This window comes from Trachypithecus francoisi, unplaced genomic scaffold (genome assembly GCF_009764315.1).
Source record: "Trachypithecus francoisi isolate TF-2019V2 unplaced genomic scaffold, Tfra_2.0 Lachesis_group21, whole genome shotgun sequence".
NCBI classification, from domain to species: domain Eukaryota; kingdom Metazoa; phylum Chordata; class Mammalia; order Primates; family Cercopithecidae; genus Trachypithecus; species Trachypithecus francoisi.
Window position 1 is genome coordinate 33921785 of NW_022681467.1, and position 133786 is coordinate 34055570.

General features: G+C 46.9%; 2 protein-coding genes and 1 non-coding gene across 5 annotated transcripts; all 3 read left to right on the forward strand.

The window, feature by feature from the left end:
• The first annotated feature begins 33330 nt into the window (after positions 1–33330).
• Positions 33331–33434, forward strand: LOC117069189. Its single transcript, XR_004431434.1, has one exon. It is a non-coding gene; the product is annotated as a U6 spliceosomal RNA (small nuclear RNA).
• Positions 33435–35831: 2397 nt separating this feature from the next.
• On the forward strand, positions 35832–77103 carry BPI (bactericidal permeability increasing protein). 3 transcript variants are annotated; one of them, XM_033186395.1, is made up of 15 exons: positions 35832–36064; positions 39289–39403; positions 40655–40783; positions 42219–42380; positions 43591–43654; positions 49342–49405; positions 51156–51247; positions 55115–55291; positions 56025–56084; positions 57530–57697; positions 58873–58940; positions 62383–62425; positions 65989–66052; positions 67164–67240; positions 76760–77099. In XM_033186395.1, the coding sequence occupies exons 1-15, from the start codon at positions 35923–35925 to the stop codon at positions 76862–76864; spliced, it is 1530 nt and encodes a 509-aa protein (XP_033042286.1). In that variant the 5' UTR covers positions 35832–35922; the 3' UTR covers positions 76865–77099. The 3 variants fall into 3 exon arrangements, with proteins under 3 accessions (XP_033042286.1, XP_033042289.1, XP_033042287.1); XM_033186396.1 differs by lacking the exon at positions 76760–77099 and adding an exon at positions 68720–69070 and having other exon boundaries at positions 35875–36064; XM_033186398.1 differs by lacking the exons at positions 58873–58940; positions 62383–62425 and having other exon boundaries at positions 76760–77103.
• Positions 77104–78709: 1606 nt separating this feature from the next.
• LBP (lipopolysaccharide binding protein) lies at positions 78710–110722 on the forward strand. Its single transcript, XM_033186399.1, has 15 exons — positions 78710–78862; positions 82092–82206; positions 83681–83809; positions 87042–87197; positions 88086–88149; positions 94048–94111; positions 97025–97116; positions 97625–97801; positions 99756–99815; positions 101955–102122; positions 103681–103748; positions 104222–104264; positions 106037–106100; positions 106906–106982; positions 109908–110722. The coding sequence occupies exons 1-15, from the start codon at positions 78739–78741 to the stop codon at positions 109950–109952; spliced, it is 1446 nt and encodes a 481-aa protein (XP_033042290.1). The 5' UTR covers positions 78710–78738; the 3' UTR covers positions 109953–110722.
• Positions 110723–133786: the final 23064 nt, after the last annotated feature.

Below are 133786 nucleotides of genomic sequence, written 5' to 3' on the forward strand. Positions count from 1 at the left end.
GGGCAGCTTGCAGCTAAGCACACTGTGAATGAGGGTTCATTATTTCTGCCTAATATAGGATTTCTCTATGAATAATCTTTGTGCCAGAGTCCCCTGTTGGGCTGTCCAAGACTGTCTAAGAGATGCACCACAGTCTGAAGCTCTTTCTACCCAATCCTTCTTCCTTCCCCGTCTCCTTTCATAGACCTGCATCAATGTCCAAAGGCTCCCATTTTTTCTCCTGCTCCCTCTCCCCATTATCCTTTGCAGGCATTACCCTCATGGATCTCTTGGCATTCTTAACTCTGTCTTTGGCCTCTGTTTCTCAGAGGACACAGGTGACATTAGCTGTGAGCTGCAGAAGACTGGGCTGGAAAGGAGTGATCCTCATCTTCTCTAATGGGGAGAATAGGGGTGGCACAGAGATTATTGTGAGTGCTAGGGGCAAAGAATGACCCAGGACAGGGAGGCTGAAGGGCACCTCCCTCAGCATGAAATTGGCCTTCCCCATCAAGGACTCTTATTTTTATTTTTGAGACAGAGGTTTTGCTCTTGTTGCCCAAGCTAGAGTGCAATGGTGTGGTCTCGGCTCACTGCAACCTCCGCCTCCCAGGTTCAAGTGATTCTCCTACCTCAGCCTCCCGAGTAGCTGGGATTACAGGTGCCCACCACCACGCCCAGCTAATTTTGTATTTTTAGTAGAGATGGGGTTTCACCATGTTGGCCAGGCTGGGCTCGAACTCCTGACCTCAGGTGATCCACTCACCTTGGTCTCAAAGTGCTGGGACGACAGGCATGAGCCACTGTGCCTGGCCAAGGACTCTTGATTGCAAGTGACAGAAACTCAACTCAATCTCAAAGTAAAAAGGGACTTTAAGCGCCTTATAACAGAGAAGTGGTGCAGGAGCTCTGTCATCATTCTAATAGCTTCTTCTCTATGACTAGAGAAGTTGGCCTCCAGGCCTATAAGGTCTCAAGCTGGCAATCCTAATATAGAGACATCATCAAAATAGTAATCTCAGGGAAGACCCTGATTGGCTTTGCTTGGGTCACATGTCAATTCTTGAACCAATCACTGTGACCAAGGTAATGAAGATATTCTGATTGGCTGGAATAGATTCTATGCCCACCCTTGGGTGGGAGCACATGATGATGGGTCTACCAGGGCTGCATGGAGAGAGAAGCTCTCCAAAACAAACAGAAGGAGGGGGATGGGAACACAAGGTAAACAACAAAACCTTTCATTACCCACTTCAGAAACACTGAGGAGGAAAAAGACAAAAAAAGACAGCTTCTTCTCTCAATGACCTCCTCTTTTCACAGGGGGAAAATCTGATGTTTAAATGTTTCCTGATCAGGTCCTAGGACGGGCTTTGGAGAGCGACCTGTGGGTACATTAGGGACCTCAGACACTGTCTCACCCTTTCCTAGGGTGCCCACAATCTTGGTGGGAAGGATGACATGGAAATGACCTATGGGAATAAAACCTCTTAGAGCTCCTAAAAAAGACTGAAAACTTACCTTGTTTAACTGTCCTGATTTATGCCAGGGAGCTTCACGTAGGGAGGCATGACTCACATGGTCACACTGTCCAGCCAGGACACCAATCTGTTATACTTCATCTGCCCCTAAAATGGCCTCCTGATGGAGAAGCCTGTGATGTATAAGCAGAGACCTTGGAATTCAGGTCCCTCTGCGCCCACTAACTCCTTGAGACATCTTAGGGGTTTGCCTGAATTCTCAGAACCTCAGTTTTCTAACCTGTAAAATGGAACCCATAACCTCAGCTTTGCCTCTTGCCCCCGTCTGCTGTGAGGCAACAACACATGCATATGTCACGTGTCACTAGGGATGGAGGTCACGAGATGCATTTATTGAGCGTCCAGTCTGTGCCAAAGACAGCGTGCTGGATGCTGGCCATATCAGGGTGAACATGACAGACAGCCCCTGCCTTCATGTAGCTCACAGTCTAGAAGAGAGTCAGATCTTAATAATGAATGCCTCATACAAATGGTGGTAAGGTCTTAAAGGGAAAAAAAGAGCACAAATCAACGGAACCCAGTGGAGGTCCAGGAGGGTGGCCCAGAGGGCTTAAGCTGAGATTCAAAGAGAAAACATAAGAAGTCAGGGAAGGTTGGATTTGGTGGCTCACGCCTGCAATTCCAGCACTTTGGGAGGCCGAGGCAGGCAGATCACAAGGTCAGTAGATAGAGACCATCCTGGCCAACATGATGAAACCCTGTCTCTACTAAAAATACAAAAATTAGCTGGGTGTGGTGGCGCATGCCTGTAATCCCAGCTACTCGGGAAGCTGAGGCATGAAAATCGCTTGAACCAGAGAGTCGGAGGTTGCAGTGAGCCGCGATCGCGCCACTGCACTCCAGCCTGGTGACAGAGCGAGACTCTGTCTCAAAACAAACAAACAAAAAGAAGTCAGAGAAAAGCATTACAGTCAGAGGGAACAGCACATGCAAAAGGCCTGTAGCAGGAGAGCATGTTGGAGGCAGAAAAAAGCCAGAGAGTGATGGGACAGGGACACAAGAGGAGGTGGGAGGCATGGGCAAGGCTCTGTATACCAGAGAGTTTGAATTTTCTCCTTACAGTCATGAAAACCCATGGGAAGGAATTCAGGAGGGAGTAATGTGATCAGATTAGGTTTTTCTTGCCCCTACCTCCCTTCAAAAGGTTCCTCCAGTACTGAGTGGAGGAGACCATGGGAGGGGCAGGGGCTGCAGGGAGACCCACTAGCAAGGGGGCTGACATGAGGGACTGGAGAAAAGTTTGGCTCCAAGGGTGGTGGAAGCCAAAAGTCAGGGCTCTGGGGGGCCTTGGGGCTGCAGACTCCAAGGCAGGGGGCACAGAGGGCTGTGCAGCTCCCCCTAGCACATCCTGGAGCCCCTGGAGAGGTCTGCACCTCTGGAGTTTCTCTTTCCCTCCCAGTCCAGCCCTTTCTTGTTATTGTAGGACAGACTCCATCGATGACTCATTCAGGACTTGGATTTCTTGTTCCAGCAGTCTCCCTTCCCCTGATTACTTTGGGCTCCTCTGTGGGGGCCTGCAGGCCTCGCCCCTCATCATCTGGGGAGGCAGCCAAGAACCTTGGTGGCTGGGTGAGCTCTGTGGAGGAAGGAGCCGGGACCCTCCCAGCTTCAGGCCCCACCCATGCTTTCCTGTCTCTGGTTTTGCTCTCCTCTTTCCCCCACCAGGGGACCCCTGTTCTGCAAGTCCTGTTCCTCCTTCCAGGACCGCCTCCCTTGGGAAGCCCTGCCAGGTGGCCAGAGACAATCTTTTCCACCCTGTCTTTTTATTCAACCCCCAGGAGCCCACCTTCTGGTGAGTGAGGCAGGGGTGCATTGATGGAACTGTGGACACAAATATGGTAGGAACCTAGAGGAGGGAACCAATAAAACCCCTAGAGATTGGGTCAGACGAGGTTTTCTAGAGGAAGGGACATGTACACCTAGGTTTTGTAGGAGAAACAGAAGTTCACCGTGGGGAGAAAAATAAGGCGTTCCAAGCCAAAGAAACAGCGTGTGCAGGGGGTGATTGCAAGTTATTTCTGTAATGTGTGAAAGGGGCCCAGTGCATGCAAATGTTTGTTGAATGAATCAATGTTTGGGGGAACATTGAGAAATTTGGTGTGGCTGCATCAGAGCTTGCAAACTGCCAGTGGATAGGCCAAATCAGGCAAAGAGAAGGTAAAAAAAAAAAAAAAAAAAAAAAAAGCAAAGAAAAAACCATGAAAATGGAATTAACTGTCAACATCTAAAAGCTGGGAGGCTTCACAGATACTCTGGAACTGGGCAGCGCCCTCTGCCTTTATCTAGGCACATGCTATCCAGCTCACCAGAGTCCTCACCTGGCTCAGTTTACTCATTCATGCTACTTCCTGAACCCTGTGGACATTTGAATCTGCACTCCTACCTAGATGTTATACTCCTCAAGGTTCTGGACTGTGAGCTATTCACAGGGCCAGGCACACAGTAGGTGCCCAATAAATCTTTGTCGGCTAAGTGGATAGATGGTGTGATGATTTTAAAATATATCCCCAAATTTCTTAACACTCCGGAGCCCCCTTCAGTGTGGGCTGAACTCAGAGACTCCCCTGTAAACAGCCACATGTAGAAGAAGTAATAACTTGTGATTTCAGAGACTAGGTCACAAAAGACACTGTGGCTTCTGCCTGGCTGTTTCTTGGATTGCTTGCTATGGGGAAAGCCAGCTGCCATGTTGTTAGGATACTCAAACAGCCCTGTGGAAACACCCAGCTGGCAAGGAACTGAGGCTTCTTGTCAATGGCTGGCACCAACTTGCCAACCATGTGAGTGAGTCACCTTGGAAGTGGCTCCTCCAGCCCCGTCTGGCCTTAGATGATCGCAGCCCCAGCTGACAGCTTGACTGCAACCTCATGAGAGACCCTGAGTTACAACCACCCAGTGAGGCTGCTTCCAAACACCTGATCCACAGAAACTGTGTGAAACAATGTTTATTGTTGTCTCAGATGCTGAGTTGTGAAATGATTTGTTATGTTATGCATCAATAGGTAACTAATATGGGTGGATGACTGGATAGCCGGATGACTGGATGGATTTACACAGAGTGCACTAGGTAACGGGGGAAGTCCCCTGGAAAAGTGAGGGTCAGAGCCTGGAGAGCCAGAAGAGGTTTGTAATCCCTGGTCATCTCTAAGCTTTAGGGAGGTTATTCAGGCAGCCAGAAGAGGAGAGAGTTAGTGAGTTTTGAAGCCAAGAGGTCATCAGAGGCTAGACCACTCATCCTGGGGAGACAGGCTGCCCTGTGTCTCCAAATCCAGCTTCCTCAAGCAGCAGTCCATACTAGTCCTTCCTACCCTGAGGTCCTGGCTCCATCATTCCTTGGCCCCAGCTGGCCCTCGGAATTGTGGAGGAGGTCAAGACTTCAGCATTTTTCAGAAGCCAAGTCATCCTCCTCACTCAGAGTCTTCTTTGTGTGGAGGAAGCAGTTTTTCAGCTGGTGGGGGACTCAGGGCAGGGTCAGTAGCCTGCAGAACGAGAGGAGGGTATTGAGAAGCTGGGACCCTCTGTGGAGACCCTCCTGGCCCCAAAGGCATGGTGGAGAGCCACAGCCACCAAACATCCATAGGATTAGGTCAGCCCTAAGATCCAGTGTATTGGAGTTGTTTGAAATGACCCAACACATGTCCTCGGGAAACGTATGTACAATGGGCCCGGCACATACGAGAATTTTTTAAGTAAATCAAAACTGCACTGAAATGCCATTTTTCATCAATCACATTGGCAAAATTTCAAAAGCTTGACAATACCTGTTGGTGAGGCTTTGAGCAAATAGCTACTCTTATAAATTTTCAGTAATGCCTGTTGGCAATAAACCTAGGAAGGAATTTGTAATATAGACCAAAACAGCATATGCATGTACTCTTTGACCCAGGATATTTACTTCTAGGATTTATCCTAAAGATGTAATTCCACAAATATGAAAAATGTATATGCAAAGTTATTTATTGAGGAATTATTTATAATACAAAATGTTGAAAATACCCAAAAGCCCATCTGTAGAAAACTGGATGAATAAACTATGGTACCACATGAGAGAATGTTATGCAGCCGTGAAGGCAAGAAGGAAGAGCTCTATAAACATACAGGGAGTCATTTCCAGCATATATTGTTAAACAACAAAATAAGATAAAAGCAAAATAAAGGACTACCTATACTAAGCAAACTTTTAAGAAAATAACAAAGAAACATTTCTGTATTTACATACATATTTAAATAATTATGCAAAAGAAACCCAGGAAGGATAAATCAGAAACTTATTGCAAATGGTTACTCTTAAGGAGTTACCGGGAATATCAATGGAGAAGAAAGAGACGGGAGTGAGATTCCTCTGAATATATTTGTACAGGATTTTTGACTTTTTAACTATGCAAATATTTTACATTCTCAAAAATAAAATTAAATAAAAAGACAAAAATGTAAACTGTAAACTTGTAAACAAAGAGAAAAGAGATGAGCTTAACTGAATGTCAAATCATAATATAGCCACACAAAGAAAATAAATAAGTTTAACCACAGGTGTCTAGGTATTTAGTGTTATAATTCTAAAACTACTATCTCTGTGTTGTATGATGGAAGAAATGAGTAAACGTGCTGATGTTTTGGGACTCAGTGTTCTCACTATGGGGAAAGGAAGTAAAAACGTGGAGTGGAGGAAGAATCTGTGGCTATGGCTATGAGTGTTAATTGGAGACATTGATATGAGCAGACCAGGGAAAAGCAACATATCTATAGCAATTAGCACGCTCAGGGTCCAGATCTTGTCTCCTAAATGCCTTCCCCACTAAACAGAACTAGTGTCCTTAGAGAAATGGCTGATTCCAGGATTGGGCAGGGAAAGTGCACGGTGAACCTGAAGCATCTCATGTCAAAATGCAAGGAAACACTCAATGAATGATGAGGCCAAGTCTAAAGGAGCCAACTGAAAGGGGCTCCCACTAGCCAAAGTCCAGACAATTTGATTCTCAAAAGAAGAATGATGAGGTTTCTCACCGTTGGAGTGAGAAATGACCAGCAAGCAAGGGGCTGGAATGATCCATGTGGCAATGGATTTGAGTTGGAGACAGTAGCTTCCCAGTGCAGACAGGTCAGTTGATAGTTGCATACAGAGATGTTTATAGGTATGTGTATATACAAAAGTTCATATATACATATATTTCCTTGTTCTATCAGCTGAGAGTACTTAGAAGTATCGATATTGTGGTAGTAATAAGCACACTTAACACCAGATTTTGGTGTCTGATTACATCCCTGGAGAAATGGCAGATTCAGGCTGGACATGGTGACTTATGCCTGTAATCCCAACACATTAGGAGTCTGAGGCAGGTGGATTGCTTGAGCCCAGGAGTTCAGGCCAGCCTGATCAACATGACGAAACCCTGTCTCTACAAAAATTAAAAAAAATCAGCTGGGCATGGTGGCAGGTGCCTGTAGTCCCAGCTGCTCAGGAAGATGACATGGGAGGATGGCTTGAGCCTGGGAGGCAGACGTTGCAGTGAGCTGAGATCACACCACTACACTCCAGCCTGGGCAACAGAGCGAGATCTGTCTTAGAGAGAGAAAGAGAGAGAGAGAGAGAGAGAGAGAGAAATTTAGAGAGAAATGGCTGATTCAAGCAAGGACTGGGTTAGAAAATGTACAATGTACAAGATGAGCCTGGAGCATCCTACAAGGACAGAAGGTAAGAAAATGCCTAAAACATCAAAGAAATCCACAATGATGGAAGGATGTGAAAGGGACACAGAAAACAACTGAAAGAGCTTCTAATGACCAAAGCTGGATGGAACAACTTGAACAAGAAAATAAAGCATACACTGATATAAATAAATAAGGGCATAAATAAACAGTCACATGTCCCTTATTGACAGGAATACGTTCCGATAAATGCATTGTTATGGGGATATGTTCTGATAAATGCACTGTTAGGCAGTTTCGTCATAGTGTGAATGTCAGTGTACTTACACAAACCTAGGTGGTATAGCCAGCTACACATCTAGGCTATATGGTATAGGGTACTACTCCTAGGCTACAAACCTGTACACTGTGTTATTGTACTGAATACTGTAGGCAGTTGTAACATAACAGTAAGTATTTGTGTATCTAAACATACAAAAGGAACCGTAAAAATATACTTACCATGAATGAAGCTTGCAAGACTGGCAGTTGCTCTGGGCGAGTCAGTGAGTGAGTTGTGAGTGAATTTGAAGGCCTAGCACATTACTGTACCCTACTGTAAACTTTATAAACGTTGTACATTTAGACTACATGGAATTTATAAAAATATTTTTCTTTTTCTTTCTTTTTTTTTTTTTTGAGACAGAGTTTTGCTCTTGTCACCCATGCTGGAGTGCAGTGGCACAATCTTGGCTCAACTGCAACCTCTGCCTCCCGGGTTCAAGAGATTCTCCTGCCTCAGCCTCCCGAGTAGCTGGAATTACAAATGCCAGCCACCATGCCTGGCTAATTTTGTATTTTTAGTAGAGGCGGAGAGTCACCATGTTGGCCAGGCTGGTCTTGAACTCCTGACCTCAGATGATCCACCCACCTTGGCCTCCCAAAGTGCTGGTATTACAGGAGTGAGCCACCATGCCCGGCCCTAAAAATATTTTTCTTTCTTCAATAATAAATTAACCTCAGCTGTAATTTTTTACTTTCTAAACTTTTTAATTTTTAAAACTTTTGACTCTTGTAATAACTTAAAACACAAACACATTAAGCAAGTATACAAAAAAGATTTAAAGAAAGATTTATATATATAAGCTTTATATATAATTATATATATTTATATATAAAGATTTATATCTTTATTCCATAAGCTTTTTTCTATTTTTAAATTTATTTTAATTTTTAAACTTTTTTTGTTAAAAACTAAAATGGAAGGCCAGATGCAGTGGCTCGTGCCTATAATCCCAGCACTTTGGAAGGCAGAGGCAGGAGCATAGTTTGAGGGCAGGAGGATAGTTTGAGGCCAAGAGTTCAAGGCAAGCCTGGGCAACATAGCAAGACTTATCTTTTTTTTTTTTTTTTTTGAGACGGAGTCTTGCTCTGTCGCCCGGGTTGGAGTGCAGTGGCCGGATCTCAGCTCATTGCAAGCTCTGCCTCCCGGGTTTATATGCCATTCTCCTGCCTCAGCCTCCCGAGTAGCTGGGACTACAGGCGCCCGCCACCTCGCCCGGCTAGTTTTTTGTATTTTTTAGTAGAGACGGGGTTTCACCATGTTAGCCAGGATGGTCTCGATCTCCTGACCTCGTGATCCGCCCGTCTCGGCCTCCCAAAGTGCTGGGATTACAGGCTTGAGCCACCGCGCCCGGCAAGACTTATCTATTAAAAGAAAAATTAGCCGGGCATGGTGATGCATGCCTGTAGTCTCAGCTACTCGGGAGGCTGATACAGGAGGATAGCTTCAACCCAGGAAGTGAAGACTGCAGTGGGATCCCTCCACTGCCCTCTAGACTGGGCCACAGAGTGAGATCTTGTTGCTAAAAATTAAAACAAAAAATAAAAATAACTAAACTGCAAACATGGGCCGGGTGTGGTGGCTCACACCTGTAATCCCAGGACTTTGGGAGGCCAAGGCTGGTGGATCACCTGAGGTCGGGAGTTCGAGACCAACCTGGACAACATGGGGAAACCCCATCTCTACTAAAAATACAAAAATTAGCCGGGTGTGGTGACATATGCCTGTAATCCCAGCTATTTGGGAGGCTGAGGCAGGGAAGTTGCTTGAACCCAGAAGGTGAAGGTTGCAATGAGCCAAGATTGTACCACTGCACTCCAGCCTGGGCAACAAGAGCAAAACTCCATCTCAAAAAAAAAAAAAAAAAAACAAGCAAACACACGTATTAGTCTAGGCCTACACTGGATCCGGATCATCAATATCACTGCCTGTCACCTCCACATCTCGTCCTACTGGAAGGTCTAGGCAATGGGAATTTCTCAACTCCATTATAATCTTACGGGACCACCATCGTTGTTGATGGAAGTATTATTATGCGGCACATGACTGTAAGTGGGAGAGATTAGGCAAATTTCCCATGCAGAAGAATTCCAAATAGTTTATGTAGAGATACTTCACCCCCAAGGCGATAGAGCATAAACAACTTCCACTCCTAAAGTGTGGACTGCACATAGTGACTTCCTTCCAAAAGTTACAGTATGGGAAAGAGGAGAAGAAGTAACTTTACCGTGGAAAAATCTGACAAATACGACCTCGGCCAGGTGATCAAGGCCAACATCAACAGTAATAAATTGTGTTAATACTACATAGTCTTGATATGCTGTGTAAGGATGGGGCGCTTCAGATACAGGCTGCCTTAGGCGTCTCTATTCTGCCCCCACCTGCCTTGCAAAGATGTCCTCAGAGAGAGTGTAACTGTCTTCTCCAGGGCCACACAGCATGCTGGGAGTGGCAAACACCTGACTGGCCTCTTCACAGCATCATCAGAGTTGCCGCACCTGTTTCACAGAGAAGGTAAGGGGGACCCTGAGGGCTTGTGCAATTTGCCCACATCCTCTTAGAGTGGTCCAGCTGCAAAAAAAAAAAAAAAAAAAAAAAAATAGTAGAGGGGCTCCACAAGCCACACACACCCCAAACAGCCACAGCTTAGCTCAGCCTCCTCCCATCCCTGGGTTCTCAGCACTGAGATATCTCCCTCCCCAACATTCTAGCTTCCTCTCCCTCCTTTCCCACGGGGACGGGCCCTTTCCCTCTATGGCCTCACTTCAGAACTCTGGGGCCACCCAAGGACACCCCAGGCCTCTTCCTTACAGTATGAAAAAAACTGGGCAGATGCTATGGCAGTGGCGCCACGGAGGGGGCCGGGGTCATGCTGCGGCCTCACCCGACAGGCGGCTGGGAACTTAACTCACGGTGAAAGAGCTAAATTGTCCTGTGCAGCTGTGCTTGTTTTTCTTCCCCCTTTCAGTCCGCAGCCCTGATAGGGAAGGGGGTAAGCTGGAGGCGGCCACTTTTTCTCCTGCCTGAGTTCCCCATCCCAGGGAGTCCTCCAAGACTGTCCTCCAGGAGCCCACATGTGCTCCTTTCACCTGGTTTCTTATAAAGCAGAGTCTGAGGTCTGCAGGGTGGGAACAGGTCTTCATGGATCCAGCTGTTGCCACATCAGAATGACCCATGGGGATGCAATCCAGGCAGACATCTGCCTCCCCCAATAGGATTAGAACCCCAGGGGCTAGGAGACCAGAATTGCAGTGTTAATAAACACAGATGGTTAGTTAGACCCAGCTTGACTATACAGATTGAGAAAAACTGGGTCCCAGAGAGGGACAGAGATTGTTCAGGGTCACTGAATAAGACCTATGGCCAAACCCAAGCTAACTCCATTCATTCATTCATTCATTCATTCATTCATAAAAAATCCACTCAGCATTGACTACTTCAGGCCCTTTGCCAAGGGTTTACCAGGTCGGAAGTTTGCTCACAGGATGCTCACAACAAGCAAGCATGTAAACAACAAACATCCTTCAAAAGTGCAATGATGAGTACTGCAATTGAGATGTCTGAGATACTGCAGGAGCCCAGGAAGGGTACTTGACCAGGCAGAGGGGAAATAGTCAGGGAGGGATGCCTAGGGGAGGTGACAACACAAGTAGAATCCTAAAGGAGCCATAGAATATGCAAATAACCAGGCACTACGGCTCATGTCTATAATCTCAGTACTTTGGGAGGCTGAGGCTGAAGGTTGTTTGGGAGGCCAGAAGTTTGAAACCAGCCTGAGCAAGGAGTTGGTTGAAATTGTTTGTTTGAGACCAGAGGAGCAAGACCTCATCTCTACAGAAAATACAAAATTAGCTGGGCATGGTGGTGTGCACCTACCTACTTGGAAGGCTGAGGTGGGAGGATGGCTTGAGTCTAGGTGGCTGAGGCTCCAGTGAGCTACGACTGTGCCACTGCACTTCAGCCTGGCAACAGAGTGAGACCCCATCTCTGGAAAATATATATACAAATATTTTTTTAATTAAATGAAAATTTGAAAAACAAAGGAGGAAGGCCCCTCCAGGCAGGAGGAACAGCGTGGGCAGAGACTTGGAGGTAAGAGTGGTGTGGGACGGCAGCAAAAAGCAGTTCAGTGTTGCAGGAGCCCAGATTTGTGTGGCAGGAAGAGGCAAGAAGTTTATCGCACCTGCTGAGTGTTTACTGTATGCAGGGCCCTATTCAGGCACTGGGTTAAGCACCATGAGCAAATGTACACAAAGTCCCTGCCCTCATGGCTCTTCCGTTCTAGGGGAAAGAGGAGAAAAACCAAACCAATAAGCAAACCAAGGCATAATATTCATGAGGAGGTAAGTGCTGAGGGGAGAAGTAACATGGAGTAAGGGGCTCCTATTTCATGACATGTAGCCAGAAAAGGTCTCTTGATGAACATATCCTTAGTGGAGACCTGAAGGAGACAGGGCAGTGAGTGGCAAAGCATCTGGGTAAGGTACGCTCAAGGAGGAGGGAACAGCGAGCACAAAGGTCCTAAGGCCTGAGCAAGGTGAGGCTGGAGACAGGTTGGCAGAGGCCAGTTCAGAAAAGGACCTTACATGACATGCTAAGAATGATCTTTCCTCTTCTTTTTGTAAAGTGTAAGAAGCCAGCGTTGGGGCTTTGTTAGTCCATTCTCACACTGCTATAAAAAAAATCCCCAGCTGGGTGCAGTGACTCATGCCTATAATCCCAGCACTTCGGGAGGCCAAGGCAGGCAGATCACTTGAGGTCAGGAGTTCAAGACCAGCCTGGCCAACATGGCAAAACCCCATCTCTACTAAAAATACAAAAATTAGCCAGGCATCATGTCACAGGCCTGTAATCCCAGCTACTTGAGAGGTTGAGGCAGAAGAATCGCTTGAACCTGGGAGAAGGAGGTTACAGTGAGCCAAGATCATGCCACTGCACTCCAGCCTGGTGATAAAGTGAGACTCTGTCACAAAAAAAAAAAAAAAGAGGAGAGAAAGAAAGAGAGGGAAAGAAAGAAAGGACCTGAGACTGGTAATTTATTCAAGAAAGAGGTTTAATTAACTCACAGTTGTACATTGCTGGTGAGGATTCAGGAAACTTACAAGCATGGCAGAAGGCAAAGGAGAAGCAGGCACCTTCTTTACAGGGTGACAGGATGAAGTGAGTACCAAGTGAAGGGGGAAGGGCCCCTTATAAAACCATCAGATATCATGAGACACACTCACTATCATGAGAACAGCATGAGGGAAACTGCCCGCATGATCCAATTACCTCCACCTGGTCCTGCTCTTGACATGTGGGGATTATGGGGATTATAATTCAAGATGAGATTTTGGGTGGGGACACAGCCGAACCATATCATTCTGCCCCTGGCCCCTTCCAAATTTTATATCCTCACATTTCAAAACACAATCATGCCTTTCCAACAGTCCCCCAAAGTCTTAATTCATTCCAGCAATAACCCAAAAGTCCAAGTCCAAAGTCTCATCTGAGACAAAGCAAGTCCCTTCTGCCTATGAGCCTGTAAAATCGAAACCAAGTTAGTTACTTCCTAGATACAATGGGGATCCAGGCATTGGGTAAATACGCCCATTCCAAATGGAAGAAATTGACCAAAACAAAGGGGCTACAGGTCCCATACAAGTCTGAAATCCAATAGGGTAGTCATTAAACCTTTAAGTTTACCATGTAAACTTTAAGTAAACCAAAATGATCTCCTTTGACTCCATGTCTCACATCTAGGTCACACTGATGCAAGGGGTGGGCTTCCAAAGCCTTGGGAAGCTCTGCCCCTGTGGCTTTGGAGGGTATAGCCCCCCTCTCAGCTGCTTTAGTTGACTGGCATTGAGTGCCTGTGGCTTTTCCAGGTGCATGGTGCAAGCTGTCAGTGGATCTACCATTCTGGGATCTGGAAGACAGTGGCCCTCTTCTCACAGCTCCACTAGGCAGTGCCCCAGTGGGAATTCTATGTTGGGGCTCCAACTCCACATTTCCCTTCCACACTGTCCTAGCAGAGGCTCTCCATGAGGGTTCCACCCCTGCAGCAGACTTCTGCCTGGACATCCAGGCATTTCCATACATGCTCTGAAATCTAGGCACAGCCTCCCAAACCTGAACTCTTGACTTCTGTGTACCCACAGGCTGAACACTAAGTGGAAGCCACCAAAGCCTGGGGTTTTCACCCTCTGAAGCAATGACGTGAGTGGTACCTTGGGCCCTTTTAGCCACGACTGGAACTGAAGGAGCTGGGACACAGAACACCATGTCTCAAGGCTTCCCAGAGCAGGGGGGAGCCTGGGCCCAGCCCACAAAACTGTTCCCCCACCTAGGCCTCAGGACCTGTCATGGGAGTGGTTGCCATGAAGGTCTCTGACATGCCCTGGAGACATTTTCCCCTTTGTCTTGGTGATTAACATTTGGCTCCAGGTTACTTAAGCAAATTTCTGCAGCAGGCTTAAATTTCTCCCCAGAAAATGGGCTTTTCTTTTCTATTGCCTCCTCAGTCTGCAAATTTTCCAAACTTTTATTCCCTACTTCCTTTTGAATACTTTGCCACTTAGAAATTTCTTCTGTCAGATACCCTAAATCATCTCTTTGAAGTTCAAAGTTCCACAGATCTCTAGGGCAGGGGCAAAATGCCACCAGTCTCTTTGCTAAAGCATAGCAAGAGTGACCTTTACTCCAGTTCCCAAAAAGTTCCTCATCTCCATCTGAGACCACCTCAGCCTGGACTGCATTGTCCATATCACTATCAGCATTTTGGTCAAAGTCACTCAAGAATTCTCTAGGTAGTTCCAAACTTTCTCATATCTTCCTATCTTCTTCTGAGCCCTTCAAACTGTTCCAGCCTCTGCCCGTTACCCAGTTCCAAAGTCAATTTCACATTTTTTAGCATCTTTACAGCAGCACCCCACTCCTGGTACAAATTTACTGTATTAGTCTGTTCTCACACTGCTGTGAAGAAATATCTAAGACTGGGTAATTTATAAAGGAATGAGATTTAATTGGCTCACAGTTCCACATTGCTGGGGAGGCCTCAGGAAACTTACAATCATGGTGGAGGGCAAAAGAGAAGCAGGCACTTTCTTCACAGGGTGGCAGGATGGAGTGAGTGCCAAGCAAAGGGGGAAGAGCCACTTATAAAACCATCAGCTCTCGTGAGACTCACTCACTGTCATGAGAACAGTATGGGGGAAACCTCCACCTGGTCCCACCTTTGACACTTGGGGATTATGGGGATTATAATTCAAAATGAGATTTTGAGTGGGGACACAGCCAGACCATATCAGACTTAGAAAACAGAAATGAAGGCCTCAGAAGCGAGTTTCTTCTCTGACTCCCTCCTGCCCTCCTAGCTCTCAGTCCTATTCCTGAAGGCTAGCCATAGAAACTAGAATCGTTCTTCCACAACATGGGCTGTAGAAACCAGAACCTCTTCTCCCCAAAGCTAGTCATAAAACCCAAAAATACTACTCTAACTTTCCCTCCCACTTTCTGTATAAAAACTGGCCATAAAGAAATGATCTTTCCTTTGACTGTAGGTCATAAGACCCCCATTCCAGAAAAGGTCCTGCCCCATCCCCAGAAGGAAGGAGCACTGCTCAGAGAGACCAAGAAGAATCTAGACAGGCAGGCCGTGCTGGGTTTTCCCACTCAGTCTATCAGCTTTAGATCAGACCCTTTTTGTCCAGTCATATTTCTACATGGCTGTTTATACTTCATTGAAGGTAAGCAAAAAAAATGAACAATTTCCTCTGTATCTTTGGGTCTTCATTCTAAAGACTCCCATGAACACATGTTAAATAAATTTGTGTACCTTTTCTCTAGTTAACGTGCCTTTTGCAAGGTGATTTTTCAGAGAACCTTTAGGGGGCCAAGGAGAAGGCTCTCCCTTGGCCCCTGTGTCAGCAAAAGGTTTAAGTAGAGATGAGGGGCACGCCCCAGGTTAGATTTTGAAGTTCCTCTGACTTCCATGTGAAGAATGGACCAGGTGGCAGCAGGAGGGCCAGTGAGGCATCTGTTATGTGGTCTGGGCTGGAAGTGACGGTGGCCTGGATGGTGGATGGAGGGCATGGGGCGCTGAGGAGGAGAAATGGGGGTGCTGAACTAACTATCAAGGAGGCAAACCCATAGGGCTAGTTTGGTTGCTGTTGCTGGGTTGGTCAGGATGAACGGCAGGCCATGGGAGGAAGGCAGGCCCATCTCTTAGACAGAGGCAAAAACAGGGATGAGCAGGGCTGGGGAAAAGACACATTTAGTTTTGAACGCCTGAACCTGAGGCTCCTATGGGACATCCCTGTCTTGGGGATGACGATCTGGGGCTCCAGAGAAATCTGAGCCGGAAAGGAGGTTGAGGAGTTGTCATCATGATGGGGGGTTGGGAGTAGTGCCTGACCCACTCGTCATTTGCCGTGGCTTGTGACTATTGAACTGGGAGATAAGGAGGCCCAGGACAGAACCTCAGAACCCAGGAAACCCCCAGGGTTTAAAGGGTGGAATTGAAGCTCACAAGGAACCAGGGAGTTGTCTAGGCCCCAGGGAGAATGAGGAGAGTTTCAAAGGATGCTTCAATGGGAAAGAGACAGGCAATGTTAAGGTTTTCCCCAGACCTACTAAATCGAGGATGAAAATATGTTCCTGGAATGTTGGCAGGCAGTAAACAGAATGACACTTCTCTTAACAGACTAATGTGGATCTATCTGCAAGGTTGGCATGTGTCTGTAGTCCCAGTTACTAGGGAGGCTGAGGTGGGAGGATCGCTTGAACCCAGGGGTTTGAGGTTACAGTAAGCTATGATTGCACCACTGCACTCCAGCCTGAGTGACAGAATGAGACCCCATCCCTAAAAGTAAAAATTTAAAAGGGCCAAGCACGGTGGCTCATACCTGTAATCCCAACACTTTGGGAGGCCAAAGCAGGCAGATCACGAGCCCAGACGTTCGACACCAGCCTGGGTGACGTGACAAAACCCCATCTCTACAAAAAATACAAAAATTTAATAGGTGTGGTGGCACATGCCTGTAGCCCTGGCTACTCAGGAGGCTGAGGAGGGAAGACCACCTGGGCCTGGGAGGTGGAGGCTGCAGTGGGCCAAGATTGCACCACTGCATTCCAGACTGGGTGATGAAACAAGATCCCCCATCTCTAAAAATAAAAATTAAAAGAGGCCAGGTGCAATGGTTCATGCCTGTAATCCCAGTACTTTGGGAGGCCAAGGTAGGCAGATCACTTAAGCCCAAGAGTTCAAGACCAGCCTGGGTAACATGATGAAACCCCATTTCTATAAAAACTACAAAAATTAGCCAGGCATGGTGGTGCATGCCTGTAGTCCCAGCTACTGGGAAGTCTGAGGTGGGAAGATCACCTGAGCCTGGGAGGTTGAGGATGCAGTGCACGGAGATCACACCACTGCATTCCAGCCTGGGTGACAGAAAAAGACCCTGTCTCAAAAAACACAATTAAATTAAAAGAAAGGTTGTATTTGTTCCCTACTGCTAGGTACCAAATGACTCCCCAGCCTAGGGGCTTAAAGTGGCAATGAACAGTTTCTGTGGCCCAGGAATTCAGGAATGGCTTAGCTGGGTGGCTCTGGCTCAGAGCCTGTCGTGAGGTTGCAGCCACAATGCTGCTGGCCAGGGCTACAGTCATCTGAAGGCTCAACAGGGGCTGATGGATCTGCTTCCAAGATGGCTTACTCACATGGCTGATGAGCTGGTGCTGGTGTTGGCAGGAGGCCTCAGTTCCTCATCCTGCAGACCTCTCCCCAGGGCTGCCTGAGTGTCCTCACAGCATGGTGACTGGCCTCCCCCAGAGTGAGTGATCCCAGAGGGAGCACCATGGGCCACTGTGTCTCATGACCTAACACTACGGAGTGTCCACGGAGTTTGGAAAGAAGTTTTTTCATATATCCAAACCACAAATATTTGTGAAGCTCCTACTGTGCGCCAAGCTTTGTTCTTGGCACTGGCAATGGTGAAGGGAACAGAGCTTCGCCTCCCTCACGGGCTAGGTTCTTTTCCTAGGGCTGCCATAACAAAATGCCACTGATGGAGTCACATAAGCAAGAGAAATGTATTGTCTCACCATTCTGGGGGCTAGAAGTTTGAAATCAAGGTGTCAGCTGGGCCGGTTATATTGAGGGCTGTGAGAGGAGGGCCTGTTGCAGGCTGGCTTCTTAACTTGCGGACAGCCGTCTTCACGTTCAAGTGGCATCCTTGCCATATGTACGAGTGCCCACATTTCCCCTTTTTATAAGGACACCAGTCTATTGGATTAGGCCCTACCCTAATGACCTCATTTTAATGTGGGTTCCTTTGTAAAGACCATTTCTTCAAATAAGGTCACATTCTGTGATATTGAGGGGGTTGGGGATTCAACATAGGAATTTTCAGAGGGGGGACACAATTTAACCCGTAACCTGAGTGAGGGAGATGATAAGCAAAGGGGTCTATAATACCTGAGGAGCCCGGGGAGATGGAGAGGCAGAAAGCAGCCCGGGGGAGGTCCATGATGGGCAAAGGGAGGGGTGGCCTGTAGGTAGAAAGTGGGGTGGGGAGCAGAAGAAGCGGATAGAGGATGGAGAGTCACCAGGAGACATGTGCAGCTTTGAGGAGCTTTGGCTGAGCAGGGAGTCCGGGGTGGTGGCTGGAGGGAAACCTGGGATCAAGAGGAGTCTTATCTGATTTTATGATGAAAAATCTTGTAAGCTGAAAAGACAAAAACAAAAATCAGAAAAGGAGGGCAAGGCCGCAGGTGGAGGGACAGGCCTCTTCTGGGTGCGGAGAGGAAGAGAGAGAGGGAGGAGAGGCAGGTGTGTGTTCATGGTGTGGGGTAGGAGACCTGTTGAGTGAGGAGGTGCCAGGCTGCAAGGGCCCTGAGGAGGGAGAAGGCTCAGGGTTTGGCTGAGGGACACAGGAAGCTTGCAGGAAGTCGGGGCTCCCAGCCCTCTCTCAGCCCCCAGACCTCCCTCCCAATCCCCAACCCATCCTGGCAGCTTCTGTCCTTCCGTTTCCTTCCCATCTCTCCCAGGGCCCCTCCTACGGCCTGTGGGTCTGTCCCTCCCCACAGCTGTCCTGCTGATCAATGGATGCTGTGTTCTCTCTGGCTCCCTTCCACGTGTCCCCGCCTCGCAGGGGCCATGGCCTCACCCCGGGGGTGCACAGGCCTGTGGTCAAAGCAATCTCCATCTGGCCGCAGGGAAGTTCCGCCTCCACATCTATGACAATATTTGAAATTCTTCAGAAGTTGCATTTTATGTTATCACACCCATTGGGTCCTGCCCACCTTTTGAAAACCCTCCAGGGACCCCCAACTGCTCAGAGAACAAAACCCAGACACTTTAAAGTGACCTCCAAGGCTCTGCATGCTTCAGCTTCTGCATTGCTTTGTAGCAACTTTTCATCTTGAAATAATTTTAGATTTACAGAAGAGTTGCAAAGACAGTATGAAAAATTCCAGCATACCTTTTCTCCGGTTCCCCTTACGTTAACATCTTACAACACCATGGCACATTTATCAAAACTAAGACATCAACATCGGTACAATGACGTGTTACTTTTGTAGGAAATGAAAGTAATTATAGATTTTTTTCGTTTTTATTGTGGAACATGCCATAGAGACAAAGGCACATATGTACAGTCTGAAGAAGAACAATAAATACCCTTGAACTCACCAATACATTTAAGAAATAGAATATTACTGTTACCTCTGACACTCTGCATGCTCCTTCCTGATCACACCCCCCTGCCTCAGTGATTGAAGCAGGAATGTTAATATATGGGGGTGACTGATATGGGGGTGAGAGAGAAAGAAGAATTCATTACTTCCAATTCCAAGACAAAGCATCACACAATGCCACAGAGGGCCACGGGGGCAGCACCAGGAAGCCGTGCAGATGCCTGCGTCATGCTTCCTGTGCACCCTGTAGAGTGTACACCCTTGGGTGAGGAGGTAGAAGCAGGGGCAAAGACAGCACCAGGTTGAGGCTTTATTGGAGTTTCCAGGAGAAAGGCAAGGAAAGGCAAGGCAGACTAAACATCGTGCTCTCAGAACGGTGCACAATTTAAAACTTATGAATTGTTTATTTCTGGAACTTTTCATTTATTTTCAGACCGAGGTTGACCGCGGATAACTGAAACCACAGAAAGTGGAACCACAGATAAGCAGGGCTGCTGTACAGTATATGATCGTCTTCATGTTACAATGTTTCTATTTTCTTTTTTGAGACAGAGTCTTGCTCTGTGGCCTAGGCTGGAGTGCAGTGGTGCAATCTCAGCTCACTGCAACCTCCACCTCCTGGGTTCATGCGACGTTCCTACCTCAGCCTCCTGGGTAGCTGGGATTACAGGTGTGAGCCACCAAACCCAGCTAATTTTTGTATTTTTAGTAGAGACGGGATTTCATCATTTTGGCCAGGCTGGTCTTGAACTCCTGACTTCAAATGATCCGCCTGCCCCAGCTTCCCAAAGTGCTGGGATTACAGGCGTGAGCCACTGCACCCAGCCAATGTTTCTTTTTTTTTTTTTTTTTTTTTTTTTTTTGAGGCGGAGTCTCGCTCTGTCGCCCGGACTGGAGTGCAGTGGCCGGATCTCAGCTCACTGCAAGCTCCGCCTTCCGGGTTTCCGCCATTCTCCTGCCTCAGCCTCCCGAGTAGCTGGGACTACAGGCGCCCGCCACCTCGCCCGGCTAGTTTTTGTATTTTTAGTAGAGACGGGGTTTCACCGTATTAGCCAGGATGGTCTCGATCTCCTGACCTCGTGATCCGCCCGTCTCGGCCTCCCAAAGTGCTGGGATTACAGGCTTGAGCCACCGCGCCCGGCCGCCAATGTTTCTATGTTTGATTGTTAATGGCTATCTGATTTCTCTCCAGGTGCACAATGCTTCTTTGAGTATCTCCGTATCTGTGGCTGATATCCAGATGCAAGGCTTCTTCTGGGCATCCCTGGGAATGGGAGTGCATAGACATGCATGGTCAAATTACAGCACAGCCTCTACACTTTTACTGAAAATGGAAACCTGTTTTCCAAAGTTTATTTGCCTAACATGATGTAACTATCATGCAAAAATAAAATTAAGAATAAAAATTTAAAAATGAAAGTTTACATGTTCACCAGCTCCCTCCAGACCCTCATCTGCCTTTGGTGCTGTCTGGCTTTATTTGTTTGTTTATTTATTTATAGAAATGGGGCCTCCCTAAGTTGCCCAGGCTGGTCTCAAACTCCTGGACCCAAGTCATCCTCCCAAAGTGCTGGGATTACAAGTGTGAGCCACCATGCCTAGCCTGACTTTAAAATTTTTGCCAATCCAGTGGGTATGTAATGATATCTCAGTGAATCTTAATCTGCACTTCTTTGATTGATAATGAGATTGAGCATTTTTTTCATGTTTTTAAATCATTTATGCTTCTTTTGTGAAATTCCTGTTCTTTTGTTGCCCAATTTCTATTGTGTTATTTATTAATCTTTTTCTTATTGTTCATAGGCGTTTTTCTATATTATGGATGCTGCTCTTCAGTTAGTCACATGTGTTGCAAATCTTGCAAATTGTGACTTATCTTTTCATTCTCTGAATGGGGTCTTTTCATGACAGGGTCCTCTAAATTTTAATGTAGTCAAATTTGTCAACTATTTTCTTTATGGGTTAAACTTTTTAATCTCATGTTTTTTAAGTTTCATTAAAGAGTCTTTTCGTAAAGATGCTCTCCTATATTTTATTATAAAGTTGTAAAGTTTTGCCATTTATATTTAAATCCTTAATGCATCTGGAATGGATTTTTAATGTGTGGGATGACATAAGGAATCATTTTCATTTTCTTCCATATGAATAGCGAGTTATTCTGGCACCGTTTCCTGGGAAGGCCATCCTTTTCTCCTGGATTTGTGATGCAGGCTGTGTTGTTTATCATCTTTTCATATATGCATGAGAAAAAAATGTTAAGGAAAAAACCAAGAGAAATAAAATGGTAGAGGCAACACTTTGGCCCAGCAAGTCTATGTCTAAGTGCTTATCCTAAAGAAATAACTGTAAATGAAAAAAAAAACAATGATCTCAAAGATATGGTTTATAAGAGCCAAAAATTAGCAAACAATTTCATTGCATATGCAACAAAAGAAATTGTTTAAATAAATTTTCTTACATCTATACAATGGAACATTATACAGTAACCTAAAAAGACATGGTAGATTTTAAGGTGGTGACATGGAAAGAAAAATTGAAAAGCACAGACTATGGAACCACATCCAGATACACTATAATCCTCACTATGTAATCTAGAGGTATGTTCTTAGACAAATTACAAAAGAGGGACGATATATACCAAACTGCAAGCGGTTTATCTGTATTATCTGGCTTTAAAAAAAGTTTGTCTTCTTAGCATCCCAGTATATTATATGAATTTTTATAGTGATATCAGGCAATCATAAATAAAACATAGTTCACTTTCTCCATGTTAAAAAAACATGATGTTGCATATGCTTAGGTTAATACCATAGGACCCAGCAACCCATTCCTAGGTATTTTCTTAAGAATCTGAGAACATTTATGTTGACACCAAAGCCAGTATGTGAAAATTCATCATAGCTCCATTCACCCAAAACTGGAGGCAACCCAGATGTCCTTCAACCAGTGCGTGATAAACAAGCTGTGGTTCATCCACACAATGGAACATTACTCAGCAACAAAAAGAAACACTATTGATGGATGCAGTGCCATGGATAAACTTCAGAGCACTGTGCTAAGTGAAAGGAGCCAGACCCAAAAGGCTACATACACTATGATTCCATTTATTATATGGATATTCTGGAAGAGGCACTCTTATAGGAAAACAAAACGGCAGTGTTTGCCAGGGGCGGGGACGGTGGGAGAGATTTACTATAAAGGGGCACGGGGACGTTTTGGGGGTGAAGGAACTGTTCTGTATCTTGATTATGGTGATGATTACATGACTATGGGTTTGTCAAAACTCATAAACCTACTAACTAGAAACTACCCACTAGAAAGGATAAATTTTACAATATGTAAATTACACCTTAATAAAGAATCGCAAGCTATAAAAGGTGTTGCAGGTAATACCTTTGTAAATTAAGATACAGCAACAATGTGAAAGCTAAAGAAAAATACGTGATGTAAGAACATTTAATGACATGGAAAAACTTTCACAGTATCATCAAATGAATATCCATGTTGCATAACGCTATAATACACAAGTCTGTGTACCCAAAGGCACGTATACATGTACACACCAGTAGAAAGAAAAAAACTGCTGGATAAACACCGCAAATGGTGTCCACAGGTCTCTCTGAGTGGAGGCATCACTGTTGGTCTTTATTTTCTTTTGCTCCCTGGGTTTTCTGTTTTCCCACGACGTTTCCCACAGTGTGTTCCCGCTGGCGTCCATGGCTGGCTCAGGGAGGCTGGGAGGAGGTGGCCACTCCACAGCTGGGAAAACCTCAGCCTCCGGATGAACCCTGGCTGACAACCTGTCTATGTTTACTTTTCCTCCCTGGGCAGACAAGGAGGGAGACTGGAAGAAGGGGCCAGAAATTCAGACTCAGAAGCCCCCTCCAGAGGCCACAAGGCACTCTGAACCAGTGGCTCCCACTCACTGGCCCCTTGTCTCTGCCTGGACTCCTGTGGATGAGTGGAAGGCCTAGAGGGCGCCCTCTGGTGCCCACCAGATCGACTCCCAATTAATCACTTAACTGTGTGACCGTGGGCCAACTATTCAACTTCTCTGTGCCTCGAGTCCTCCTCCAAAAATGGGGATAAAGACAGTGCTTGCCTCGTGGGGATGTTGTGTGTGTATACATGCATACACACATGTGCAAAGAGCTTAGAGCCCTGCCTGGTACCATTTTCACGCTCAGTAAATGCTTAGGAGGATTGTTGTGGCAACCCAGCAGCCTGATGTGTAAGCCTATGGTCCCATCTCAGGGCATGTGGGTGTCAGAGGATTGTAGTGGGTGTCACAGGATCGTAGTCCTGACGGCCCAAAAATAATGTTAAAATGACTCAAGGACTTCACTTGTGCTTCTGAGCTTCCTGAAGGAAATAGGCACAGTCTATAGAACTACTTCCCAACACTCCCTTAGTTCAACTGTCCACTTCCTCAGCACAGTCCCTGCCATGTCTTTGGAGGTCCCCCTGCTCCAGACTTCCTTCATTCAGCCAACAGTGTTTATTGGGCACGTGCTATGTGCCAGCTGCTGTTTTAGGCTCTTAGAATAAATCAGAAAACAAAATAGATGAAAAATGCCCATGACCCACATGTAGATTCTAGAGGTCTCCCCAGAGAAAAGCCCAGACCCTTGGCCTTCCTCTGACCTGCCCCTTTCTTCCTCGTTCTGCACCCAGAACCCAAGAAAACCCTGCAGCCCTTCCTGGGAGGGCGGTGGAGAGGAAGGATCTGAGTTGGCCAAGCCAGGCTCTCTAGTAGGCAGGGCTCCAGCAGAGGCTGGGCATGTTCGCTCATCAGCAACTGCGTCCCATTACCTGTGGAAAGCACCAGCCCTGGCCTGGCAAACAGTAGGAGTTCATCAAGGGTGCCTTCGTTGTACAGTGGTTGCCTTGTACCCAGATGGATTGGCAGCAGCTTCGGGGCACGAGGAGTGACTATTCACTCCTTGAGGAGCTTGCAGCACAGGGCAAGGTGCACAGTAGACACTTGGTGGCCGGCAGGGCCCTCTGGGGCACCCTATAGGTGAATCTCTTGCTGAGTCCATTGGAAGGCCCATGTCAGAATCCAGTAATGTGCTGGGGAGGCGAGCTGGGGTGGGGTTGGAAGTGGTGCTCACCAGCCCAGCCAGGGTTCCTCTTAAAAGTCACAGTGCTCAAAGCCAGCACAGTGCCTCACCTGTTTGTATACCCTCCCCTGGCTCATCTCCCATCCATTAGTCCTCAAGGTACATCTGTGAGTACCATTGGTCAGGTAGTGGGTACAATGGGAGGAGACGAGGGTGTGGACTTATCTTCAGATCCACCTCTTAGTACCTGTGAGACGTCAGCAACCACCCTAACCCTCTGTGTCTTCATCTGTAAAATGCACGTATTAGTCTCTTCCTTGGTGGAAAGGATTAAATGAGATGTTGCATATGGAGACATGTGGGGTTTTGTAAGTGCTCATTCTCCCTTTTCCCTCAGGAAGAAAGCCTTCACCTTCAGACTATCAGGCACTTGGGGACAGACCCCAGGATACTGCCTTTTGTGGCTCTTACCACCTATGGTCACCTCAGTTACTCAAGCCACACATGCATGTTCGTGTATCCCCCGCGTTTACACAGAAACTCACGGGCATTATATCAACCAGGGTTCCTAGTTGCAAGCAACAGAAAGAAACTATGACTGACTTAAGCAGAAAAGGAATTTCTCAAAAGGATATTATTTGATTTATGGAATCACAGGAAATTTTCCAGGTCTCCACCCGGAAGGCAGAATGAACCTTATTAAAATTAGTTGAGATGCACACTTAGCATTGTGCCTTGCACAGAGTAAGTGCTCAGTAACTCTTATCCAATAATAATGAAAGCACATCTTATGGTGTGACACCTCTGCTCAAAATCCTTTCTTAGATCCAATTGTCTAACATGGAAACCCTGGCCTCTGGGCTGTGGATACTTGTGATGGGGGGTGGGGGGTTGGTGCAGGTTCCAAATTCTTTCCAAGAGTCTGCAAACCCGCAGACCCATGAAGCATTGTCTGTAGGCCAGCACTCATCCTCCACCCGCCTGCCTGCTCCTCCGCTTTCCTAGTTCCTTCTCCCTCCTGTAGGAATTCAGCATTGCCACTCCGATTGGCTGGATTTTGGGACATTGATTGAGCCTTGTTTTCTAGTGGGCAGGAGGCTCTTTGGCTTAAAGGCCACGGGCCCAGCTGCCAATGAATCAGTACTTTGTTTCCCCAGGTAGAGTGGGGAAGAGGGGGCAGGGAACTGGCAGGGCAAGTTTGGGGCCTTCTGCTCCAAGGTCCCTCTGGCTAAACTTTATCAAATGTCATCCAACATGCCCCTGGCTCTCCATTTCAGATGTCTGTAAACTGGGGACTAAACAACGCAAATGTGTTTAAAAGAGTTGCTAAATTTTCAGTGGCTTTTTCTCAGTGTTTTGCAAATCTAACTACTATCATGGGAGGACCTTTGTACTTGAAAAACTTGGAGTGTCACCCACCACCCAGTACAAGACCAAAGCATGGCTCTCAGTGCCTTTGCTTAAACAGTTCCCTCCACCTGGCCTGCCCTTCACCCATGCCCCTCCTATGCCATCACAGATGCCAGCTCAGAGAGGCAGTTCCTGCTGGCTGCATGGTGTCCCACCTGGACTGTGACACCAGCCTCTTCACAGCCTCTAGCCTTTGGTGCTACCTACCTGACCCCACCCATACATCTAGCAGGCAGAGGGACTGGTCCAGAAATGCACACCTGGTCACCTTGATTGCACTGAGCCCTGCCCTGCAGCTAGTTACTGGGTTTTCCACCAGGCATCCATTTAGCTTAGTCATCTTCCTCTGGGACACTGGCCGTTTGATGGTGACAGACCTAGGCCTAGGTTTCTGAGAATCAAGAAGATGAAGCAACAGGCAAAGTAGGTTGAGCCTCACTTCATTCCCCTTCCACAGGAGGCTCCTGCCCTGGCTGACAGAGGAGGTGTGAGTCCTGCCATTTCCTGGCCTATAAGATGCCCCTCAAGGCTGGGCGCGATGGCTCACACCTGCAATCCCAGCACTTTGGGAGGCCAAGGTGGGCGGATCACCTGAGGTCAGAAGTTTGAGACCAGCCTAACCAATATGGTAAAATCCCATCTCTACCAAAAAAAAAAAAAAAAAAAATTAGCCGGGTGTGGTGGTACGTGCCTGTTATCCTACTCAGGAGGCTAAGGTGGTAGAATAGCTTGAACCCGGGAGGCAGAGGTTGCAGTGAGCCAAGACTGCACCACTGCACTCCAGCCTGGGCGACAGAGGGAGACCCAGCCAAAAAAAAAAAAAAAAAATGCCCCTTAAGTTTCCCAGGCTGAAATATGCTGTCACCTGAGCCACTGAGAGGCTCCCCCATGGCTCCAGTTAGTGGGAGGAACTGGAGTCTCAAGAGAGAAGGAAAACGGAACCCAAACCTTTGCAGACACTCAGACCGGCTACTAAGTGCCACGCACACATTTGATTACACTGACTCCTCTGGCAAGTCTTATAAGGCTGGTGTTACTATTCCATTTTACAGATCAGGAAACTGAGGGTGGCTGAGGTAGCGACCCTTCCTAATGGGTGGGAGTGGGATTGAACTGAGCCACACAGTCAGCATTTATCCCCTCAACAAAGAGTAATAGCTGCCTCCGTGGTCCAGGCCTGGCTTGCCAAAGGCTATACATTTTGTGTGGAATAAACCCAAGTTGCCGTGAGAGGGAGGGAGTTCAGGGAAGGCTTCCTGGAGGACGCAGTGCTGCATGCCAGATGGTGGGAAATGCATCTTCGAAGGCGTGGAGGTGTGACAAAGGTTCACATGTTCAAGGTTATTTCTCTAAGTTAGTGTTTCTTGAGAGGTGGCATCAACTGGGAACTTCCCAAGCCTTGTCGTCTACCCCGTACTCAGGATCAGGGCGTGGAGCTTGCTTTTGAAAATTGGCATGGTCACAAGCTCCTGGGCGGTTGTACTTCAATGTGGCAGTGCGAGAACCCGTGGGGTGGGATCTGGAGGGCCCTGTGAGCCTGTTAGGGAAGTGGGCCTTGCCCCTTGGTGATGTGAAGCAGAAGGGGGACGGTGCTGGTGTCGGCTTCAGAGAGATCTCTTCGGTAGGTGTAGGTGACCAGCTTGGAGCCTGAGCACCTGAGACAAGGCCAGAGAGGCCATCAGGAGGCCAGACAGCAGGAATCAAGGTCTGGACTTCAGAGTGGTCAAGAGGATAGAAAGAATAGAGAAAGAGAGAAGGAGGGCTTGAAGAGGGCTTCCAGGTTCCGGCTTTATGGAGGAGGTGACAGGGAACTGGGTTTGGAGAACTGGTGGAGCTGAGCCAGCACTGCAGCCCTTACACCAGGGCAGGTCAGGACCCCACAGGCCCTATGCCTCAGGGTGTCCCACACCTTAGAGTGCCTTCCTCAGAACTTCCTAGGTCTCACCTGGCACCTATAACCAGCTAGGGATAGCAGTGTCATCGGCGTGGGCACCCCAGGCCCGGAGTCAGGCCCCGATCTGCTGTCTCATTCCTCATTTATTCTCTATGGAGCACTTTCCAGCCCTGGACCCTGAGGATGGACCTGCCAGGTGCCCTGAGAGCTCTGGAACTCATCCTACGAGGTGTCCTGGGGCCCTGGAGCCAGGTCCCAGTTTCAGGAGGGTGCCTGGAGAGCTGATCATCCCTGCTGGCCAGCGCAATGTTACTTTGGTGGAGTCATGTGAAATTGGGCTGCCAGAATGGTCCTCACATGCTGATTTGAGGTGACTCCAAACATTTGCCTGCCCAGGGCTCTGCCTAAGGACAGCCATGGCTGCAGCCACACTTGCTGCTGGTTGGTATCTAGACACTGCCCTGAGATCCCTGGGTGCCTTCCTGCTACACCAGACGGGATGACTCAGGTGAGGTCCTTGGGGAGGCCATCCTGGCACCCACTGGCCAGTGACTCCCACCTGCTGGTCCCTCCTCATGTATTACACCTCCACCTTAATCGGAGAGTCAACGTCAATATCCCCTGCAACAGGACCGTTGAATGTCACATGACCTGAGGCACTGAGAAGAACGCAGCATCCCTTCTGTGGTTTCCTTGCTCAAAGGGCATGACCTGAGTCCAGTCCCAAGGAAACACAGCCAAACCCAAACTGACAGACATTCTGCAAAGTAGCTGGGTTGCCCTCTCCAAAAATGTAAGTCATGAAAACACCGAGAAACTGTTCCAGCTTAAAAGAGACCAAGAGGCTGGGCGCGGTGGCTCACGCCTGTAATCCCAACACTTTGGGAGGCAGAGGCAGGCAGATCATGAGGTCACGAGTTCCAGACCAGCCTGACCAACATGGTGAAACCCCGTCTCTACCAAAAAATACAAAAATTAGCCAGGCGTGGTGGCACATGCCTGTAATCTCAGCTACTTGGGAGGCTAAGGCAGGAGAATCGCTTGAACTCAGGAGGTGGAGGTTGCAGTGAGCCGAGATCACACCACTGTACTCCAGCCTGGGCAGTAAGAGTGAAACTCCATCTGAAAAAAAAAGAAAAAAAAAGAGACCAAGAGACATGAGAAGAAACTGCAACAGGAGGTCCTGGATTGGAACCTAGACCCACTCACATCATTATTGGTACCACTGGTGAAATGGGAATGGGGTTTGTGGATTAGCTGGTAATACTGTATTAATGTTTGTGCTGTGATAGGCCAGGCATGGTGGTTCACACCTGTAATCCCAGCACTTTGGAGGCTGAGGCAGGCAGATCACAAGGTGGCCATCCTGGCCAACATGGTGAAACGCTGTTTTTACTAAAAATACAAAAAGTAGCTGGGCGTGGTGGCACGTGCCTGTAATCCCAACTACTTGGGAGGCTGAGGCAGGAGAATCGCTTAAACCCAGGAGACAGAAATTGCAGTGAGCTGAGATCGCACCACTACACTCCAGCCTGGTGACAGAGCAAGATTCTGTCTTAAAAAAAAAAAAAATGCGCTGTTTGTGCTGTGATTATGCAGGAAAGTGTCCTTGTTTTTAGGAAATACAAACTAAAATATTATGCATGCATTTACACCCAAATAATTCTGAAAAAATATTTACATATATACATCTATACACATATATATTCATATATAGATACACCTGTAAAGGTAAGTTTAGTAAAACTTTACTAACTTGGACAATCTGTGTGAGGTAAATATAGGAATTTTTGTACTATTTTTGAAACTGTTCTGTAAGTTTGGTATTATTTCAAAATAAAAAATTGAAAGCAATTTTAGAGTCTTAACAACCACAAATTATAATAGACACGGCTACCATCATTGAGCATCTCATACGGACTCCAATGCGTTCGCTCGTTTAATCTAACATTAACAACACAAGGTAGATATTATTAATCCTGTTTTACAGAAAAGGAAAGAGTCTCAGAGTGGTTAGTGACTTTCCCGAGGTCACAGAGCTTGAAAACAACAGAGGCCAGAATTGAACCTAGGCCAAACTGGCTTAAGAACCCGTGCTCTCCATTTCTGAGAGATGGAGAAATGGGCAAGTAAACAGATAACAATAACACAGGGTGGCAACTGTGGAGACAGACTCTGAAGGGAGCCCAGAGAACCTGGAAGGCTCCCTGTAGGAGGCGATATTTGAACTGGGCCTTGAAGCTTGTATAGGAGTTTTCAAGTTATGGACAGAAAGTCTCCAGGTAGAAGAAATGGCATAGTCAACGGTGCAGAAGCTTGAAAGGATAGGTCCCTGGAGGTTGTTTTTCTGGGCCTCACCAATCTGTGGGTAAAAATGTGGTCACATTAAGTGTCACTGGCTTTTTGTCATTGCTTACAAAATACCCCTCATGCTTCTCCAGGAGTCCACAATCCACAGTCACCTCCATCACATAACACAACAGGAGGCGCCCCCTCCCCTCATTTTGAAGTCTTCAGCATCTCTTTCCCATCTTTCCGCTTGTGTGGCCTTAGGCAAGTTGCATAACTTTTCTGAGCCTCAATTTTTTCATCTGTGAAATGGAGCCAATGATACCTACTTTCAGGGTTAGAAAAGGATTAAAAGAGAATGTCAGCCAAGGGCTTGGCTTGGTTTCTGATATGGATTAAGCCCTTCAAAGATGGTGGCTGTTCTTATGAATGAGGACCCTAGGTCCCAGAAAGGGGCAAAGACTGGTCGAGGTTCACACAGCCAAGCAGAGGCAAAACCAAAGCTCCACCCCAGGCCCTGGTCCCCACTAACCTCCCCCTAACCCCAGCCTGCCAATGTTCCCAGCTCGTGCTCGCCCCAGGATAAGGCAGAGCCAGGCAGCGAGCAGCTCTCTACCAGCTGCCGCCAGCAGCTCTCTCAGGGCTCAGCCGGTTGGGGCTTGGCTAATTTCCTAATGTGGCTGAGGGGAAACAGCCCCAACTATCAGAGGCCGTTGCATATTTGGCAAGAGCCAACTGCCCCTATTGCTTTTCTTCCCGTGATCCTCCTTCGGGCTGGAGGAGGCCAGGCCTGCTGTGAGCCAACATTGTGACACAGGCGAAACACTCCAGTTTCCTGCGCAAAAGAAGCCGGGGGGCACCCTCCCGTCCACCCACCCCTGCAGAGCTGCTCCATCTTGTCTTCCTTTCCCTCAGCCTTCAGCTCATCCCAGAAACTGCCCTTTGTTCAGGGCTCAGGCCTTTAGTCTGAAAAACCACCCTCCTTCCATCAGCCCCCAGGCACCGAGGCAGACGCCTCTCACTGGAAGCCTTGGGGGTTTGCCAGGCCAGACTGAGCTTGTCCTTAGTCTCCAAGCACTTAGGGTCTGGAACTATGCTCTGACTCTTCTTTCAATATATTCACCATTGAGTATATCTTGTGTCCCACTCTGGGATTGCTGTAATAATAATAATGAATGTTAGTATTAATAATAATGAAGAAGATCAGCCCCCACCCAGTGCCCCTTGGAGGCTCATATCCTTCTGACCAGATTACTGAAAGGAGCCCGTTTATGAGAAGTGAAGCTGGGAAGGAGACAGTGTTTTTTTTAGCATAACAAAGCAGGAGAGAACCCCTCTTAAGCGTTTATGCCGTAATACAAAATGTACACAATGTTTGATTGTCTTTCTTTCATTTTTTTTTTTTTTGAGATGGAGTCTTGCTCTGTCACCCAGTCTGGAGTGCAGATCACAGCTCACTGCAACCTCCGCCTCCCAGGCTCAAGTGATCCTCCCACCTCAACCTCCCAAGCAGCTGGGACTACAGGCGTGGGCCACCATGCTGGCTAATTGTTGTATTTTTTGTAGTGACGGGTTTTACCATGTTGCCCAGGCTGGTCTCGAACTCCTGGACTCAAACGATCTGCCCACCTAGGCTTCCTACCATGCTGGCCTGATTGTCTTTTCCATACTGCACCTTGAGGCTGGATCTCCAGGAGGGCCTGCTCCTCTCCTCCCCTTCACCCTCCAGCATCTACCACAAGCTCCTCCTTCACCTGCAACCCCCACTCAGGATCAAAGAATGGCTGGCAGCATAGCCTGGAAGCCAGACACACGGAGGAAGGGGGGACCCTGGTGGGTGAGGGAGGGAAAGGGCTAGAGAATCAGAGCTGAGGGGAGGGAGAGTACAGGGCCTCAGGTGACCACAGAGGTGACCTCTTGTTAAACCCGAGCAAGACCTGTGCCTGAGGATGGAGTGTGGGGACAAACAAGGAAACAGGTTCAGCAAGTTTAAGCAGGAAGCTCACGGTCACAGAGTGAGGAAGTGGCAGAGCTGGGATCTGGACCCAGATTTGTCAGGTTCCAAACCACCCCTTAACAGCCTTGCTGTGCTTCAGGGGCTCACCTAAGGCAGGCAATGGCTGCTTCTCCTCGCAGCCCCTGGCAGAGTGGAAGGCTCACAGAGGCAATGTCAGCCACAGATTCCTCTATCTTTGCACCTGTCCAGTCCAAACCCAGAGGCCGAAGGGCCAAGAGCTCAGTTTCCAGTGCTGCTGGCGTGTTTTCCTGGGGGCTCTGAGGCTCTCCACTCAGCTAGTGATGAAGGTTGACTTATGATTATTTACTGAGCACCTTCTCTGTGTAAATCGATTCACACCTATTATCTCATTTCATCTTCAGGAACAACTTCCATGGGGAGCACTGTTTCCTCATTTTTAAATGAGGAACCCCGATTTCAGAAAGGTAGAGAAACTTGGCCAGGCTCACAGAGTAGGGTAGACTGGCTGGGACTATGAACCCAGGTCTGCCTGGCTCTAAACCCAATTCACTTTCTTCTGGAAAAAGTCAACAGCCTAAGGAGAGAAGAGCAGGAAAATAGACAGATTCAGCCCTTGAATTGACCAACTCTTGATCCACCCCATCTGTGAATTTCTACTGAGAATATATTTTCCCTATGATTTAAGCTGCGTCAAATTGAAAGAGCAGGAGAGAGTTTTGGGGGATGACAGGATTCTTCTCTATCCTGATTGTGGTCCTGGTTACAACACATAGCTATAGATGTATCAAAATTCCTAGAACTAAAAGGAACTCTAGGAAGCAAATATGGCAGAATGTTAAGGTTTTATAAACCCAGGTGGTCTATTCTTGTCCATAGGTTTGAAATATTTTATAATAATTTTAGCAAAAAGAAAAAACAAAAACCAGGAGGAGGAGGAAGAGGAAAAGGATATTTGGGGGAAAGTCTGTTTAGATGGGATGGCTGGAGCTGCTGCAGCCATCTTGCAACCATGAAAGAAGCCAGTGTAACAGCAAATCTGACACACGGGGATGGGAGAACACAGAGATGGAAAGATGATCCTGTAGATGTCTGTCAGTTGCTGAATCAATCAGAATCTCAAGCTGTCCTCCCTCTGGACTTCCTCTCTGCGACAATAAATTTGTTTATTGTTGAAGCAGTGTGAGTTGGTAGTTTCTGACACTTGGGTCGAAGACACTGTCACTAATACAGGATACGGGGTCAGATCTGAAGCAGTGGGGCAGCTCCATGGCCAGCAGCAGTGCTGACAAGGGGGTGGTGGAAAGTCACTGATGGGCTCACCTAGATTTGGCTGGGCATGAGACATTGGGGAAGCCAGTGGGTTGCTTGTTCAGAAACTTGCCAGCTGGTTTTTTTTGTTGTTGTTGTTTTTGTTTTGGTGGTGGTGGTGGGGTGGGGAGCACAGGGTCTTGCTCTATCGCCTAGGCTTGAGTGCAATGGCGTGATCTCGACTCACTGCAACCTCTGCCTCCTGGGTTCAAGAGATTCTCGTGGTGCTCGCTTCGGCAGCATATATACTAAAACTGGAACGATACAGAGATTAGCACGGCCCCTGTGCAAGGATGACACACAAATTTGTGAAGCGTTCCATATTTAAAAAAAAAAAAAGATTTTCGTGCCTCGGCCCCCTGAACAGCTGGGATTACAGATGCACACCACCACGCCTGGCTAATTTTTGTATTTTAGTAGAGACGGGGTTTCACCATGTTGGTCAGGCTGGTCTCGAACTCGTGGCAGTAAGTGATCCACCTGCCTTGGCTTCCCAAAGTGCTGAGATTACAGGTGTGAACCACCACCCCCAGCCGTCAGCTGGTTTTAAGATTCTAATTTTATAGCAATGGAGGTTGTTGTCCTGTGATTTCATCTTAATGTTCATTTCCTAGCTGACACCCTCACTGATACCACATCTACCTGGGCCTTGGAGAACTCAGGAACTTTGAGCAACTAAGAACTGGAAGTGTTCAAAAATGTGCAAGATAATTTTTCAAAAATCTAATTTTTGTGACAAGTCATCAATCTATGTGTTCTGGCTGCTAGTCTTCCTGGTACAGATGCAGACATCTGAGTCTGGGGGCTCAAATCACTTGGAAAAAGGGAGAGCCGAGGTGAGGGCCTACAGTCATAACTCCTCCTGGTACCTGCCTCAGGTGAGGGAAAATCTTCTCTCCATGAAAGGAGGAATGACCATGACAGTGATGTGATCACTGCATCTCAGTTTCCTTGTCTCCAAAATGGGGAAGAGGTCAGGCACAGTGTGGCTTGGCCTTAATCCCAACACTTTGAGAGGCTGAGCCAGGCGGATCACTTGAGCCCAGGAGTTCAAGACCAGTCAGGACACATAGTGAGACCCCATCTCTACAATAATAATAATAATATTAAAGCAAAATGAGGAAGAATCATCCCTCTTTCAGGGTTGTTTTTTGGCTTGGAGATGATGCGTGTGAAGCATCTGGCACACAGCCACTTCACACACGGCCACTGCTTTCATTCTGAAGCAAGCCAGAAGAATTCTAGCCGCTGCAGATGGAAGCAGGAGGGGAGACTCTTTTAGAACCAAACAAAAAGAGGAAGAAAAAAACTTTTAAGAAAAAAAGAAGAAAACTTCAGAAGATCTCACGTCCTCCAGGCTCAGCGGACTTCATTAGACTTTCATAAAATCCAAAGTCGGGGAGACAGGGCACCAGGGGGCTGATGAGGACCCAGCGGGAGAGAAGCCGTCTGGCCCCTCTGCAGCCCCGCCCCTCCTCTCATCACCATGGAGACAGAGCAGGCTGCCCGGTGGGGTTCCTGCCCACCCAAGGCCTGAGGCTGCTGCAGAGGGAGGGGCAGGGGCTGAGCAGACAGGGACCTGTCTAGAAAGCTGGGTTGGCGGTGGGGAGTGTCTACATCCCCCCAACTCCCAAGGCGCTGAGGGATTCGGGCTGGTGTGGGATGCATCTGGAGGGCTGTGTTTTGATCCTCGCTCTGCTAGCAGCTTGCTGAGTGACTGTGGAAGAACCCTTCCCCTGGTGAAGCCTCAGGTCCTACATCTGCCAAAGGAATGAGTAAAAATGTACAAAAACAGAAGCTTGGATAAGAAAGCTGTGGGATGAGGAAGCAATGAAATATTTAATGCTGGAGAAGAACATTCGCTACATATTGTTTATCGAAAAAAGGCAACTTTACCAAACTGACCAGGTGATCCTATATTCATTAACAAACAAACATGGACCCTCTACCTATGCTTACCAACAAAAGAGGGAGAAAAGAAATGCTCTAAAATACACTTTGGCTTGTCTCTGGAAGAGGGAGTTACATGTAATTTGTATTCTCTTGTTTCTTTCTCAAATTTTGGCCAATAAACATGGATTACTTTTGAAATTAGGGTAACCTTAACATTAAGTATTTGGATATTTATTTTGCACGGGCACTGTGCTAAATGCTTTACGTGGTTTTAAGCTCATTTGACCTTCTCCACAATCCAGAGAGGAAGCAGTACTATATATTTCTCTTCTACAGAAGAGAAAACTGAGGTTCAGAGAGGTTAAAGGGCTTGCCTGAGGTCAGACCACTAGAGAAATAGGGCTAAGATGTAAAACCACAGCCAAGATACTAGACTCTAAACTGTGAGCATTTAATCATTACCACTACTGCCTCTCAGGACAAGAAAACACTAAAGCATCTGTTTTCTTAAATGTTTTACTATCAAAAATACAAAAGAAATCAAAAGTAGAAAGAAAAATACGAATCCTTATGTCTATGCCACCCAGCTTCAAGGGAGTCGGTAGGTGGGGAGATTTGAGTGGGGGCACAGAACGGGGGATGGGGTGCTTAGGGAGGGGAACCAATCTGCACACACACATACACATATGCACACCCGTGCACACACAGGCATGCATAGATGCACATGCGAGCCTCCCAAGCTGCACTTCTCCCTGCCTGTGGGGCCCTAACCACAAAGGAAAACCACAGTTGCCCTCCCTCTCTCCCACTCCGCCAGGTTCCTTCCTCCTTTCCGCATTCTACTTACTTGCATTTCCCCAGTGGACTCCTTTATAGCTCCGTGGTCCCACCTCAAGGCCTTGAGGTCTTGGCAGCTCTGGAGGATGAGAGAGGACATGGCCAGGGGCCTTCACGATGCGCCGAGATGGGCATCCCTGCTGGTGCTGGTTGCCGTGGGCACCACCGTGACAGCGGCCGCCAACCCTGGCGTCGTGGTCAGGATCTCCCAGAAGGGCCTGGACTATGGTAATTGGATGCCTCCCTTCCCTCCTCTCCACCCCTGAGGAGCAATTATTGAGCATCTACTGTGTGCAGCCCTTTAGACGTATCACCTGGCATACTCATAGCTCCTCAGGGCAGGTCCCCTTGCCCCCATTTTATATATGAAGAAACCGAGGCAGAGCAAGTTGCCTAAGATCACAGGGCTGGGATGGTAGAGCTGGGATTGGAGAACTGGTCTAGAGGACTCCAAGTCCAGTGCTCAGACCCCTGAGGGTCCTCATGGTCCCCTCCTTCCCTCTTTGCAACCTCCACCTTGGACTTCTAAGCCCTTCTCTTCTTTCCAAAGCCAATTCTCAGCCTTGCCATTTGCTTCTTGATGCTGAGGAGGCTGAGCAGAGTCAGAGGGAGAGTGGGAGGACCTCCCCACCCCATGCTTTCCCTAGTGCAGGGGCTGGTGGCCATACTGTGCACAGTGCTCTGCTGGGTGATACAAAGAGGGTCCCTCCAGACCACTCACCCAGGCCCAGGCAGAGGAGAGAAAGGCATGAAACAGCCAATGCTGACCTGCTCTAAACTGTGCCAGGCATTGAGCTAGGAACTTAACACACACAATCTCATTTACCCTCACTTCAGCCTGGGTAAGAAAAACTGCTGCTGTCAACACTTACACGCGAGAAGTGGGCAGCCTGGATTTGAGCTCTGGTCCTGCCTGATGCCCCCGCGTGGGGTTGCTCGATGCTGCCTCTCGGTGGCAGAGAGATGACCTGCAGAGCAGTGGGTGATAGCCCCAGGGAAATCAGACCAAGGGGAAGGCAGAGCCTCTCCAGTTGGGGTGCCCTTGGGAAACAGACAGGACTCAGGAGGAGCTGGTATCCCATCCCTGAATTCCCACCCTAGCCCAGCAGGGCATCTCCGAATCCTAGAGCTGCAGACAGGAGGCCACACAAGACAGAAGAGATAGGAGGAAGGAGTATGGCCCTGAAGCCTGTCGAAGCAGAGGCTCAGTCAGGGTCTTTAAGTTCAGTGGTCTTCACGCTCCGTCATAGCAGCCTCAGTTTCCCCTTCTACCCAGTCCCTTTGTGCCAATCAGAGTGAGTTTTGTGAAATGCAGCAAATCTGCTCATGTCCTCCCCTGGCTCACATTCTCCGTGGCTCCCTACTGCCTTCAGAAGCTATCCTGACCCTTTGGCATGGCATTGGAGGCTCTTCGAGGCCTGGTCTCCGTCCACTTACAGATCCTGGACACCGCACATGTTTTTTCCCTCCACACGGTGACCAGCTATGTGTCATTTACTTTTGAACCCCCAGAAAGCCTTCTCTAGGGCATGGGCTCTGGGACCAGAAGGCCTGGGTTCAAATTCTGCCCCTTGTCAGCTGTGTGGCCCCTAGCAAGTCACGTCAGCTTTCTGAACCTCAGCTTCCTTATCTGTGAAATGAGGGTAGTGACAGGACCTACTTCCTAGGATTGTACAAATTCATACATGCACAGAGCCTAGAACAACGCTTGGCACAGAGTAAAGCTCAATACATTTCACTGATATTATTATTTCCTAACTGACTGCGAGAAAACCCAAAGTCTGGGCTCCTTCATCTTACTACTTACTCCTTTTCAGGTAATGTGTCTGCCTTTTAATTGGTTCTTTGATGCTGTTAGCCACATCATAACTGGTGGTAGAATTCCTGCCATTAGGACATTATTTATTCATCTAATAAATCTTTTCTTGTGTTGTTTTGAGACCGAGTCTCGCTCTGTCACCCAGGCTGGAGTGCAATGGCGCCATCTCAGCTCACTGCAACCTCCGCCTCCGGGGTTCAAGTGATTCTCCTGCCTCAACCTCCCAAGTAGCTGGGATTACAGGCCCGTACCATCACACCCAATTAATTTTTTGTATTTTTAGTAGAGACGGGGTTTCACCATGTTGAACAGGCTGAACTCTTGAACTCTTGACCTAAAGTGATCCACTTGCCTTGGTCTTCCAAAGTGCTGGGATTACAGGCGTGAGCCACCTCACCGAGCCTCATCTAACAAATCTTAAGTGCCTTCAAAGTGTCAGGCACAATGGGAATGTGGCGGACACATTAGTAAATGAAACAGATTGCTGCTGACCTCAGGGGGCTTACATGTAATAGGGGAGAGACATTAGTCAGAGTAATGTGAATAAGTGCATGATTACAAATGGTAACAGGGGCTCTGGAGGAGCCATCCACAGCATCATGAGAATAGCACAGGGTGTTGCTCTGATCTACTGGGCCAGGGAGGGTTCCCAGAGGAAGTGATGAATGAGCTGACTAGAGGCTGACCGGGTGAATACGGGAGGGAAGAATTTCTTAGGGAGAAGGAATAGCACGTGCAAAGGCCCTGGGGAGACAGCCCAAAACTCAGAGAGGTGGGGGATCTGGGGGGGGTGTAGCATAGAGCAAATAACAAATTAAGTATCCAACAAATACTAGTAGGATGCATAACTGGGTGTTTCAGGGGTGATATTTTAGACCAGGGGTCAGCAAACTACAGCCCTCAGTTTTTGCATGGCCTATAAGCCAAAAATGGTCTTAATATCTTTAAATGATGGGGAAAAATCAAAAGGGCCAGACATAGTGGCTCATGCCTGTAACTCCAGCACTTTGGGAGGCTGAGGCAAGAGGATCACTTGAGCCCAGGAGTTCGAAACCAGCTGGGCAACATGGTGAAACCCCAGGATTCTGCAAAAATGTTAAACAAATTGTTTTAAAGTTAGCCTGGTGTGGTGGCAAACACCTGTGATCCCAGCTGCTAGGGAGGCTGAGGTGGGAGAATCACTTGAGTCCAGCAGGTCAAGGTTGCAGTGAGCCGTGATCATGCCTCCACACTCCAGCCTGGGTGACACAGAGAGACCCTGTCTCAAAACAACAACAAAAGAAGAAAAATACTATCTCACAACATGTGAAAATTATATTAAATTCTCATTTCAATGCCAACAAATAAAGTGTTATTAGAATACAGGCACACAGAAGAACATGATATTGTCTATGGCTGTTTTGTGCAGTAACGGCAGAGCTGAGTATTTGTGACAGAGGCAGTTTGGTTTCCTATAAAGGGTCAGTTTACTATTTGGCCTTTTCTAGGAAACCTTAACTGGTCCCTGTTTTTGACCCTTCCAGTGCCACTGTTCATGCTATGAACAGGGGCCCAGGGTCCAGAGCCTGCCCTGCCCCTCTGTCACCTGCTCCAGGCCGTGCCTCTGACTGTCACCCCTGCCTTCTCCCTTCAGCCAGCCAGCAGGGGACGGCCGCGCTGCAGAAGGAGCTGAAGAGGATCAAGATTCCTGACTACTCAGGAAGCTTTAAGATCAAGCTTCTTGGGAAGGGGCGTTATAGCTTCTACAGGTGAGACCTGTCAGAGCTCAATCCTCGATTTGCAGGACTTGCAGTGTTCTGGGACCACCAAGAGCTAGAACGCAGAGCCACAAACTCCTCAGCTCACAGAGTTTCATATCCCAAAGCCTGTGTTTACATCATCCCAAGGAGAGGCAACCTCCCAGCTGAGCGTGGAGAAAGCCACAAAAACCACAACTCCCAGGAAATGTCATGAACCCCCAAACTCTGTGCCACATATCAATTAGAATGTGCCAGGTTTCAAGGTCAGAAAATCTTTCCCAAAATGGCTTAAGGCAGAATGCATTGGCTCACATGACTGAAAAGTCACTGGAAGAGTCTGGCTTCAGGTTCAGCTCGAGGCAGGCTTACATGCCACTGGGCCCTGTTTCCTCTCTTGCCACCTCTCAGCATCACTTCCTTGGACAGGCCTAATTGGCAGGCAGTGTGTCCCCTCCAGAGGCAAGACAGTCACCAGTAAGTCTCGCTAGATCTCCTGCTCAGCACTCTGAACGGAGAGCCCTAAGACTCACTCTGACTGGCCCACCTTAGGTTATGTACACAGCCCTGAGCCAATCACTGTGGCCAGGGAATGAAATACACTACTTGGCCGAGCCTAAGTTGCAAGCTCCACTCCCTGAAGATGGACGTGAGAGCAACTTTCTTTGGAGTGACATGGAACAGATGTGGGGAGAGGCTTCCTCTAAATAATCTAGTAGTTCTGTTATCACAAGAAGGGGGTTGTGCACTGGACAGAAAACCCATAAAAGTCCTCTACAGAGTTTTGTACACCCGTTCATTCACAGATATTTTGAGCACCCACTGTATGTCTGACACAGCAGGCTCTGGGGCTGCAATAGTGAAACAAGACAGAGCTATACAGCGCTCTCCTATACAGAGTTTCCAGTTAAAGGGCTTCCTATTTTATCTTCATTGATTGTCACACACCCTGCAAAATAGAGATCATTGTGCCCATTTTACAGATGAGGAAACTGAGGCTCATGGTAATTATGCCCAGGGTAACCCAAGAGTATATTAAAGAGCAGGATTTAAATGCAGGTTTTTTCTGACTTCAAAACCTAAGCCACTCCAGTTGCCTACATATTTGTCAAGGCTGCTGTCTTAGCTTTGGGCTCCTCCTGGAATGGATGGAGTGAAGGACCAGGTGGTGGGGGATAAGTCTGCATTAACCATTAACCAAGTCCTCATGTGGGCACCTAGGATTATATGAAATTATATGAAATTCACATTTCTCCTTTGCAGCATGGACATCCGTGAATTCCAGCTTCCCAGTTGCCAGATAAGCATGGTGCCCAATGTGGGCCTTAAGTTCTCCATCAGCAACGCCAACATCAAGATCAGCGGGAAATGGAAGGCACGAAAACGTTTCATGTGCGTTTCTGCGCTTGCGGTTTGTTGGGTGTGCTCTTGGTGGTATTTGGACAGGATTAGAGAGTCAGGGCCTCTGAAATGCCCAACGTTTGCCTTGTCTGTCACCACCTATCGCCACAGGGTTCCTCAGGAAATTCTACACATGAGAAGATTTTACATAACCCTTGGTTAATAACTGAGCATTTATCCACATCTCAGTGCAGGATACTGGCAAGGCTGAGTTGGTGCATGTGGCTTCCGGTGGAAAGCTAAGTGGAACCTTCAATTGCTTCTGTTTATCAGTTAGCTATTGCTGTGTAACAAACTATCCCAAACTCTGCGGCTTAAAAAAAACAATCAGCTGTCATCACTTATATATCTGTGTGTCGGCTGGAGCTCAGCTGACCTGGGTTGGGCTTAGCAAAGGAGGCTTGGCTCCACCTGTGTCTCCTTCTCCTTGGACCAGTGGGTTGTGCAGAGCATACTCTTGGTGATAGCAGAGGTGCAAAAAAGGAAAGCAGGAACACACAGGTCCTCTTAGGGCCCAGGCTCAGACCTTATATAACACTGGCCAAATCATTTCACGTGGCCAAGCCCAAAGTCAAGGACAAGCAAAGGCACCCTCCTCAACCCTGCCATGATAGGCCATGGCAAGGGTATGAATGCAGGGGAGGGTGAAAAATAGAGGCAAATAACCCAAACTACAACTCCGAATCTAAATCCTGGGCTCTCCCACAGCTACCCTGCCCACTAACAATAGTGGTTCAGAGTGACCATCGCTTTAGGAAGGTCTCCTTTGTGGGGAATCTAGGGAGGAAAATGGAGGAGAAACCGCCCTGGCGGATGAAAGGGCCGTGAGTCTGCCTGCCCTTACAAGAACTGCTCGGTGTGTCTCCTCCCCACAATAAGGATCACTTACCTCTCTCCCTGGGCCCTTTTGCATCTATCTTTTCCCTTGCTGATCACACACAAAACAAAAGAATGTCCACTGTCTTATCCAAAACCCATTGCATCCCTGAGGGAGCAGTTATTAACTTCATTACTGAATTAATGGGGGCATTAATTAATGAAAGTCATTGGCCCCAAACACCCAGCTTTTTAGTAGCAAAGCTGGGACACACACGCTGGTGTCTGACTGCTGAACCAGGGTCTGAGGGAGGAAATGGAAGCTCAGAGAGGTAAGAAACATGGCCAAGGCCACACAGCTGGGGTGGCAGCTGAGGCAGTGGTTAAGAGCAGGTTTCTGCCAGTCAGACATGAGTTCAGAATTCAGGTTGGAATCCTGACTGTCCCACTCAGCTGCTGTGTGACCTTGGGCAAGCTGCCTCTTGTCTCTGAACTGCATCTCCTCATCTGGAGTGGGGATAATAACAAAACCCGCCCTCCAGCACTGGGGTAAAGTTTGAATGGCAGTGGGAAGAAAGGATTTGTTCCACGTTCCTCTGTTTTTCTCCAGAAAAACAAGCGGCAATTTTGACCTGAGCGTAGAAGGCGTGTCCATTTCGGCTGATCTGAAGCTGGGCAGTAACTCCACATCAGGCAAGCCCACCGTCACCTGCTCCAGCTGCAGCAGCCACATCAACAGGGTCCATATGCGCATCTCAAAGAGCAGAGTGGGGTATGGACTCCCAGGGCTGTGGCTGGGAGGAGGGACCTAAAGAAGAACTCTCCCAATCATCCCTGTATTCCGAAAACACACCCAGAGTGCCACCTGCATGCCAGGCCTTGCTCAGAGGCCTCAGGCATGGCACGGGAGCCAGGGGTCCACAGATGAAGCAGACATTCTCTTTCTCAAGGCATCATTGGTTTATTCCATATTCATGCAGCAGACTTAACTGAGCACTTACTATGTCCCAGGCTCCTACTAAGCACATTACATATGTACTAAATTATATCGTCATCACAAATCTGCAGGCATTCATCTATCCATCCATTCAACAAATATCTAGTGAGACTCCGATCTGCACCAGGCTTGTGCAACGTGGTCAGGAAATGAGTGACCAATGAAAACTTAGTAAGAGCTAATATTTGTCAGAGGCTGACTGTGCCCAGCACTGATTTGAGCGCACTCATCTCATTCAAGCCACACCGTAACTCTGTGAGATCAGTCTATTATTACCCCGTTTTCTGGGGAGAAAACAAAGGCACGGAGAGAGAGGCAATAGCTTAAGTTGCTACAGCTGATGAGTGTTCAAGTGCAGGTCTATTTCACCCCAGACTCAGCCACACAGTCCTGTTCTCTTAAAGTTTTCAGCCCAGTGGGGAAGAAAATCATTAACCAAAGCATTGCATGAATGAGTGGCTCACACAGAATTACAAAAGGAGACAAGAATTAAGAAAAAAAAAGCTACAAACTTCTATGAACACAGAGAACCGGAGGCTCCGACCCCATCTGGGGGCAGGCCAATTCTTCATTGGCAAAATGACATTTGAACTGAGATGAAAGGATAAGTAGGCATTAGTGAGGGACGTGTTAGGGACCCGGGTGTTTTAAGCAGAGGGAACAGCATGTGCAAAGGCACGGTGGTGGGAGGACACACAGGAGAGAGGACATGGCAGGCCAGTGTGGCTGGTGTGCAATGAAGGAGGGGGCTGGTGAGGAATGAGACTGTGGCAGGGGCCCAGCCATGCAGGGATTCAGGAAATAGCCTCATGAACAGGTCACTAAATTGGGCGTCTGATGGGGTGTGTGCAGTAACAGCTCAGGGGCGAGGGTGCCAAGGCCTGTTTCCAGGAGGGAAGAAAGCTTTTGAGATGAGGCAGCCTCCTGAATCCAGCCCAGGGACAACCAAAAAGCCTCATCTATCTCCCTACTTGTCCATCTCTAGGTGGCTGATCCGACTCTTCCGCAAAAAAATTGAGTCTACGCTTCGAAACAAGTTGAACAGCCAGGTAGGAAGGGCTTGGAGCCCCATCAGCGAACAGAGGGGAAGGGCCCTCAGTGACCACACACCTCCCCCTTCTCTGGACACTCTGCTGTCACTCCAGACCCCTTGGTACTTCTTGTAGCCCTTTGAAACCACAACCCCAGCTCTAAAAGCCAGTCGTGTATGTTTTGCTGAAGAGTCCACCAAGAGACCAAGAGATGATCACTTCCCACACTCCCAGCAAACGTTCCCTCCTGCCTGCTTGGGCCACCTCTGCTTTTCCCCAGCCTTCCTCCTTGCTGAGAAAATGCCATTCTCTTCCTGCCTCCCTCTCTTCCCATACCCCTGGTAGACTCCTTCCTCCACCCCACCCCACCCCAAGTTCCTTCCTTGATGCTCCCCATTCAGAACAAATGCCATTGATGAAGCTACATTTCTGGGCTTTGGCCAAACCCCGGTAGTAGCCCATTCCCTGAGGCTGGGACTAATATAAGGGACAGGTGTCGGCCAGCACTCCTCCAACCGTGCCCACAGCCTAAATCCACAACCCAGATACTTCAGATAAGGGATGAGGCCATTCATTTGGCTGGTCTTCCATTAACAAATTATCAGTTTTTAAGAATCATCTAAGCCTGTCTCAAAAAGCAATGAGTTTTGGCTCTCTCCAGAGGGCAATGGAAGTCATTGAAGGTTTTAGGCAAGGGGGTGACCTGGCCAGATCTGTGCTTTAGAACAATCCTGTCCGCTGTGGGAATGACTGGAGGGGCCAAGAGTAGGGGCAAGGAGACCACTGAGGAGGCTCGTGTGGTCTTCTAGGTGGAAGACGTTGGTTTCCTTGTTAAAGACACTAAACAGGTAGGGGGGCATCAATCATGTGGGATCATCTATCTGAAGATACTGTGTCAAAAGCTTAAAAAGCAAGAAATCAATGCATGTTTGTCAAAATGCATAACATAGTGGACTGTAGAATGGGTTTTAGAGTCACATGGCAAGAATGGAGCCAGTGGCTCGGTTGGGATTAGATGGGACAGTTCCAATGAGCAGGACAATCCCCAGCCAAAGTCTCAGGGTAGCGTCTTGGGGTAATTTTTGGCCCTGGCTCCAGGGCTTAACTAGCTGTGTAACCTTGAGGAAATGACTTGACCTTCTTGAACCACAATTTTACCATCTGTAAAATGGGGACATTAGGCTGGGCGTGGTGGCTCACGCCTGTAATCCCAGCACTTTGGGAGGCCGAGGTGGGTGGATTACCTGAGGTTAGGAGTTCAAGACCAGCTTGACCAACATGGAGAAATCCTGTCTCTACTAAAAATGCAAAATTAGCCGGGTATGGTGGCACATGCCTGTAATCCCAGCTACTCGGGAGGCTGAGGCAGGAGAATCACTTGAACCCTAATACCATTGCACTCCAGCCTAGGCAACAAGAGCGAAACTCTGTCTCAAAAAAAAAAAAAAAAAAAAAAAAAAGAGGACATTAATACTTTCTTTACCAAGGCACTGTAAGGATTCATGAGATAATGCAGAAAATGTGCTCACTCACTAGGCTAGCTCACCCACAGTTCAGCTGTCTGTATAATCAAGTAATAGTCTGAGAAGAGTGTTGAGATAATATTTAACATTTGGAACAATTACGATTATTTCTTAGTACCATTTAAAAGTGGCCCCTCTATAGCAGCCAAGCTAATAAGTAGTAAAGCTGCTGCTACTGTTGATGGTGATGATGATGGTGAGGTTGATGATGGTGATGGTAATGGTGGGGATGATGGTGATGATGGTGATGGTGAGGATGATAATGGTGATGGTGATGATGGTGATGGTGAGGTTGATGATGGTGATGGTGGGGATGATGATGATGGTGATGGTGATAATGATGATGGTGGTGGTGAGGTTGATGATGGTGATAATGAGGTTGATGGTGATTATGAGGTTGATGATGGTGATGGTGGTGATGATGATGATGGTAATGGTGAGGTTGATGATGGTGATTGTGGGGATGATGATGATGATGGTGGGGATGATGATGGTGATGGTGGGGATGATGATAATGGTGATGGTGATGGTGGAGATGATGATGATGATGATGGTGATAGTGAGATTGATGATGGTGATTGTGGGGATGATGATGATGATGATGGTGATGGTGAGACTGATGATGGTGATGGTGATGGTGGTAAGCATATGCCCATTTAATAGGCATTTTCTTCCTCCAAGGCAGGAGCTCATCCTGGGCAGTTTCAATGGTGATAGTGAAGCTGATGATGGTGATGGTGATGGTGATGGTGGGGATGGTGATGATGTTGGCCCATAAAATATACAGAGTGTTTATAGTGATCTGACACTATGCTAAGAACTCTTCCCGTGGATTCCAGCATTTAATCCACACATTCTGACACTTAATCCCCTGTGAGAGAGATTCCATGATTATTCCTATTTTACAGGTGAGTAAACTGAGATACAGAAAGCGGAAGTAATAGTGCTTGGATTCAAATCCAGGCTCCCCTGCCTCAGAGATGAGCCTTGCTCTTAATCATAAGATCCGATTTAGAAGCAAGTACTGGCCTGAATGAATGAATGAAGGAGTGAGATGTCATGATACCAGGAGGGGCTGGAAATGGTGAGGAGTGAGCCAGGGAGTCTGCCCCTAGGGAAGACAGTGTGTAGGATGGGTGTCTGAGAGAAGGAAGAGCCTGTGTCAGTACAAAGTGTGCATGAAGGGAAGAGCAGGGAGGGAGCTGGGCTCCCATCAGGATTTGCTGTGATCTGGAGCCATCTGTTGGCCCTGATAGGTGAGCAACACTGGTGACAATGCCTGAGGTGCAGCTCAGGAGTTCAGCAGGGCCCCAGCTGCCAGCTGCGCGGCCCTCTGTTCCTGGGTCATTTGGAGAAGAGGCGCAGGTTCCTCGGAGAATGCCAGTCCAGGTCCTCTTAAGACTTCAAGAGCCTTATGTGGTAGAGACACACTTCAGGGAAACCAAATTTTCTCCTTCCCTCCTTCCCACTGATGTCTTCCCTCCTTCCTTCCTTCCTTTCCTTCTTCCCTCCTTCCTTCCTTTCCTTCTTCCCTCCTTCCTTCCTTCCTTTCCTTCTTCCCACTCTTCTTCCTTTCTTTTGTTTTGTTTTGTTTTGTTTTGGTGATGAAGTCTCGCTCTGTTGCCTAGCTGAAGTACAGTAGCACAATCTCAGCTCACTGCAACCTCCGCCTCCCAGGTTCAAGAGATTCTCCTGCCTCAGCCTCCCGAGTAGCTGGGATTACGGGCATCTGCAACCATCCCTGGCTCATTTTTGTATCTTTTGATAGAGACAGGATTTCACCATGTTGGCCAGACTGGTCTCGAACTCCTGACCTCAAGTGATCCACCCACCTCAGTCTCTCAAAGTACTGAGATTATAGGCGTGAGTCACCGCGCCCAGCTCTTCCTTTCTTTTCTTTCTTTACTTTTTTTCTACCTTCCTTCCCTTTCTCCTTTTCTCCCTTTCTTCCTTCTTTATCTTCCCCTCTTCACTCCTTCCCTTCCTCCCTCCATCCCCCAGGAAAAATAACTTGATTGACAGTGTAGAAGGAGGGATAGGGGAGGATAGAGGTGACCTCTAGGCAGATGGTGCAGCCAACCCTAAGGAGGAGTAAGAACCTGAGGAGTTTGGTTTGGGATGTGCCAGCCTTAGGGACCAGTAGAACACCCAGGGACAGTTGTCCATGAGTCATCTGGGTCCCCAGGCTAGAGCTAAGAGGTGAAGCCTGGGTTGCAAAGTAAGGCCTGGGTACTGGCTACATGTTGGGAGCAGTGGAGGTGACTTCACCCGGGCTCCCAAAGACAGATGCTGAGACAGGGTTTGGGTGCAAGTCATTTATTGGGAGGGGTTCCCAGGCAGCGCAGTGAGGAGGTCGGGAGGCAGGGAAGGGGCTTTACTGAGTGGGTTGCTGCTGTGGGCAACTGGGACTCAGTCCTGCTGGCAAGTCTCAGAAGAAGGATGGGGAGCACACCTCAGAATTGTTCCAGAAGTGGGAAGAAGGCTGGGGCATTTGTCTACCACCTCCTAGTCTTCTTTCGTTGAAGGCTGTTCTTAGAGACCTAACTTCTTGGCACTTCTGAGTGCAGTCCAGAGAGTGTGGGTGGGGCGCTGCAGCACCTGCCGCAGGGACCGTGGGGATGCCTGAAATGGCTCAAGAAGAGGGCCTAAGTGGAAGGGACAGGGAGCCAGGAAGAAAGCCCAGAGAAGCTCCCACACCTTCAGTGAAGGCGGAAGAGCTTGCAAAGGAGTCTGGGGAAAAGCCTGTAGGGGATAGGAAGAGAGCAGAAGGCCTTGGTCACAGGACTCTAGAAGGAGTGTTTCTAGAAGGGAATGGGCAACCACACAGGAGTACCCAGTAGTTGAGAAAGGCAGGGACTGAAGAGACTCTGCTGGATTACTGAGGGGAAGGTCATTCGAGAGCAACATCGGGAGAGGGAGGGAAGGAGCTTGTCTGACCACCAACCCCAGCCCCAGTCTCTTAGTGAGGGGAAGACTGTGGTTTAAATCCTATATTCCAGCTGTCTATTGCTTGAAAACAAACAACTGAAAATTTGGTATCATAAAACAACCACCATTGTTAACGTTCATGGATTCTGTGCATCAGGAAATCAGATGGGCATGACAGGGATGGCTGAGCTCTCTGCTCCATGAGATCTGGGGCCTCACCTCAGAAGACTCAAAAGTTCCATGTTAGAATTACCTGGAGGGTTCCTTGCTTCCATCTCTGGTGCCTGGGTTAGGAAGACTTGAAGTCTCAGCTCTGCTGGGACTATTGACCCAAGCCACTACCATGGCCCCTACATGGGACTTGGGCTTCTCATATCATTGAGTGGGTTCTGCATAGCCTTTTATGACCTCACCTCTGAAGTTACACAAAGGTGAGGTGTATTGTTGTGTACTGTTGCTTAGAAGCAAGTCGCCAAGCCCAGATTCTAGTGGCAAGTTCACAGACTCCATCTCTTGGTGGGGGTGTGGCAAGGCCACATTACAGAAGAGCAAATGGAATGAAAAATATAATTTGCCATGTTCCATTTTACAGATGAAAAAAGAGAGGTCTAGATAAATGGAACAACTTTCTCAGTGTCAAGGTCAGTGTGTGACCCAACACAGATCTTCTCAGGCTACTGTTTGTTCCATTGTGAGTCACTGGCTAGGGGACAGGGGGATGGGGTGGGGTGGCAAAGGCAGGTAGGGAATGGCTTCTCTGGCCATACATATCAAACGTGAGGGTGCCCACCTAGTTAAGTAGAAAGCCTGTCCATGCTCCCAGAAGCCCGGATAAGGGAAGGCTGGCCGTTGACTACCTCGTATTTGTTTACTACCTCATTCCACAAAGGACCTGAGACAGCAAAATCAAACAGAAACAAAAGAAATAACAAAACAGCAACAACAACAACAACAACAACAACAACAAATCACCTTATAAAATAGAAAACATAAACACCCATCAGGAAAGTTCCACACACAGGGCAGGAAATAGAATGCAGTTATGTAGGCCATACAGTCATATACAGTTATTATTGCTAAGCTACATGTTCAACTCTGAGCTTCCTGGTGGCCAAAAAGAAAAGGGAAACTTGATTGGCTACATAATTTTCAAGAAAACATTCAAGGAAAGCAAGGCATATCTGGCCCATTATTGCCAAGGGACATTTTTCACTATGGGAAGACCTTACTGATTACTTGTTTGGTTCTCCCCAGGTCTGTGAGAAAGTGACCAGTTCTGTATCCTCCAAGCTGCAACCTTATTTCCAGACTCTGCCAGGTGAGGGCTGGATGAGGATCAAGGATAGAAAGGAACAGAAAGGGGAGGGTGTGAGGACGTCAGGGTGGATGTGATAGGGCCGGCAAGTTTCCCAGACAGCCCTGGGCCTGGGTGGGAATGAGAAGAGTAGATTATTTTCAAGTGGCAGCTAGCATCGGATCAAGTCCTTGTGCTAGGTCCAGAAGTGAGGAGGACAAACAGCCCATACCGCCTCATTCCCTTAGCTCGGCAAGGGCCAAACAGCCAAATACCCCCAGCTCTCTAAGGCCAGAGACACATGACTGGCCTGAGATCTGATATTGGTCACTTCTTTTTGGATCTCAGTTTCCATGTCCTTAAAATGGGGACAATAATCTTCACCCCCAAGTACTTGGCAAGCTGCAAAGAACTGCGGCAGGCACTCAGGAAATTGTCCCCTCTCAGTCTGCCAACACTCCCCTGAGACAAGCATTATTCTCCTCATTTTTCACCCCACCCCCCTGTCCCCTAGCCCGTAACTCACAATGGAACAAGAGTAACCTGGCCAGACTCACGCCTGTAATCCCAGCACTTTGGGAGACCAAGGCAGGCAGACCACCTGAGGTCAGAAGTCCAAGACCAGCTTGGCCAACATGGGAAAACCCTGTACCTACTAAAATTACAAAAATTAGTCAGGCCTCATGGCAGGTACCTGTAATCCCAGCTACTTGGGAGGCTGAGGCAGGAAAATCGCTTGAACCCAGGAGGCAGAGGTTGCAGTGAGCCAAGATCATGCCACTGCACTCCAGCCTGGATGACAGAGCGAGACTCTGTCTCAAAAAAACAAAAAACAAAAAACAAAAAAACATGAGGAACCTGAGGCTCAGAGAGTAGGTGAGACTTGTCCAGAGTCACGAAGCCATCAAGAGGCAGAAGCAAGATGCAAATCTGCAGCTAATGTTCCCTTCACTCCAGAGCCGGGGCTTTCAGCTGCTCTCAGGACTACCTCGCTGTGAATGCTTGCATGGTTGGCACATAGTATATGCCCATTTAAGAGGCATTTTCTTCCTCCAGAACAGGAGCCCATCCTGGGCAGGTTCGATGCAGCTGCAGTGCCCAGGGTTTGGCCTCACGAGGCAGGAAAAAGATTTTGGTCTGAATCCCAGCTTCATCCCTCACCAGTCACTGGACAACTTGGATTTCTGAGCCTTGGTTTATTCTCTGCTGAGAAAAGGGATAAAGGAAGGGCTGATGTTTATTTAACTCTCATTGATTACCACTGGGAAACAGAGAAACTCTTCAGACTTGAGCCAGCCAGGGCTCAGCCTGGGCTATTACCAATGATCCTAACAATGATCCTCCCTAGCTTTTGAGCCTCTGCATGGACAGGACATTGGGCATCCACCTTCTCTCAAAACCCTCCCAGCATCTTTGAGGTCACTAGAATTCTCTCATTCTACAAATGACCAAAAAATGACTCAGAGAAGTGCAAGGACTTGTCCAAGGTCATCCAGAGTTTGGTTCAAGCCTAGGTCTCTCTGTGCCCTTGACCCTGTGTCTTAGCCACTCATCTCAGGGCTGTTGGAAGAAGAGAGTAAGGGGGTGTCTGTGAATGTGGGGTGTGGGTTCATTTTCCCTTAAGGCGAGCTCCCTTAAGGAGGGCTCCCTGGAGGAGGTGGGAATGGAACTTGCACTGTAGTTCTTGATCCAATTTTAGGGGATTCTGATCCTGCATTTCAGTTTCCAGGGATGCTGCCATGGGAGCTAACTCATGGTCCATCTTTCTCTCTAGTAATGACCAAAATAGATGCTGTGGCTGGAATCAACTATGGGCTGGTGGCACCTCCAACAACCATGGCTGAGACCCTGGATGTACAGATGAAGGTGAGTCTGACACTGAGAACCACACACCCTCACACTTCTGTCTCAGACACTCCAGGGCTCCCCAGTCCTTGGAAACAAATTTTACAATGTCCCCCACTTCCTATCTGACTCACCACCACCCTCTCTACTCTCCCCGCCTCTCCCTGCTCCAGTCACACTGGCCTCCCCGCTATTCCTGAAACACACCGTGCCTGCCCCTCCCCAAGGCCTTTGCCCTTGCTTTCTCCTCTACCTGGGTGCTCTTCCCCAGGTTTCCACACAACTCTCCCTTGCTTCCTTCAAGTCTTTGCTCAAATATTCCCTCCCTAGAGATGCCTTCCCAGATCACTCTCGCTGAAATAGCTCTCTCCTCTTCCCCCACATCCTGCTTTATTACCAATACACACACACACACAGTCTCAAGTCTGTCTCCCTCACTATGATGAGGGAGAAGGAGCTGCAACTGCTTTGTTCACTACCATATGTGCAGCACCTAGACCAATGCTTGGCACATAGTAGGTGCTCAATAAATTATTTGTTGGGTGGATGGATATATGGATGGATTGGTAGTTGGATAGGTGGATGGGTGGATGGATGGGTGGGTGGGTACACAGGTGGATGGGTAAGTGGATGGGGGGATGGGTGTGTTGGTGGATGAATGGATGGATGGATAGATGGATGGATGGATGGATGGATGAGTAAGTGGGTGGATGGGTGGGTGGATGAAAGAATGAGTGGGTGGGTAGGTGGATAGTTGAGTGTGTGGGTGTATTGGTGGATGGATGGGTAGGTGGATGGGTGGGTGGATGAATGGATGGGTGGGTGGGTAGATGGGTGGGTGGGTAGGTGGATGGGTGGGTGTATTGGTGGATGGATGGATGGATAAGTGGTTGGATGGGTGGGTGGATGAATGGATGGGTGGGTGGGTAGATGGGTGGGGGTAGGTGGATGAGTGAGTGTGTGGGTGTATTGGTGGATGGATGGGTAGGTGGGTGGGTGGGTGGATGAATGGATCAGTGGGTGAGTGGGTTGATGGGTGGACAGGTAGGTGAATGGGTGGGTAGGTGTATTGGTGTATGGATGGGTGGATGGATGGATGCATGGATAGATGGGTAGGTGGATGGGTGGGCAGATGAATGGATGGGTGGGTGGGTAGATGGGTGGGTGGGTAGGTGGATGGGTGGGTGGTGTACTGGTGGATGGATGGATGGATGGATGGATGGATAGATGGATGGATAAGTGGGTAAGTGGGTGGGTGGGTGGGCAGATGGAAGGAAGGATGTATGTATGTATGTACGGATGGATGGATGGATGGATGGGTGGATGGATGGATGGATGGAGTTTTATTGCATGCTGCTCCCTCCCTTACTCACCACCCTCCAACCAGGCACACTGGCCTTACACTTCCTCAAACAGGTTAAGCTTCCTCTCACCTCAGGGTCTTTGTCCTAGCTGTTCCCTCTGCCTGGTACTCCCTTCCTTCCCAATGCCCACCTCTACCCTGCTGGCTTCTTATAGTACTCCACGTGGGTCTTCACTCAGCTGTCACTCCCAGAGCAGCCTTCCCTACCACCCCAGCAAGGGTGGGTCCCACTCTGAAATTCATCCTGGATTGTGCCTCCTTTAGTCCTTCCACATTGGTGATTTGCCTCTTTGTTTACAGTTTGTTTGTTTCAAAACACATTCAATGTGAAAAAGAAAATTTAGAAACTGCAGAGGAATTCAGAAATAAATATAGGAAAGAAGGAAAAGAAAGAAAAAGAGAGAGAGGAATTATCCGAATCTACAACCTAGAGATAAGCACCATCAATAAACAAGTGTAGATCCCTCCAACCCTTGTCTTTGCAGAAACAGAGGAAGATACACACACACACACACACACACACACACACACACAGAAACAAATGTACACATATATAGGCATAAAAACAAATACACACAAAACCCACAATATAGAAACAGGAAAAAATGCACACGCATGTACTCACATACAGACAACAAAATACACACAGACATATATTTTGCATGTGTCATATTATATATTCTGCTTTACAACTTTAAAAAATCGATACATGTAATAGGAACATCTTTGCCATCCACAAAATATCCTCTTGCAGCCCTTTACTGGCTGCTTGGTTTTTCAGCAGACAGCTTGGGATAAGGTACGAGCACCGTGCTCCCTCCTGGGACACTTGGGCTCTCCATTTTTTTCTACAAACGTAACCAAAGCTGCAGTGATCATCCTTGCAATTGTGTCTCTGTCCATCCTTGAGCATTTCCTAGAAGTGGAATTGCTAGACCAAATGGCATACTAAGAAAAAAAAATGAATACCCACATATATCTAAGTGAAACAACAGAGTAAAAGATTAAAACAATAAGTAATTATCTTCAGTGAATAAGAAAGGTCCTGTTTATCTCCTGGGCTCCTGCCCAGAGTTGATCACTGACAACCATGGAGTGTGTTAACTTCCCAGGTCTCTGGTTCTAAGCACTCACATAAATGCATAAGAAAATCCATCTAGATTTTGCTGATGATCTACATGAATGGATACACACTGTTCTTCTCCTTGCTTTTCTCACTTAACAATATGTATTAAAGATGATTTCTAGTCAGTACATAGGTCCATCTTTATTATTATTATTTGAGATACAGTTTTGTCTTGTTGCCCAGGCTGGAGTGCAATGGTGCGACCTCCACTCACTGCAACCTCTGCCTCCCAGGTTCAGGCGATTCTCCTGCCTCAGCCTCAGCAGCAGCTGGGATTACAGGCTCCTACTACCACGCCTGGCTAATTTTTTGTATTTTTAGTAGAGATGGGGTTTCACCACGTTGACCAGGCTAGTCTCAATTTCCTGACCTCTGGTGATCCACCTGCCTTGGCCTCCCAAAGTGCTGGGATTACAGGCGTGAGCCACTGCGCCCAGTCCATCTTATTATTATGAAGAGTTGCATGTATTCCATAATATGGAGGTTATGTTTGTTAATTTTAAGTAATAAAATAATTATAAGGTACAGAGAATGCTATACACTTCCAAGTACCCAACATACAGATTTAAGAAATCTTACCATTTTGTCATATTTGCTTCTGATTTTTAAAAAAATAAAAAACATTGTAGAAATAACTAAGGAGGCCCCCTTGAGTACCTCTCCCCACACCCCAGAACCATGCTGATGATGTTGGTGTGTGTCCCTCTTGCCTGTGTTTTTATACTTTTTATGGGCCTTTAAATTTTACATAAGTGGTATCCTACCATATGTATCCATCTATAATTTGGTTTTTTAAGCTCAACATTTATTTGCTAAAAAATGATCTGCTTTTGCAACATATTGTCAACTTGCTTTTCAGAAACATAAAGAGCAACCCTAGAAGCTTATGAATGCTCTCACCAAACACTAGATAGCATCAGTTTAAAGCACACACAACACTCAAAACAATAGACCTCTTTTCCCATTTTGCTAACTTTACAGATGAAACAAACAAGATTTCACTGTTCTTTTCATAGGGCTTCTGTGCTTACTAGCAAGGTTGAGGTTGAGACAATGGAGTGGTTAGGAGAATGTTCACTGGACATTGGAGGCCTGGGTTCAATTTCTGGCTCTGCCACTTACCAGCTGTGTGACCTTGGGCAAGTCACTTCACCTCCATGTGCCTCAGTGTCCTCTCCTATACGATGAGCATAATTACACCTGCCTTCCCAGGACTGCCATGAAAAGCACTTAGAAACTAATGCCCAGGAGGCATTTGATGCTACTGTTAACTTCTGGTCATTGCTTTTTCCTTTGCGAGTGTACAAGTGGTGTCTTCAGCCCATTTTTTCCTGGATGGAGATACTGACTTATAATTCCTGAAGAATATCTGGGTTCACTCTGTTGCCTCTACCCCCAGGGGGAGTTTTACAGTCAGAACCACCACAATCCACCTCCCTTTGCTCCACCAGTGATGGAGTTTCCTGCTGCCCATGACCACATGGTATACCTGGGCCTCTCAGACTACTTCTTCAACACAGCCGGGCTTGTATACCAACAGGCTGGGGTCTTGAAGATGACCCTTACAGATGACATGGTAAGGCTGGGCTGTGGGTGGGTGTGGGAAGAATACTGGACCCAGAGTCCTGCAGCCCTTCCAAACAAATCTGGAAAAAGCTTTTCTGACATTGAGGGAGGTTAAGGTGTTGACTCTAGAGTCAGCTAGAGCTGAGTTCCAATATCGGCCCCACCCCTCTCCAGCTGGGTAGCCCAGGTCAATTACTCTACCTCTCAGAACTTGTTTTGTCTTCTGTAAAACACCAATAACTGGTTTTCTCCAAAGGGTGTCATGAGGATTCCATGAGATAGTAAAGCCTGATTAAATGAGATATTAGTCTATGAGAGGACCGAACACAGAGCTTTGAATGTAGAAAGTAATGAATCAAGAAACGAAAGGGCTACATTGATGAGTCCTTGTCAGACTCTGTCATCCAGTCCTAGCATCACGCTAAGGCAGAGGCAGACTCTGCCTTCGCCTTAATGTGGCATCCTATGAGATTGGTTTGAGGGCAGATTGGGCTTTCTCAGGAGCAAAAAGCAAGCAGGCGGTCACTGACCAGCTCCTAACCATTCTGGGCCAACTGCTGCAGAAGATGTGGCTTGGCTTCCAGGCTGGTTGCTGCAGAATTTGTGGGTCAGTGCTCTGTTGTCACATATGGGCTGGCCACTGTCTGTGCGTGCAGTCAGCCTCTCGCCCCTATATAGAACTCACCCCTCCACTCCGTCTATAACAGCATCCTCCAAGATCCTTTTCTCATCTCTTGCTACAGATTCCAAAGGAGTCCAAATTTCGACTGACAACCAAATTCTTTGGAAACTTCCTACCTGAGGTATGAAAGACCTTGCTTTCCTTTAGTGAGCCCGGGGGTTCTGGGAGGACAGGGCTTTGCTGAGTGGATAAGGAGACCCACCCCTCCACCCAACATACACACACAAGATCCAGAAGCAACCCAGCATGAAAGGGTAGAAACAGCTTCATCCCCAGAACAGAGAAGGGCTCCAAGTGCCCAGTTGATCAGGTGTGGGAGTAGATGCTGGCAGGTGGTGGAGGGAGGATCTTTCATGCAATACATTTCTATTGAATGCCCACCATGTGCCTGGGGCCCTGTGCTGGGAACCCAACAAAATAGGCCAGCTCCCTACCCTCCTGGAGCTCCCAGACCAGTAGAGAGAGAGAAAAATATCATCCAGATACCCAAAACAATAACAAAAATAATGTGTACTGTTACCAGTGAAGCCAACAGGTGGATGAGGTTACTTTAGACAAGGTGGTCAAGGAGGGCCTCTGTCTTTTTCTGCTCAGGCTACCATAACAAAATGCCACAGACCAGGTGGCATAAATAACAGAATTTATTTCTCATAGCTCTCGAGACTGGAAGTTCAAGGTTAAGGTGTCAGCAGATTTGGCTTCTAGTGAGGGCTCTCTTCCTGGCTTGTAGACTGCCTCCTTCTTGCTGTGTCCTCACAGGGCCTTTTCTCAATGCATGCATGGTGGTGGGTGGGAGAGCGCTCTCTGGTGTCTCTTCTTATAAGGACACTAATTCTATCCGATCAGGGCCTGACCGACCATTATGAGCTCACTTAACCTCAGTTACTTCCTTAGAGGCCCTTCTCCAAATGCAGCCACACTGGGAATTAGGGTTTTGACATATGAATTTGGGGGGACACAAACATTCTCATAGCAGCATCTCTGGTGGTAAAACCCCACAAATTTCTATACAGAGAAGCTCTGGCTGAGGGGAGAGGTGTTGCCGGTAGGGGTATCCAGGAGTGTTGTCTTGAACCTTCTTTGCATAACAATCACATCATTTTTACTCAGACTGTGGGTTTAACTGGGGGAAGATCAGAGACTAAGAGAGACGGGAAGAAGGTCATCAACCCCCTCCTTAGTTCCCCCTTGAAGCCGCTACTGCTGTCTGAGAAAGTAACATCTGCAGAGACCTGAAGGAAGGGAAAAAGCCGAGAGAGAAGAATGCGAGGAAAAGCATCTAACAAGGGGGAACAGAGAGTGCAAAGGGTTTTAGATGGCAAGAAAGCTTGTTGAATTGGAGGCACAGAAAGAGTTCCGTGTGGCTGAAGATGGAAGACAAGAGGCAGAGGCACATGTGGTGAGGCTGGCAGGGTGCCAGCTGGCAGACTGTGCAATCTTAGGATTTATTCTAAGAGCAACGGGAAGACAATGAAGGTATTTAAGCAGGGGCAGGCCAAGATAGGATTCATAAACATTTTAACAGAAACTCCTCCTTTCGTTGGTTGTCTCCACTGGGGGCTGCAGGTGGCCAAGATGTTTCCCAACATGAAGATACAGATTCACGTCTCAGCCTCTACCCCACCACATCTGTCCGTGCAGCCCATCGGCCTTACCTTCTACCCTGCCGTGGACGTCCAGACCTTTGCCGTCCTCCCCAACTCCTCCCTGGCTTCCCTCTTCCTGATTGGCATGGTAAGCTGTTCCTGGGTGTGGACAGATGAGGAGCCCCAGACAGTCCCAAGGGCACTGTCTTTGGAGTCAGGAGATCATGTGAATCCTGTCCGGATTCAAACCTGGACTGTGTCACTCCAGAGCCTGAGACTTGAGTCACTGTACTCAACGGTGCCGGCTCCTGAAGGTATTCATTCCCCCAGCCATTCACTAGTGCATCTGTTTACTTATTCATTCAATTATTCATTTGGTCAATTTCTCATTCATTCAATTATTCATTCCATATTGGCTTGAAATATGTGTACTGTTTCCAATTCATTCACTTGTATCTTTAGTCATTCAATTATGCATTTGTGTATTTGTTCATTCATTCAATTATTAATTCATTCAGTTATGTATTAGATTGTTGACTTGAAATATGCCTTTTCTGATTCCCACATGCATTCATTTATTCAATTATTCATTTACTTATGCCTTTGTTCAATTGATCATTCATTTGCATATTTGTTCATTTATTCATCCATCATGTATTCATTCATGCATATCTTTGTTTTTCTTTCATTCACATATTTTTTAATCATTCATTTGCCTCAGTTTTCACTCCATTGTTGATTTATCCATTCATCCCTTTGATCACTCCATCACGCCACAAAGATATGGTGGCACCCATACAGCCACTGAGGGCGTGGTTCAGACACTCTCTGCACCAGGAAGCATTTAGAGGCCTTAGGCAAGTCTACCTGGTCTCCCAAGCTGAGACCTGTTATTCTCACTTTGCAGACAGAATAGGTCCTGAGGGGTCATCCAAGGCCACACAGACTGCGCAGAACAGCTGAGGTGGGAACCTGGGACTTCCTCCTCATATTTTTTGAATGAATTGATGAATGAGGGATTGTGAGAACAGGGCTACCCTGGACTGCAGCCCTGAGGTCTGTCTTACGTAGCCCCTCCAAGAGTGGCCCAAGAACTCTGAAATGGTCCTGGAAGTAGAGAGAGAAAATGGAATTTGGCTGACAGTTTAGGACTCAGCAGCCACAAAGCCAAGGGAAGTCTCCCCACTCCTCCAGCTCTGCAGGCCTGACCCCACTGTGTGTGCTGCCCTGCTGAGCCGCTGTGAAGCTGGCCCTTCTCGGTTTGGAGGCTTGCAGCCAGGCGCCTGGGTCGGGGCACTTCACTCTGGGTTGTTGTTTTGGCAGCACACGACTGGTTCCATGGAGCTTGGTGCCAAGTCCGACAGGCTTGTTGGAAAGCTCAAGGTGGATAGGTAAGTGGGCCTGTGAGGGGAGGAGGGGGCTGCCCCTCTGTCTTTGGTGTCCATGGGATGGCAGTGGCCCTGTGATGCACAGAAGCACTGCATTGTGGCTTTCCTGTTGGTTCATCACATTAAAACCTCAAAGAGTGTGCAATGGTCACATTATCCCCATTTTGCAGACCATGAAACTGATGCTTAGAGAAAAAGTGACTTGCTCGAGGCCACACATTGTAGGTGACCAGCCATCTCAGCTTACCTATAAATGTCCCAGTTCTAGCAGTGACAGTCCTGTTTTCTGGGACACGGCCAGTCCTCATGGCTGGGAGGCGTCAGCTGATGATCCCCACTGAACCACAACAGCATACAGCTGTCCCATGTCCCTGGCTTTCCTTGACACTAGAAAATCCCACTTCAACTTCTTCTCACCCCATCCTCGGGACTTTAACCACCATCCTCTGCTGGGAGACTCTAGAATCCACCTGGCTCTGATTCGAGTCCCGGCAGGGGAGTTTGTGGTTAAGAGTGTGGCCCTGACATGAGGCTGCCTACGTTTGAAGTTCAGCTCACCTCGGCAAGCACCAAAATGCTGCCAACTTCAGTTCTCTGGCTGTCAAATAAGCCCAGTGAGGCCGGGCGCGCTGGCTCACGCCTGTAGTCCCACCTCTTTGGGAGGGAGGATCACCTGAGGTCAGGAGTTTGAGACCAATCTGGCCAACATGGTGAAACCCCGTCTCTACTAAAAATACAAAAATTAGCCGGACACGGTGGCGGGCACCTGTAATCCCAGCTACTGGAGAGGCTGAGGCAGGAGAATGGCTTGAACCTGGCAGGTGGAGGTTGCAGTGAGCCGAGATCATGCCACTGCACTCCAGCCTAGGAGACAGCGTGAGACTCCGTCTCAAAAAATAAAATAAAATAAAATAAAATAAGCCCAGTAATTACTTTGCCGACAGCATCATTGTGAGCTGAAATGAGGTATTAATATGTGTTGAAGTGTTTAGACCACTTCCAGGGACAGAATAAACACTCAATATGCAAGAGGGAAAGAGAAACAGAAATGCAGAAAGAGAAATACAGGCCAGGCATGGTGGCTCACGCCTCTCTCCCAGCACTTTGGGAGGCCATGGTGGGAGGATCACCTGAGCCCAAGAGTTCAAGACTAGCCGGGGCAACATAGTGAGACCTCGCCTCTACCAAAAAAAAAAAAAAAAATTTAATTAGCCAGGTGTGGTGGTGCATGCCTGGGGTCTCAGCTACTCGAGAGGCTGAGGTGGGAGGATCAGTTGAGACCGGGAAGTCGAGGCTGCAGTGAGCCATGTTCGAGCCACTGTACTCCAGCCTGGGCAACAGAGCAAGACCCTGTCTCAAAATAAATAAATGGATTTTTTAAAGTAAAAGAAATACAGAAAGGGAGGTTGAGACATAGAGAAAGAGACAGAGACACAGAGAGTGACACTCAGAGAAGGAGACAGACACAAAGGAAGGAAGGGAAGGGAGAGATGTAGAAAAGGAAAGGCAGAGACAGAGGGAGACGCTCAGAGAGACAGAGGAAGGAGTGGGGGGCAGAGAGAAGGAAACACCGTATGCAAGCAGATGTGATGGCCCCCCGCAGTTAGACCTGGCACCTGCCTCTTCAGCACGTTTGTGCTGTTTTCACACAGCCTTGACCCACATCCCTGCCCAGTCCCACCTTCTCCCTGGCACCGAGCCATCCTTCTTCACCTTGAGACGGGCCCCAGAGGTTTATGCGCGGTTCATTTCTCCTGGCATCGTGTTGACAAGCGTTACTGCTTCAGAAACGTATAGATTTAATTTCTCCTGAAACCCCCACGGGCCTCTCGAGTAAAGGAGCTGGAGAGGATAGAGCTGGGTGTGGGCTGAGCACAGGCTTTCTGGATATGCAGAGGATGGGGATAGGGTGTGAGAATCCATGGAGCAGAAATCCTGGGGCTACTGACTCTTGAGGAGCAAGGGCAAGTTTTCAAGCTTTGTACAGTGTTGGAGACAACCCGGGCTTTGCCTTCGAGGAGCCCTGTTTGAAACCTTTCTTTCTTTCTTTCTTTCTTTCTTTCTTTCTTCTTTCTTTCTTTCTTTCTTTCTTTTCTTTCTTTCTTTCTTTCCTTCTCTCTTTCTTTCTTTCAGAGTTTTGCTCTGTCACCCAGACTGGTGTGCAGTGGCATTATCTCAGCTCACTGCAACCCCCGCCTCCCGGGTTCAAGCGATTCTCCTGCCTCAGCCTCCCGAGCAGCTAGGACTACAGGCACCCACCACCACACCTGGCTAATTTTTGTATTTTTAGTAGAGACAGGGTTTCCCATGTTGGCCAGGCTGGTCTCGAACTCCTGACCTCAAGTGATCTGCCTGCCTCAGCCTCCCAAAGTGGTGGGATTACAGGAATGATTCACTGTGCCTGGCCAAAACTCTGCTTTATTACAGCCTGGGCAACATAGTGAGACCCCGTCTCTACCAAAAAAAAAATTAAAAATTAGCTGGATGTGGTGGCATACACCTGTAATCCCAGCTAGTTGGGAGGCTGACGTGGGAGGATCACCTGAGCCCAGGGGGGGTCAAGGCTGCAGTGAGCTGTGATTTTGCTGTGCAGTGCGGCCGTGACTACACTCTAGCCTGAGCTAGTGAGACCCCATCTCAAAGAAGAAAACAAAAAAGAAACCCTGCTTTGCTGATTGTTAGCTGTGTGACCTGGGACCACTGCTTGACCTCTGAGTGTCAGTTTCATCATATGTAAAAATAGGTGTAATGGCCCTTGCCTCTTGTAATGTTTCTGGGATTCAGTGGGATAAAGCACCCAACACAGCTAATGAAAGGTTGGGTTTCAATAAACAGCCATATGTTCCCCACTTCCTCTGAGATCACTGTTAAAAAATGTCATAAAGGCCATAAAGGGAAAATACTATATTGGCTTAGATAACTGAAAAATCCAAGGTTTTCAGGCAAGGAAAGACCCAGGTGCTCAAATGATATCCTTGGGAATCTGTCTCCCTCTCTTGGCTTTGCTATCCTCTGTGCTGGCTTCATTGCCCAGCAGGCTGTCACCAAGTGGCAGCAAAATAGTCACCAGGAGTTTCCTTATTTTCCCAGAGAAAAGAGAATACCTCATTCCCAATATTCCCAGCAGAAGTCCTGGGACTGACTTGCACTGGGCCGTCATAGGTCAGAGGTACATCCTTGCAGCAATGACTGTGGCAGGAGTGGTGGACTATGCTCTTTGGCCAGCATGGCCCAGAGCTCATTGTGGGGTCAACAGTACTAACAATGCAGGGAATGTATGAATTCTCCAAAGGAAACATCGGGATGCTGTGACCGGTGGAAGGGGAGTGGATACTGGGTGGGAAAACTGGGCAGTATCCACCAGAGTGGGTCTCTCCTCTCTAGAAAGTGGGTTCTCACGCTAGTCGGGCATCTGGTGGTCTCAGTCCCCCTCCCCCTCTCACAGGCTGCTCCTGGAACTGAAGCACTCAAATATTGGCCCGTTCCCGGTGAGTCTGAGGCTCTTGGTGGCTTCTTCCTCCTCCTGACCTGGTGGTGGGGAGAGGGACATGTCATAGGCTCGTGGCATTATTTAAGAAGCTACTGGCTCATTTGCATTTAATTTGGTTGTGAATTAATGGTTCGAGATGCTTGGTGGGCAGAGGGATCTGAGCCAGAATCCCTGCTCCGTGCCTACGAACTGTGAGACCTTGGGCAAGTCACTTCCCTTTTCTGAACTCCAGACCTTCCCCACCTAGGTAAGTGTAGAATGGTTTAAATGGGATTAAACATGCACGGTCTGGTAGAGAAAATCTGCTCAACAAGTATTTGTTGGATGAACAAATGAATTACTTTATCGAGCACCTATTATGTGCCAAGTACCGTTCCAAGTGTGGAGTAGGCTGATGCACAAGATGGGGAAGTGATGCCTTCTCAGAGCCTTACATGGCAGCAGGAAGACAGCACAATAAGAAATGAAAGGCCAGGCACAGTGGCTCATGTCCATAATTCCAGCACTTTGGGAGGCCAAAGCAGGAGGATTGCTTGAGGCTAGGACTTCAAGACCAGCCTGGACAACATAGAAGACCTCATCTCTTATAAAAAATAAAAATTAAGTGGGTGTGGTGCCATGCACCTGTAGTCCCAAATACCTGGGAGTCTGAGGCAGGAGGATGGCTTCAGCCCGGGAGTTCCAGGTTACACAAGCTAAGATCATGCTACACTGCACCCCAGCCTGGGTGACAGAGTAAGATTCTGTCAAAAAAAAGAGAGAGAGAGAGGGATCATTTCAGTACCAATCAAAGCTATAAAAACCAAAGCGGGGATGGGTGGAAAGTGGTGGTGGAGAATGAAGTCAGAGGATGTGATCAGGGAGGGCCTCTCCGAGGAGGTGATGTTTGGACTGAAGGAGAAAGAGCCCTGTTGTGGGGATAAGCTTGGCGTGTTTGGGGAATGAAGGGAGCCTGTGTGTCTGGAGCAGAGCGAGTAGGGGGCCTTGGAAGAGATGTGGCCAGAGGGGCAGGCATAGGCTGGCTCATTCAGGGCTTTCTGGGCTAGGCTAGAGGAGGGGAGATTGTTGTATTGCACAGGCAGTGAGAAACCAGTGCACTGTTTACTGCAGCGAGTGCTGTGAGTGGATTTATACCTTTGTAAAAGCTTCCCCTGGCTGGAGTGGGGGGATGGATTACAGACAAGGCTGGTGTGTTTGTCTATGTGAGGTGCTGGGGGTTGGGACTCAGCCAGGAAGAAGAGAAAGATGGTGGATTGGAGGCATATTTTGGAAGTATATTTAGACAGAACTTAGTGAGAGATGTGAGCCTCTTTTATAAGGTGCATTTAAATATTCAACGCATATCTGTTGCACACCTTCTTTTGCACCTAGAATCATACTAGGCACAGTGGGGTATAACATGTGGTCAATGTCTGGCAGATTTAGACACAGCACAGAAGCCTCCCTCATGGCTGTGTGGTGAGGGAAAGAATTGTCCAGGTGACTTCCAGGGTTTTGGGTGGAGCAGTTGGATAAATGGCAGAGCTACGTAGTGACATGGAGAAAGGGCTGGTAGGAGAGGGAGGAGCAGGGAGAAACTCGGCTCAAGTAGGTGGTTCCCCTGCCCAGGAATCACTGCTCGTCATTAAGTAGAATTGCCCCTGCTGCCCTCACGAGGGGCATTGATGACGAGTTGCCCCTGTTAGCAGTAAGTAGTCGCCCATGTTGTTCAACACCAGCCACACAGAGTGCCTGCCCTGTGTCTAACATCAGAAGCTGCAGTCTGCTGATCCTGCCCAGGGTCTTGCTACATTGGCCTGAATCTCCTGGTGGCCTCTGGTTGAATCCCAGTTTCTGCTGCTCTGGAGAACATTTCCTTAAATTACTGAGATGACCCCAAGGTCCCTACCAAGTGAGTGCCTTGTAAGCCCCCCACCCCAAAGTCATACCATCCCAGTGTCCCCTTCAAATCTGATAAAAATCCAGCCAGCCATTTCCACCGAATGAGATTCCAAAATGGAAGGACCAAATGCAACCTCACTGTATTTTCATGGACTTAGTGGTTCCAAGGCTCTCTTGGTGGCTTGACTAAGTCCATAAATAATTTCTACTTCTGTAGAAAATAGAAATTTAAAGTTCCCAGGATTCATAGGAAGGAGGGCACTGCATTTGGTGTGAGGCCAGGGAATAACAGGCCAGGAAAGGAGACTCAATTGTTCCAGAAACAAATATGTATATATTTACAAGTTGTAAATGTCACAACTACAGGCAAGCATCTTGAGGGTTTTACAGTATTTTTAAATCTTTTTATTATTGCTAAAGCAAAACACATGCACTATAGGGCAATCAGAACCTACAGATTTGGAAAAGAAAGAAAATAAAAACCATGCACATTTTCATCACTTAGATAATAATTTGGAGTATATCCTTCCTGACCTTTTGCTATGCCTATTTAATTAAAAAATGAAATGATGTGATTTCTATAGCCTGGTTTTCCTCACTCAAAAACATATCATGGTTATCTCCGTGTTGATACTTACATTTCTGCGATCTCATTATTAACAGTTGCGTAATATTTCCTTCTATTAAAGTATTACCGTTTCCACCATTTACCACCATTCCCCCATTGTTGGACATGGAGGTTGCTTTTAATTTATTGTTTTGGATACATTTGTTGCTTTGGTCAACATTCTTGCGTCCACATTTTTTCCTACACCCTACGTTATTTCCTTAGGATAAATCTCTTGGAGGAATGTTTGCTAGCCCAAAAGGCACACAGGGGTCTTGTTATGTTGCCCAGGTTGGTCTTGAACTCCTCCTGGTCTCAAGTGATCTTCTCGCCTCAGTCTCGCAAAGCACTGGGGTTGCATTCATGAACCACCGAGCCCAACCAGGCATACATAGGCTTTTGATGAACACTGCGCCAAATAGCCCTCAAAGAGGTTGATTCGATTTGCCTTCTTTTTTTTTTTTTTTTGAGACGGAGTCTCACTCTGCCGCCCAGGCTGGAGTGCTGTGGCCGGATCTCAGCTCACTGCAAGCTCCGCCTCACGGGTTCACACCATTCTCCTGCCTCAGCCTCCCGAGTAGCTGGGACTACAGGCACCCACCACCTCGCCCGGCTAATTTTTTTGTATTTTTTAGTAGAGACAGGGTTTCACCGTGTTAGCCAGGATGGTCTCGATCTCCTGACCTCGTGATCCGCCCGTCTGATTTGCCTTCTTACTGCAGTCTCTGAGAGGACACATTTTTTAAGCCGAGCTTTTCCCATTTAAATACTCTCTGATGACCTTCCTCATCATTGTCATGAGTTGTAAGGCCTTGCACCTTACAGTTGAGAACATGCTTTACATCTGGAACCATCGGAGCAAAAGAAAGCACTTCCACGACCTTGACTGGGCTGCCAAGTGTTCACATATCACTTGCGTCCACCTCTCAGCAGTTTTCCCAGCTGTGCGGGAAAACTGTTGCTGAGCAGCGCTAGGGGAAAGGAGGGTGACAGAGGTGGGGTGATGAGGACTGCTGGTCCAGCAGGGTCCTGGTGATGCAGGACCATCCTCCCATCCTTCCTCTGATTTCCAGGTTGAATTGATGCAGGCTATCATGAACTACATCGTACCCACGTTTGTGCTGCCCAGGGTTAACGGTAAGGAACTTTGAAGAAACGATTCATTTTTAGTCATGGGGGAAGAGGGTGGGGTTGATTACCTACAGCCAGCTAATACCTGGCCCCAGGTGTGAGGGCTGGGCAGTGGTGACGTCGAGTGAACCTCAAATGGCATCTGACCCAGAAACGGATGGAACAAAAAGGGAACTCACATGGGTTGACTTACTACACATGGGTTGATTAATTATTGCATGAATTTGTCCTTCCAAAACCCCCATGAGATGAAGGATAATTAACATCTCCAACTTTTATGGGAGGAAGTGGAAGAACAGAATGATTTAGTGACTTAGGTCACAGAGCAGGCAAGGGGTGGGGCATGAGTTTGATCCCAGCTGTGAAGACAAAGCCCATGGTCTTTTTCCAACTCTGGAAGAAGGATGAGGTGGTGCCCTGATAACCCCTCCCAGAGCTTAGATCACCACGCTGGTAAAAACTTCAGGCAGGCCTGCCTCTGACCTTGGAGAGCAAGGGGCAAAAGTACAAATAGAGGCCCATATAACCAACCTGTGACTAGGATATTTAGAACTTACCGATTAATCCAACAAATTATCATATGAAATATGATACATCAGTCCTGGGATCTGTCCTCCTACCTTGACAAATGTAGCTTTGTAATGACCTGGGAGGCCACGTTCTAATTTAGATTCCTCCAGAGTTCCATGTCAGAATGTGGCGGTATGTGGGGCACTTGCCCTGGCCACTGTCCGCCTCTGGCTTTATCCTTAACATTGAGGGGTTTCATGCACACATGCATTAAATACCCCTAATTACACACCACACTCTGTCGACACCATTGCAAGCAGCAGATTTTTGGTTTAGTGTACACCAGCGGTGCTGCACCCTCAGGAGGGCCATCATGGGGACGGAGTCCACGCAGGTCCTAGAGGTAGACTTGGGGCTGATGGACAACAGGTGGGAAGCACAGACTCCAGAGCAGCCTTCCTTTCAGGCTTGTATGCCCATGCCAGTCCCTACCTAGGGCCAGGCATGCCAGTTCAGGGAGGCTTTCTACCCAGGCTCTCTGGCCTTCCCTCCTCCCCTGCCCTTCTCTTTCTTTTCTGCTGGTCCTCACCGTTGGTCTCTGTCACAGAGAAACTAGAGAAAGGCTGCCCTCTCCCGATGCCCGCCAGAGTCCAGGTCTACAACATGGTGCTTCAGCCTCACCAGGTGAGTCCCGGGGTCTTTCCCACAAATCTCCCCTAATGATAGTGACCAACAGCAGCCCATGGCCGCAATGCTTCCTGCATGCCAAGCCCTGTGTCAAGTGCCTTCTACCCTTACAACAACCCTGGGATGTGGGTACTGTTAAAAAACAGAGAAGAAAGACCAAGGTTCAGAAAAGCCACACAGTGTTAAATGAAGTCCAGATTCAAAGCCGGGTTCCTGGCTTTGAACCATTGCTGCATCGTTCCCACGCTACACTCGGCAAAAATGAAATACATTTATTGGCCAAAGAACCTCTTTTATAAGGTGCATTTAAATATTTAGCACATATATGTTACATGCCTTTTGCACCCAGCATCATACGAGGCACTGTTGGGTATAACATGTGGTCGATGTCTGGCAGATTTAGACACAGCACAGAAGGCTCGCTCGTGGCTTTCACCCAGGCTGATCTCCATCTGCATTTGACACGATGCCTTTCCTGGGCATGCTTTCTTCTCTTAGTCTCCAGCACTCCCCTAGCTCCTGGTTGTCCACCTGCCACCTCCTCTGCTTGTTCTCCCACCCCTTCTCTGCAAGCTGGAGATCTCCAGGACCCCTCCCCAGGCCTCTTCTCTTCCCCCACCAGTGGCTGGCCTTCGTCACTCTCGTCAACCTCTTCAGGCTTAGCTGCCACGTGTGTGCCACCCAGTGTCCCAGACATGCTTCCAGTCTTTTTATTTTTTCCAAACTCTCAGCTTGTGCATTTGCAGGCTCCCTCAATGTCTCCACCCTGAGGCCTCTTAAACCCAGCATGTCCCCACAAAGCTGTCACCTCTGTAGCGAAACCATCACCCAGTGTTGCATTTGTTACCTTGGTCAAAGGCTTTCCTGATAACTTGTGGTCCTCATGGGTAGCCTCGCATCACCCAGATCCCGCCCTCTCCCTTTCCCCCAATATCCAGTCCATCAATCCTCAATTCTTTAGACCAGGGAGCTAATTAATGGGGCTGAGAGACTCTAGAAAAATAGCCAAGAGTGCAGAGGAAACACATACCGCATGTTCCCCACCTTTTACCAAGTTCATGCTTAAAAAAAAAAAAAAATGACCCATGGCACAATTTAATTTCTTCATTTCTAAAAGTCCTGAGTGAAGGGCACAAAGGAGCAGAGAGAAGTGGTTTTGCAGCCTTGATTGTAACAAGCACTCCCTTGAGCTGCCATGAGGCAGGGATGACAAATGAAGGCCTCTAAAACAGCCTGGGGGGTCTCTGTGTCTGAGAAGGAGGCAGCTTCCAGGGAAGCTGCTGACAGATTCGCAGGTGTTGGCAGCTGTTGATGTGTAGATCCAGGTGGCGAGACACTGAGTGACCCCCACTGGCCCTACCTTTCTCCTTCCCAATAGGCAGGCTCCCAAAATGTCCTTCTTAAAACTCCAGCAGCTGCACACTCACAAACAAGGGGTGCATCTTAAGCGGTGACGACATTCTCATCTCTCCCTAGAACTTTCTGCTGTTCGGTGCAGATGTTGTCTACAAATGAAGGCGCCAGGGGTCCCGGGGGCTGTCAGCCGCACCTGTTCCTGATGGGCTGTGGGGCACAGGCTGCCTTTCCCCAGGGAATCCTCTCCAGATCTTAACCAAGAGCCCCTTGCAAACTTCTTCGACTCAGATTCAGAAATGATCTAAACACGAGGAAACTTTATTCGTTGGAAAAGTGCATGGTGTGTATTTTAGGGATTATGAGCTTCTTTCAAGGGCTAAGTTTGCAGAGATATTTCCTCCAGGAATCGTGTTTCAATTGTAACCAAGAAATTTCCATTTGTGCTTCACGAAAAAACTTTCTGTTTTTTTTGTTTTGTTTTGTTTTTTTCCCTTTGGATTCTGTGTGCTGGTATTGTTTCTTGTTTTATGTTCATTTATTTATTATTCATTGGCTGTAACCAATGTGGCTGGTAGTGCCAATTTACAGCACAGATACAATCATCTCTTTTTATTTCTGTAATCAATCTCTTGAGTCCCCACAGCCTCCATTAACAGAAAGTCTCATTGTTCCAACTGTCCTTGGGATTTTCTTAGTCTAAATTCCTTTTTTTTTTTTTTTTTTTTTTTTTGAGGCAGAGTCTCGCTCTGTCGCCCAGGCTGGAGTGCAGTGGCGTGACCTCGGCTCACTGCAAGCTCCGCCTCCCGGGTTCACGCCATTCTCCTGCCTCAGCCTCCCGAGTAGCTGGGACTACAGGCGCCCGCCACCTCGCCCGGCTAGTTTTTTGTATTTTTAGTAGAGACGGGGTTTCACCATGTTAGCCAGGATGGTCTCGATCTCCTGACCTCGTGATCCGCCCGTCTCGGCCTCCCAAAGTGCTGGGATTACAGGCTTGAGCCACCGTGCCCGGCCATGTCTAAATTCCTAATGTCACACAGAGAGGGTCTGGAGAGTGGATCGGTCCACTATGCTGTTGTTCTTTCCATTACCACATGGTGTCGCTGTTGACTGGTCATTCTGCACAGCCCATTGTCCTGTGTAGTCACCCGTCCACTAGGACTGTTGCTCCCGTCACCACCACACAGTGTCGCTGTTGAACAGCTAACCTGCACAGCCCGCGTTCCCTGCCCCACATTTGGTTTCTATGGTGATGACCCCCACTTCATCCATGTTCTCCTGGCCAGCCATTGTCCCCAAAAGCAGAACACTAGGCCAGGTGACAGAGGCCATTAGGGTTTTCTGCTTCAGTCACATCTTTGGGTGCAATTAGCACTTCCCCATGACTCTCCCAGCCCTGGTGTGGAAGCCAGATCACCAGTTCAGACTGTCTTTGGAATTCTGGGGAGTTTCCTTGGGGGCTTTGGGCCATTTCCTGCCATGGGACATCAGAGGGGGCTATCTTGGCCCATTAGATGAGGTTTTATGGATTGTACTTCAAATTGATTGAGGAATCCTGGAAATCCTTTCTATACTGCTGACATTTGCTCTGAGACCAAAAGGATGAGTGACAACACACTGGAGGAATTTGATGCAGATGGTAGAGTGGGGGACCACATGACCCGATTTAGTTTTTAAAATGTTTTATCATGACTTCTGAAAGCATCAGAAGGACAAGAGTGCAAGGGATGGGCACAAATTAAGAATGTGTTGTTATTCAAGCTTCAACCAGTTTGGTGATGGTAAAACTGAAGAGAAGCATTCGTATCGAGCAAAAGCAGATAAAGGGTATTTATTTTTTATATGAAGAAAAATGTACACACTTCTGCTGACATCACTGATTCTCTGTTAAATGGAGGTAAAGTCTCTAGGGCCACAGAAGAAGAGAGGACCATTGATCAAACACTCTCAGGAGTCAAGCAAAGGGCATGAATGATCTAATTTAATCCTGATAGCATTCTTCATCCCCCAAGATGGGAACTGCTCAAACTTTTGGCTGCTGTTTTTGAGACAGAGTCTTGCTCTGTCGCCCAGGCTCGAGTGCAGTGGTGCGATCTCAACTCACTGCAACCTCTGTCTCCCAGGTTCAAGCGATTCTCCTGCCTCAGCCTCCTGAGTAGCTGGGACTACAGGCATGTGCCATCATGCCTGGCTAATTTTTGTATTTTTAGTAGAGATGGGGTTTCATCATGTTGGCCGAGCAGGTCTCGAACTCCTGATCTACCTGCCTTGGTATCCCAAAGTGCTGGGATTACAGGGGTGAGCCACTGAGCCGAACTGTTCAAATGTTTTAAATTGAGTTACCCTTCCCTGATCCCACAGCCAGCAGGTGGCAGAACTGGAATTCCCACCTTATCTATGCCCACACGTCAGAGTCCACGCTCTTTTTGCTCCTCCCAGATGTCAAAATCTTGTCTGTTCTGGGGGAGTTGGCATGTTTAAAGCAGAACTTCTTTGCTCTGTGGCATAGGCTGTACACTGTAAAAAGGTACCAGGTTGAGGAAACAAAAGTCTTTCTCTAATTTGTCCACCAGGAGGATGCATCTTTTTCTCCACTAGCCAGGGGCTGGTGGAGGCTCTGAATAGAAAGAGAAGAGCAGCTAGCAAGGGTGGAAGGAACAGAGAGAAGGGAAGCACAGTGTGGGATAGACTGGGAGGCCATGAGGACTGTTAAGGACTCTAGGTTTTGTTCCAAAAGAGAAGGCAAGGCATTGGAGAGTTTTGAGCAGAAGAATGTCACAATCCAATTCACATTTGTAAAAGAGCCCTCTGGCTGCTGGGGAGACTTGCTGGTAAGTATGGAGACACACCTGCCATCCCCCACACTCATTCTCTTTGGAGTTAGCCCCCTTCTACACCTGCCTTCTACTTTCTGTAACATACAGGCACCCCTGCTCCATGCTCTATAGAAAAAAAAAGGCAATTATTAGATTGGTGCAAAAGTAATTGCGGTTTTTGCCATTACTTTTAATGCAAAAACCTCAATTACTTACTTATTTATTTATTTATTTATTTGAGACAGAGTCTCACTCTGTCACCCAGGCTGGAGTGCAGTGGTGTGATCTTGGCTCACTACAACCTCCACCTCCCAGATTCAAGCCATTCTCCTGCCTCAGCCTCCCAGGTATCCGGGATTACAGGCACACGCCACTGTGCTCAGCTAATTTTTTTGTATATACATATTTTTAAATATAGACAGGGTTTCTCCATGTTGGCCAGGCTAGTCTCAAACTCCTGACCTCAAGTGATCCACCCACCTTGGCCTCCCAACGTGCTGAGATTACAGGTGTGAGTCACGGAATCCAGTCTTGGCCATTACTTTTAATGGCAAAAAAAACACAATTACTTTTCCATCAACCTAAATATTTCTTGGACCTGAAGATGGGTGCATTGTGCCTGGGAACTTCTCTGTAATGGTTGAGAAAAGGCAGTTGCTTGGGGGTTAGGGTTTGAGCAGCACTCACCAACACACTCCAAAGGCTCTGCCAAGTTGGCTATAGAACCACTGTTTGAGGCCGGGCGCGGTGGCTCACGCCTGTAATCCCAGCACTTTGGGAGGCCAAGACGGGCGGATCACGAGGTCAGGAGATCGAGACCATCCTGGCTAACACGGTGAAACCCCGTCTCTACTAAAAAAATACAAAAAATTAGCCGGGCGTGGTGGCGGGCGCCTGTAGTCCCAGCTACTCGGGAGGCTGAGGCAGGAGAATGGCGTAAACCCGGGAGGCGGAGCTTGCAGTGAGCTGAGATCCGGCCACTGCACTCCAGCCTGGGCGACAGAGCGAGACTCCGTCTCAAAAAAAAAAAAAAAAAAGAACCACTATTTGAGCAGCTTCTCCCTTCAGGCTAAGCAGTGTCTGCTGCAAATGGCTGCAAATGTGTGTTCGAGGTTTCTTTGGGTGGTGTTGAAAATGTTCTAAAATTAAATTCTGGATTGTACACTTTAAATGGGTTAATTTTATGGTGTATTAAATATATGTCAAAGTGGCAAAAAACAATTGAAGGGAAAAAAAGGAATTGCTCACTCTAAACCGCCTAAAAGCTCACCATCAGAGCAGCTTCCCTTCTGGGATAAGCATTGCCTTCTTGGGGTTCCTTTTGGAAATGCTGACTTATTAAATAAACATGAGGGAGGAGTACCCTATGCAAGGAGAGAAGGTGGGGAGGGGCACAGGAAGACTAAGCACTGTCTTCATCATTTTGCCATATCCCGCTAGCGGCCATAAGCAGCCCTGGCCCTGGGTCTGCCTCTTCAGGCTTATTATCCTATTTAATCCTCATGACAACTGCTAAAGGTAGACACATTGCCCTCCTTTTTCAGATGAGGAGTCTCTAGAAAAGTTGTGTGGCCTGCTAAGCTAACTGTTTGGAGCCGGGGCTCTGGAGTCACCTGGCAGTGGTTTCAAACATAAATCCAGCCCCCCCAAGAGCTGTGTGACTTTGCAAATGTTCCTTAACCTCTCTGGCCCTCTATTTCCTCCTTTAAAAAGGAGAGCTAAAACCTTGCCCTCTTCTTTGGCATGAGGTTATTGGGAAGAATCAGAGGTATGATTGATAGGGTCATGGCACAGTGGTTAAGACTATGAACCATGATCCCAAATATCTTGGGTTTAAATTCCACCTCTGCTATTTGCCAACTGTGTGGCTTTGGGCAGTATAATGAATTCTCAGGTTTTCTATTTCTCATCTATAAAGGGAACATCATAATAGTACCTACCTCATAAAGTTGTTATGAGAATCAAATACATGTCAAATCTGCGGTACAGGGGTTGACAAGAGTAATCCAAGTTTGCTCTAATTTGAATAAACACAGTTCTTACTATACTGTAAAGGCTATATCTGACCAAGTGCAGTGGTTCACACCTGTAATCCCAGCACTTTGGGAGTCTGAGGCAGGCAGATCACTTGAGCCCAGGAGTTCGAGACCAGCCTGGGCAACATGACGAAACCCTGTCTCCACTAAAAATACAAAAATTAGCCAGGCATGGTGACAGACACCTGTAGTCCCATCTTCTTGGGAGGCTGAGGCACAAGCATCACTTGAACCCAGAAGGCAGAGGTTGCAGTGAGCTGAGATCATGCCACTGCACTCCATCCAGCCTGGGTGATGCAGTGAGACTCTGTCTCAAAAAAAAAAAACAAAACAAAAAAACAAACAAACAAAAAAAACTCCATCTGGCTTGCTACAGTAGTATTCCCAACGCCTGCCACATAGTAGGTGGCCGATAAGTATTTATTTTTAAAACGATCTGGGATTTCAACCCACATCTGCATAACTCAAAACCATTATGCCAGTGATTCTCAAAGTATGCTTCAGGGCTGTCTGCCTGAATGGGCCTGACCCCAAGAATCAGAGCTCCTGGCTGGCCAGAAGTCTTAGTTTATCCTCCCCAGTTCAGCAATAGGCTCACAGTGTGACCTGGGCCAGTTCTCCCTCTCTAGGTCTCAGTTTCCCCATCTGTAAAATCAAGGGCTCTCTGGGGTGAGGAGCTGTTTATCCACATGGCCAGTCCTGCTCCAGAGTGCTCCAGGAGACATGCAACCTTCAAGCCACAAAGGATCGTCACTGACATTACTACTTTTATTTTGTAAGCCTGCATGTCTCAGGGCTCATGTGTGTGTGTCTGTGCGTGTGTGCACACAGGCACACATTCAAATCTGCAGGTGATGTGGCTTGGGGAGAGGCTGTCATAAATATTAAACTCCCAACTCCAAAGTACCCTGCAGAGATTCAGAACTGCAGGAATTCACAACATCATTCTCTTTCAAGAGTCAGTATTCTCGGGAGTGTGGGCACCGTCATAGAAAACTATCGAAAAGGAGAGTGAAGAGTTAGAGAACTGCTGAGCTCGGAGGGAACTCAGAGATCATTTAGTCCCTTGTTCCCAAAGCTTCAAGCATGATCCATGGTCAGCAGCATCACCCTCACCAGGGAGCTTGTTAAAATGCAGAGGCTTAGCCCCCAGAGGAACACGATGGATCAAGATTTGCATTTAAACAAGATCCCTGGGGGACTTGCCTGCACGTCTTTGTTTCTGAAAAGTTGTCCTAGTCCCCAGCCCTCATCTGCATTTGGGGGAAATGTGAGGATCAGAGAGGGGTGGAGTTTATTCCAGGTCCCCCAGTCCATTAGCAGCAGGGCCTTGACAAAAACCCGTGCAGACTCTGGAAAAGGATTCAAAGCTCTCTGCAAGAGGGAGGTGTTTGCACAAAAGATGAGTAAGTGCAGAAGAAATGCACAGTTGTTGCTAAGTGTGTCCATCAGGGTTCAGGCAGGAAAAGAGAATCCAACCGCAATGGTTCTTGGGATTTGAATAAAGTGGCTATTTCTAGAGTTGGGGGACAAGCTTGAGGAAACCAACCAGGGACTGTTATCCCTAAGGCTCAAGCAGCAAAGAAAAGCATCTGGGTATCCCAGCCCAGGGAGATAATGGGAGCCACGGACAAGGGCTTATCAGGAAGGACACAGCCAACTGCCACATTTGTGATCAAGAGAAGACAGCAGGGAAAAGTGGCCTGACATCTGGCCTCCTGCCATGCCACCGTCTGGCTGAACCCAACTAGAGATGAGGAAACTGAGTCACAAAGTGCCCAAAGTCACCCCGTGGGGGAGTCAGGATTCAAATCCTGGCCATCTGGCCTCAGAGTCCGTAAAGATAAACGTTAAGGTTTGTTTATTCCTTTGGCAATTACGTACTGTTTGCTGCTCAGTATTCTAGACACTACGGATTCCAAATTCTGGGTTTTTCAAAATCTTTTCAGTAACACTTTTTAGTCAGAACGGTGTCGGCGGCGGGTCCGCAGCACTGCCAGCCCTTGTCTTCTCAGAGGAAAGAATTCAATTGAGAGATGGAGGCAAGTTTCAAAGCAGAGGCAAAGGTTTATTGAAAGAAGCAAAGTACAGTTGAGAGATCAAGTGCCCCGCTCAGCCTTTGGCTCGGGGTTTTTATACACTGGCTTGGTTCTGGGGTTCCTTCCTTGGGCGGGCTGTTACGTCATCCCTGCGTGCGCAGTGGCCTGCCAGCCCTTGGGAGGGGCCGCACGCGCAGTGTGTTTACAAAGGTTGTGCGCATGCTCACTGGGGCGATTTTCCCTTACTGATCTGTCGCAGCAAGGGAAAGATCATATACAAGTCAGACTCCTCCATTTGCACTTCTGCTCATGCTTAAGACCTTACCAGGGAATTGTGGTTTGCTGGCTCCAGATGACGTCAACTATCTGTTAGGGAACTCCTCTCCCTCTCGGCGCCATTCGTAGCCACTTATGTCAAAGGGACAGTTTTATGATTGCCTGCCCATCATTTGATGCACTGCCATTTGTGGGGGCCCTCTCCTGCACAAGAACACAATAAACATCCTTGTTAAAAGAGTCCCTATTTCACTGCAATAAGACTGAGTGGTGGCCAGAGTGGTAGCAGCTGTTGCTTTTGTGGAATTGGATGGACAGCCTGGTAGGAGAAAGGCCCAGGGGTTCTGACCAGCACTGGGGTCATGCTGCTCCCTGAGGCCTCTGCTGGGTCCTGGGCCATCAGCAGGGGCCTTAGCCAGGAGTGGGAACCTGCAGGGGTGGAGGCTGGGCCTGGGCCACTTGGCAGCTCTAAGGTTGCTGCTGTGGGAAATTCCCAACCCTGCAAATGACCCCCAGCCAGGGACATCCTTAAACTGCGGCCAGAGGAAGAGTAACATCTGTGTCCCCATAAGATCCTTATGCTCCAGAATGTCCTCCCCCACTCTCCTCCACTCCTGGGCAGGCTGAGGTCCAGGAAGCAAAAGCCCCTAGGCACACTGGGGACGCACCTGTGAGCCCTTCCCTGCTCCAAAGCCTCCCAAAAGCTGGCTCCTTACCCTGAGGCCTCCGCTCAGCTTGTTGCCTCCCAAGAGAAGCCCGCCCTGACCAGCGTTTTGGAATGGCATCCCGCAGACCTGGACTTAAATTCCTGCTGGGTGACTGCGGCCTACATCACTTCACCCTGCCAAACCTCAGTTTCTTCATCTCAAGACAAGACTAAAATATGCACCTGGGGTTGCTGATGCAGGGATGAGAGGAGACGTGCAGCTTAACCAGCACAGCACCTGCACATAGTAGGTGCTCAATAAATATCAGTTTCTTTTCAATTCCTGCCAGGTGCTGCAAAGATCTCAGGAAATGGAAGACTCAGCCCTGCCCGCAAGGAGCCACCAGACTGGTGGGGTGGGGGCTGGGGGAAGGGACAGAAGAGGACCCCAATAAACCTCAGCCCCAGTGACAGGAGCAACGCGGTACAGAGGAACAGAGAGGCCTGGACTGTGGGGTTCCCTGGGTTTCATGTGGGACGTCCTGATCTTAACCTCAGTGCCTGCCTGTGCTGTTTGTGACCTATTGGGACTCACCCTGTTAATCCCACCACATTCGATTGGTTGAGGCCATCATGAAGACCTGCCCAATTTCAAGGGAAGGGGACAGAAACACTACCTTTTGATGGAAGGAGTATCAAACAATTCGTGGGCATATTTTTAAAGGACCACAATTACCAAAAAGCAGAGTGGTTAATGCTGTGGTGGGGAAAGCGCAAAGGGTTCTGGGACCTCAGGGGAGACCCTTTCTAGAATCCAGAGAAGCATGGGAGTGGTCAGGGAAGGCTTCCTGGGGGTGAGGGCAGAGCAGAACTCCCAAATGTAAGCAGGGCTGGGGCAAAAGTCTAAAATTTAAGCACAGTCCGTACTATAAATTTTGTTTTCCAGAATGAAATTTTACTATCTTTACTTACGACAAACATATGCCAGGGACCATACCCCCAAGAAAATAAAAATTTTAGAGGCTGGGCATGGTGGCCCAAGTCTATAATCCCAGTATTTTGGAAGGCCAAGCAGGAGGCTCACTTGAGCTCAGGAGTTCGACACCAGCCTGGGCAACATAGCAAGACCTCGTCTCTACTAAAATACAAAAAATTAGCTGGACATGATGGCTCACGCCTGTAGTGCCAGCTACTCAGGGGGCTGTGGTGGGAGGATCACTTGAGCCCAGGAAGTTGAGGTTGCAGCGAGCGATGGTCGTGCCACTGTACTTCTGCCTGAGCAACAGAGTAGACTTTGTCTCAAAAAATGAAAAAAGAAAAAAAATTTACATATCAACAAGCAAAAACTTTTTTTTAACACTTATAATTCTACCCCCTAACCAGAGACAAGGCCCCATGATATCTTTCTAAATATTTTCCAGATTGTTGAGTATGGAAGCCGATTTTGACCCCCCCAAAATAGAACCTTACTCTATGGTGCCATTGGAAACGGATGCCTCATGAGACCCCTTTCCTTGCCAAGAAATACCTTTATTTCTGCAGCCTCACTTTAAAGTGTGTGTCATAATTCATTTAACCAATGACCTTCTGTTGGATACATGAGGTTGGGTCTCACTTCTCCTGTTTCACACAGCGTAGCAATGGTATCTTAGAGCCGTGATTTACTGGCACACTGACGCAATTATGTGCTTAGGGGCAAGTCCCTGAAATTGAATTCCTGGGTCACAGGGCATGTAGCTATTTAAACATTTGCCAATTGCTTTCCAGAAAATTTTACCACCAGCAAGGTTTGAGAGAGGCTGTTTTCCCATGGGGGAAAACATTTATTTTTTAAATAAACAGAGCCGGTATATTAAAAAAAAAAAGAGAGAGAGAGAGAGAGTTTGGATGGCGCCAGATGTGGCTTCACTCTCAACCCTGCCGTCTGCTGGGTGTAAGATCTTGAGGGGACTATGTGGCTTCTTTGAGCCTCAGTTTCCTCATCTGCAAAACCAAGCCTTCCTAGCCGAGCTCTTAAGAGACTGGCTGAGATGAGGCAAGACGAATGGTGATGAATGTGAGTCTTTCTGTGGGGAGGGTGGGCAGGGATGATCATAGAAGCCAGGCTTCCTCATCCACTGATCTGGGCAGTGCAAACTGGCCTCTAAGTATGACCTTATGACTTCAGTGATGTCGCAAGCAGGTTCCAGTCCCTGTGCCTCCCCTTCCCGCTCCCAGGAGCCCACCCACCCTCAGGAACTGCCCCCAGCCATCGGACCTTGGCCACTTAAGGGACCTGGGCCCAATCCACAGCTGGGACAGTCCCAGCCCACTGCACTGGGAATCTAGGATGGGGGCCTTGGCTGGAGCCCTGCTGTCCATACTGCTGGCATTGCTGCTCACGTCCACCCCAGAGGCTCTGGGTGCCAACCCCGGCCTGGTCGCCAGGATCACCAACAAGGGACTGGAGTATGGTAAGAAGCCACGTCTGCTGTGGCTGCCCTTGGCAAACCCAGGCCCCAGGCTGCTCTGCGTACAGTGGGGACAGGGAGTGCGGACACAGACTAGACCCTCTCCCTGGGGCAGTGCCACCTTCTGGGTCAGGCAGCTCTGGCTCCGATTCTGGCCTCACCGCCCACCAGCTGAGTGCCCTGGGCACGTTATTTGTGGTAATGAGGTCCACCACCAGCCAACAGAACACAGCTTTGCGTGCAAGTGGTTGATCTGGGAAATGATTCCAGGAAACACTGTAGGGAATTGGTACTAAGATGAGGAAGGGAGGGCAGCCAGGAGAGAGTGTGCGATTAAACCAGCCACCGCCTCTGACGATGGGAACCACTCAGCTGGGAAAATTCTGCGTAAAGTTTGGAAACACATGCCTCTGAACTACAGGTCAGAATAGTGGTCACCTCTAGAGGCAGGCAGAGTCCCTGAAGGGCATGAGGGAGGGGAGCCTGCCAGGGTGCTAGAAGGTGCCATATCTTGATCCAGGTGGTGATCACAGGGCTGTATAAACATTAAAAGCCGGGCACGGTGGCTCACACCTGTAATCCCAGCACTTTGGGAGGCCGAGGCGGGCAGATCACAAGGTCAGGAGATCAAGACCATCCTGACTAACACAGTGAAACCCCGTCTCTACTAAAAATAAAAATAAAAATAAATTAGCCAGGCGTGGTGGCGGGCACCTGTAGTCCCAGCTACTCAGGAGGCTGAGGCAGGAGAATCGCTTGAACCCAGGAGGCAGAGCTTGCAGTGAACTGAGATCGTGCCACTGCACTCCAGCCTGGGTGGCAGAGCGAGACTCTGTCTCAAAAAAATAAATAAATAAACAAAACAAACATTAAAAATTATTTAGCAATATCTTTAAAATTTGTGCCCATTAGGTACTTTATGTATATTATTCCTCACTTTTAAAGAATGGGCAGGCCAGGCGCAGTGGCTCACACCTGTAATCCCAACACTTTGGGAGGCTGAGGTGGGTGGATAGCTTGAGGCCAGGAGTTCAAGGCAAACCTGGCCAACATGGTGAAACCTCGCCTCTACTAAAAATACAAAAATTAGCCAGTCATGGTGGCAGGCACCTGTAATCCCAGCTACTTGGGAGGCTGAGGCAAGAGAATCGCTTGAACCTGGGAGGCAGAGGTTGCGGTGAGCCGAGATCATGCCACTGCGTTGCAGCCTGGGCAACAGAGGGAGACGGTCTCAAAAAAATAAATAAATAAAAATAAAACAAAGAATGAGCAAAAGTAGGAATATTTCTTTTAAAATGTTGAAACAAAGCCTCCAGACTATCCAGGTGGCAAGGGAACTGGGATATTTATACACCACAGTGATTAATTGAGGGTTTCTGGGCTGGGGGTTTGTCAGCGCCCCAGCACTTCTGTCCTATTGCATGTACCTGCTTTCTGCAGTTCCAGGACAAAGAGCCTCAGGACATACAGGCTCAGGGAGGCAGACACTGGCAGCTGGGAGTCAACTGTCACTTACTGGAAAGACTCAAGGATATGGACAGGCACTGACCACATGTCTTCTCACATTCCCAAAGCCTGAATTGCCTTACCTATTAAATGAGATAACAACATTCCCTTAGGTAGGGTTGTTGGGAGCCCAGAGTGGCTCGAGGCAGGGAGAGGGAAATCAGGGAAGGATTCCAGGATAAAGTAAAATGGAAAAGACAGTGGGAATTACCCAGGGACAAGGGGTAGTGTTCCAGGCAGAGGGACCCCAACATGTGCGTTTGCTAGAGGGAGAAGAGCAAATTGGAAAGAGGTGAAAGGGGAGGCTGCTGGTCATCTGCCTACCCATGCCTGCCCTGGGGGCAGAAACCTGGGTCCCTCAGATCTCAGAACAGTGGGACCTGGTAACTGCTACTTGCATTGAAACCATAAATCAGGAGAGTTTGTCTTTTGTTCCTTTGCACTGTGCACACACACCATGTTTATGTAACCAGTCCTCTGAGGTTGGGCATTTTAGTCCTTTCCTTTTTTATTTTTATTTATTTATTTATTTTTATTTTATTTTTTTTGAAACGGGATCTCACTCTGTCACCAGGCTGGAGTGCAATGGCACAATCTCAGCTCACTGCAACCTCCAACTCCCTGGTTCAAGTGATTATCCTGTCTCAGCCTCCTGAGTAGCTGGAATTACAGGCACGAGCCACCACACCCAGCAAATTTTTGTATTTTTAATAGAGACAGGGTTTCACCCTGTGGGCCAGGATGGTCTCGATGATCTGCCTGCCTCAGCCTCCCAAAGTCCTGGGATTACAGACGTGAGCCACCGCACCCAGCCCCTTTCCATACTTTTAATAATATAAACCCTGTTTGCTGTTCCAGGCATTTACTGAGTGCCTGCTGTATGCCAGGCACAAGTTAGGAATGCTTGTTATCCTCCCAGCCATCTTGTTGCTTTGCATTCGATGCCAACCCAATGAGGAAAGTTTTGTTTTGTTTTGTTTTGTTTTGTTTGAGACGGAGTCTCACTCTGTCGCCCAGGCTGGAGTGCAGTGGTGCGATCTCGGCTCACTGCAATCTCTGCCTGCTGGGTTCAAGCAATTCTCCTGCCTCAGCCTCCTGAGTAGCTGGGACTACAGGCGTGTGCCACCACACCAGGCTAATTTTTGTATTTTTTAGTAGAGATGGAGTTTCACCATATTGGCTGGGCTGGTCTCGAACTCCTGACCTCAGGTGATACCCCCGCCTCAGCCTCCCAAAGTGCTGGGATTACAGGCGTGAGCCACCACACCCAGCAAATGTATTGTTGTCATTGCTATTTGACAGATGAACAAAGTGAAGGTTGTTTGGGGACTTTGTCAAAGTCAACCAGCTAGAAAGATGCCCCCTTTCTCTAGCCCCCAAATCCTTCCCATTTCTTCTACGCAGGCCAGATGCCATGGAGGACAAGAAGGAAAACCACCTGTCCAAGCGCACAGCACTTTTGCCCTCAGGGAGTTGTTGGCAAAGGCATTCCATTTCCTTGTCAGTAAAATGGGTATGAACCTAACAATGCCACAGAAATGCAGGGACGCCTCTGAATGTCCCTCATGCTACCTGGCACACAGAGGGGCTCATATCCTGTCAGTGTACTTAATGCTAATAACGATGTTGACCTCTCTCTTCAGGGCAGGTGGGAGCCACCGTAGGGTTTAGAGCAGGGGAGGAGGCAGGCAGATCAAGCTGACTCCCGGCTATTTCCTGTCCACAGCGGCCCAGGAGGGGCTATTGGCTCTGCAGAGTGAGCTGCTCAGGATCACGCTGCCTGAGTTCACCGGGGACGTCAGGATCCCCCACGTCGGCCGTGGGAGCTATGAGTTCCGCAGGTGGGGCTCTCCCTTCTGCTGGGGCTCCGAGGTGGCTGGAGCTGGCTGTGAGGGCGAATTGGAGAGTGAGGAAGAGAGAGCCTCAGGATTGGGCTGCGGAGGGATCTCTTTGGGGCAGACAGTGGCACAGTTCCCTGAAGAGTTCAGAAGGAAATTCTGGGAAGGAATTGAGCTCCTCCACTCATTCATGCAGCAAATATTGAGGAAGACCTTAATATCTGGCTGTGTGACCTGAGCCTCGGTTTCCTTACCTGTAAAATGAGGTTGATCTGCTTCCTCCTTCAGAGTGCTAATCTAAGATCCAATCTGGCCACTGGATATAGTTTGGAAGAGAAGATAGACCTTACACTTTAAATCTAGTAGCCCAATGGTTAGAGCTGAAGTTGGTGCTTGGGGGAGTCAGGGAAGGCTTCCCAGAGAAGATGGCATTTGAGCCAAGACTTCAAAAGATCACTAGACTTGAGCAGCTGATACTTTAAAATGGCGTCAACTGCTTTTCGAGGGCTGGGCAGTGAAGAAAGTACAATCAGGCCCGTAGCACATTGTACCCCTCCCCAGTCACTGCTATTGAGTGTTTCCTTCATTCCTGCCTTCTTTTATTCAGTCCATCAGCAAACATCTATTGAGCACCTACTGTGTGCCAGGCAAATAAAACAGAACTTGACCATTCTTTTCCCACTGTGGGCAACCTTGCTGACCCTTTTTGGGTCTTCTCTTTTTTTTTTTGAGACGGAGTCTCGCTCTGCCGCCCAGGCTGGAGTGCTGTGGCCGGATCTCAGCTCACTGCAAGCTCCACCTCCCGGGTTCACGCCATTCTCCTGCCTCAGCCTCCCGAGTAGCTGGGACTACAGGCGCCCACCACCTCGCCCGGCTAATTTTTTTGTATTTTTTAGTAGAGACGGGGTTTCACCGTGTTAGCCAGGATGGTCTCGATCTCCTGACCTCGTGATCCGCCTGTCTCGGCCTCCCAAAGCGCTGGGATTACAGGCTTGAGCCACCGCGCCTGGCCTTGGGTCTTCTCTTAAGGCTGCCACCATATTCCCTGAATCTGTTTCCCGCCTACCTGGATGTATTGGGAGAGGGGAGCGTTAGCAGGAGCTGCAAACCCAAAGAGATATGTCTACAGACCTCCTGAGGATGCCACCTGGGGTCGTTAGATTCATGGTTTCTGATGCTGACTGTAAAACTGCGGGTAATTGCATCCCTTCCTCGAGGTTCTATTTCCCCTTCTGTGGAAAGGAAACAAGAGCAGTCCTGACCCCCTCAGTGTGGCCCAGATGGCATGAAGAATGTAATGTGCTTAGCATGGACCCATGGTCGCTGCCTGGGACACAGCCGGTGCTCACCTGGAGCAGATCCTGCTGGTCTAGTCCCCACTGTGGAGAGGGGAGGCCTGCAAAGGTGGGAGCAAGGTCCCTGGTGAGGCTGGGTCCAGGCCCGGGGCTGACACCTCCTTCTGTGTCTCTCCCTTCAGCCTGAACATCCACAGCTGTGAGCTGCGTCACTCTGCACTGAGGCCTGTCCCCGGCCAGGGCCTGAGTCTCAGCATCTCCGACTCCTTCATCCGGGTCCAGGGCAGGTGGAAGGTGCGCAAGTCATTCTTGTAAGTTGGCCCTGCTCCCAGGCCCTGGAGCTCTTGGCCTTGGCCTTCGCCCCATCCTTCTTAGGTCCAAGATGTTCCTAGCTCATCAGAAAGGCCACGTGGTGGACAGATGGAGTCCAAGCCCAGAGGTGGCCTGGGGATTGAGTCCTGGCTCTTAGATGAGTGTCTTTCCTTCTCTGAGTCTCTACTTCCTCATCTCCCAAAGGGGACTGGCCTGCTTCCTTGATGGAGTCACGGGAGGGCTAAGTGCGATAATATCATGTCTCCTTGGTTTGCTTCCCACAGAAGCAGACCTTAGGGCAAGAATTCCAGTGCAATACTTTATCCTGGAAGTGATCTGAGGAAACCCACAGGGGAGTGGGGAAGTGAGGAAGGGAAGGGAAGGAAGTCAGCCTGGTGGGCAAGTGAAGCTCTGTCTAGCTGGGGGACTCAGGGACAGCGGAGAACACGCCTCTGAGTTCCTCCAGCCCCACCCTGTCACCCCTTCCTCCTGCTTCTCATTGGCCAAAGGCTGCTTCCAGGGGCTCTGGCTCTCAGGCACTTTGAACAGATCTCTGACCTCAGAGGCACTTGAATGGAAGGGGTGTTCGTGTGCTAGGGCTGCCGTAACAAACATAGACTGGGTGGCTTAAGCAGAAATGTGTTTTCTCACAGTTCTGGAGGCTGGGGGCCAAGGTCAAGGTTTTGGCAGGCCTGGTTTCTTCTGAGGCCACTCTTCTTGGTTTGCAGATGGTTGCCCTTTGGCAATTGTCGTCACGTGGTCTTCCCTTTGTGCTTAAGAAATCCCATTTCTGAGGCCATGCACATTGGTTCATCCTTGTAATCCCAGCACTTTGGAAGGCTGAGGCGGGAAGATCACTTGAGGTCAGGAGTTCGAGATCAGCCTGGCCAACATGGCGAAACTCAGTCTCTACTAAAAATAAAAAATAAATTAAAAATTTAAAAACTAGCCAGGTGTGGTGGCAGGTACCTGTAATCCCAATTACTCAGGAGGCTGAGACAGAAGAATCTTTTGAACTCTGGAGGCAGAGGTTGCAGTGAGCTGAGATCACTCCACTGCACTCCAGCCTGGGGGACAGAGTAAGAGTTCATCTCTAAAAAAAAAAAAAGAAAAGAAAAGGAAAAAGAAAAGAAACCCTGTTTCTCTCTGTATATCCTAATCTCTTTTTATAAATACACCAGGCAGATTGGATTAGGGCCCCCCCTAATGGCCTCATTTAAATGTAATCACCTCTTCAAGGGGCCTATCTCCAAATACTGTGACATTCTCAGGTACTGGGGATCAGAGCTTCAACATTTGAATTTGGGAGGCAGATGGTGACACAGAGCAGCCCATAACAGAAGGAACAGCCCAAATATGATTGACATGGCCATATTTATACTTCAGACCTGCACTGCCCAAAATAGTAGCCACCAGCCATGCCTTTACTGAGTACTTGAAAAGTGTCTGGTAAAAGTTGAGATCTACTCTAAGTATGCAACACCGAATTTGAAGATTTAGTATTTAAAAAAAGAACAACAACAACAACAAAAAACCAGCCAAGCATGGTGGCTCATGCCTGTAATCCCAGCACTTTGGGAGGCTAAGGCAGGTGGATCATTTGAGGTTAGGAGATGAAACCCCATCTCTACTAAAAATACAAAAATTAGCTGGACATAGTTGTACACACCTGTAATCTCAGCTACTTGGGAGGATGAGGCAGGAGAATCGCTTTAGCCTGGGAGGCGGAGGTTGTGGTGAGCCAAGATCACGCCACTGCACTCCAGTCTGGGCAAGAAAGTGAGACCTTGTCTCAAAATAAATAAATAAATCTCATTAATAATTTTTATGTTGATGACATGTTGAAACGATATTATGTATTGCTAAAACCAATCTCAGCTCTTTCTTTTTATCTTTTTAATGTATCTTCTGGAAAACTTAAAATTACATGTGTGGCTCACATTCTATTGCTTTAGAAAGATGCCCAGTTTATATGTCACCTACACACGCACATTCTTTCTAGTTCCATGAAAGGAACCGGCCACACTCTCCTACCCTGTCTTTTGTCAGTGAAATTATCTTAAATATCTCTTTATATGGGCATATGAAGATCTACCTCATGTTTTTTCACTTTTTTGAATGTGCTTTTAAAAATTGATATGAAATTCACAGAACATAAAATTGATTATTTGAAAGTATACCTTCAGTGGCATTTAATACATTCACCATATTGTGCAACATCCACCCCTATCTAACTCCAAAACATTTTCATCATCCCAAGAGAAAACTCCTTACCCATTAAACAATCATTCCTCATTTCCCTTCCCCCAGCTCCAGACAACCACCATTGGGGTTGGAGACCCCTGGAATAGACCACATTTTGACCCATTGTTTTCAAAGTCTGCATAACATGGGTGCCCACAACTTATTCAACCTGTCGCTGCTGGTGGACATGTCGGTTGCTTCCTTTTTTTTTTTTCTACTGCCCATGATGCTTCAGTGAGCTGTCCCACACCTCACATGTATCTTGGCAGGAAGAGCCACGGGATAAAGGCTTAGAAGTTAAACTACTGGGCCAAAGAGTATGTGTGTTAGAACGAGGAGAGATCTCACTGATTTGTGTTTCAGAAAGCTTGAGCCAATGTGCTCTCCCAACCACAGTGTCTGGGACTTCTGTTTACTCGTACATTCAATAGCATTGGGTATTAAAACTTCAAAAGTTTTTTTGAATCTGATAGGTGAGAACTGGTGTCATTGCTATTTTCATTTTTAATGACTTTTATATGCTTATTTTATACTGCATTTCCTGGTCATATCTTTTTTTTTTCTTTTGAGTTGTTTTTTCTTTCCTTGTTAATTTGTATTGGCTTGCTCTTTGTATATTAAGGAAATTAGCTCATATATTAAGGAAACTGGCTCTTTGGATGTCTCGTACTGCAATTTTGTTTTTTACTTTACATATGGCATTTTTTGGGTCCACTGGAGTTTTAGTTTTCTATGCCGACAAGTTTATCAAGGATTTCCTTTATGGCTTATGAGTCTTGGATCTTGCCTAGAAAGGCCTTCGTCCAGCCCTGACTGTAAATACTAGATCCGGGTTTTCTTCTAGATCTTTTATGGCTTTATTTGTTATTCTTAAATCTCTGCTCAGTTCCATCAATTTGGAGGTAAGAACTGAGACTTCTATTTTCCCCACAAGTGGTGGCAGACCCTGGTCTAGGAACCAATCATGGCTTCTCTTATCTCCTCCAGGAAACTACAAGGCTCCTTTGATGTGAGTGTCAAGGGCATCAGCATTTCAGTCAACCTTCTGTTGGGCAGCGAGTCCTCAGGGAGGCCCACAGTTACTGCCTCCAGCTGCAGCAGCAACATCGATGACGTGGAGGTGGATGTGTCGGGAGACTTGGGGTAGGTCTCCATCGGGGCACTGCCAGCTGGACTCCTGGTTGCAGCTCCTGGCCAATCCGGTGCTCAGCCTGGCCTCTGATAATTATAATGATCCAGGTGGCTTGCACAGGCACTTGAAGATCATTCTCTGGGGAGCGATGTTGAGATGAACAGACTTAAGCCAAGAATACTGGTGCATCATTGTCATTAAAAAAATAAACTTTCATTCACCTGACAAGGGGACCCCTGTCAGGTGAATGAAATCTGGCTATTGGAGGGACACCGAAACTTTGGTTGAAGGAGAGTTTGCAAAAAATATACAAGTCCTTGGACGAGTCATTTCATCTCTTCTAGTCTCTGTTTCCTTGATTAGAAAAGTGTGACCACATGTGGTAGCAATTTGAGAGGCCAAGGCAGAAAATCACTTGAGCTCAGGAATTCAAGACCAGCCTGCGCAACATGGTAAAACCTGTCTCCACAAAAAATACAAACATTAGCCAGACGTGATGGCACATGCCTGTAGTCTCAGCTACTTCAGGGGCTGAGTTGGGAGGATGGCTTGAGGTCAGGCGACAGAGGTCGCAGTGAGCTGAGATTGTGCCACTGCACTTCCAGCCTGGGTGACAGAGTGAGATCCTGTCCCTCGCCCCCTCCCAAAAAAGAAGAGAAAAATGTGGATTCTCAAGCTGCTTCCCCAAATCTACTGAATGTGATCATGCGATGGGGTGCCACAGGCGCTGGGAAGCCAGACACACCGAATCAGGCTGGATGTACTGGGACACAGCAGGGTGCCAGGAGGGGGTGGAGAGGGCTCCCTTTGTGGACTGGCCTGGCCAGGGACCCGGGCCCAGCTTTCCCAGGAACCCGGCCGTCCCCAAGTTCAGTGGCAGGCTGTGCTTCTCTCCGCAGGTGGCTGTTGAATCTCTTCCACAACCAGATCGAATCCAAGTTCCAGAAAGTACTGAAGAGCAGGGTAAGAAGGTCCAAGCTTCTGGCCTCCCCTGAGCTTGGCGAGGGCTGAATGGAAGACCTCACTGACCGCTGGCCCTGGACCAGGCCATTGGGGCTGGTTTGGATGTACTTGGGCCCAAGGCCGAGGGAGGGCAAATCATTTGCCCAGGTCATGGAGCTGTTGTGGGGCACGCTGGGGGCAAAGCTCCGAGTCCATTCAGTTGGGCAGAAAATGGTTAACTTCTTGGCCAAGAGTTAAACAGCAGGGGCTAAACAGAGACTCCAGCCCCTCTCTCTACTCAGCCTTGCTCAGTGTCCCACACTGCCCTGCATTCCACCAAGGTCCGAAAGGAAACCATTCCTCAGGTGCCTGCAGGAGACCAGGCAGGAAAGCTCAGCGAGGGCATGGGCCAGGTGGGAACTGGGCAAACTCGTGAGCACCAGCCCTGGATGGGGAGGCAGCAACACTGTCAGACTGGCCTGTTAAAAATGAATATGTGAAATCTTTGGAGTTTGTCATCTTTAACTAAATCAAAAAGATGTTGTGTTAACTTTCAGTTCCTCTAAACACTCATTCATCCCAAAATCCCATTTCTGAGATACTAGCCAAAGGGCATCTGTAGCAATGACTAGGAAAGGAGAAAGTGATGAAGGAAGAAAAGGAAAAATACACACAAACACACATACACACCCCACACCCCCCACACACTCCCCCTTCCACTACACACACACCGTACACACACTCTACACACACCCCACACACCACACCCCACACACCACACACACCCCCACACACCACCCACACACACTACACACATCCTACACACACACCCCACACACACCCCACACACATCCTCCCACACACACCTAACACACCACAACCCCCACACACACCCCACACACATTCTCCCACACACACTTAACACACCACATCCCCCTACACACATCCCCCACACACACCACACACCCCCCACACACACCCTCCCACACACACCTAACACACCACAACCCCCACACACACACCCCACACACACCCTCCCACACACACCTAACACACCACCCCCTCCACACACACCCCACACACACCCTCCCACACACACCTAACACACCACATCCCCCTACACACATCTCCACACACACCACAACCCCACACACACACCCTCCCACACACACCTAACACACCACAACCCCTACACACACCCCCACACACACCCCACACACCACCCACACACACCCTACACATACACCACACACACCAACCCCCCCACACACAACCCACACACCCTGCATCCCCCCGACACCCTCACCCCTCACACACCACACCTCCCCCCACACACCCCCACACACCCTCAGACATGTACCACACCCCACACAAACACACACACCCCACATACCACACACACACCCTACACACACACCCCCTACACACACACCACACACATCCTACACACATCCCCTACACACACACACCACACACCCCTACACACACACACACCACACGCACAAACACACCATCCACACACACCCCCACACGCACACACCACACACACCACAGACACCACACACACCCTACACACACACACCCTACACACACACACAAACACACCACCCACACACACCACACACACATGCACACACCCCCACCCCTCAAGTCTGTAGGTCCAACCTCTGGTTTGGCTTTGAGTGCCCCCTCGTGGTTGAAGCAGGAACCGCAGGCAAACCCTGCACTTTAGATGTGGTCAGTTGTGCTGTTTCTTTTCTGGTTCTGGGTCCCTGGGATTAAGTGACCTTAAGAAATATGCCAACCTACTCAGGCACCCTGTTGCCATATTGCTGTGCCTAGCAATAGTAACGTAGTACAATTATAGTTATCATAGTAGTCACGTACCATGATAATTATTGTTTTGATAAATGAATATAATTAATGCTGTACAGAATATATTATTGTATAACGATTCTGATTTATAACAAAAATGGCTGCTATTTCTTAAGCCTATGGCCAGGGACAATGGGCTCAGCACTTCGTGTGCACAGTCCCATTGGATTTTTTTTTTTTTTTTTTTTTTTTTTGAGACAAGAGTCTCACTCTGCTGCCCAGGCTGGAGTGTGGTGGCATGACCTTGGCTCACTGCAACCTCCACCTCCCGGGTTCAAGCAATACTTCTGCCTCAGCCTCCCAAGTAGCTGGGACCATGGGCACATGCCACCACACCCAGTTAGTTTTTTGTATTTTTAGTAGAGACAGGGCTTCACCATATTGGCCAGGCTGGTCTTGAACTCCTGACCTCGTGATCTGCCCACCTCAGTGTCCCAAAGTGCTGGGATTTCAAGTGTGAGCCACCACACCCGACCAGTCCCATTGGATCTTAACCTCAACCTTGGAAGGAGGTGCCATTTTCCACATGGACACAGGAGGCTGAGGGGTGGAGTAGCTTTCCCAGTGTCACCTTGCTAGTGAGAGGCTGAATCAGGATTGGAGCTTCCTAGGATGTGAAGCAGCTCATATCAAAGAACCTCTGGGGCTGAGTGTCTTGGGAAAGATGGAGATCTTACCTGACCCCTGATCCTTAGAGATCTTCAAATTCTCTTCCTTCCAGAAAAACTAAGAGCCTGGTGTAGGCCTTTCTAATTCCCCACTCAGGGTGGGATGTGGCACCTGGACCAGCAGGGCTAAGGAGAAGAACAAGCACTCACAAATGCTTGCTCTCTGGGTGATGTATACTCACTACCTCATTCCCCAGCTTCCCAAAATATTACCAGAAAGGGGTCCCGATCCAGGACCTCAAGAGAGGATTCTTGGATTTCGTGCAAGAAAGAATTTGGGGTGAGTTCATAAAGTGAAAGCGATTTTATTAGAGAAGTAACAACAGAAAAGAATGGCTACTCCACAGGCAGAGCAGCCGCATGGGTCGCTCAGCTGCGTATACTTGTGGTTATTTCTTGAGTCTATGCTAAACAAGGAGTGGATTATTCATGAGTTTTCCTGGAAAGGGGTGAGGACTTCCCAGAACTGAGGGTTCCTTCCCCTTTTAGACCATATAGGGTAACTTCTGGAACTGTCATGGCGCTTGTGGTCATGTCTTTTAGCATGCCAATGCATTTTAATTAACATATAATGTGCAATGAGGACGACCAGGTCGGCTTCTTTACCGCCTCCTGTTTTGTTTTTTTTTTTTTTTGAGACGGAGTCTTGTTCTGTCGCCCAGGCTGGAGTGCAGTGGCCGGATCTCAGCTCACTGCAAGCTCTGCCCCGCCTCCTGTTTTATCAGCAGGGTCTTTATGACCTGTATCTTGTGAAACCAGTCCTGCTGACCTCCTAGCTCATCCTGTGACTAAGAATGCCTAACCTGGGAACGCAGCCCAGCAGGTCTCAGTCTCATTTTGCCCCTGTTCAAGATGGAGTCACTCTAGTTTGAACACCACTGACAAAAACACGCTGGGAAGCACTTGGCCTTGCCATTGTATCTTGTGGGTAAGAACCAAAAAGCAGAGAGAGGTTCTGCAAAGATCAAACAACCATTGGGGACTGGGCAGGATTTGAACCCAAGTTTACCCGGCTCTCCTGCTGCACCCCCAACCACTACCCCAGCTACCTCCCCAGGAGGCCCTGCTGTGTGTCTGTGACTCAGGCATCCCATGCCTCCCCTGCCCAGGCCTTCGGGTCCCTAAAGACTGGGACATCCAGGTTCCAGGCTTTTGGGATGGTCTAATGGGCTGTTGTCCGAAAGAAAGGCAAGAAAGGAGTGATCTTCAGGGAGATGGGTGGAGTTTCCTGGTTCCCTTGCAATCAACCATGAATGTTCCTCACTACTCTTGACCTTGCTTTCTGGCAGCTCCTCACTGCTAAACTCCTGTCCCAGAAAGTGGAGCAGTTGCAGAGAGATTAAGATATAGTCCTTTGCTTTCCCAGCCCCCAGCATCGCCCTTCCATCAGCAACCCAGTGCCTGATGGATGGTGCCTGCTGACCCTTTAGCACAGAAGCCATCTGTGACCCCTGCACTAGGCCAGGACCCTGCATGTCCCTCTCCTTCACTGTATATGTGGATTTGTTGAACAATAGATGGTAGCTGGCTGACAAAAAGAGCTGTTTAAAGTGAGGACTTTCTCATCGCACATAAACAAAGAAAATATTGACGTATGAACCCAAATGTTTGAATGGTGGAGTTTCAGACAGCGTCTCCAACGCCCCCTCTTTGAGCTGTGTCAGCGAATGCTCACAGATTTTCTTTGAAAATGGTCTCTTGATTGACATTGCCCTTGGTCTTTCCTGCATAAAACATTAACCTGCTACAAATTCCATCCCAGGTTTCTTTAACCACAATGAGAATTTAAAGATGCTTGTAAAGCCGTCCCAGTGTAGAATCCTTCTTGATCTTTATGATTTTTTTTTTCCTCCTAAGATTTTCTGTTGTCTGGTCCAAATTTAACCATGTTTTTAGAGGGTTCTTTTTTTAAAGCACCTCCACTTTCCAGAGGACTTATCTTAGGTTTTCATAGAAAGAACACTTTTAGCTGGGGCCAGGCACAGTGGCTCATTCCTGTAACCCCAGCACTTTGGGAGGCCGAGGGGGGTGGATCATTTGAGGTCAGGAGTTCCAGACCAGCTTGGCCAACATGGTGAAATCCTGTCTTTACCAAAAATACAAAAATTAGCAGGGTGTAGTGCACATGCCTGTAATCCCAGCTACTTAGGAAGCTGAGGTAGGAGAGTCACTTGAACCTGGGAGGCGGAAGTTGCAGTGAGCTGAGATTGTGCCATTGCACTCTAGCCTGGATAACAGAGCGAGACTGTGTCTTAAAAAACAAACAAACAAACAACAACAACAAAAAAAAACCTTTTTTCTCAATGATATTGCATTAGTGTTACATAATGAATAATTCGAGTGATTACAAAAGCAAGTACAGCAAACAGGTGGTAGGCTTTCATGTGGACCCCAGTAGGGCTCAGTTGGACTTTTCAAAGTCTATCCCAAGGCTGCATAATAAATAATTTGGGTGATTATAGTGGCAAGTACAGCAAACAAGTTTGGAAATGCACGTTTCCTTCTCTTGAGAAGCAGGCCGCACAACTGGTGGCAACTGTGTGTGAGTAACCTACAGACCCCAGCATTCAGTCTTCCAGGAGTACCAGCGGGAATGGGGGATACTGATCATTCCAGCCAATCTGTTCAGGATGACCATGAAGAACTATCTTTGGCCGGGCATGGTGGCTCATGCCTGTAATCCCAGTACTTTGGGAGGCCAAGGCGGGTGGATCACCTGAGGTCAGGAGTTCAAGACCACCCTGGCCAACATGGTGAAACCCTGTCTCCACTAAATATATAACAATTAGCTGAGCATGGTGGTATGCATCTGTAATCCCAGCTACTCGGGAGGCTGAGGCAGGAGAATCGCTTGAACCTGGAAGGCAGAGGTTACAGTGAACCGAAATCGTGCCACTGCACTCCAGCCTGGGTGATAAGAGTGAACCTCCATCTCAAAAAAAAAAAAAAAAAGAACCATCTACATTAACTGTATGCTTATTTGTGTGACTGTTTCTAGTTAGTGTCTAGTTCTGCTATTAAACTCTAAATTCGGAGAGGCCAGGACCTCCCAAAGGAAAACTTGGTGACAGTGGAGTTTCAGGCACTGTCTCCAGCCAGCGCCCTCCTCAGGCTGGGTCAGTGACTCCCTAGCTCAGGTGTCCAGCCTTGGGACAGACTGAAAAGTCCAACTGGACCGTAGTGGAGTCCACATGGGAGCCTACATATTTTTGTTGTTTCTATTTCCTTGGTACCTGGCTCATGACAAGCACTTATAAACATTTGTAAACCAATGATCACTGAGCATACATGTGGTATAATGTGACTGCAGTGATCGGCACGGGGCCAGACCAGAGCTGGGAAACTCACTCAGGCATTCTCTTTCCGTGTTTTTCAGATTTGCGAAATGATCCAGAAATCAGTGTCCTCCGATCTACAGCCTTATCTCCAAACTCTGCCAGGTAGGACACCCCATCCACCCCTGGGACATTTTATTTCCGTTTATTTCTATAAGAGCATATATATACCTTATAAAATAGTAAATGGGGCAAAAATATAGAAAGTAAAAATTAAGGGCCAGGCGCAGCGGCTCACGCCTATAATCCCAGCACTCTGGGAGGCTGAGGCGGGTAGATCACCTGAGGTCGGGTGTTCGAGACCAGCCTGGACTACATGGTGAAACCCCGACTCTACTAAAAATACAAAATTAGCCTGGCATGGTGGCACATGCCTGTAATCCCAGCGACTCGGGAGGCTGAGGCGGGAGAATCGCTTGAACCCAGGAGGTGGAGGTTGCAGTGAGCCGAGATTGCGCCACTACACTCCAGCCTGGGCAACAAAGATCAAAACTCTGTCTCAAAAAAAAAAGAAAAAAGAAAAGATAAAAAGAAAGTAGAATTTAAAAGTTCATTTTCCTCCCCAACTTTTCTTCCAAGAAGTAACCTCTGTTTTGGGTGTATCTTTTCAGATATTTTCTTTGCATGTACAAATATAAATACATGTAAGCATACGAATAGGCATTCTTATATGTATTATTTTGCTCATGAATCTATGTGTATATGCATAATTTAAAATATGTATGTTCATATACACATAGTATAGGCATTGTTCTAGATTTCTTTTTTTTGAGAGGAGGTCTCACTCTGTGTCCCAGGCTGGAGTGCAGTGGTGTGATCTCAGCTCAGTGTAGCCTCAACCTCTTGAGCTCAGGTGATCCTCCTGCCTCAGCCACCTGAGCCACCTGATCCTCCTACTCAGCTCCTGAGTAGCTGGGACCACAGATGCATGCCACCACACCTGGCTACTTTTTGTAGAGACAGGGTTTCTCTATGTTGCCCAGGCTGGTCTCGAACTCCTGGGCTCAAGTAATCTGCCCACCTCAGCCTCCCAAAGTACTGGGATGACAGGTGTGAGCCACTGTGCCAGCTTGATTTCATTTTTAAAAACTTTTTATTGAAGTATATTTATAGAGAAAAGTGCTCTAATCATAAGTGTGCTGTTAAAGAGTTTTTACATGCATGTAACCAGCTCCCAACCAAGAAACAGAACATGGCTGGTTTTTCAAAGCCCCTGGTGTCCCCCTTGGTCACTGCCCAGCCCTCCAGGGTCACCACCATCCCAACTTCTATCAGCAAATATTAGTTTTGCACTTTGCACATGAATGGAATCAGACAATATTTTGAGTATCTTTTCAAAAGCCAGAAGGTTTTCTTTGTTCAACTTTAAAATATGAGGTCAGGGTTGGGTGCAGTAGCTCACGCCTTTAATCCCAGACCTTAGGGAGACCAAGGCGAGTGAATTACCCGAGGTCAGGAGTTTGAGACCAGCCTGGTCAACATGGTGAAACCCTGTCTCTACTAAAAATACAAAAATTAGCCAGGTGCCGTGGTGGATGCCTATAATCCCAGCTACTCAGGAGGCTGAGGCAGGAGAATTGCTTGAACCTGGGAGGCGGAGGTTGCAGTGAGCCGAGATCGCGCCACTGCACTCCAGCCTGGGCAACAGAATGAGACCCTGTCTCAACAAAGAATAAATAAATAAATAATAAATAAACAAAATAAAATATGAGGTCAGGTCAGGCGTGGTGGTGCACACCTATAATTCCAGCACTTTGGGAGGCCAAGAAGGGAGGATCACTTGAGTTCAAGAGTTCAAGGCCAGCCCGGGCAACATGGCGAAACCCTATCTCTACAATAAATACAAAAATTAGCCAGGCATGGTGGTGTGCGCCTGTAGTCCCAGCTACTTGGGAGGCCAAGGTGGGATGATCGCTTGAGCCCGGGAGGTCAAGGCAGCGGTGGGCTGAAATTGTGCCACTGCACCCCAGCCTGGGCCACAGAGTGAAATCCTATCTCAAAAAAAAAAATGAAATAAAATAAAACATGAGGTCAATGCATATCGTTGCATCCACCTGTAGTGTAGCTGGTTTATTCTCCTTGCTGCATAGCATACCACCATGTCGATGCTTCCCCATTTATTTGTCCAGTCTACTGTTGAAGGCCATCTAGGGGGTGTTCAGTTTTAGGCCATTATCCGTAGTACTACTATGAATGTCCTAGTACCTATGGTCACATGTCTTTGGGTATATACCTGGGAGAGAAATTGCAATCTCGTGTGATATGCCCAGATTCAGCATTATCAGATCCTGCCAAACAGTTTTCCAAAGCGGTTGTAACAGACCTTATTATGTTAGCAGCCGTGTAGTATTCCATCATTTGGAGGTGTCTTCATTTATTTAATAAGTCCCCCACTGATGGACATTTGAGTGTTTTCCTGTCCCTTGCTGTTGCCAACAGGGCCGCAGGGAGCCATCTACAAGTGGAGTCCCTGGGTCCAGGGTGCACACATTAAGGTTGGAGGGGGAGACCCTGATAAATTATCTGAGATGTTCTCTGATGCCTTGGCTCCCAAGCCCCTATGCGGTTACTTGCTGACATTGACTTTACCAGAAGTCCAGGCGGGCAACCCAATACTGGGACCCGGCACATTCGTTCATTCAGGGTTTTGGAGGGGAGTGTCTGGGCCCTCTGGGCATAGCATGCCTGACCTTCCTGGTTACTGGCTCAGCATTAAGCTCCAGATGGGGCTGGAGAGGTGAAGCCTGGACACATGGGGTGTGTGTGTGTGTGTGTGTGTGTGCTTGTCTGGAAACTGCTTAGGCCCTAGGCTGAACATACACCCCCACCACTGTTAACTCATCCAAGGGAACCCATGTAGTCTCTTTCTTGAAGAAGCAATTCTTTGTCCCAGGGCTGGGCTGGTAGGGAGATTCTGAAAAAAGTCACAGAGAATGTGAGTCAGCCAGAGCCCTTGCCCCTCCTCCCGCAGCTGGAAGTGGTACCTGGCCCCTAATTCTGCCCTGTCGTCATTCACAGTTACAACAGAGATTGACAGTTTCGCCGGCATTGATTATAGCTTAGTGGAAGCCCCTCGGGCAACAGCCCAGATGCTGGAGGTGATGTTTAAGGTGAGGGTCCTGGGGCTGGGCTGGGTGGGTGAGGATTTCCCTCAGGGTCAGCCATTCCCTGGGCCACCTGTCCCGCCAACTTCAGATCTGTCCTCATCTTCCCAGTGGTTCCCACTGTGTCGAGGGCCAGGTGATATGGAGTGGTGGGATGTGCTCCCAGAGCTAGGATTCTCCCACGGCTGTCTTACACCTCTCAGGTCTTAACCCTTCCCTCCTCTTTCTTCCCCTACTTTCCCTTGCCCATCATGCAGAAGAGGCCAATCAGAGCGGGCCTAGGGAGTGTATATGGGCCTAGGGCATATAGAGGGGCTGGCCAGGACGTCCTGTGGGTTAATACAGCAAAGCTTCTGGGGAGCTTTTCATTAAAAGACATAACACTGCCTTTAATGGTGGAGTTTCAGGCAGTGCTCCAGCCAGCGTCCCTTCATCAGACTGTGTGGGGAAATACCTAGCCCCAGCCCTGAGATAGGCTTTGAAAAGTCCAACTGGACCCTATTTCCCTCTCCAGGGTGAAATCTTTCATCGTAACCACCGTTCCCCCGTTACCCTCCTTGCTCCAGTCATGAGCCTTCCTGAGGAACATAACAAAATGGTCTACTTTGCCCTCTCGGATTATGTCTTCAACACGGCCAGCCTGGTTTATCACAAGGAAGGGTATCTGAACTTCTCCATTACAGATGACATGGTGAGGATGGTGGCAAACAGGTCCCTCAAATGAACACGTAACCTCCCGCTCCTTCCTTCTTTCCTTTTCACCCCTGTTGACATCAGTCAAATAGTAAGTTATTGCTAAGAGAAAAATCAAGACCAAGAAAAATATGTTAGCACAATCTCCCTTTTTACTTTGGTAACCAAGAAACTCAAAGTCAAAGTTCTTTCTCCCGTGGCCGGGTGCAGTGGCTCATGCCTGTAATTCCAGCACTTTGGGAGCCTGAAGCGGGCAGATCACTTGAGGTCAGGAGCTGGAGAGCAGCCTGGCCAACATGGCAAAACCCTGTCTCTACTAAAAATACAAAAATTAGCCAGATGTGGTGGCAGGCGCCTGTAATCCCAGCTACTCGGGAGGCTGAGATGGGAGAATCGCTTGAACCCAGGAGGCAGAGGTTGCAGTGAGCCAAGATCGTGTCACCGCACTCCAGCCTGAGCAAAAGAGTGAGACCCTGTCTCCAAAAAAAAAACAAAAACAAAAACAAAAAAAACTATTTCTCCCTTATAACAACCGTGGAAGACTTTGCAGCTTGCTTATCTGTGTTTTGCTTTTCTAGACCTGTTTACTAGTCTAGACGTGTTAGTCTAATTCGTATTTTCTCTGATTCTGATGATTTCTGGAGGTTTATTTAAAAATATTTTAGTGAATGAGGCCAGGCGAGGTGGCTCATGCCTGTAATCCTATCACTTTGGGAGGCCAAGGTGGGCGGATCACCTGAGGTCAGGAGTTCAAGACCAGCCTGGCCAACATGGCAAAACCTCATCTCTACTAAAAATACAAAAATTAGCCGGGCATGGTGGCACATGCCTGTAGTCCCAGCTACATGGAGGCTGAGGCAGGAGAATTGCTTGAGCCCAGGAGGCAGAGGTTGCAGTGAGCTGTGATCTCACCACTGCACTGCAGCATGGACAACAGAGTGAGACTACATGTCAAAAAAGAAAAAAATACATATATGTATATATAAGTGAATCATATAGTTGCATATAGTTTCAGAGAAAAGGAAATAAAGATCAAGTGAAAATAAAGCACAATTATAAAGACACTGAGCCTATAAATTTCTTTAACGTCTCAAACCTGTCTGGGAGCTTCCTTGTAGCTAAAGTGATAAGGATACATGATTCCATGATTCATGGTGAAAAGGAGAGACACCCCCAAAACAACTGTTTCCAATGCGGCTTTGTATAAGGGAGACTGAATTTTATAGTGGATCACACCTTTAATGGTTCTCCAGTTTCTCTAATATTTCTGGGTTTCAAAAAGTTGTTTCTTGAAGCACTTCATAAAAGTTGAGGCCTCATGAATGATGTCAGGATGGTGTGAGAAAGAGTAGGTTTGGCTCGGATGGTCCAGCTTACCCTGGTGTAAGTCAGGGGCCGTCTGGTAGATGGAGGGTTGTTTTGTCCTTCGAATGGCCTCCTACACCTGTACAGGCCTTTGCTTTTGGCATTGTGTTTGGTTTACCCATTCTACCTGCAGCACAGGCCTCTCTTTCAATGGGGTGATAATAGCTACGTTTTATGGAGCACTCACCATGTGCTGGGCCTTGTGCTAGATGCTCGTTTAACCCTCACAATGACTTGAAGGTGGGGACTATTTTTATCCCCATTTTATGGATAAGGAAGTTGAGGTTCAGGGAGATAAAAGGGCTGGCCTGAGATCACAAAGTCAGGACGCAAACCGAGGTCTGTGTGACTGCAACCCTCACCCTCGCAGACCCACACATCAGCTACACCCATGGGAGAGCAGTCAGGATGCTGGGGACCCATGTGCTCTGCTTGGGTGAATGCAGGACAAGCATCTCATCCCTGCCAGGGTAACCCAGGTGGTGGAGAAGTGACAGTCTTGCACATCCCCCCGCCTCCCCAGTCTTCTTTAGACCTTCAGCTCCAGCGGGAGCACCCTAAAACTTCTTCGTGTCTCTTTGCTGCAGATACCGCCTGACTCTAATATCCGACTGACCACCAAGTCCTTCCGACCCTTCGTCCCACGGGTAAGGAGTCCCTTAGTGCCCCATGAGTGCAGACCGAGCCTACTAAACGCCGGAGGTTTCTCTTTAAAACCTCTTCATTTCTCTCAGCTTGACCACGAGTCAGAAGGCCAGGATGAGACTCCCATGGAAGGCTGGGGTGCTGCTCCCTTCAAAGCCTAAATAACAGAGGCTGAGCGCCATAAATTGTGGGACCACAGCTTGTCCAGTCTTTTATTGGTGTTATCTAAGAATCCCAAGGAATGCTGGCATAGTCCCTAAAATGTACCCTAATGAATAGCAGCTAACAATTACAGAGGGCTTCCTAGGTACCAGGCATGCTCTTGGTGCTTTAAAAAATTAGTTTTTGGCCAGGCATGGTGGCTCATACCTGTAATCCCAGCATTGTGGGAGGCCAAGGTGGGCAGATTGCTTGAGCCCAGGAGTTCAAGACCAGCCTGTGGGCAACATGATGAAACCCCATCTTTACAAAAAATACAAAAATTAGCCAAGCATGGCGGCATACAGCTGTAGTCCCAGGCGCCAGGGAGGCTGAGGTGGGAAGATCACCCGAGGCTGGGAGGTTGAGGCTGCAGGGAGCTGTGACTGCACCACTACACTCCAGCCTGGGCAACAGAGTGAGACCCTGTCTCAAAAAAAATTATTAAAAGATTCGTTTTTGAATGATTAATAAATTCTCAAGGTTCAACATCCAAAAGATCTAAAAGGTTATAGAGTGGAAAGTCTCACATCCACTCCTATCCCTTAACTACCCAGTTCCCATCTGAAGTTTGCCAGTATTACCAGATTATGCATATCTTTCTGATGATATTCTATGTATATACAGGTTCAGTATCTCTTATAATGCTTGGAAAAGAAACTCTGCCCACCTTCTTAGTGAAACATTTTACCCCCTCAGCCTTCCAAACGTCTCCGTTCTAGAAGAGGATGTAGGTTTTACATATCCATAACCAAAAGGCTCATGGCAGTACTGTTTTTCCACGAATATCCTCCTAAAAAGGAAGAGTCTTGCCCCAAATTAAACTCTGTACCTATCTCTAGTTACACAGAAAATTAAGAGCACTTTTGAAATGGTGGAGTCTAGGGCTGGTCATGGTGGCTCATGCCTGTAATCCTAGCACTCTGGGAGGCCAAAGCAGGAAGATTGCTTGAGGCCAGGAGTTCAAGACCAACCTGGACAACATAGCAAGACCCTGTCTCTATTTTAAAAAGAAAAGCTAAAAAAAAGAGAGAGAGAAAAGAAAAAAGAAATGTTCTGTGGAATATCATATTAAAAGAATAATAAGAGAAAATTAAATAGTTTTTTAAAAAAGAAATGGTGGGATCTAGCTGTGTCATATTTCGAAAACACTGGCAATCTGACCTCAGCATGCCCAATTAGCAGAGTGTGATGAGGGGATGGAGAAACCTTGGGAGAGGTAGGGAGGGAGAAAAAATGGGCCCAACTTTTCTGGAGGACAATTTGGCAATACCTGCCGAAAGCTTTAAAAGCATTGCTGGCCAGGCGCGGTGGCTCACACCTGTAATCCCAAGACTTTGGCGGGCATATCACCTCAGGTCAGGAGTTTGAGGCCAGCCTGGCCAACATCGTGAAATCCTGTCTCTACTAAAAATACAAAATTAGCTGGGTGTGGTGGTGCACACCTGTAATCCCAGCTACTTGGGAGGCTGAGGAAGGAGAAATGCTTGAACCCCAGAGGCAGAGGTTGCAGTGAGCCAAGATGGCACCATTGCACTCCAGCCTGGGTGACAAGAACGAAATTCTGTCTCAAAAAAAAAAAAAAGCATTGCTGTCCTTCAACTCAGCAATTCCACCTCTAGGAATGTTTTCCTGAAAATAATAGCCAAGGTGATCATTATAACGGCAAAACCTTGAAGACAACTTGATGCTTGATAGAGTTTCATCCATCACAAGACCTGTACACAATGAAGTACAACGCAGCCATGAAATAGATAGCGCTGACTCTGTGTCTGATATGGAGAGATGGCCAGTTTTGCCGTTAGGAGAAAAGGGCACAGAGAATTTCGTGGGCAATAAAATCAATCAAAAGCAATTCCCAGCTTTATCTGACTCCCTCAGGCCTCTCCTGGCAGACTTGTATATTTTCTTCTCTTGACGTAATCTCCTAATTCTGCTCCCAGTTAGCCAGGCTCTACCCCAACATGAACTTGGAGCTCCAGGGATCAGTGCCTTCTGCTCCGCTCCTAAACTTCAGCCCTAGGAATCTGTCTGTGGACCCCTATATGGAGATAGACGCCTTTGTGCTCCTGCCCAGCTCCAGCAAGGAGCCTGTCTTCCGACTTAGTGTGGTAAGGTTCAGAGCCTTTGCAAATGCTGTTCCCTTTTCCCCACATGCTGTTGCCTTTTCCCCACATGCTTTTCTCCCCACTCACCACCTGGATAATTCCTCCAGGTCTCAACTTAAATATTACTTCCCGAGAGAGGGCTTTCTTGCTGGCCCTTACCCTCAATCTATCTATGCCCTTTGCCACTTTTTCTTGTAATACCCTATTATCTTTCTTCTCAGCATTTACTACCAAGGTACTTTGTAGCTGTCTGCTGGTGTATTTGTTTAATGCATGTATCTCTCACTATGTTAGTCTGGGCTATTGTGAGGAGAAATGTAGATGGGTCTTTGTCTATTTGCTTTGTTCTTTGTCTATATTCGACCTTGGAAGACTACATTTCCCATGCTTCTTTGCACTCTGATTTCCACCCAGGTCAGCCAATGGGAGGTACTGTCAGGAGAATGAAGCTGGGGAGGAAGGATGAAGCCAGTGTACTATTTCCTCTTTCTTTGCCATGGCAGAGGCTCAGACTGTGACTCTGTCTCCTCTGTGGTAACTTCCATAATTCCACCTCCACTCATTGTTCCCCTAGTCCTGGGGTGGATACAGCCTCCTATCTCTGCTAATCTCACCAACGCTTTACTAGCTTCTCAACAATTCCATCACTTGTATAACCAATTCCCTGTATTAAATTCCCTCTGCATTAAACATTGAGAGTGAGTTTTCCTTTTTTGATGGACTCTGTCTAATAGGGAAGGGATGCTGGGTCCTTTGGGGGCTCTACTCGCTGGATGGAGAACTCTGCTCTCTTGTTTCTTGACTTTTGAAATCAATAAGTCAAATCTCTGCCAGGGTAATTCTTCCTAGAGGCTGTATCTGCAATTTTAATATCATTGTTATTGTTATCAAGAGTATCATTATTAATATATTTTAAATTTAAATATAATTTATTGTCTGGGTGTGGTGACTTACACCTGTAATCTCAGCACTTTGGGAGGTCAAGGCAGGAGAATCACATGAGGTCAGGAGTTTGAGACCAGACTGGGCAACATAGCAAGACTCCATTGCTACAAAAAAGAAAAAAGAAAAAAAAGCCGGGCCTGGTGGCATGCACCTATCTACTCAGGAGGTTGATGCGGGAGGATCACTTGAGCCCAGGAGATCAAGGCTGCAGTGAGCCATGATTGCACCACCGCACTCCAGCCAGGCGACAGAGAGACACTCCATCTCTAAAATAATAATAATACTTTATTATTGTTGTTGTTACTAGGGCTGAATCTTGACCTGAAATAACTAGAAATTATCCTTTTTAGAGCTTTCCAAGAGTAGGTACTCTATACCTTATCTTAGTAGTCTGTTCAAAGTTTAACTGCTATCATGGACAACAATTTCAAGTAAAAATGTTCAAGTCCAAGTTCAAATATGGATTGAGCACCTACAGTGAGCCTTCTGGGAGGGACAAATTTCCTGCTTTAGCTCATTGAGCTGTTTGTTGAGAGCAGACAGTCCCTCGTCATCATCCTTCCTATGCATACAACCTTCATCACTTACACCTGCTTCCTTCTACTGGCATTTCCAGGCCACTAATGTGTCCGCCATCTTGACTTTCAATACCAGCAAGATCACTGGGTTCCTGAAGCCAGGAAAGTAAGTTGGCCTCCTGCCCACATGTGGGTGCCCAGCTGGACTCCATCTGTATACTGTAGCTGCTTCTCTGTAGCTGGTGGGAGAGGGGAAACCATTTGGAAAGGACACTTACATTTCACCCCAATTGGCCCAATTCTTCTGCCCCACTGGTCCTGCCCCCACAAATCTCAAATTGTTAAAGAATTCACTAAGACTGTTACTTCTTAATGTATGAATTTTAGGCACCACCTATATTAACTTCCTGAAATGATAAAGAGTGAGCTTTTTGACACTATTTCATCTGCCCTCTGACAGTCTTCCCGATATCATTGTATCACTGCTTTTAGTTCCTCAGTCATCTTTTCCACTCCTGCTCCCACCCTACCTTTGGCCCTGTGCCTTCTCAAGCCCATCCCTTCTCGCTTCTGGGGACCCCCACGCTGCTTAGACTTGCATAAAGTTCACACCTTTGAATCTTCTCTGATTCACTACAGGGTAAAAGTGGAACTGAAAGAATCCAAAGTTGGACTATTCAATGTAAGTTGTTGTTTTTACTGATGACATGATTAGAATGTTAATTAATTTGGGGTGTTTCCTAAGCAATTGCTATGGCACCTATAATAGGAAATACAAAAGGAGAAGAGTAGATTTTTTGCCCTGGAGAAGTGTAAAAGTCTCCAAAACACAAGACATAGGGCCAAGGAACAGTTATATCCTAATATAAAACAGTATATAATTAAGTCATCTACTGAACAGAATTCTTTTAACTGCAAGAGACAGAAAGCCAATTGAAATTGTCTTAAGCGAAGAGGAGAAATATGTAGGATTATATAACTGAAAAGCCAAAAAAAACGAAAAAACAAAGATCAGAGGTTTCAGGCATAGCTGGATTCAGGTGTTCAAATTAGTGCAACAAGAATCTCTCTCCATCTCTCTGTTCTGTTTTCATTTGTGTTAGCTTCACTCTCAGGCAGGCTCTTCCAACTGGTAGCAAGCCCCAGAGTTTCCTACCGTTTCAGTTTCTTTAAAAATTTACTACAAAAAAAAAAACAAAAAAAAACTCCCTGCTAACTCTCATTGGACTAATCTTAGGCACCCAGTCTTAAGCCAAGTACTGTGGCCAGAAGTTGGGCAAGGCCAATTAGCCCAGCATGGATCTCGTCTACACTCCAGGAGGCAGGATTTGCAGTCACCTACATCCAAATCATATGGACTAAGATTGGCGAGGAGGGTTGTTCCCTGGGGGGAAATAGACTCTGTTATCAAAACAAGAGGGATTGAGTGCCGAGCAGGTAAACCCAAGAAGTGATTTCCACAAGGTAGAAAAAGTGGTGAAGTAGACGGGCCCATATAAAAGGAGGAAAGAGAATGTGAAAATCAGTGTGGGCTGAAGTGATGGAGAAGAGCTTTCTGGAAAGAGGGAAGGAGGAGCTGGGTAGACTTTAACGTGCAGTCGTTGGCTTCTCTTTTACCATTCCATGATGCTGGCCTCCACTGACCACCTCCACCTGTGCCCTGCCTCCCAGACTTTCCCGAAGCACTTATGAAGTGGAAACAAACACAGAAGCTGTGGGGAGAGATGCAGGGACCCTGAGGCTGACTCCTTTCAGAGAATAAAGGGTGGAGTGAATAATGGTACACTCATATTGTATCTGTGCATGTTTACTGCAAAGTAAAACATTCGAGTAAAAAGTTTCCCAAAAATCTATCCTATTGGGTTTTCAGAGCATGAAATGTAAAAACAAGAACTATAGACTCAGATAAATTTAGATTCAAACCCTGATGCTGCTGCCCAGTTTGTAGTAAGTCCCTTTCATTCTGTAGGCCTCGGTTTCCTGATATGTGAAATAGGGACATTAATATGAACGTTGAAGGACTGTTGTAAACATTGAATCAGACATACACGCAAAGCTCTGAGCTCTCTGCTTGGCATATAGTGAGGGTTAAAAGTTGTGTTTCATGATTTTGGTAGAGAAGCTTATTTTGTTTTTATTAAATTTTTAAAATGATACAGGTAGTTCAGGAAAAACATTCTCACTGTAAATAAAACTGAACACTAAAGATAAGGCTAACGACAAGTCAAACGTTAACGTTCTTCCTTAGAGGAAAGACATTTGGGTGTGTAACTTTCCAAAATTTTTCTATTCACTTGCATAATAAATGCTCATCTCAAAAGAGTTTTATCTTATAAAATAGTAACATGATGTAATAATAGTTTGCTTTTTCCAAGCATTTTGCTATGTTGGCACACACAGAACCACCGTGTGGCTCTGTGGCGATATAAGTGTACTTCTCCTGTTCTCCTCCAGGCGGAGCTGTTGGAAGCGCTCCTCAACTACTACATCCTCAACACCCTCTACCCCAAATTCAACGGTAAGAATCACTGTGGATTTTTCCAAGTCAAAAGTGGACACTGCCGTCTGGAGGGAAGAGAGCTGGACTTGGAAAACAGGGCTCTCCTGGGGGCTGTATGACCGTGGGCAAGTCGCTTCTCTCTGAGCTTAGCGACCTTCCTGTGACATGGGGTCGTTGAAGTTGGCCTCATCTCCCTCCAGGGCTCTGATGAGGGTTGGGGGCTGGCACAGCTCTTTGGAGCACGGGAAACCTCCTTATAAGCGGCATAGAGGGACACATGGAAGTGCCCCACGTTCTGAAGAGGCAAGTCAAAGACTGAGGACCAAGTTAATATGGAAGACACAAGGCAGCCACCTCTGGACTCACATCTCCCAGTCAATTGCCCAACTGCCTAGTCAAAAAAGAAAGCAAAAGACTTAAACCCTGTTTCCATGAAGCTTTGCTTCTTTTGGCTGCAACAGAGAGCAGGACGAGGCAAAGGGCAGGGAGTGGATGCCCTGTTCCTTATCTTATCGCAAATGTGTGCTTCCTCCAGACAGCACCATGCCTGACAGCTTAGGCTTCCAAGCCAGCCTCCCTCAGTTTAAATCCCCTTTCTGCCGCTTCCTAACTGTGTGACCTAGAACAAGTTACTTGACCACTCTGTGCCTCAGTGTCCTTATCTGTAAAATGGGAAGAATAATCACACCTACCTCATAGTCTTGGAAATCATTAAATGGGAATATACCGAATATAGAGTTTGCAGAGAACATTTTCGGTAAAAATCTGTCTCTAATTATTATATATTCACCAATCTCTCTCAATGTTGTGCTTCAACCTCCAGATAAGTTGGCCGAAGGCTTCCCCCTTCCTCTGCTGAAGCATGTTCAGCTCTACGACCTCGGACTCCAGATCCATAAGGTTGGTGGGCTCAGGGGGCTCTGAGGATGTGTGAGGGAGGAGGTGGTTTGCATGCTAGCTTCAGAGGCCATGACTCATGGGTGACACCCAGCCCAGCCCTGCAGCTGGGAAAGTCTGGCCAGGGGCAGGATGGGTGCTCCTGGGCCTTACCATATGCCACAAAACCATCCACGTGTCCTTCAGAAGTGGCACCTCTGCTGGTGCAGGTGGCATTTCACACAGCCTTATGCCACCACCACCTCCCATCCCTACCATGAGGGGCCTGAGGGAAGTTCAAGACCAGCTCGTTTTGAAAACACTGCAGGCTGGCGTGGTGGCTCACGCCTGGAATCCCAGCACTTTGGGAGGCCGGGGAGGGCAGATCGCTAGGTCAGGCGTTTGAGACCAGCCTGGCCAACATGGTGAAACCCCGTCTCTACTGAAAATACAAAACTTAGCTGGGCATGGTAGCGGGTGCCTATAATCCCAGCTACTCAGGAGGCTGAGGCAGAATTGCTTGAATCCAGGAGGTGGAGGTTGCAGTGAGTCGAGATCACGCCACTGCACTCCAGCCTGTGCAAGAGAGCAAGACTCCATCAAAAAAAAAAAAAAAAGAAAGAAAAAGAAAAGAAAAGAAAGAAAATATCGTAAGTCCTAGACATAGCATTAGGTCAGGTTCTGAAAGTCATTTGTAACTTTTAAGCTTTTCTTCTAAATTTTTAGGTTGAAGAGCTTTATTATAAATATATGTTTGGCATGCCTCCCCATTTAAACAAGTACTACAACCATATGTACTTTTTTTTTTTTTTTTGAGACAGAGTCTGGCTCTGTCACCCAGGCTGGAGTGCAGTGGCGTGATCTTGGCTCACTACAACCTCCACCTCCCGGGTTCAGGAGATTCTTGTGCCTGAGCCTCTGGAGTAGCTGGAACTACAGTCTCCCACCACGACTCCCAGCTAATTTTTTTTTTTTATTTATTTAATTTTTGGTAGAGACAAGGTTTCACAATGCTGGCCAGGCTGGTCTCAAACTCCTGGCCTCAAGTGATAGGCTCACCTCGGCCTCCCAAAGTGCTGGGATTACAGGCATGAGCCACCATGTCCAGCCAACACTATATGCATTTTAAAAAGTTATTCATAAACCTATTGCTCCACTACAACCACAGTTTGAATTTTGGTGTACTTCTAGTGCTTTTTGTTTTAAGGTTTTTTTTTAAAGTTTGTTTGTTTGTTTTGCACAGTTCATTACTAGTGCTCCTGCCTGTTTTCTTTCTTTCCTTTTTTTTAAAAAACTTAAAAAGTTTTTTTTTTAGGCCAGGAGCAGTGGTTCACGCCTGTAATCCCAGCACTTTGGGAGGCCAAGGCAGGCGGATCATGAGGTCAAAAGTTTGAGACCAGCCTGGCCAACATGCTGAAACCCCATCTCTACTAAAAATACAAAAATTAGCTGGGCATGGTGATGTGCGCCTGTAATCCCAGCTACTCAGGAGGCTGAGGCAGGAGAATCGCTTGAACCCAGGAGGCGGAGGCTGCAGTGAGCTGAGATCGTGCCACTGTACTCCAGCCTGGGTGACAGAGCAAGACTCCGTCTCAAAAAAATTTTTGAAAATTAACTTAAGGTTCTTTTTTTTTTTTTTTTTTGAGACGGAGTCTTGCTCTGTCACCCAGGCTGGAGTGCAGTGGCCAGATCTCAGCTCACTGCAAGCTCCGCCTCCCGGGTTTACGCCATTCTCCTGCCTTAGCCTCCCGAGTAGCTGGGACTACAGGCGCCCGCCACCTCGCCCGGCTAGTTTTTTTGTATTTTTTAGTAGAGACGGGGGTTTCACCAGGTTAGCCAGGATAGTCTCGATCTCCTGACCTCGTGATCCGCCTGTCTCGGCCTCCCAAAGTGCTGAGATTACAGGCTTGAGCCACCGCGCCCGGCCAAGGTTCTTTTTTAAGCTTAACTTAAAAACTATTTTAATATCAAGTGAAATAGTGAAAAACTATTTTCACTACTCAAACTATGATTCTGACCAAGCATTTTGTGGTCTATCTGTGCTTGCAATTTTCAGGTTATCTTTTGAGGTGAGATGAACTGGGTTGGCAGACTCATTAGCAGGAGGGGGATGCTGCACTGTGCCTGGTACTTTGTTAACATCAGAAAATAATAGTCATTAAAGGGAATGAAGGGCAGGGGGGATGAATAGGAACCTAGAAACACTGACCAACTGTTCTATCTAAAAAGCAAATGTCCAAAGCCCTTTTGGGCTCTGAGATACTCAACACTTAACTGCTCTTGAGCATTTGTTAAGTGGTCAGACAAATCATTGTTCAAATCAAAGACTGAGTGACAGTTCATATCATCGGCCTCAGTTTTCTTCTCTGTAAAATGGGACGTAACCTAAACGTCATTGAGCTTTTGTGATGATTAGAGGGCAAGTATGATAGCTTCTAGCTCAATGTTTGACACGTGGAAAGTAATTAGATTTATTATATATTATAACATTCATTAGAATTTTGAGGTCAACTCTGTCCATGTGTCTAACTATCTAAAATAAAGGATGGATCCCTGTGGGAAAGAATTGAACTTGGTCTTTGGTTCCGAATTCCTGCCCCTCTGGGTGATGGAAACATAAGAAAAGCAGGAGAGTACACCCTAGCAGTTCACAATTTTTCGTTATTTGCCAAGGAGAGAAAATTTAGGTGACACAAAGGACACTTAGAGGCCTTTCAGGCAGCAGCAGCTCGGGGAACGACAGATCGATCTCTACCTTGGAGAAGGCAGCTGGGAAAAGCTGTGCTTTATGGAGAGCTTGGGGACTGAGGCACACTCGCGATTTATGCACTGACCTGGATTCTGGCAGAGCTTATGTTTCAGAAGACATGGGCGCCCTTTCAATCACAGATGCATCTTTTTGGAGTAGAGGATGCTCTTTACCATCCTGTCCTGTCCTGTTTTTCCTAGGACTTCCTGTTCTTGGGTGCCAACGTCCAATACATGAGAGTTTGAGGACAAGAAAGATGAAGCTTGGAGGCCACATCTGGATCTGTATGTTGCATTTCCAGCTGTGCAGCACGTCTCAGAGATTCTTGAAGAATGAAGACGTTTCTGCTCTCGGCTCCGGGGGTGATGGCTGCCTGGCCTCTGCCTCCACCCTCCTCCTCTTCACCAGGTGCATGCATGCTGTCTCTGAGTCTGGACTTTGCTTTCCCCTCCAGGAGGGACCACCCTCCCCAACTGGCCTGGGATGTCTTTACAAGCAGGCACTGTAATTTTTTTTTTTTTTGCCGTCTGATCCCCATGCCTAGCAGAGTGCTGGCACTTAGTAGGTCCTCAATAAATATTGATTAGATGATGAGATGATGGAATCACCCGGCAGGCCTCATCACTGCTCACTGCCTGCCCTCTTCTGATCTCAGGGGTCTTTGGATAGTCAACCCCATCTATGATCTCCAAGGCCCCTTTCTCATCGCTGCTGCTGTGGGAGCCTCAATGAGAGAAGCGGGGATTCTGTACATCACTTAGCCCTGGACCTGGCATCACTGCTCGTCTCTAAGGCCCTTGTCCTGTCTCAGGCAGGGGCTCACTTCAACATCACTCCCTCCCTCATTTCTCGTCTGCTACAGCCAGGGGAGCCAATGATCTCCTGGAGCAAAAACTCAGCCTCCCGCTGCTTTTCCCCCATTGAAGCAGGTGTAAATTAGGAGGAAATGGATCTGTCTAAGTTTTTGGTCCAACCCCAATAAAAAGCTCATCCAACTGTTGTTTATGAGCCCCAAGCCTAGAGGGAGAGGCCATGATTTCTAATTACTGAACAATGAGCCTTTGATCAGACTAATAAAGAGTCGTTTCCAAGTTATGTAGTTGGGCTCCCAGGGACTGGGAGTCAGAAGACTCGTTTGATAATTTTTTTATTGTGTTAATGAGCAGATGGATGGAGCTTCAGGCTAGCAGATAATTCACAGGGAATAGTCCCATTTACCCTGTGTGTGACAGAGATGTGTTCCAAGATGGGACAATGTGTTGTCACCCAGCTGGTGGCAGGGTAAGCTGTGGCTTCGTGTCCTCTCTCCTCTCTACTTTTGTTCATTTGTTTTCCACCATTGTCCATCCCTATGGCTGACTGGTGAAGGACACAGGCTTCAGCCAGTACTAGCCGTGTGGCCTTGGGAAGGTCACTTTCCCCCTGGGGTCCTTATCTATGAAATGATGATGATGATTATAGTAGTCACTTTCTGGGACTGCTATAATGACTGTATTGGGTAATCCATGTGGAAGGATTTATTTAGCCACAATGGAGATTCCATATTTATTGGCTGGGTGTGCTTACTAAGCACTTCCTATTTGCCAGGCTTTGGGGTCCTCATGGGGAGAAATACATGCAGCACAGGCTCCATTCCTGTTCCTGCTTTTAAGAGTGATACTTAGGTATGCCGAAAAGAGCCAGTATTGATTCCAGCCTACCTGTTTTGGGTCCCTGGGCAAGATATCTCCAAGCCTCAGTGTCCTCTCCTGTCAAATGAGGCTGGAAAGAGCTCCCAGCAGGATTACTTTGGAACTTGATGGATTCACGTTAAGCTTCCGTGGGTGCCCAGGGAATAACCAGGTGGTGGTCAATGGATGACACAATTAGATCACCTGTCATACTTTGGTGTCCCCAGAAGCAGACCCTGAAACAAAGAGGTGAGTACAAGTATTAGGGTGGTGCAAAAGTAATTGTGGTTTTTGCTGTTACTTTTTTTTTTTTTTGAGACAGAGTCTCGCTCTGTCGCCCAGGCTGGAATGCAGTGGTGTGATCTCGGCTCACTGCAAGCTCCGCCTCCCGGGTTCACACCATTCTCCTGCCTCTGCCTCCTGAGTAGCTGGGACTACAGGTGCCACCACCACGCCCAGTTAATTTTTTGCATTTTTAGTAAAGACAGGGTTTCACCATATTATCCAGGATGGTCTCAATCTCCTGACCTCGTGATCTGCCTGCCTCAGCCTTCCAAAGTGCTGGGATTATAGGCGTGAGCCACTGCACCCGGCCTTTGCCATTACTTTCAATCGCAAAAACTGCGATTACTTTTGCACCAACCTAATAGTTTATTTGGAAGAAGATCCCAGGTAGTACCAACAGGGACTGGAAAATGAGATGGAGAAGGCAGCCTATAAATGGTGAGTGATGAAACCAATTACTACCATAGGTGACTGGAGCTAATCCCACTGGAGAAACTCTGAGACTCAATGTAGAGCACATCTCATGGTATCCCAAGAGTAAGGGGAGCTGAAGTATATATACGCCACTTCCCATCAGTCGTAGGTTGAGGGGAACTCCTAGAGGTTATTAATTCTCTGGTTCTTCTAGTCTGGGGAGTGGGCTACAGGAGCCATAGAAATCTCTCAGGCAAAGAAATGCAAGCACCGGTGATTAGAAGTCAGATTGGTGTGCACTGATGTGATAAGATGTGGGAATCTGGGTGGGGCTCTGATGTGGTCTATTCATGACCTTACAATAGGGTAGCAGCTCAGCTGGTCAAAACCCCAGCTGTACAATTAAAATGTTTGCCACGTTGCCTGGAAAAGTTGTGATTTGTTCTCTGCATATTTTTTTAAAACTCAGGTTTAGTTTGCAGGCAAGCTTGCATTCCAGAACATTCTAGGACATTCCCAGGGATAGCTCCAAGAAAAGGCTCAGGGAAGCTCAGGCAAGTCCTTGATGGGTATGAGGCAACAAGGTTTGCTATAAGACGAGGGAAAAAATACTTATTTGTGACAAAGGCAAAAGGTTTGTTATTCATAAACCAGGGAAAGGGTATTCTTATTCCGTGAAACTAAACATTTTCATTTTGTAACAAGTGCTATGGGGCCAAGAGAAAGCCTCCCTGTTTGCCCTCTGATAGTTTGCTGAAAATGAAAGGACAATAGATACATTAATAGAAGAAAAAGGCATACAAAATTTATTTAACATAGACAGCATGGGGGAATCACATAAGAATCATTACCCAGGCTGGGTGCAGTGGCACGTGCCTATAATCCCAGCAATTTGGGAGTCTAAAGTGGGTGGATCACTTGAACTCAGGAGTTTGAGACCAGCCTGAGCAACATGGTGAAACTCCATCTCTACAAAAAGTACAAAAAATATATATATATAGCCAGGCATAAGGGCATGCCCCTGTAGTCTCAGCTACCCATGAGGCTGAGATCGCTTGAGCCTCACAGGAGGATCGCTTGAGCCCAGGAGGCAGAGGTTGCAGTGAGCCAAGATCACGCCACTGCACTCCAGCCCAGGTACCAGAGGAGTGAGACCCTGTCTCAAAAAAAGAAAAGAATAATTACCCAAGAAGCCAATGGGCACAGATGCTTCTCTACCCTTCTTCATAGGGAAGGGCATAGATTAAGGTGGGAGTAAGTGATTTTCAGGGGAAATGATTGAGCCCAAAGAAGTATGGCCTGGAAGAAGAAGTTCCTCTGTGCACTGGGGGAGGTGGCAGGAAGGTGAGGGGCAGAACTTCACAATGAACAAAAGTTGCCTTGTTATGCAGATGAAGGGCCCCAGGTAATCTCTGAGCTGCACTAAAAGGATAGATGAAGAAGCCTGTCTGGGCAAGATTATGATTCCCAGTCTTTTCTCCAGTTAATCTTTCTTGGCTCTTTGATGAGATTCTTAGGAAGGGGGTCTTAAAATAATTGCATTTCTTTTGGAAAGAAGTTGTCTTATTCAGAGAAGGAAATTCCAGACAGAGTCCCTGCTGGTGCTCCAGGAAAGAGGATCAGAGAGCTAAGGAGGTGACGGAAGATCAGAGGGAGACCTTGAGGCTGATTTTTCAGTTCAGCATATCAACGTGCCATGCATTGACATATTGTTTTCTGAGCCCCAACAGTGTTATATCTTGATGGGGTAGTACAGGACAACACAGCTGGCCCTAGAGTCCAGTTGCAGGTTCTGACACCCTGAAATCTGACCATAAACATATGAGTATCCCGGACAGCTCCAACCTGTAGAAAAGGACTGGCCTTGGGACAGGAGGTTCTGATCTCAACGACCAGAAGAACTGGACTGTCAAAGAACTTTCAAGAGACCACAGTCTCATTGCTGTGTAGAATTCATTGTCACACAAAACCAAGATGCCACCTTGGAGTGCCTCCTCTTGACTACAACCTGTTCCTCCCTTCTGCCCTTCACTGATTTCCCCTCTCCTCTCCTCAACCTGATCAGAACATCTAGCCCCACCAGTGTCTTCTAGGCCACTATTCTGATTTAATTTGTCTTCATACCTAAGCACAGTTCATCATCTCTAACAGAATCCTTTCATCTCCTGACAATCCTATTTTCCACATCCCCAGCCTGGGGCCTAGGCTTAGGTAAGAGAATTAAATCACTGGAGGAAAAGGCAGGCAGGCTATAGCCAGTTGAGGTCTCCTTCCATCACCAAAACCACAGCTCTGTCTGAGTGGCCTGAGCAGCAGGAACAGCCTAGAAAATGGAATACATGATATTTCTAATGAGACTCTCAGGTAAGGTCTCAGAACCCATTCAGTCTCAAGACATGGTTTTGTTTTGTTTTGTTTTGTTTTTTTGAGACAAGGTCTGGCTCTGTCTCCCAGGCTGGAGAGCAGTGGCACAGTCTTGGCGAACTACAACCTTCACCAACCAGACTCAAGCCATCCTCCCACCTCAGCCTTCAAAGTAGTGGGACTACAGGCAGGCACCACCATGCCCAGCTATTAGTGTGTGTGTGTATTTGTTGTAGAGACAGGGTTCTGCCATGTTGCCCAGGCAAGCCCCGAACTTGTGAGCTCAAGTGATCCGCCGACCTCAGCCTCCCAAAGTGCTGAGATTACAGGCATGAGCCACCATTCGCAGCTGCATTTCTTCTTTCTTTTCATTTATTTATTTATTTTTGAGACGGAGTTTCTCTCTTGTCGCCCAAGCTGGAGTGCAATGGCATGATCTCGGCTCACTGCAACCTCACTTCTCCCTGGAGAAGTGATTCTCCAGCTTCAGCCTCCTGAGTAGCTGGAATTACAGGTGCCCACCACCACCCAGATAATTTTTGTATTTTTAGTAGAGACTGGGTTTTACCATGTTGGCCAGGCTGGTCTCAAACTCCTGACCTCAGGTGATCTACCTGCCTTGGTCTCCCAAAGTGTTGGGATTACAGGCGTGAGCCACTGTGCCCAGCCTGCATTTGTTCTTTCTAAGGAGCCCGAGATGCAGCTTAGAAGAAAAGACGCTAGCATGCCAGGATAGTCCATATTGTGCTGTAAGTGAAGGCAGCATGGAGAAGTCCTGGCCATGTGGGTAACAAGGTCAGGGGCAGCCACAGATCTGAATAGGTGGAAGGATGAGAGCTGTGGGGTATAGTATCAAAGGGTTAGGCAAACAATAGAATCAATAAGTGTGCATGTGTGGAAAGGGCAGGAGAAGAAAACAAAACAAACAAAACCAAATCCAAGTATAGCATTGGGCCCCAGGGATTAGAAAGTCTGGCAGGAGCTAGCACAGCCAATGTACTTTGCTTCTTTCACAGGAAAAGTCTAAAATATATTTCCCTATTAGTACACAGAGATCTTCTGCATTTGATTTTTAAAACTTAACACAGCTTCATAATATTCCACATTTGTGTGTGTACAAAAGAACTTCTTCATTTCTTATTTAAAGATGAATAGGATCTCCTGGTGAAAGGTACAATTTATTTAACCAATTCCTACTTATGGGTCCTCAGGTTGTTTTAAAACTTTTGCTTTTGTAAATAATGTTTCAGTGAATACCTGTATTCATATGCCAATTCATACACGTGGAGGTACATTGTAGAATAAATGCCCAGAAATCAAATCCCATAACTCTGACTCTTCAGTTAATTTAGCAAATTGTCATTTGCTCACTTTCTCCTCTTTCCAGACTTTCCCCTTCTCTTGAGGTAGTGCCTGGGTATACAGGGATGTTGAAGGGGTCCATATGGTATCATGGCAGTGGAGTGAAGCAGGACATAGTAAAGAATTTAACCTTGCTCAAAGAGAGACATGGCTTTTGTCCTTGGCCCCTGCAAGGTAATCTCTATGCCGTTGGAATGCTTGCCTGGTAAGAGTGTCTTTGTTTACCTGGGGGCATTGGTCCATAACAGATAGTCTAACAAGGGGAGCCATGGCAGGGCTTTTGGTCACATCTTATCAGCTTAACCTCTGAAGACGCTGAAGACTGAGCCCAGCCACATGGGCAGCCACAGAATTTTCTGTGGTCTGGAGCCCAGGAGAGAAAACTGGAAATTTCTCGAAAGCCAAATAGTGACAGAAAATGATTCAGTTGCTGATATGGTTTGGCTGTGGCCCCCCCCACCCAAATCTCATTCTGAATTGTAGTTCCCATAATCCCCAAGCATTGTGGGAGAGACCCAGTGGTAAGTAATTGAATCATGGGGGTGGTTACCCCCATGCTGTTCTTGCAATACTGAGTGAGTTCTCATGAGACTTGATGATTTTTTTTGTTTGTCTGTTTGTTTTTTTTAGATGGAGTCTTGCTCTGTCACCCAGGCTGGAGTCCAGTGGCACAATCTTGGCTCACTGCAACCTCTGCCTCCCAGGCTCAAGCGATTCTCCTGCCTTGGCCTCCCAAGTAGCTTGGATTACAGGCACCTGCCACCATGCCCGGCTAACTGTTTGTATGTTTAGTAGAGACACGGTTTCACCATGTTGATCAGGCTGGTCTTGAACTCCTGACCTCAAGTGATCCACCCAGCTCGGCCTCCCAAAGTGCTGGTATTACAGGCGTGAGCCACCGCACCCGGCTGAGATCTGATGGTTGTATAAGGGGCTTTTCCCCTTTTGCTCAGCACTTCTCCTTACTGCTGCCCTGTGAAGAAGATAACTTTCTCCTCCTCGTCCTTCCGTGATGATTGTAAGTTTCCTGAGGTCTTCCCGGCCATGCGGAACTGTGAGTCAGTTAAACCTACTTACCCAGTCTTGGATGTATCTGCATAGCAGTGTGAAAACAGACGAATACAGTCACCTTGTTGAGGTCAAGTGGCCAATTTTTACAACATTGCTAGATCAGGGTCTCAATGAAAAACCTCCTTTTAGGGAGAAGACACAAATTTCCCCTATAGAAAAATTCTAAGTAATGTATGTAAACACTGCCCTGCAAGAAGTGGGGAGCATGACTCTCTGTCCCTTAAGTATGGCCTACACTTAGTGACTTGCCTCCAAAGAATAGAGTATGGAAGGGTGGTGGGGAGTAAATTTATCGAGAAACCTGACAAATACTACATTAGCCAGGTGATCAAGGTTAAGATACTCAGTGATAAGTCATGTTGATAGTAGGCGTCTTAGTTCACGCTGCTCTAACGAATTACCATAGACTGAGGGACTTCAACCATAAACCTTAGTTCTCACAGTTCTAGAGGCTGGAAGTCTGGGATTGGGATGCCAGCATGGCCGGTGAGGGCCCTCCTCTGTGTGACAGGTTGCTGACTTCCCACTGTCTCTTCACATGGGTGCGGAGCAAAGAGAGGGAAGCAAGCTCTGTCATGTCTTGTCTTCTGATGGCATTGTTTAATCCAGGTTAGCGTAAAGCTGCCTTACATATTTTGAAGTTCAGCCTAAAGATTCCTCTGTACATCGTGAACTATAACCTAAATGGAGTTGTAAACAGACCATACCCTACTCTTGTGCCAATCACCGAGTTTTGGCCAATCAAAAGTGGCCAACTGTTTAAACCGTTCAAATAAGGTAAACGTAGAGCTGTAACCAATCTGGCTGTTTCTGTACCTCACTTCCGTTTTCTGTACATCACCTTCCTTTTTCTGTCCATAAATCTTCTACCACCATGTGCTGCGCTGGATGGGCTCTCTTGAGCCTGCTCTGGTTCAAGAGGCTGCCAATTCGCGAATTGTTCTTGTTCCAGTAAACTCTTTTAATTTAGCTTAAGTTTTTCTTTTGGCTGGATGCGGTGGCTCACACCTGTAACCCCAGCACTTTGGAAGGCCAAGGCGGGCAGATCTCTTGAGGTCAGGAGTTGGAGACCAGCCTGGCCAACGTGGCAAATCCTGGTTTCTACCAAAAATACAAAAGTTAGTCGGGCGTGGTGGCATGCATTTGTAATCCCAGCTACTCAGGAGGCTGAGGCAGGAGAATCATTTGAACCCAGGAGGCGGAGGTTGCAGTGAGACTGAGAAGAGATCGTGCCATTGCACTCCAGCCTGGGTGACAGAGCGAGACTCCATCTCAAAAAATAATAATAATAAATTAAAAATAAATAAATAAATAAAATAAAGTTTTTATTTTAACAGTGCTAATTCTATTCACAAGGGCTTCACCTTCATGATCTAATTACTTCCCACAGGCCCTACCTCCAGATGTTATCCTATTGAGGATTTAGATATCAACATATGAATTTGAGCAGAACACATATATTCAGTCCATAACAGTAGGTGTGTCTGACATGCTGAGATGAGAATGGCACTCAATGGTCTTCCTCCCCAAAACCCATAGTGAAAAACATCAGAAAAATCCAAATTCAATGGCATTCTACAAAAACTCTTGGCCAGTTCTCCTCAAAACTGTCGAGGTCATCAGAAACAAGGACAGTGTGAGAAACTGGCACAGCCCAGGGGAGCCTCAGGAGACTTGAGGACTAAATTCAGTGTGGCATCCTGGGTGGGACCCTGGAAAATGAAAAGAACATTAGGGAGAAAAATAATAAAATGTGGATAAAGTTGTGGAGTTAATAAGAATATGTCAATCATTAGCTGTAATAAATGTAATATTAATATAAGATGCTAACAATGGAGGAACCGAGGACAGAATATATGGGAATTCTCTTTATGATCTTTACAAATCTAAAATTATTTTTAAAAATTGTTGTAAATAAATTGAAAATTATTTTTTGTTTATTTACTGAGACAAGGTCTTGCTCTGTCGCCCAGGCTGGAGTGCAATAGTGTGATCACAGCTCACTGCAGCTTCCACCTCCCAGGCTCAAGCAATCCTCCCACCTCAGCCACCCAAGTAGCTAGGACCACAGGTGCTTGCCACATGTCTAGCTAGTTTTTGCGTTCTTTGTAGAGAATGGGTTTCACCATGTTGCTCATGCTGGTCTCAAACTCCTAGGTTTAAGCAATCCACACACTTTAGCTTCCCAAAGTGCTGGGAGCCACTGCACCTGGTCTGCTTTAGTTTTTTAAATCTAAAACTATTAAATCCTTTTCTGCAAATCTAAAACTATTCCAAAATGAAAAGTTCATTTAAATCTTTTTTTAGTCTGGGCATGGTGGCTCACACCTGTAATCCCAGCACTTTGGGAGGCCAAGGTGGGTGGATCACCTGAGGTCAGAAGTTAGAGACCAGCCTGGCTGACATGGTGAAACCTTGTCTCAACTTAAAAATTCAAAAATGTGGCCAGGCACGGTGGCTCAAGCCTGTAATCCCAGCACTTTGGGAGGCCAAGATGGGCGGATCACGAGGTCAGGAGATTGAGACCATCCTGGCTAACACGGTGAAACCCCATCACTACTAAAAAATACAAAAAAAAAAAAAAAAAAACTAGCCGGGCGAGGTAGTGGGCGCCTGTAGCACCAGCTACTCAGGAGGCTGAGGCAGGAGAATGGCGTAAACCCGGGAGGCAGAGCTTGCAGTGAGCTGAGATCTGGCCACTGCACTCCAGCCTGGGCAACAGAGCGAGACTCCGTCTCAAAAAAAAAAAAAAAAAAAATTCAAAAATGTGCCAGGTATTGTGGTAGGCGCCTGTAATCCCAGCTATGTGGGAGGCTGAGGCAGGAGAATTGCTTGAACCTGGGAGGTGGAGTTTGAAGTGAGCCAGGGTCACACCACTGCACGCCAGCCTGGGCAACAGAGAGAGATTCCGTCTCAAAAAAAAAAAAGAAAGAAAGAAAGGTTTCTTTTAAACTTAGAAAACATTTTTCATCCATTGGTAGAATGTAGATGATCAGAAGTCACCAATTATCTACAGAGGAAATCGTGGGCCAGCAAGAAAGGTCATCAGCTCAATCTTCCCCAATAGATGGTGATAGCAGTTAATTTGTTGGTAGCTACTTTGAACTTGGAAGCCAACAGAATCTACATAATAGGGTTTCAAACGCCTTTCAGAACTGATCTTGTATCACTTAGGTTTTCCTCTTTAGTGTGTCTTCTTTAGGAATGAAATCCTCATTGACACATTAGTGGGTGACTGGTATTTAATGAGAGGCATCAGAACGCTGTGATTGAAGAATTTAAATTCTCCATCAGGGCCGGGAGCAGTGCCTCACACCTATAACTCCCAGCACTTTGGGAGGCCGAGGCAGAAGGATTGCTTGAGCCCAGAAGTTCAAGACCAGTCTGAGCAATACAGCAAAACCCTGACTCTTTAAAAAAAAAAAAAAAACCCATCAGGAAACACATGCCCAGCTCAGACTCCTCGCACAATAAAAATAACACCAGGACTGATCCCCACACTCCTCCAACTTTGCTCCCAAAGGCTGCTTCCTGTCTTCTAATCAACCTCGCTCTGCTCCTGAACCCAGGGCTCTGTGAACTTCCCTCGTTCACAGACCTGGGCTCAAACCTGGGCCCTCGTCTCTTTTTCTGCCCTCTGGCTATTTTTAAAAAGATGTTCTCACATTCCTAGGGGATGTCCGCCTCCAAAACTTTGAAGACTATCCCCAGCTGTCCTGTTTCCGGTCCAGCCTTCTCTTCTGAGATGCCGGCTTGTCCCCTAATGGCAGGCTTGATGTCCCCTTCAGACTAACTGGATTCAGGGAGCTGCACCCAGCTGGTGTGCCAGGGGAAAGGTAGAGGCATCCTGGGGATTTCTCCTGGAGTCTGGCGCATAAATTCCCCCACAGCACATCCAGCTGGGCCTACATCTCCCAGCCCGCAGAGGAACGCTAGTAGTAAAACACAGCAGAACAGACGGCTGCTTTATGGGCCAGAAGAAAACGATTTCCCACCTGAGGCCACTAAAGAATCTAGGGCTTAATTCTCTACTTTCCCTTAGAGAAGGCTTTCCTCCCATCTCAAGTGATCTCATGGGGCCATTAGTACAGACAGAGCAGAGAAATCCCAGGGCCAGGTGGGCTGTTTTTAAAAGAATGTTCTCACCATCTCACCTTGGAATGGAGGGTTCGGCCCAGAGCTACCACCTACATCCTCCAGATCCCATCAAGCCCAGATTTCAGTCCCACCCTTCCACCCCACAGCTGGCTTTCTAGGACCTGCAGTTCAATCAAAAGTAGCTCTCACCCTGGAGGTGGAGGTTGCAGTGCACTGAGGTCGCACCACTGCATTCCAGCCTGAGTAACAGAGCAAGACTCCATCTCAAAAAAAAAAAAAAGTAATTATCTAAGAACTGCCCCTGCACACTGCCATGTTAAGAGTCAATATCAAATGGCTGAAATGAAAAACACAGATAAAATCAAAGTGTTGGCAAGAACATGGAATAAATGGAAAGTGTGTGCCCTGTTGGTGGGAGTGCTTCTTCATCGGTTTGGGCTGCTATAACAAATTACCATAGACTGGGTGGCTTAAACAACTAACATTTATTTCCGATAGTTCTAGAGGATGGGAAGTTCAAAATCAAGGTGCTGGCAGATCTGGTGTGTGGTAAAGGCCATCTTCCTGATTTTCTGGTTACCATCTTCTCATGGTACCTTTACATGTCAGAGAGCAGAGAGAAAGGAAGCAAGTTCTCTTGTGTCTCTTCTTATAAGGGCACTAATCCCATCATGAGGGCCCCATCCTCATGACCTCATTACCTTCCAAAGGACACATCTCCAAATACCATCGCATAGGGGGTGAGGGTTTCCACGTGTGAATTTTGGCTATAGTCTCAGATACTCAGGAGGCTAAGGCAAGAGGATCATTTGAGCCCAAGTGTTCAAGTCCAACCTTGGCAACATAGTAGACCTTGTCTCTAAAAAAAAAAAAAAACAAAAAAGAACTGCATAATATTCCATTGGATGACTATTTCCCAGTTTGTTCAACTATCCCCCATTGATAGACATCCAGTTCTTCACCACTACAAACATATGAATTGAAACATAAACACTTAGTCCACAGCATATTTATAATTTGCATATTAGAGTGCAAAGTGGTACAACCATTTGGAGGACTGTTTGGCAAGATGTATCTGCTAAAGTTGAACATGCGTGATGAGCCCCATGATCCAGGAACTCCACTTTTCAGTATATACTCAACAGAAATGCCTACATCTATTTAACAAAAGATGCATACAGGTATGTTCATAAAGCAGTTTTCATGATAGCCCCAAGCAGAAATGACCCAAACATTCAGCAACAGTAAAATGGTGGCACATTCACACAATGGAATACTAAACAGCAATGAGCATGAATGAACTACAGCCACATGCCAACACATGGGTGAATCCTGCAAACAGAATGCTAAGTGAAAGATGCCTGGCATAATTTCATCGACACAAAATTCAAAAGAAGGCAAATCTAATTTATGGAAGCAAAAGTTCGACAAGTGGTCAGACTTCAAGGTGGGGAGGGGGATAGTAACTAGAAAAGGATGTGAGGAAGCTCCTGGGGTTTTGGTGATGTTCTGCTTCTTGATCCATGTGCTGGCTACATTGGTGAGCTCACCTTGAGAACATCTGTCTCTCCATATACTTGTCTGTGTATATGTTATACTTCAGAATAAAAGTATCTATCTGAAGAGTATGTCTGTATTTATGAGACTCCTTATAGTGTCTTTGACTACTTAGGCTCACAATAAACAAAGCACCATTTTTCAGATTTTTTTCATCCAAATATATCAAGATTTACATTGTGTACAGCTGCTTATTATGGCATTGTTTGTAATGGCAAAATAATAACAAAGCAAAAATGGAAGAAACCTCTATGGTCCTTAATAGGATACTGGTAGTTATATCATGGTATACAGCCATGCAAAGGAATACTATGCAGCCATTAAAAAGAATGAATGAATGAGGCCCATCTATGTGTGCAGACATAGAAGAATGTGAAGACTTATTAGGTGGAAATAGTAGGCTTCAGAACAGTAGGTACAGTATTATGTTCTTTACTTTAAAAAGATATAGACACATGCATGCATGCTTATATGTGTACAGGAAATTACTAAGAGGTTACCTAAGATACTGAAACAGAAGTTACCTCTGGAGAATGGAAAAGAAGCATTGGTAAGGCTGGGAAATTTTTATTTTCTTTCTTGTACCATCGTACATTATTTGGATATTTTTAAGCAAGCAAATACCATTCCTTAAAAGTAAATTCTCTGACCAAATTCAGTGGCTCACACTCAGCATTTTGGGAGGCCAAGATGGGAGGATTGCTTGAGGCCAGGAGTTTGAGACCATCCTGGGTGGCATAGGGGACTCTGTCTCTACAAAAAAAAAAAATAATAAAATTAAATAAAATTTAAAAATGAATTTTTAAATGTATTCATTTCCTATTGCTGCTCTAACAAATTAGCCACAAACTGAGTAAATTTAAACAACATGAACTTATTATCTTTTAGTTTTGGAGGTCAAGAGGGCTGCATTCCTTCAGGAAGCTCTGGGGGAGAATCTGTTCCCTTCTTTGTTCAGCTGCTAGAGGCTACTTACATTCATTGGCCTGCAGTCACTTCCCTCAACTTCAAAACCAGCAGCAGAGCATCTTCTCTCCTCTCTGACCTCTACTTCTGGCCTTATGTCTTCTTTAACTCTGATTCTTCTGCTTTTCTCTCATAAGGACCCTTGTGATTGCCCTGAGCCCACCCAAATAATGCACAATAATCTCCCCATCTCAAAATCCTTAACTTAATCACACCTGCAAAGTCCGCTCACCATGCGAGATAACATACTCATAGGTTCGGGGAATTAGGACATGGACATCTTTGGTGAGCCCATTGTTCAACCTACCACAAATGTATATCAAAGCAATTTAGGCACAAATTTAAAAAAATCAAATGTGCAAAAGGGCTTATCATAAGAAGCAGTGGTCTCAGAGGTACCACTTTTAATTCCTTAAATGTTTCCGGTTTTAGTTCCTTTGATGGATAGCTCAAGATCTCAAATAATGTTCCTACATTATTTTTTAAATTTACCAATTTTCTAAAACTTTGCTGAGTACATGAGGACTTAGCTTGTCACCCCATTTTCCTTTCCTCTCTCAAAGTACTATGTAACATAATATTTTTTGTTTCTCTATTGGTATGTTTGTAATTTTAGATAATACATTCACACATATTTTGTGCTCTATCAGCTGTACCTATGTGACTTCCCTTTACTCACTGTGTGAACTTGGTGGGTCTCTCTGAGCCCAAGTTTCCACATCTAAAAAAGTCATAAATGTGCAGTAGTCTTACTAGCTGGCTGTTCACCGAACCATTTCTCTTTCCACCTGGACACATAGTTGAACTACATTTCCCAGCACCTCTTGCAATTAATTGTGGCCCATGTGACTGAGTTCTGACAAATCTGTAAACACCACCTGTATGATCTCCCGCTATCTCTCTCTGTCTCTCTCTGTCTCTCTCTCTCTCTGTCTCTCTCTCTCTCTGTCTCTCTCTCTCCCCATCAGCCAGCTGCACGTTGATATGTTGACACCCAAGGTGACTTGCGATAAATGTGTTGAAGACGGCAGAGCCTCCAGCAGCAGTCTAGGTCCCTGAATGATTGTATGGAGCAGAGCTTCTCCCATCCCCAACTCTGGCATTTGGGCTTTACAAAAGCAGGAATAAACCTGTCACAGTCACTGAGATTTGGGGATTTAAACATTAAAGAGGAGCTAGTGTTAGTTTTAATTGGTACAGAAAGTATAGCAACCCACGAGACTGTTGAATTACTTAAATGTATGTAAGTATATTAAGGTTTGTAAGTTGCTTAATCTACAGTAAATGCTCAACAAATGGAAACTATTATTATTAGTAACACACTCCTTGGACATCAGGGTTCTCCCCTGCTTCCCCTCCCAGAGCCTTTCTAGTTTGCCCTGTTCAGTTAACTCTTCCTTTCCCTAAGCAAGAAAATATGTGCCTATCGAACACCATAAATAACCAAATAATCTCTCCTTGTTCAGAACTCAGCTCCACAGTTCAATTGGCAACTGATCATGTGGTATTTTCGACTGCTATTTAAATATTTTGCTATCTAATTTCTCCTGGTTTTATGTCTAACATCCCTAAGTAGATTATAATTGCCTTGAGGGCAGGAAACAGATATTACATGTCTTTGTATCACCCACGGCTCAATGCAGTACTGAGTCGGGCACTTAATATGTATCTGGTGATTTGATTTGAAGTCTTTTGTCACTTAACCTAGTGCTCCAATCTTTTCCCAAGTTATGGGCTGCCCTAGGCTTTTATCATATAGCTCTTTCAATTTATAGCCGGCTGTTAATTATCTCCAGATCCTTGCTGCTGCGCTCCTGTGCATGCTCAGCCGTCCCCACCTTTCACTTTAATTTCTCCTGTTCAGATCCCAGAGCCGTCCACAAAGGATATCTTGCCCTGTCCTCACTGATGATGGTTCTAAGCTGTCCACTGGGGCTTTGAAAGGTACTTGGGAGGTAAAGGAGCCACAAAATGTTAATCCAGGAAGGTGGAAACCCAGGGCAGCAGGAAGTAAGAGAGGACCTTGAGGGCCTCCATTTTGCAGGGTGCTCAAGGGCCAAAGGGAAGGGAGGCCCTGGCAGGTTAAGGTGACCTTTACTGTAGTTAACACTTCAGTGAGTTTCCTTAACAACTTCCCATTTCCGAAGAGCCTGGACATGGTTGAGGTCTTGCAGAGAGCAAGTAGAGAGTGGGGTGGTTTCAACTGAAATAGTCCCTGTCAATCTAACAGTCTAATATTTGTAATTACTTCTCGCTTTGGATTCAGTTGTGGTACCTCTAAGAAAGATATGGTGGCCAGGCGGGGTGGCTCATACCTGTAATCTCAGCACTTTGGGAGGCCAAGGCAAGTGGATTACTTGAGGTCAGGAGTTTGAGACCAGCCTAGTCAACATGGTGAAACCCTGTCTCTTCTAAACATATAAAAATTAGTCAGGGGTGGTGGCAGGCACCTGTAGTCCCAGCTACTCAAGAGGCTGAGGCAAGAGAATCGCTTAAACCTGGAAGGCGGAGGTTACAGTGAGCCGAGATGGCACCACTGCACTCCAGTCTGGGCGACAGAGCAAGACTCCGTCTCAATAAATAAATAAATAAATAAACAAACAAACAAACAAAAAAGATATGCTGAAGCTTTAACTTCCAGGACCTCAAAATGTGATCTTATTTGGAATAGGCTCTTGATAGAGGTAATCAAATTAAAATGAAATCATTAGGCTGGGCTCTAATCCAATATGACTTGTGTCCTTATAAAAAGGGAAAATTTGGACACAGACGCAGCTACACGCAGAGGGGAGGTGATGTGAAGACAGCCATGTGATACTGGAGGCTGAGATTGGACTGATGCAGCTGCCATCCCAGGGATGTGTGAGGCTGCTAGAAGCTAGGAAGATGTAAGGAAGGATTCCATCCAGAGCCTCAAAGGGAGCATGGCCTGTGGGCACCTTGATTTCTGACTTCTAGCCTTCAGGACTGGGAGACAATCCATTTTTGTTGTTTTAAGTAACCCAGTTTGTGGGGATGGGGGGTGGTTAAGAAAGGGTCTCACTTGGTCATCTAGCAGACTGGAGCGCAGTGGTGCAATCATGGCTCACTGCAGCCTCAACCTCCTGGATTGAAGTAATCCTCCAATCTCAGCCTCCTGAGTAGCTGGGACTACAGGCATGTGCCACCACACCCAGCTAAGTTTTTAGTGTTTCGTAGAGATAGCGTCTTCCTATGTTGCCCAGGCTAGTCTCGAACTCCTGAGCTCAAGCTACCCTCCTACCTCGGCCTCCTAAAGTGCTGGGATTACAGGCATGAGCTACTGTGCCTGATCTAGTTTGTGGTAATTTTTATGGCAGCCCAAGAAAACAAATACACTTACTTTCCCTTATCCATGCTTCCTTTCCCATATCCATAAAGGGGCACCTAATGTCAACCTCTCAAGAGTGGGAGGATTTTAGCTGAAATAAAGATTTAAGTTAGCCATGCAAAAGTCAGCTTCTCACTGAGTTTCCAAAATAACTGCAACTGTTCCAAGTATCCTTTTGAGAGGAAAACCTTTAGAAGTGTTCTCTGAGAGATGGGCTCCCAGGTTGCCAAGCCCTTTTCTGGAGGGAATGTTCCAGACTCAGCTCCCTTGGGACTTTCCCTGCCCCCTGTACGAGTCTCAGATGTGCTGAAACCGAAGATCAGATGGTAGTGGCTGCTGATGTTTGGTGCCCAATGGTCTGGATAAATTCTTTTTGTTTCCATTAGAACATTCGGTTTCCCCAATCTATGTGCTCTTGGGAGGTGGGGAGAGAAAATACACTCATTCCATAAATATTTATTGAGCCAGCACTGTATGCCAAGTGCTATCATTGTGCTTGGGATTTACCAGTAAACAAAGCAGACCCAAAAAATTCCCACCTTTATAAATCTTACATCCTAGTGTGGGAAGAGACAGGCAATAAATGAGAACAAACGTTAATTAGATAGTAGGTTAAGAGATGATAATGGTTATGGGAGAAAATAGAACAGAATTATAATCCAATCTTTATCCATTTTGTTGTTCAAATACTCCCAGCTTTAGTTGTTAGAAATGACTTCAGGATGGCTGCTACATCCTTTGACTATGTCCCTGTATTAGCCTGCTTTCATACTGCTATAAAGAACTGCCCAAGACTGGGTAATTTATAAAGGAAAGAGGTTTAATTGACTCACAGTTTGGCATGGCTTGGGAAGCCTCAGGAAACTTACAATTATGGCAGAAGGTAAAGAGGAAGCAAGGCACCTCTTCACAAGGCGGCAGGAAGGAGAAGTGCTGAGCGAAGGGGGAAGAGCCCCTTATAAAACCATCAGATCTTGTGAGAACTCACTCACTATCATGATAACAGCATGGGGGAAACTGCGCCCATGATTCAATTACCTCCACCTGGTCTTTTCCTTGACACATGGGGATTACAGGGACTACAATTCAAGATGAGATTTGAATGGGAACACAAAGCCTAACCATACCAGGCCCCATCATTTTCTGAGCACTTCTGCACTCTAGCACCATAGTACGTGTGCCAGGTTCATCTTTTACTTCCCCTGCTCAAGACTTGCAATCTCCAAGGAGCTCTAGTTCCTTTTATTGAAAAATGGTATTTGGAAACCAAGATCTGGGTGCTAGATGTCTAGATGTGCTCACTGCTACTGGGATGCCATTGCCTCTAGGCCTTCTGAGAGGACAGAACTAGAACCTTTACATAGGATGATTACTAACAAGCATATATATACAGTCATATTTATTTCTATATTTATGCATCTGTATAAATGTTCAAAACCATGGGTTCATACTGATATTTCTGATTCTCATCCAGCGCCACACAGGGTTCATTCTAGCTCTTTCCTTATTTCTGACTTTTTTTCCAACAGTGAGAACCCTGGCTCTAATTATCCACAATCTACTTTCCTTTTTGTTCAATCCAAACAGACACATATTGACTAAACAGAGCACAATATTTGTATGCAATTCTTTTTATCTTTAGCCTTACAATATACAGTCAAAATGCTGTCTTCCAAAGTTGCTTAGTTGTTTTATTCCCCACACACTTCAGTGGGATTATCTCATTCATTTGTAACATAGGTTCATTTGCTATAGCTTATATGCCATTTGGGGTCTCTCCCACATATCCTGGTTGGTTTTGGTGATTTATTTGTTTACTGGGCATATGAAACATTACTATGGTTCTGACAGTCAAGGCTATACAAAAAGGTGTGCTTACCAGCATTTGGTATTATACTTTTTTTTTATTTTTAGCTATCCTAATAGGAGAATAATGGTATCTCATTGTGGCTTTAATCTACATTATCCTAAGAGCTAATGATGTTGAACATCTTTGGTGAATTATCTAATCAGGTCTTTTACAGATTTTCTCGTTGGATTATTTATTACCTTAATGTTGAGTCTAGAGAGGTTATGTGTTTGTGTGTGTGTGTATATGTATGTACATATATATATATTCATTCTAGATACAAGTCTTTTGTCAGATACATGAATTGGCAAATGTTTTCTCCCGGTTTGTGGCCTGCCATTTCATTCTCTTAACAAGGTTGCTCGTGGATTACAAGTTTTTAATTTTGATGAAGTCTAACTTATTATTTTTCTTTCATGGCTTGTGCTTTTGGTGTAATATCTAAGAAATCTTTACCAAGACCTAGGTTTTCTTTTGTGTTTTCTTCTAAAAGTTTTCTAGGTTTGCATTTTATATTTAGATCTATAATTCCTTTGGAGTTAATTTTTGCATACAGCGTTCGGTTTGGGTGAAGGTTTACTTTTTGGCCTATGGATGTCCAATTGTACCACCAATATTTTGGGGGAGCGCTATTCTTTCTCCATGGAGTCGCTTTTGAACCTTTTTCAAGAATCAGTTGCCCATACTTGCATGGATCTATTTCTGGACTCTCTACTCTTTTCCCTGGATTTGTGAGTCTGTTCCTCCAATACCACTGTCTTCATTGCTGTTGTTATTATACAGTAAGTCTTAAAATCAAGTAGTGTGATTTCTCCAACTTTATTCTTCATTTCCAAAATTCTTTTAATGTTTCTAGCTCTCTTCTCTTTAAGAGTACACTTTGGAATCAGCTCATCTATATTTACAAAAACTCCTGCTGGAACTTTGATAGGAATTATATTAAACATATAAATAAATTTGGAGAGGACTGTCATCTTTGCTGCGTTGAGTCATCCAATCTGTGAATGCAGGTTGTCTCTCCTTTGATCTGGGTCTTTGATTTCATAGCACTTCATAGTTTTCAGCACACAGATGCTGTACATGTTTTGTTAAATTTATACCTAAGTACTGCATCTTTTGGAGCTATTATAAATGGCACTGCATTATTAATTTCAGTTTACAATTGTTCACTGCTAATTTACAGAAATATGACTGGTTTTTGCATGTCAACCTCTCACTGTCTTACTATAATTTGTTATTCTCTTACTATACTACTGGATTCCTTTATTAATCTTTTATAGAAAAGTTTTGTTTCAATATTCTTAGATGAAATTAGCCTGTGAATTTCTTTCTGCTATCTTGTCAGGTTTGGATATTTGTAGCTTCGTAAAAATAACTAGGCAGTTTATCTTATTTCTCTCTATGCTCTGGAATTTTGATGAGCTTTGGAATTACCTTGTTGAAAGAAACTATGAAGTCCTCTTGGATGACTTCCTCAACTAATTCCATAGTTATCAATCTGTTCAGGTTTTCTATTTCTTCTTGAGTCAGTTTTGGTAATTTGTATTTTTTAAGCTTACTATGGTTTTAAATCAAGTTACTTTTCAAGGGGACTAACATGAATTGTGTTAAATAAGTTTTTATAATTTTTTTCTCCCCTTTATCTTTATGCTGTATAATACCATGCAACAGTTAAAAAGAAAAAGTGAGTCTATATGTGCTGACACAGAAAGATCCACAAGACATAATTTTTAAAAGCACGTTTCAGAAAAACAGAGAATCAATTTTTCAACAGAAAATCTTATTTTGAAATTAGAACTCTGATTCCCATATACAAAATTGATATAAAGGGGTCTGAAAAGATACCCACGAATACTTGATAGCAGTATCATCTTTAGACTGAAGCCAGAAGGATCCCTGCCTTGGGCTTTGATTTTGGAGGAATCTGCTCCAGTTCCCTCCAGATGCACCATATCCCACAGGGGATATGCCAGAGGGACATGCCTGTCTGCAGCCACCACCCTCCTCCCAGACCAGGCTTCATGTGCCTGGAACCCTAGAATTCCTTCCCAGGGCCTGTGAGGGGCTCACCTCAGGTATGTCCTCTTGGGAATGGAGCGCACCACTGTCGTGACCACTACTAGGCCCAACTGGTAACTAATGCATGGCTGTTTGAGGAGGGTGTGGAGGAATTTGAATGTGCAGGTTACAGTCTCCATATACCGGTGCCTAAGGAGGCCATCGTGGTGCAGACAGAGCTGGGTGTGGGAAGGAAAGGGAGGCCTTCCTGCCACATCCTGGCAAGGAACTGGGGGAGAGTCCAGACAGTTTAAATCCAAATCTGGCTTTCCAGCTCATTATGAAGGTATATTTGTCCAGATAGGAAGATAGAATATTTTTATTCAACTGTTCCTTAGCTGGGTTTACAGAAACTATCTAGACATATGTAGGAATTACATTAAACCTACCCAGCCTCAGCTTGATTGCCCCACCAATGTCACAAGCACGTCTTGTTAATCATGTTACTTCTGGGGAGAGGTTGGGACTTGAGGGGAAACAGGAGAAAAGGGGTGTTATGGGTTGAATTATGTACCGCCAAATTCATATCTCAAATCCCTAAATCCCAGTACCTCTGAATGGGATTGTATTTGGAGTTATGGCCTTTAAAGGGGTGATTAAGTTAAAATGAGGCCACTAGGGTGGGTCTTAATGCAATCTCAGTTCACTGCAACCTCTGCCTCTGGGGTTCAAGTGATTCTTGTGCCTCAACCTCCTGAGCAGCTGGTATTACAAGCATGCACCACCACACCTAGCTATTTTTTGTATTTTCAGTAGAGACTAGGTTTCCCTACGTTGATCAGGCTGGTCTCGAACTCCTGACCTCAAACAATCCACCTGCCTCAGCCTCCCAACGTGCTGAGATTACTGGCATGAGCCACCGTCCCTGGACATGATGTCCTTATAAGAACAGGAAATCTGGGCACACACAGAGATGTCAGGGGACTTGTGTACAGAGGTACAACCCTGTGAAGAGGCAGCAAGACAGTGGCCATCCACAAGCCAAGGAGAGGCCCCAGAAAAAAACCCAATCTCTATCACAGACTTCAAGTCTCTAGAACTCTGAGAATATAAATTTCTCTTGTTTAAGCCACTTCTCTTGTTAAGTATTTTGTTAGGGCAGTCCTAGCAAACTAATACAGAGGACTTTAGCTTTTTGCTCTATTATTTCTTACTTGACTTTTGTTTCTTATGCACATATATCCATGCATTATTAATGTAATTAAGAAATAACATTTGTGGGAGTAGGTATGAAAACAAAGAAATACATGTTAAGATGTTCTCTTCTATTCTCATTTCTAATCGTGCCTTCTCCGCTTGTGTGTGTGTGTGTGTGTGTTTCCCCCTTGATTAGGCTAGATAGTGGCCTAATCTGTTCCACTACGTGGTTTTTTTCCACTATGGGTCAGCCCTTCAATTGATCAATTCTACTTTTATTTTGTTTTCTGATTCATTAATTTCTGCATGCCTTCATTCTGTTCTTCTTTTCTTAGATTTATTTTATTGCTCATTTTGTATCTTTCTCGGTTGAATGCTTGATTCATTTATCTTTTTCTTTTTCTTTTCAGAAATACATGTTTAACTGTTGGATTTTTCCCAGGACTTTTTCCTCCCCTTTCAACCCCTGGTTCCTTGGACAGCTTTGGCAACAGCTTTGTAAGTGATATTAGAAATAGTTGGCTGGGGCTGGGCGCGGTGGCTCAAGCCTGTAATCCCAGCACTTTGGGAGGCTGAGACAGGCAGATCACGAGGTTAGGAGATCAAGACCATCCTGGCTAACCCGGTGAAACCCCGTCTTTACTAAAAAATACAAAAAACTAGCCGGGCGAGGTGGTGGGCGCCTGTAGTCCCAGCTACTCGGGAGGCTGAGGCAGGAGAATGGCGTGAACCTGGGAGGCGGAGCTTGCAGTGAGCTGAGATCCGGCCACTGCACTCCAGCCCGGGCGACAGAGCGAGACTCCGTCTCAAAAAAAAAAAAGAAATAATTGGCTGGGCATAGTGGCTCATGCCTGTAATCCCAGCACTTTGGGAGGCCAATGCAGGTAGATTGCTTGAGCTCAGGGGTTCGATACCAGCCTGCACAGCATAGCGAAACCCTGTCTCTACAAAAAACACAAAAATTATGTCCCGAGTGTAGTGGCATGCACCTGTAGTCCCAGCTACTTGGGAGGCTGAGGTAGGAGGATGCCTTAAGCCCAGGAGGCAGAGGTTACAGTGAGCCATAATGGTGCCACTGCACTCAGCGTGGGTGATAGAGTGAGACCCTGTTTCAACCAGTCAGTAGAAATAATTGTCTTCAATAATTAAAAACAGGACTTTTATTTAATTTTTTATTTTTCATTTTCCCTTTAGGCGTATTTAATATTTTCCCCCCAGGACGATCATTCTCAGTGTACGAGCGTGTGTGCACATGTTACTAAGACAATTACCATGTTAAAGAAATATTCCATTTGAAAAAGAAAAAAATATATAAGTGTTTAATACTGAATTTTCCTTTCCATATGATTTTAGCTCTATCTCATCACTTGACAAACAATGTTTTCCTTTTTTTCCTCAATCTGGCTTGAACTGGCAATTTTGACTTACTCTTGTGCTTAAATGGAATTGAAGAGGGGGTTTTAAATTTTTCATGTGGCTGGGTTTTTGTCTCATTTCTACTTTTGTTTTAATTTCCAGTTTTATTGCTTGGCGGTCAGGCCTCTACTATTTCTATTATGGGGAAACCTACTAATATTTTCTTTATAGCCATAATGTATTAGTCCATTTTTACACTGCTATAAAGAAATACCAGAGACCGGGTAATTTATAAAGGAAAGAGGTTTCATTGACTCACAGTTCTGCGGGGCTGGGGAGGCCTTAGGAAACTTACAATCATGGCAGAAGACGAAGGGAAAGTAAGCTTGGACCTTCTCACATGGTGGCAGGAGAGAGAAGAGTGAGGAGTGAAGGGGGAAGAACCCCTTATAAAACCATCAGATCTTGTGAGAACTCACTATCATAAGAACAGCATGGTGAAAACCGCCCCCATGATCCAATCACCTCCCACCAGCTCTCTCC

Coding starts and splice junctions, on each gene's coding strand:
- BPI (XM_033186395.1), top strand. CDS start 35,923: ATGAGAGAGGACATGGCCAGGGGCCTTCACGATGCGCCGAGATGGGCA. Junction 36,065..39,288: donor CCAGAAGGGCCTGGACTATG/GTAATTGGATGC, acceptor TTCTCCCTTCAG/CCAGCCAGCAGGGGACGGCC. Junction 58,941..62,382: donor GGAAAGCTCAAGGTGGATAG/GTAAGTGGGCCT, acceptor CCCCTCTCACAG/GCTGCTCCTGGAACTGAAGC.
- LBP (XM_033186399.1), top strand. CDS start 78,739: ATGGGGGCCTTGGCTGGAGCCCTGCTGTCCATACTGCTGGCATTGCTG. Junction 78,863..82,091: donor CAACAAGGGACTGGAGTATG/GTAAGAAGCCAC, acceptor TCCTGTCCACAG/CGGCCCAGGAGGGGCTATTG. Junction 94,112..97,024: donor TTATCTCCAAACTCTGCCAG/GTAGGACACCCC, acceptor CGTCATTCACAG/TTACAACAGAGATTGACAGT.